Source organism: Megascapheus bottae, chromosome 10, assembly GCF_031878675.1.
Source record: "Megascapheus bottae isolate mThoBot1 chromosome 10, mThoBot2.hap1, whole genome shotgun sequence".
Classification (NCBI taxonomy): domain Eukaryota; kingdom Metazoa; phylum Chordata; class Mammalia; order Rodentia; family Geomyidae; genus Megascapheus; species Megascapheus bottae.
The window spans coordinates 8731274-8875452 of NC_143518.1; the positions used below are offsets into that span (position 1 = coordinate 8731274).

At 37.6% G+C, this 144179-nt stretch overlaps 9 protein-coding genes and 2 pseudogenes across 9 annotated transcripts; 6 read left to right on the forward strand and 5 right to left on the reverse strand.

Moving 5' to 3' along the window:
• Nucleotides 1–11151: 11151 nt before the first annotated feature.
• LOC150057442 (olfactory receptor 2C3) lies at nucleotides 11152–12114 on the reverse strand. Its single transcript, XM_090339716.1, has one exon. It carries the CDS (start codon nucleotides 12112–12114, stop codon nucleotides 11152–11154), a length of 963 nt encoding a protein of 320 aa, XP_090195842.1.
• A 5104-nt stretch (nucleotides 12115–17218) lies between these two features.
• On the reverse strand, nucleotides 17219–18458 carry LOC150057443 (tubulin alpha-1B chain-like; annotated as a pseudogene).
• A 4936-nt stretch (nucleotides 18459–23394) lies between these two features.
• Nucleotides 23395–24351, reverse strand: LOC150057444 (olfactory receptor 2C3-like). The gene has a single exon (XM_090340011.1). The coding sequence runs from the start codon at nucleotides 24349–24351 to the stop codon at nucleotides 23395–23397; it is 957 nt and encodes a 318-aa protein (XP_090196137.1).
• A 10406-nt stretch (nucleotides 24352–34757) lies between these two features.
• On the forward strand, nucleotides 34758–60572 carry Gcsaml (germinal center associated signaling and motility like). The gene is made up of 5 exons (XM_090339717.1): nucleotides 34758–34814; nucleotides 46802–46861; nucleotides 57272–57321; nucleotides 58016–58044; nucleotides 60172–60572. Exons 1-5 carry the CDS (start codon nucleotides 34786–34788, stop codon nucleotides 60409–60411), a joined length of 408 nt encoding a protein of 135 aa, XP_090195843.1. The 5' UTR covers nucleotides 34758–34785; the 3' UTR covers nucleotides 60412–60572.
• Nucleotides 60573–71164: 10592 nt separating this feature from the next.
• Nucleotides 71165–72112, forward strand: LOC150057446 (olfactory receptor 2G2-like). Its single transcript, XM_090340012.1, has one exon. The coding sequence runs from the start codon at nucleotides 71165–71167 to the stop codon at nucleotides 72110–72112; it is 948 nt and encodes a 315-aa protein (XP_090196138.1).
• An 8036-nt stretch (nucleotides 72113–80148) lies between these two features.
• On the forward strand, nucleotides 80149–81114 carry LOC150057447 (olfactory receptor 2G2-like). Its single transcript, XM_090339718.1, is given in 1 exon segment — nucleotides 80149–81114. A coding segment is annotated over 1 exon segment (966 nt).
• Nucleotides 81115–96990: 15876 nt separating this feature from the next.
• On the reverse strand, nucleotides 96991–97917 carry LOC150057448 (olfactory receptor 5V1-like). The gene has a single exon (XM_090340013.1). The coding sequence runs from the start codon at nucleotides 97915–97917 to the stop codon at nucleotides 96991–96993; it is 927 nt and encodes a 308-aa protein (XP_090196139.1).
• A 6867-nt stretch (nucleotides 97918–104784) lies between these two features.
• Nucleotides 104785–106985, reverse strand: LOC150057449 (olfactory receptor 5V1-like; annotated as a pseudogene).
• A 5135-nt stretch (nucleotides 106986–112120) lies between these two features.
• On the forward strand, nucleotides 112121–113125 carry LOC150057450 (olfactory receptor 14I1-like). Its single transcript, XM_090340014.1, has one exon. The coding sequence runs from the start codon at nucleotides 112121–112123 to the stop codon at nucleotides 113123–113125; it is 1005 nt and encodes a 334-aa protein (XP_090196140.1).
• A 20717-nt stretch (nucleotides 113126–133842) lies between these two features.
• On the forward strand, nucleotides 133843–134838 carry LOC150057451 (olfactory receptor 2G3). The gene has a single exon (XM_090340015.1). It carries the CDS (start codon nucleotides 133846–133848, stop codon nucleotides 134836–134838), a length of 993 nt encoding a protein of 330 aa, XP_090196141.1. The 5' UTR covers nucleotides 133843–133845.
• Nucleotides 134839–140445: 5607 nt separating this feature from the next.
• Nucleotides 140446–141396, forward strand: LOC150057452 (olfactory receptor 14L1-like). The gene has a single exon (XM_090340017.1). It carries the CDS (start codon nucleotides 140446–140448, stop codon nucleotides 141394–141396), a length of 951 nt encoding a protein of 316 aa, XP_090196143.1.
• The last annotated feature ends 2783 nt before the right edge of the window (nucleotides 141397–144179 follow it).

Consider the following 144179-nt stretch of genomic DNA (forward strand, 5'->3'; position numbering starts at 1 on the left):
TGATGTCCCTGATCTCTCCAGCTCAAGGCTCGTGCTCTACCACTTGAGCCACAATACAGATTTCGGTTTTCTGGTGGCTAACTGGAGATAAGAGTGTCACAGACTTTAGTATGCGAGATGGCTTTGGTGATCCTCAGATCTCAGCCTCCTGAGTAGCTAGGATTACAGTCATGAGCCACGAGTGCCTGCCTTGTGGTTGTTATTTTTAATGTACTATGTGAAGTTACTTCTTTTTTTCCCCCTGCCTATTGCTTATCTCCTGTTGTCCCTGTATCTGATTTTGGTATCTGGTATACTGTATATACATTTGTTTGAATTAGGGAAGGGAAGAGGAACAACAAAATGGTGAGACAAAGGACAAAGGGTGAACAGTAGTATTCACAAGACTATGTTGAAAATGAGCTTTACAACTTGGTGGGCGGTTGGAAGTGAGGGATTATGGGAGAACAATGTGTGTGTGTGGGGAAATGTTTGTCAAGGAATGTACTCACTACCTTATGTATGTAATTGTAACCATTCTGTGTATCACCCTGCCAATAAAATTAAATAAAAAAATAGCATGTGGTCTCAACAGAGGCAGGGCAGATGTGAAGAGTACCCAGCCTAACAGCATAATCCTGTAATGGGGATAGTTATCTAGAAACTGGTCATGCTGAGGTGTCTATCTACCTTCTGCTTTTATGTAATGGTGGATTTCAATATATCTTTATACACAGATGAGCTTCCCTCAACTCTTACACACAGAGGGACTGCCCTCTGCTCTTATGCATAAGTGGACTTTTCTACCCTCTTACACAGATGGAATAAAATATCCTCTGACTTAGGAATTATAATGTGGAAATCAGAAGATCATATATTGCTTTGTATTCCAGTGCTGGGAACAAAGGGCTGTACCTATTCTCAGGCCATAATCTAAATTAAACCTCACACTCAGCTCTGAAGTTCAGCCCCGTAGTGGAAACTGGATAATATGTTTTATATGCTCCTGTGAATCTCAGGAGTCCTTCTTTGAAAAATCATTAAATAATCCTAGCATGCTCTTAAAAATGATTCATAATAATTAGATTTCATTGAACTCTAGGCTATGAAAACAAGTGGTTTATCTTGTGTAATTTTTGTTCTTATTGTACTATGTTCTTTCTCTTCTTTTTTTGCACTTTTGGTTAATCTCATGTTGTTACTGTATCTGACTTTGTTACCTAGCATATTGCATATATGGTTATTTGTTTATTTGAAATAGGGAAGGGAAGAGGGGAAAACAAGATGATTGGGAGGGGTTGGAGGGGAAAACAGGGACAAAAACATGAGAAGGGGTATCATTGTGTGAGAAGTAACATACCTACTACCTAACGAATATAACTGTAACCTCTCTATACACTATCTTGACAATAAAATAAAGAAATTAAAAAAAACTAGTATTTATTGCTTTCCAAAATGGTTGAACAACTTTACACTCCCACTAACAGAATATCAGACTTCCTTTTTGTCCATATTATTTGTCAGTGACTGTTACTCCTCACTGAACAAATGGATCAAGAAAACATCACACACACACACACATACACACACACACTCACACACACTCACATATATGCATAAGATAGAATTTTACTTCTATTTTAGAATCGTACTTACCATTTGTATTTTTTTTTAAGTGGAAAGATGAAAAAAATGTGTTAAGTAATTCTGGCCCAGGGAGAAAAGGGTTGCAAGTTCTTGTTCATATGTGGGAGCTAGAATTAATTTACAAATATGTAAGTAAATATGTTGAGTGGTATGCATGTGTATACAAATGCAGTAACTGAAATATAGTAGATTCAAGGGAGAACTCAAATAGTGTAATTCCTTAGAAAGGCAAAAATCAAAGTACAAAATAAAATGCCAAGAAGCAGGTACTTGAAAGAAGTGAAGAGGGGAAGAATGCAGTCAAGAATCCAATGCATATTGTTACTGTACCTGACTTTGTTACTGGGTATATTGTATATACATTTATTTATTTGAAATAGGAAAGGGAAGGGGGAAAACAAGATGATCGGGAGGGGTCTGGGGACAGAAACATGAGAAGGAGTATTAATGTGTAAAAAGTAATATACCTACTATCTGGCGAATGTAATTATAATCCCTCTATACATTACAATAAAAAGTAATTCAATGCATAGACTACAAGAAAAGTGATGGAAGAGGTGAGTAAGGACAGAATGGGTGAGGAAGTGGAAAGGGTTGACATTGATCAAGATGCATTGTATTGGAGGAAAACAAGATGATTGGGAGGGGTTGGGGGAAGGAAATGGGGACAAAAATATGAGAAGGGGTATCAATATGTGAGAAATAATGTAACTACTATCTGACAAATGTAACTGTCACCCCTCTATATGTTACAATAAAAAATAAAAAAGATGCATTATATTCATAAAAAACAAAAAAACCTAGTATTTAGATTTCATCCAACTCTCTCAAAATCCAAGACAGTAAAACTTATCTCTAGAAGCAACTAGAAGTTGCTCAAACAAATTAAGTGAGAATATTGTGTACAATTAGTCTTTTAGATTTCATCACATGTGTTATAAATTGAATCTGAAAAGTATGATCTTAAATGAATCATAGAACAGAATAGTGATGACAAGAGTCAGGGAGAGGGAATTTTGGAGAGGGAAGCTGATCAGGGAATGGGTCCAGTACCAAGTTCTGGGGTTGTGTGACCTGGTGGGTGAATAAAATAACAGCAACTCATCAAAAGAAGATGTATCAGAATTTACTCTCCATAAAGCAATGGATATTGAGATTATCCTGACTTAATCTTGGCTTGATCTTGAATCAAGCAACACATGATATTTCATAAACATTTACTATAAAATTTGTGGATGTCATTCATTCTGTATTTAAAATTGGCTTAGAGAACTTAAGTATCTAAAAAATCTAAAACATGAAAACTGTGTCAACATGGACTTGACTACTTCAGAAAGCTGAGAGAATCACGTGATGGACATGGAAGGCCAGGCTAATTCTGACTCTTCCAGTGAAAGAGCATCTAGGAGAATGGATTCTGAATTAACAATCAGGGAGTCAGCATAGATCATCAAAACAAGCTTTCTTTCCTTTCTTTTCTTCCTTCCTTCCTTCCTTCCTTCCTTCCTTCCTTCCTTTCTTTCTTTCTTTCTTTCTTTCTTTCTTTCTTTCTTTCTTTCTTTCTTTCTTTCTTTCTTTCTTTCTTTCTTTCTTTCCTTGCCAATCCTGAGGCTTGAACTCAGGGCCTTGGCAGTCCTTGGGCTTTCTTAAGGCTATAACTCTACCACTTGAGCCACAGCACTACTTCAGGCTTTTTCTATGTACGTGGTACCAAAGACTTGAACCTGGGTCTTCATGCATGCTAGGCAAGAACTCTTACTAATAGGCCAAACTCCCTGCCAAGGGAAGCTTTGTAATGAGTTTATAGGACCCACAAATGGGAAACCAGGGTACTTATCTGCAACAGAGTCATGCCATGGTGACTGTTCCATATATAGTTACCACAGATAAACACAGGCTAAGCAACATATCTGTCACCTGTGGGTATGAGTGTGTGCTCTGCTTCAAGATAGGAACTAGGGTGACTCATAACTGGTAATGTGCAGATTATGTGTAAATCTTGCCTGGAGATGAAAACCTTAAGATCAGTCATGGGACAATAGCTAAGAAGAGTCTTTGACCAAAAAAGAGACCATTCTGACAATCTGACCTATTTCAAGAATTATTCAGTGGCATATCCAGAGCTCTAGAGCTACTTAGTAGCATTGGGGCTGTCACTGAGATATACTGATTGTTATTACCTCTCAATAAAGGGAGAGTCTTTCTAATCCACACAGATTCAGCAACAGGGTCCCAACAAAACTTTGACATGTGACTCTATCTCAAATATTGTATGATTGCAACAAAGAAAAATTAAGGGAAATATTATGAGCTCATATTTTATCCGAGCTAATCATGCCATCATATCCCCAGAGTGTGGGAAATTGACTAAAATGCCAAAGACCACAGGAAAGGATATAAGATTATTTAACTGGTTCAGTGTTGACTAGCCTTAATTTGAATTGCCAGAAAATCTATAATCTCTACATTTGGAAAGCTAGACATACAAACCCACAAATGTCACTTACCAGTGTTGAGGTAGCAGCATACTCATCTCCCTTCTAGCAGGATGGAAATGTTGTAAGTCAGTACTTTACTAAGGATGGGTAATATTTATTAAGTTGGTGTATGTAGCATGAAAAAACAGGTCAGCTAATTTGAAAGTGATTTTAATATTGAAAACCTCAAAGTTATTGGCAGCAGATATATTAGAGTTGTGGGTTTCATACATATATAAAAGACATTTTTAAAGTCAAACTCAAGAATATAATTGAATCAGAAAATGATGCCTTTTAAAAAAATAGTAAAGAAGTGAGGATGGGATGTGCGGTCCTGCATGTGTGTAGTTCTGTCTCCCTGAGAGACAGAAACAAGAGGATCATAGTTTATGGACAGGGTAAGCAGTTATGGAGGCCCTATCTAAAAAGCAAATAAAAAACACAAAAATTGCATTGTAGTTCTACTGGTAGAACAAAAATTACTAGCAAGTGGGAGGCCTGAGTTCAATCCTTAGTACCATCCCTCACAAAATAATAGTATGGTTCATGCCATTCAGCGTAGAAATATAGGCTGGCCCACAAAGAAAGGAGTGTTAAATAAAAGACCTTTATAGCTGTAAGTAATCTGTTTTATTCCCTGGAGCACTCAGGAGGGAGACAGGATGGCGGTGGATATCAAGGGAGTAAATGTAGAGGGGAAGAATCTTGGGATTTTTTTTTCCCTGCTGGATAATTACCATGTCTTTGTTATGTAGGTTTGTTTTTATGAATAGAAGATTGTTTTATATTACTATGCTGTGAAGCACTATTTATGGGGTATGAGAATTAAATCTCTTGAAGCAAGAATTTATTGTGTAGTGATGAAGATATTCTGAAATACTGGCTTATTATGCTAATATAGACACACAGTGCTATAGACTTTTCAGTCCAATCATTCTATGCTTGGTGTACATTTCTGTGATAGGCTAACATTTTCTTAATTGGATATGATTATGGTAAAATTCACAAAATATATGAATTTGTCACTAGTATACACCTTGGTGATATACATTGTTTTTGTAGGGTCTGAACCCTATCCCTGAGCTTTTATGATCAAGACTAGTGCCCTACCACTTTGTGCCATAGCTCTATATCTGGCTTTTGGTGATTAATTGGAGATAAAAGTCATAGGAACTTTCCTGCATGAGATGGCTTTAAAGGATGATCCTCATATCTCAGCCATTAAAAAAATAGGATAAGATTGTGTTTGTTATGACTAATGTATAACATTGTAGCTATTTGAAAGTGTTCCATCTGTGAAAGTACATTTACAACATCATACAACCCTCATTTTACTAGTTTAAAAAGGTTTGCATCCCTTCAAATAAAATACCTATACCCATGATGCATCACTTTCTTTTTCTCAACTCTCCTGTCTGGTACTCACTAGTAGTTTGTTTTCTGTCTCTATGAATTTGCCCTACTTAGATATCCTATACAATGAAATTATACAATATTATATTTTTGTGATTTTTTTCTTCATATGTTTTCAATACTTACATTAAAGTCTGTGTCAATAATTTATTCTCCTTTGTAGCTGAGATTATATTTTAAACCATGTCTTTGTAGTCAGTATTTAAAGGTGTAGAGCAAAATAAAGATAGCAAGTACATATTCATTTAATTATTTTGATTTTTTCCATTCATCTCTTTAAATTGTTTATTATATTTAAGCAGTTGTACAAATAAATTGCCATTTAGCAAAGCAAACTTAAGTTTATTACTAAACTATGTATTAATTTATCTTTTTTTTTTTTTTTTTACTGTCCTGGGCTTAAACCCAGGGCCTGATCTTTTGTGCCCAAGGCGGACATTGTACCACTTAATCTGTTTTTCTTCCAGTTTTATTGGTGCTTAGGCCTTTCCTGCTCTGGCTGGATTCAAACCATTAGCCTCAGATGTTAGCCGTCTAAGTAGCTAGGATTATAGGCATTAGCCATAAGTAAGAGGTTTACAAACTTCGCTTCTCAGATGGGTACCTGTAGCTCATGCCACTAATTCTAGTTACACAGGAAGCTGAGATCTGATGGTCATGTTTCAAAGCTAGCCTGGGTAGAAAAGTCCTTGAGATTCTTAACCAGTACCTTTACCACCAACACCAAAACAATAACAGAAGAAACAAACTCAACCTCCCCCCCAAAAAACAACCCAGAAATGGAAGAAGTGGGGCTTTGTCTCAAGTGGTGGAGTGGTGGCCTCTACCAAAAACTCAGGGATAGAGCCCTGTCTTTCCTTCGAGCCACAAGACTGGTATAATAAAACAAAACAAAAATCTTATTCCCTTCCCAATATGAACCATCAATTTCGGTAGGTTTACCTTTAATCTTAATAGGATGTAAACATCAGAACTTGTTAATTCTTGGTGTCAAAGAATTACTAGGCATTGACAAGAGAGATGGGGTGGTTGGGGGAATGGGAGGGGAATGAATGTGTTAGGTTCTTGGGAAGGACTGTCACCCGCTGGATGACTCCAAAGGAATGGAACACCTGTTCTGGGAGCTCAATCTGGGTCTGGGCACTGACCTTTTAGATCTTCAGCTCAAGGCTGCTGCCCTGCCCTGTGAGTCACAGTGAAACTTACAGTTTTCTGGTGGTTAATTGGAGGTAAGAGTCTCATAGTCTTCAGTGCCAGGGTGGCTTTGAACTGTAATCCTCAGATCTCAGCTTCCTGAGAAGCTAGGATTATAGGCATGAGACACTGTGTCCAGCTCCATCCTTCTTAAACTACTCCATTCTTTCAATTTCCTTAGTTTCATAGTATATGCATCAAACTTTCATTTTCTTAAATAAAGAAAATACTTTTATTTTGATTCATGCTTGTGGTCCAGGTTGAATGCATGTAATGAAGGCCATCTCTTTGTCCTTGTGATAACCCTCCTCTCCTTTTCCTTTTCCGTCTCCTCTACCTCTTCTTCATCCTCCTTCTCTTTTTCTCCCTTCCTTCTTTTCCTCCCCCCATTTTTTTTTGCCAGCCGTGGGACTTGAATATAGCTACCACTTGAATCACAGTACCACATCCAGCCTTTTCTGTATATGTGGTACCAAGGAATCCAACTCAGGGCTTCATGCACTCTACCAATAGGCCAAACTCCTAGCCCTGGATTCTTTTTTTTTTGGAAGCAGTATTCAGAGAATAAAAGTTTACTAAGTAAAGCTGGGTGCCAGCTCCTCATGCCTGTAATTCTTAGTACTTAGGCAGCTTAGAACTGAGGATGTCAGTTTGAAGTCAGCCTGAGAAGTAAAGTCTGTGAGATTCTTCCACTGAAAAGATGAAAGTGGAGCTGTGGTTCAAATGGTAGAGTGTTAGGCTTGAACAAAAAAAGCTTGGGTACATTGCTGGCACAGGCACACACACATATATGCATATACACATAATAATCACTAAAATATTGCAATCATATGATTTTTGTTCTCTTATACTTCATTATGCTCTTTGAAACATAAACATATAAACATCAGAGCTTTAAAATCTCTGGCTAATGTTATGTACTTTATAATTCTGTTTTAAACTTGAAGTCAACCAAGCCACTAGCATTTCTGAAAACTTGAGTTTTCTATCTCAGGCCAGTATTATTACATCATCATTTTAAAACATACAGAAACACATTTAATTGGATAATGATGGAAGTTTTCTTGGATATTAAAAGAAGAGGTGCTGTGGCTCACATCTGTAATCCTAACTACTTGGGAGGCTGAGATCTGAGGACGGCAAGTCAAAGCCAGCCTGGGCACTAAAGAACATGAGACTCTTATCTCTAATTAATCACTAGAAAATGGAAAGTGGGGCTGTGGCTCAAGGAGCAGTAGCCTGGAGCTGAAGGGCTCAGGAACAGTGCTCAGGCCCAGAGTTCAAGCCCCATGACCAACAAAAAAAGTTAGGATCATGGCCTAGTGGTAGAGTTCTTGACTAGCATGCATGAAGCCCTGGGTTCGATTCCTTAGTACCACGTACACAGAAAAAAACCAGAAGTAATGCTCTGGCTCAAGGGTTAGAGCACTAGTATTGACAAAGCCCAAGAACAGTGTCAGGCCCTGGGTTCAAGCCCCAGGATTGGCAAAAAATTAAAAAGTTAAAAAAGTAAGTGTAATAGTGCATCCTGGAAACAGGTGTAGAGTCAAGTATGAAAATCTACAATAGAGCTCACTCATTGTAGCTAGATCAGTAAAATATAGCACTTTATTGGTAAAAGCATTAATTTCCTGACAATTCATCTCAAAATAATCATTCTTTAGATTCCTTATCTTAAACGAGGAGGAAAACTATGGGATTCTTCACACGAGCAGCAAGTTTCTACAAATCTGTGGACTTCTACCATTCAATTTAATTCTAACATTGGCTACTTGGATTTAGGGTTGAATTCTAGGAGTATAAAGGTCATCATTTTTAGTCTGGACAACCATTTCAAGTCCCAGCGTACTCCCACTTCCCTGGCTATTAAACAGGAGTTCTGTCAAGTTGGGCAGTGTTCTTAGAATGTTACACAGAACTCAGGAAGACATTTGACTTGCATGCAATTATTTATTTTGGAGGATGTTACAGAGAGTACAAATAGAGGGCCAGACAGAGCAGGGCATAGGGTTAAACCTGGAAGACCCTTTGAACATAAGACCTTTGGAATCTGTGGCATTGGGGATACGCCATGCACCTGGCACTAGGAGAGTGGTATGATAGGCAACACTGTAAACTCCATCATTTGGGGAGTCTAATGGAGGTTCTATTACATAAGTATGTTTTATTTCATCGCTAATATTAGGTGAGTAGGCTCAATTCTTGGCTTTTCACTGATATCTCAGGAAGTATGGGGATAGGACTTCAAGATCCTATCTTCTAATCTATGACTAGTCTTCCTGGGGACAGTCCCTTCCAGAAATTATCTAAGAGTCTCACCTGTGTCATACTCTTGGCCTAAATTCCTGAAATGGGCTTTCTGTGAATTAGAGAAGACTTTCCAGACTTGGAAAAATATATTAAGTGCAATAATCCAGAGCCAAAACATAGGTTGTGTAATTTCCCTCATTTGTGGTAACTATAACTATACTGTGCCTATAGACCTACTAGTAAACATACTGTATGATTAATACACACATACACACACACACACACACACACACACACACACACACATGCACTGGGACATGATAAATTATATAGGACTCTAGACATCTGCCCTGAGGCCAAGGAGTGGTTGACAAAGGCTCAAAAGCTATGTACATTCATATAAAATGAACTTCAAAAAAGGAAGCAAGATTTCTTTTTAAAGTTGGCATTGCTGCTGTTTTTGTTTTTCTTTCCCTTCTCTTGTTTGTTAGTTTGTATTTGGGAGGGGAAAGGGTATACAGAGAAGGTGATCAAAGGGTGAACAAGTACAATGGTGTTCTCTACACCCTGTGGAAAATGAACTGTTCATCTTGTGGGTAGGGATGGGAGGGAAAAACTGCCTGAGAATAAGGGAAGGGGAGACATGGTTCAAAAAGAATTGTACTTATTACCTATTCATGGAATTGTAAGCCTTCTCTATGTGAACTTTACAATAAAAATAAAATAAACATCAAAAATAAAAATAATAAAATAAAACAAAAAAGGGCCAGGAGTGTGGCCTACTGATAGAGTGGTTGTCTTGCATGCATGAAACTCTAGGTTTGATTCCTTGGTACCACATACCTAGAAAAAACTGGAAGTGGTGCTGTGGCTCAAGGGGTAGAACACTAGCCTTGATAAAAAAAAAGGCTCAAGGACAGTGTCAGGCTAGAGTTCAAGCCCCCAGGGCTGGCAAAAGAAAGAAAGAAAGAAAGAAAAAGAATAAAAATAAAACAAAAGGACAAAACTAAAAATGAAATAAAAAATAAAATAAAAGGCTTTCCAAACCCTGTCACTCAGGTAACCGCAAAGATTTTTGGAGTTTTTTTGGTTAGAAATGGATCTATAACAAAGAGGAAATATATATTTTAGTGAACCACAGGAATTATAGGTAGGATTGTGAGCACTTGTATGGATAAATAGATCAAGGTTGGCTTCTAGTCTAAATGCTTAATTAGTATGTAGGAACCTGATTTGTATAAGGCTATCAATATCTTCTTCAATATGTTATTAGACATAGTAAGGAAACTGTAAAATAAAGAGAAATATTAAGGAAAATGAAAGAATCTTCATACAATTAAGCACCCTCAGTGACTGGTATTTTTACCAACAATTAACAAGATAACAATTAACATAGATTTGTGTAATATATGGATATGAGATAATATTGAGCTTATGTGAAAATTCATTTTAAAAAGCTATTTAACAAAGCTTTGTAAGTAATGAATATCTTTTCTTTCCTCTGCTCTAAAATTAGAGCATGGATATAACTTATTTCAGATTTACCCTTACCAATACTCAAGTGATAATGAAGTGGCATTCTACCTATTATGACTTGCAAATAAATCATCCATCCTACTAAGAAGTGGCTAAGGAAGGCTAGGCACATGTGATTCATGCCTGTACTCTTAGCTAATGAAGGGATTGAGATCTGAGGATCACTGACGCTAGCCTAGTCAGGAAAGTCATTATAGTTTCATCTCCAATTAAACAGCAAAAATAAGAAGTGGCATTGTGGTTCAAAATGGTAGAGCAGTAGCCTTGAATGAAAAGCTCAGCGATAGTACCTAGGCACTGAACTCAAGCCCCATGACTAACCAAAAAAAAGGAGAAAAACTAAGGCAGAAGTTTAAGCCTTTATTTTTACACCCAAGTTCATAGTAGAATTATTCATAATAAAAAAATGGATGTGGACAGTGGATCACACCTGAAATCGTAGCCACTCAGGACGCTGAGACCTCAGGAATGGGGTTGGAAGCCATGCTGGGTAGGAATGTCTTTCAAACACTTCTCTCCAAGTTAATCGCCTGAACCAGGAAGTGGAGCTGTGGCTACAAGTGGTAGAGAGCACTAGCCTTTAGCACTGAAGCTCAGAGACAGTTCCCTGAATTTAAGCCCCATGACTGACAAAATTAAAAAGTGGCTAAGGTCTTTAGATTTGTTCCTGTTTCTTCCCAAGGCCACTACAGTTCCCTGACACAATGTGCCACAGGGCATTCTTCACATCCTTGTTCCTCAGGGTGTAAATCAGTGGGTTTAGCATGGGGGTGGCTACAGTGTAGAAGAGAGCTATGAACTTGCCCTGCTCATGAGAGTTGCTCTTGGCTGGCTGGAGGTACATGAAGATGATGCTTCCATAGAACAAGGACACCACTGCCACGTGGGAAGAGCACGTGTTGAAAGCCTTTCTTCGTCCCTCTGTGGACTTGATCTTCAACACAGCCCGGGCAATATGTCCATATGAGACCAGGATGAGACCCAGGGGCAAGACAACAAAGATGAAACTGGCCACATACATCTCCACTTCGTTGAGGCTGGTGTCCACACAAGCCAGTTGCATGATGAGGGGCATCTCACAAATGAAGTGGTCGATGCGATTGTTCCCACAGAGTGGTAAAAGCATGGTGAGTGTGGAGCCCACCAGGCTGGTGGTGAGACCCCCAAGCCATGAGGCCAAGGCCAGGCCAATGCAAAGCTGTGGGTGCATTATGACAGTGTAGTGGAGAGGCCTGCAGATGGCAGCATAGCGGTCATAGGACATGACAGCCAGCAGCACACACTCAGTGGCTCCCAGCCAGTGGGAGACATAGAACTGGACCACACAGCCTCCATAGCTTATGGTCTTCTGTGGTCCCCAGAGGTTGACCAGGAGTTGTGGCACAATGCTTGTGGTGAAGCTGATGTCCAGGAAGGAGAGGTTGGCAAGGAAGAAGTACATAGGTGTGTGGAGACGCACATCCTTACAGGAGACCAGAATGATGGTGCCATTGCCCAGGATAGCTACCACGTAAAAGCAGGAGACCACTGCAAAGAGGACAGGTTCCAGTGAGGGTTGGGCAGAGAAGCCCAGGAGCACGAATACGTGTGGAGAACTTCCATTGGTCATTTCCATCATCACTTGGAGGTGATGTGTGGAGAAAAAAGGCCACTGTGAGGGGAGGGACACCAGAAGTGAAACTTGAAAAGATCATCTCCTTTAGTTTGTAGCTAGGAAAAGTCAGTTGTGTGCCCAAGGCTGTTGAAAACATGAGCAGTTTGAAATGAGTGTTACAGGGTTTAGAAATTTGTGTAACCTGGGGGAAGAAGACATTCAGGTATTATTTTGAGCACTGACTTTTTTTTGTTGGTTGTGGGGTTTGAACTCTGGGCCTGTGCGCTGTCCCTATGTTCTTTAGCTCAGTGCTGGCAGACTACCACTTTGAGCCACAGCACCACTTCTAGCTCTCTGGTGGTTAATTGGAGATAAGAATCTCATGGACTTTTGTGGCTGGGATTGTTTCAAACTATGATTCCCAGAGTTTAGCCTCATGAGTAGCTAGGATTGCAAGTATGAGCCACTAGCACCTGGTAGCACTGATTTTTTTAAAAAATATTAAAATGGCAACATATGGATTCAGACTATAAATTTGGTATTTGCTTATTTGTATAGACTGTGTAAGCCTTATAATTTTATCTTGTCAAGCCACATAATTAGCAAATTTTTATTAAATATAATATATTGCATATATCCACATTTTCATTGCTTCTCATTCCTGTTATTTTGCCATCCTTTATCTCCTGAAATTAGAGCAATTGTTTAACTTGTCTCTCTGGTTTCCTTTTGCTGCTTTATAAGCATCCTCAAAAACTGGGTTGTAAGTTGTAGGAAGACCTCAAATGATTATATTGCTCTGAGTATTTACCACCTGTGTTCTCCTGGCTTATCGACTGTTCCTTTCCTTTGTTTAGGGATTGTTCCTGAAGAGCCAAAATTTCACTTTGTTACTTCCTCAGGTCATTTTATAGTTGTTTTAATCCAAGCACTTCATTAGCATACATAAAATAAAAACTCTTCCTGGCTTCTACTTGTATCTTCCTTGGGCCGTATTCATTCCTACCTCACAGCAATTATGTCACTTTCTATTTTGTATATGCTAATTTATTGTGACATTTTTAGTATGTGCACTTTTATATTCGTGTTGTATTTTGCTGTTGCCCTTCTCATTTCAATGTTACTAATTGTTTGAAGTTACACTTTTCTATATTTTCTTTTGCTTCTGGCTTGCCTGTTTGATAACATCAAAGGTATGTAATCAGTATCATGAATGTGCAATAATGAATGCATTGTGAAATAGGCCATAAGAATGATATATGGCCATAACAGAGGCCATGTTGGAGCAAGGAGAGGGCAGAGGTGAAGGACACCCAGCACAACACAGAATGCTGATGACAGGACAGTTGTCTGGAAACTGCCAGAGTCTTTCAGAGAGTGCTATCTACTCTATGTCTTCTACACAAATGGACTGTCCTCTGCACTTGTGAAGTGGTGGACTTCCATTTACACTTACATACAGATGGATGCCCTCTACTCTTTTTTTTCCTGAGGCTTGAACTGTGGACTTTGGCACTGTTCCTGAGCTCTTCAGCTCAAGGCTAGCACTCTACCACTTGAGCCACAGTGCCACTTCCACATGTCCTCTACTCTTATTCAAAGATAGATTGCCCTCTTCTCTTATACAGATGGCATAAAAGAAACTATGAGTTTAGGAAGGACAATGTATATATCAGAAAATCTCACAGTGAGTTGGGAACAATAAAGGTCTCATATATTTGGGCAAGTGCTCAGCAACTAAGCCACACACCTAGCTCAGAAAAATCAATTTCATAGTGGCAACTGGGTAATGTGTTTCATATGTTCCTCTTCTTTGCAAACTCATTAATTTACCCTATCATGCACTTTACAAAGAAAAAACTCAACTCATTATAATTATAACCCAGATTAGTGAAACAGAGAAATTATGAACTTTTCTTTCAGCTCTCCCAAAGACCCAGACAGTGACAAATTGATCAAAGAAAATATGCAGGAATATTGTGTACATTTACAGTACTTAAAGTCATAGTGGAATCTAAAAAGGATGATCTCATATAAATCATACACAGAATAGTGGTGATTAGAAGAGAGCAATGAATGGATCCAATGATAAATTTTGGTTTTCTATGGCATGTTGAATGAATATAATAACAATATAACAATAGTGCATCAAAATTATTAGAAAAGAGGTGTTTTAAGGTATTCTCTAAAAAGCAATGATGGAAGTTTAAGGTGCTGAATATCATTATCCTGACTTGGTTTTGATCATGAATTAACATATGAAGTTATCTCATAATTATCTTGTTTCCCCCCTTCCCTTTCCTATTTCAAATAAACAAATAAATGTGCATACAATACATGATTGGGAGTGTGGGGGGGAAGGAAAATGAGAACAAAAACATGAGAGGGGTATCAATGTGTGAGAAATAAATGAGCCTGCTACCTGATGAATGTAACTGTAACCCCTCTATACATTACCCTGACAGTAAAATAAAAAAATTAAAAAACAAAACAAAAGTATCACTCTAAACCCCTGGTCACATGGTCACATGTTCTTCTGGATTTTAGGTACTGATTCTTTTTTTAAATAAAATGTGTGGAGGTCTTCCATTCTGTATTTGAAGTGGGCTTAGAGAACTTTTAAGTATTTGTCAAAGTTGAAAGAGGAAAGCTCCATTAACATGGATTTACCTGATTCAAAAGGCTTGGAAAATGGTGTGATTTATACCTGGCAGCAGGGCAGGCCAATATGGACTCTCCCAGGGAAAGAGCACCTAGGAGAATGGATTCTGAACTAACAATTGGAGAGAAAGCAGAAACCATCAAAACAAGGAAAGCTTTATAATGAGGATGTGGGACAAAAAGAGGCGAATCCAGGTCCTTATCTGCAAATGAGTCATGCCATAGTGACTGTGTCATGCATAGTCATCACAGATGAACACCGATTAAGTGATCTCACTGTCACCTATGGGTGTGTGTGTGTGCTCTGTGTGCAGATAGGAACTAGGTTGACTCATAGCATAATGGGAAGAAAGCATGCAACTATCGACCAGGAGGTGAGATCAAGGAGGTCGGTCATGTAATAGTCAAATGGAATTTTTGAGACTAAAAACCACAGACCATTCTGATGATCTGACCTATTTCTAGAATTGTCTAGTGGTATATTCAAAGCTCTAGAGCTACTTATTACTATTGGGGCTATCCATGAGATGTATTAATTATTACTGCCTCACTAGTGAAGGAAAAGCCTTTGTCATCGACAAAGATTCACTAACATGGTCACAATAAAACTTTGACTTGTGACCCTATTCCAAGTATTTGCATGGTTACAACAGAGAAAAAGAACATGGTGACAGTTAAGGGAAATATTATGAGTTCATATTTTATCTGAGCTTCTCATGCCATCACATACTGTTCCACAAAGTGTAGGAAATTGGCTACACAGGACAGGAAATCAGATCGTTTAACTGGATCAGGGTTCGTTAGCCTTAATTGGAATTGCCAGAAAATCTGTAATCTCTAAATTTGCAAAACCAAACTAACCCACAGATGTCACTTACCAGTGGTGAGGGGGAAGAATCCTCATCTCTCTTCAAGCAGATGGAAATGCTATAAGACAATGAACATTTTACTTCAATGATTGGTAACATTTATTACTTCGATGTATGTGACAAAACAGGTCAGCTATGTGACTAAAAACTTAAATACTTAAAATCTTCGTTAATGGTATCAAACTTGCTGTTGTTGTCAGCTTAGTACATGTCTAATGAAGGTATTCTAAGTCAGAATATATCTGAATCATTATTTTTCCTTAGAAAATTAGTAGTTCAAGAAATCAGAATGGGATATATGTGCTGGCACACACATGTAGTTGCAGCTACTCAAGAGAGACGAGATGACCATGATTTCAGTATAGCCTGAACAGTTAGGGGAGCAAGTTAAAAGCAAAATTTGGGTTGTAGCTCTTCTGGAGCAGTGCTTGCAAGTGAGAAACCCTGTGTTCAATTCCCAGTAGCACCCCTTGCCCAACAAAAATTGGATCATTATGACATTTCCAGAATAGAAATTTAGACTGACTCAAAGAACAAAGTATTACAAAACCACCTTTATAGTCATTAGTAATCTCTTATTCCTTGGAGCACTCAGGAGGGGACAGGATGGTGATGGATATCAGGGGAGTTAAAATGGAGGGGAGAAGCTTGGGATTTATTTTCCCTGTTGGATAATTATCATGTCTTTGCAATGTACTCATAGTTTCTTTTTTATGAATAGAAGATTATTTTGGATTTCCATATTGTCAAACACTTTATAGGGCATGGGAATTAAATCTCTTCCAGCAAGGATTTATTGTATAGTGACGGAGCTGGTCTGATTTTGGCACTCAGTTCTACAGTTCTTCTTAATCCAATTCTATCAATGGTGCACACGTTAGTGTTAGTAATGGGCTGACATTTTCTTAATCGGATTAGCTTATTTTAAATTTTTTCCTTAAAGCCTTTACTTTTTAAATATATTTTTATTGTGATTAATAGAAGGGTTACAGGGCCGGGAGTTTGGCCTAGTGGTTAAAGTGCTTGCCTAGCATGCACGAAGACCGGGTTCGATTCCTCGGTACCACATACATAGAAAAAAGCCAGAAGTGGTGCTGAGGCTCAAGTGGTAGAGCTCTAACCTTGAGAAAGTCCAAGGACAGTTTTCAGGCCCTGACTCAAGCCCAGGACTGGCAAAAAAAAATAGAAGGGTTACATTACATTCACCAGATGGAGGGTGCATAACTTCACAAACATTGATACCCTTTCTTATGACATGGTTCCCATTTCCTTCCCTCCCTCCCTCCCGCTCATCTTGATTTCCCCCCTTCCCTATCCAATTTCAAATAACCAATTAAGCACATATAAAATATATCAGATAACAAGGTGAAATATTGTAACAATATGAGATAACCAAGGGATGGCAAAAGAGATGAAAGATAACATAGTACATTAAGGACGATAATCACTCATTATATTGCTTTTGTTTCCTTATCCTGGAGGTCCATAATAGATTCCAATCTTACACACATAGAAAAAGACAGACATGATCACAATTGAACAAAGAGAAGCTAGTCAGAAAACTTAAGTGCCTGTCAGGTAATGTTGAAGCTGAAGTTCTAGGAATGTGACATACTGCAGGGCCAAGGGAATTTCCTTCCTTCTTCCTCATCCTTTCCTTCAACAGAATCTACACCAACCTCCTCATAATTCTTCTCTAGGACATCCATTGCCTCACAGCCTTTCTTCATCACCTCACCCACGTACCAGTGGACAAAGGCACGCTTGGCATACATCAGGTCAAACTTGTGATACAGGTAATCCCAGGACTCAGTAATGGCTGTGGTGTTGCTCAGCATGCACATAGCCTGCTGCACTTTGGCCAAGTCTCCACTAGGAACCACAGTGGGAGGCTGGTAATTGATGCTAACCTTGAAACCAGTGGGGCAAACTGGATGCTGTGCTTGGTCTTGATGGTAGAGATGGTGACATCTTTATGGACCACATCACCAGGGTACAACAGGAAATGGGTCATGCATTTTCCAAGGTGAAGGTCACATTTTACCATGCGGTTGGCCGACTCAAAGCAAGCATTGGTGATCTCTGCTACAGAAAGTTGTTCATGGCTTTCTCAGCAGAGATGACAGGGGCATAGGTGACCAGAGGGAAGTGGATGCTGGGATAGGGCACCAGAGTGGTCTGGAATTCTGTCAGGTCAACATTCAAGGCCCCATCCAACCTCAGGGCAGCTGTGATGGAAGACACGATCTGGCTAATAAGGTGGTTCAAGTTAGTGTAGGTTGGGCATTTGATATCGAGGTTTCCATGACAGATGTCCCAGATGGCCTCATTGTCCACCATGAAGGCACAGTGCTCCAGGGTGGTATGCGTGAAGAGGATGGAGTTGTAGGGCTCAACTACACCTGTGGATACCTGGGAGACAGAGTAGATGGAGAACTCCAGCTTGGACTTCTTTCCATAGTCCACATAGTTCCATCAGCAGGGAGGTGAATCCAGAGCCACTTCCTCTGTCACAACTGTGGAAGATCCGGAAGCCCTGAAGCCCTGTGCACTGGTTGGCTAGCTTTTTGATGAGGTCCAAGATGAAGTCAGTGATCTCCTTGCCAATGATGTAGTGTTCGTGGGCATAGCAATTGGTGGCATCTTCCTTGTCTGTGATGACCTTGCCCGTGCCTGTCTCACTGAAGGAGGTGTTGAAGTGGTCCCTCCCCTAATGGTCTTGTCACTTGACATCTGGCCATCAAGCTGGATTCCATGTTCTAGGCAGTAGAGCTCCCAGCAGGCATTGCCATTCTGGACACCAGCCTGGCCAATGTGGATGGAGATACACTCATTCATGATAACAGTGGGTTTGGTGGAGAAGACGACAGGAGCAGGAGCAGGCAGCCTGAGTCCTGGTTACCATTTCCGACAAACTAAGAGTCAATGTAAGTAATGTACTGCATAAGCTTATTTTCTTTTACTGTTCTGAAATACACAGAGCATATGACTTTATCATTGGTATACACTTCAGAGAAACACACACACACACACACACACATATGTATATGTTTTTTGTTTTTGTTTTTGTCAGTCATGGGGCTTGAACTCTGGGCCTGGGCTCTGTCCTTAAGTTCTTCAGCTCAAGGCTAGCACTCTACCACTTGAGCCACAGCATTGCTTCTGGTTGGTTTTCTGGTGGTTAATTTGAGATCAGAGTCTCATGGATTTTAGTATCTAGGTTTGCTTTGAACCACAATCCTCAAATATCAGCCTCCTGAGTAGCTAGGATTACAGGTGTGAGCCACCGGCACCTGGCGCGCAATCTCTCTCTCTCTCTCTCTCTCTCTCTCTCTCTCTCTCTCTCTCTCTCTCTCTCTCTCTCTCTCTCTCTCTCTCTCTCTCTCTCTCCCCTCTCTTTCTTTTTCTTGATTGTATTTTATTGTCAAAGCGATGTACAGAGGGGTTACAGTTACATTCATGAGGTAGTGGTACATTACTTCGTGAACATTGATGCCCCTTCCCATGTTTTTCTACCACTTTCCCTCTCTTCACCCCCTCCCAATCATTTAGTGTCTAGGATTATTGCTTGTTTTATCTATCACCTTGGATAAAGCAGGACATCTAGACATTTGGTTCAATGTGGTTGATATTCAAAGCAGCAGCCTCTGGACGAAGCAAGTTAGGCTTGCTAAGGGGTGTGAAGTGGGTCTGCCTCTACTAATAAGTTGAAAACCTTAAAGCTTTTCCTTCTCTCTCTCTTCCTTCCTTGCTTCCTTCCTTTCTGTTTCTTTTCTCTCTCTTTTTTGGTTTCTTTGTCTTTCTCTCTTCCTTCTACCTTCCCTTCCTCCCTCTTCTGTCCCTTCCATTTTCCTTCAATATCTTCCTTCCTTGTTTCTTCATCCTTTTCTTTTTCTTTCTTTTTAAAAATCACTTTCCTTTCTCGCTCTCTCTTTCTTCCTCCCCATTTCTCTCCCTTTGACCCTCTGCCTAGGAGCCCAGTGTGATGTGAAATTCACAATCCCTTTTCTTCATGCTCCTCATGCTCCTGAGTGCTGGTATTTCAAAGATAATTTAAAAGAATGTAATCTTATTTTCCACATGTGAATTATGAAACATATGGCAATTGAGGATAGTGAAATAGGTAAAAGGATTAGGATTTTGGTAGAAGAATTAGTTGTGTGACATTGTAGTTTTGCAAATTATTTTCACTTTATTTACATTTATTTTATATATTTTACTTAAATCAATTAATGAACAAATTCATTTTGGGGTTCTGATTCCAGAATGTTCTGAAAGTGCCAGTGTAGTACAGATTGGCCTCAAATTCATGATCTGCCTGACTCAACCTCCCTAGATTTATGATTATTATTGTGTGCCATGATGTTTGGCTATTTTCATAGATTTTTAATGATGCTATATTATTTTACAATAAATTTAACATGTACAAACTATGGCTTTCATTTTCTTAATGTATCTTTATGACATTTCTTCCACTTAGAAATGAAATAAATGTCTTCAAGAGGCAGTAAATGTGAAGCTAAGTTGTTATCAGTCCTGAAATTTTACTTGCAAGGTTATATAATTCTCTCAGTGTTATATACTCTTTTGGTGTTAACTATATGAGCAATATTTGAGAGTACATGTGATATTTAGGAAAATGTTTAATGCAGAGTAGTGAGAGGAACTTTATCTGTGGGATTTGAAGAATAAAAGTCCATTCACTAGAGCCAGGGACCAGTAGCCCATTCCTGTAATACTTTCGGATTAGGAGGCTTTTATCTGTTTTGCAGTTTGAAGCCATCCCAGTAAGATATTCCAAGAAGGTATAAATGCCAACTTACTCTCAAGAAGATAAAAATGGAGCTGTGGCTCAATTGGTACCACACTAACCCTGAGTGAAAAGTACAGGGATGTAACAAGGCCATGAGTTCAAGCTCCAGGACTGGCACACATACAGCTCCCTGAAAATTCCCACAAAACTGTTTACCACAGGAAATATTATAGCAACCATATGATTTTTTTGATCTGCTCATACTCTATTACGCTCTATGATAAACATAAACTCAGTATTTCTCTCTGATCAGAATTTTCTCATCTCTGAGTGGCTGATGGTATCACTTTTACGATACAATTTTAAGACTTACGTCAATCAAGCTAGTGGAATCTCTGAAAACTTGAGATATCTATGTTAGGATAGATTTGTGAGACAGTTCTCTCTCTCTCCCCCCCCCCCTCTCTCTCTCCCTCCCTCCCCTCTCTCTTTGTGTGTGTGTGTGTGTGTGTGTGTGTGTGTGTGTGTGTGTGTGTGTGACTCAAGAGGAAGAGCAGGCCCTTGAATTCAGGGCCTTAGTGCTGTCTTTGCTTAAGGCTGGCACTCTACCACTTGAGCTGTATCTCCACTTTTGGCTTTTTTTTTGGTGGTTCATTGGAGATGAGTTATATGGACTTTTCTGTCTGGACTGGTTTTGTACCATGATCCTTAGATCTCAGCCTCCTGAGTAGCAAGGATTACTGATATAAACCATTAGCACCAAGTTTGTGTGATACATTTTCAACATACAGAAAGAGATTTCATTTAATAATGCTTGAATATAAAATATAAAAAGAAAATCAATAAGGAGTTAGAAAGTCTCATGGATCTTGGAAAAAGATCTAGAACTGACTGGAAATTTGTCCAATAGTTCTTGTAGATAGAACAGTAAGATACAGCAATTTCTTGGTAAAATATTTATTTTCCAACTATTCAACCCAAAATACCTTTCTTGGAGAACAGTATTTTTCAGATTCCTCATCTTGAAGGAAGAAGACTACTCTTGGTCATAATGCTCTTGGTCATAATATAAAAAGCATGGGGCACTTCTACCACTCAATTAAATTCTAACATTAGCTACTTGGATTTAGAGTTGAATTCTATGGTCACCAAAGTCATCGTACCAGGCTGTTTTTTAAATCTAGACAGTATTTTCAAGGCCAGGTTTCTATGGATATTAATCAGTATCCCTGTCTCACGGAACTCAGGAAGACACCTGAATTGCATTTAAGCATTTATTACAAAAGATGTTATAAGGAATATACATAAGTGGCCAGATGAAGAAGGGTACAGGGCTAAGTCTGGAAGACCCCTTGAACAAGAGATCTTTAGTTCTTGTGCCATATCCATGGCATGTGAAGTGTGAAACAACCAGAAACACCCTAAACTCCATCATCTGGGGATTGTGGTAGGCTTGCTTTATGAATCATTAATATTTGGTGACTAGACTCAATTCTTGGCTTCTTACTCTTCTCTCAGGAAGTCTGGACAGAAAGGTCCCTCCTTCTGATCGATGATAATTTCCCTGAGACAAGCTTCTTGCAGAAGATGTCTAAGAATGCCACCTGTGTCATATTATCAGCCTAAACTCCTATGGTTGAAATGGGCTTGCTGTAGATTAGAAAAGATGTTCAAATTACCTGTTACCCAAAGGTTTGGGGAATTTTGTGTTGGAACTGGTTCTAAAACTAAGAGGAAAGATGTGAACACATGTGTGGATAGATAGATCTAGGTTGGCCTTTCAGTCTAAATGCTTAACTGGTCTGTAATAACCTGATAGTTATAAGGATATCAATAGATAATTTACTGAATTATAGATATTGGGGAAAATGAAACATATTTCACACAATTGGCCACACTTTGTGCCAGGCATTAATTACCATTTTTCATTGTCTTTTTTTGTTGGCTTTGGGGCTTGAACTCAGGGCTTAGGCAGTGTCTCTGAGCCTCTTTGTGCTCAAGGTTAGTTAGTGCTCTACCTCTTCAGTCACAGTGCCACTTCTGGGTTTTGAGTGGAGGTATGAGTCTTACTGGGACTTTCCTGCCCCAGCTGGCTTCAAACAAGGGTACTCACATCTTAACCTTCTTAATACCTAGGATTATAGGCATGAGTCACCAGCACTTGGTTTATTTTCATTATCTTTAAGTAGTTTTACAAAGGGATTGCCATTTAACAAAGCAGCTTTTAAGCAATTTATAACAATGTATCTTGATCAATGTCACCAATTTTAACCTCACTCATTCCTCTCCTACCCATATCTTCCCCCATTCTTAATTTTGTAAGATATACATTGTGTTCTTGACTGCATACTCCACCCTTTTATCCTCTTATTTTGTGATATTTGTGATATTTTGTGATATTTGTCTCCTCTTCATCTGTCAAATTTCAGTTATTTTTATATACTTGCATACAACCTAACACATCTACTTACAAGCTTATAAGCTAAATCTTGCTCCCATATATGAGAAACTATGTATCCTTTGTCTCTATGGGCCAGGCTTACTTTAACCTAATGTAATTTTTCTAAGTCTTTCAATTTCTTTACAAATTGTTCAATATCATTCTTTCTAGTAGAAGAGTAAAATTTCATTGTGTATATATATCATATTTTCTTGATTCATTGGTCGATTGATAGGCATCAGGGCTATTTCAATACCAAAGCTATTGTGAATAGTGCTGCAATAAACCTGGTTTATGCTAGTAGTGCCAAACATTTTAATAAACAATTCATGAAATAATGTATGGATTAACATAGAAATGTGTAATATACAGATATAATCATATAAATATGAGATAGTGTTGAGCTGATATAACATCTCATATTAAAAACTTGTAGCAAAATGAAAAACTAAATGAAAATAATTTCTCTTTCCTTTGATCTGAACACAGGGTATGCACATACTTTAGATTTCCACTTAGCTTTCCCCTACCTTGACCTTCCAAATCACTAATCCATCCTCCTGAGAAATGGGAGAGCATTTCTACATTTGTTTGACCACAAAGCCACAGCTGTTTTCTGATGCAATGTGCCACAGGGCATTCTTCACATCCTTGTTCCTCAGGGTGTAAATCAGTGGGTTTAGCATGGGGGTGGCTACAGTGTAGAAGAGAGCTATGAACTTGCCCTGTTTATGAGAGTTGCTCTTGGCCGGCTGGAGGTACATGAAGATGATGCTTCCATAGAACAAGGACACCACTGCCATGTGGGAAGAGCATGTGTTGAAAGCCTTTCTTCGTCCCTCTATGGACTTGATCTTCAACACAGCCCAGGCAATATGTCCATATGAGACCAGGATGAGACCCAGGGGCAAGACAACAAAGATGAAGCTGGCCACATACATCTCCACTTCGTTGAGGCTGGTGTCCACACAAGCCAGTTGCATGATGAGGGGCATCTCACAAATGAAGTGGTCAATGCGATTGTTCCCACAGAGTGGTAAAAGCATGGTGAGTGTGGAGCCCACCAGGCTGGCGGTGAGACCCCCAAGCCATGAGGCCAAGGCCAGGCCAATGCAAAGCTGTGGGTGCATTATGACAGTGTAGTGGAGAGGCCTGCAGATGGCAGCATAGCGGTCATAGGACATGACAGCCAGCAGCACACACTCAGTGGCTCCCAGCCAGTGGGAGACATAGAACTGGACCACACAGCCTCCATAGCTTATGGTCTTCTGTGGTCCCCAGAGGTTGACCAGGAGTTGTGGCACAATGCTTGTGGTGAAGCTGATGTCCAGGAAGGAGAGGTTGGCAAGGAAGAAGTACATAGGTGTGTGGAGACGCACATCCTTACAGGAGACCAGAATGATGGTGCCGTTGCCCAGGATAGCTACCACGTAAAAGCAGGAGACCACTGCAAAGAGGACAGGTTCCAGTGAGGGTTGGGCAGAGAAGCCCAGGAGCATGAATACGTGTGGAGAACTTCCATTGGTCATTTCCATCATCACTAGTTGGAGGTGATGTGTGGAGAAAAAAGGCCACTATGAGGGGAGGGGCACCAGAAGTGAAACATGGAAAGATTATCTCCATTAGTTTGCAGCTAGGAAAAGTAAGTTGTGTGTCCAAATTTCTTAGGCTAATTTAGAATAAGTATTAAGGATTTTGGGAAAATGTGTTGCCTGGAGGTGAATGCACATTTATAGATCATTTTAATGCTGTTATTTATGTTAAAATGGCAACATGTTGATTCAAACTATAAATTTAATATTTACATATTTGTACAGACTGTTTATTATTACAATTGTATTCTATTAAGCCGTATGGAGGTTCCTCAAATGGTTCCTCCAAACACAGATCTTCCCTATGACCCAGCAATTCCACTCCTGGGAATTTGCCCAAATGACCACATACAAGGCCACACTAAATCTACTAGCACAACTATGCTCATAACAGCAAAATTTATCATAGGTAGAGTATGGAACTAACCAAGATGACCCCCAGTAGATGAATGGATGAAGAAAATGGAATTCTGGGCTTCCATTGAAAACAATGACATTGCCCCATTTGAAAGAAAATGGACACTTGGAAAAAAATCACATTAAGTGAAATAAGCCAGACTCCAAAAACACGTGGTAAAAATAAATTCTATCCTGTCAAATAACACATTTTTCCACAAATTTTTGCCTTGTTATGAAATATAATATGTGACATGTATCTGGATTTTCATTGCTTCTCTGCTAGGTCACTTAGTTGTCCTTTATTCTGTGAACTTTGGGCAATTATATAACTTGTCTCTGTACTTCCTTTTTGGTGCTTTCTAGGCATCCTCAAATATCAATTTACACACAAAGACATGTGATATATATAATCATATGGCTGTGCTGCTCCAAATCTTGTACTGCCTTAGCTCAAGGACTGTAGATGTTGCTGCCCTTATATGTGTAAAATTTTTCTGAAAATGCCATTTGCGCTCTTTCCCAATTCTTTTTTTTTTTGCCAGTCCTGGGCTTGAGCTCAGGGCCTGAGCACTGTCCTTGGACTTTCTCAAGGCTAGAACTCTACCACTTGAGCCTCAGTACCACTTCAGGCTTTTTTCTATGTATATGGTACCGAGGAATCGAACCTGGGTCTTCATGCATGCTAGGCAAGCACTGTACCACTAGGCCAAACTCCCAGGCCTCTTTCCCACTTCTTTATCTCATTTACTTATTTATTTATTTTTTCAGTCATGGGACTTGAACTCAGGCCCTGGTCACTGTCCCTGTGATTCAGCTCAAGGCTACTGCTCGACCCCTGAGCCACTGTGCCATTTCCAAGATTCATTATTTTAGCATATAAGTCTCAGGCATAATAATTATCAGGTATAAGTAATTTAGAAAAGGTTTTACTGACAATAAGCAGATTCTTAGAACCATATACTTATTGAGATTATATTAAAAGTGTATGGAAAAGAATAACTTGCATTTTTTAATTAAGTAGTCCATCAAAACTTCATGAATAAAAGGATTTTTTAACTTCTATAATATCATCTCAATTTTGAAAGGTTTCTGGTCCCTGCTCATTACAAGGTGTTTTTCCTCACTTCTTTTTTTTTTTTTTGGCCAGTCCTGGGCTTAAGCTCAGTGCCTGAGCACTGTCCTTGGCCTTCGCACCACTTCTGGCTTTTTTTAAGTATGTAATACCAAGGAATCGAACCCGGGTCTTCGTGCATGCTAGGCAAGCACTCTACCACTAGGCCAAACTCCCGGCTTTTCCTCACTTCTTTAAGTCATTTTCAATTGCTTTTCTAAAGCCAATGGTTTGTAATTATCCACAATGACAAAAACCTTCATTGCTCTCTTTAACTTCTGAGACCCATGTTCACTCACAGTGCTTCTGCTCTCACAAAAGACAAGTCACTTTTTTAATGAGCATATATTAATTGTATAAAACAATAGGATATGTGCGAATTGGTCCTGAGGCTTGAATTCAAGACCTAAGTGGTTTTCCTGGGATCTTTGGGTCAAGACTAGGGGTCTACCACTTGAGCCACAGCTCCTTTCCCAACTTTTTTTGGTAGTTAATTGGCGATAGGAGTCTTGCAGTCTTTTCTGTCCTGGCTGGCTTCCAGTTGTGATTCTCAGATCTCACCTTCTGAGTAGCTAGGATTACAAGCTACTGATACATGGCCTAAACAAGATGATTTATTTTTACATTTTTGTACATGCATATTACATTAATCTTGTTTCATCGTTTCCTGTCTCACTTCATTGAACTATGAATCCTGTGAAGTTACAACTTTTGTATTTTGTTTGCTCCTGCATTTCCAGTTCCAGTCCAATACATAGGAGGTATGTATTGAATATTATAAATGTGCCATAATGAATACATTGTGAAATATGTCAGAAGAATGACATGAGGCCACAATAAAGGCAGGGTCATAGCCATCTGTGTCATGATGAGTAAACAATACCAATAGCTCATCAAAATTATTAAAAGTGAGATATCCGAAGATACTCCCTGTAAAGAAATGAAGGAAGTTTAAAGTTATGGATATGCTAATGACCCTGGTTTGAAAAACATCACGTTACCTCACAAATATTTACTATAAAATATATGGAGGTCTTCTGTCTTGCAGCTGCTATAGGCTCAGAGAACTCTATACCTTTGTCAAGATTAAAACATGAGAGCTATGCCACTATAGTCCAGACTCCTCCAGAATGCTGAGAGGACTGTGAGGACTGCATATGCCAGCCAAGTGGATCACTGGCTTCCTGGGAGAATGTTTGGAGAATGATTATGACCTGACAGTTGGGAGGTAGCTGAGGCCATCAGAACAGAGGCAACTTCATCATGAGTATAATGGGATAATGAGAGGTGATTCAGGGTGCTTCTCTGCAACTGAGTCATTCCATAGTAAAGGAACTGTTCTATACATAGTCATCACAGATGAGCAGAAGACTAAGTGACACCACAGTTACCTGTGGATGTGAGTGAGTACATGCTCTGCGTAGAGATAGGAACTAGGTTGACTCATAACTGGTAATACACAGAAAATGTATAAATATTGCCTAAGGTTGAAAATCATGAGGTCAGACATGAGGCAATAGTTGAGTAGAATCCTTGAAAAAAAAAAGACAGTTCTGATGATCTGACCTATTTCTGGAATTGTTCAGTGTCATACCCAAAGCTTTAGAGCTTCTTAGTAGCATTGGGGCTGTCATTGAGATATATTATTACTACCTCCCTAGTGAAGGAAGTGGTTTTCTTATCCACAGAGATTCATCAACAGGATCACAATAAAACTTGTGTTTGACATGTGACTCTACCCCAAGTACTGTGTGATAACAACAAAGAAAAAAATGACATGGTGACAGTTAATGGAAATATTAGGAGGCCATTTTTACCTGAGCTAATCATACAATCATACACTGTACCCCAGAGTGTAAGCAACAGCCTAAAATGTCAAAGAGCACAGGATCGGCCATAAGATCATTTAATTGGTTCAGTGTTGACTAGCCTTAATTGGAATTGCTAGAAAATCTGTCATCTCTAACTTGAGAAAGTCAGACAAACACACACTTACCAGTGGTGAAGTAGCAGTAGCTTCATCTCCCTTAAAGCAGGGTGGAAATGCTGTAAGACAGTCAATCAATACTTTACTTGAAGGATTGGTAATCTTTGTTAATTTTGTGTTTGTAGCATTAACAAACAGGTTAGTTAAGTGACTTAAAAACTGTCCAAATGCTTTTAGTCTTCAGGTTACTGACAGCAGACTAGCAAGAGTAATTAGTTTAGTAGCTGTCTAATGATGCATTCTTAAGTCATTTGAAGTCAGAATATGTTTGTCTCAGAAAAAGCATTCATTTTCTTTCATTAAAAATTAATAGTCAAAGAAGTGAGGATGGGATGTGTGTGGTGGTACATGTGCATAGTTGAGTCCTCATCTGAAAAGCAAATTTAAAGCAAAAAAAGAAAAATTCAGCTGAAATGCTGCCGGTAAAGTACATGCCTAGCAAATGGGAAGCCTGAGTTCAATCCCCAGTTCCATCCCCACTAAATAAATAGGATGGTTCATGCCATTTACAGGGTAGAAATATAGGCTGACCCACAAAGAGCAAAGTATGTTTTAAAGGCCTTTATAGTCATAAGCAATCATTTTTTTATTCCCTGAAGCACTCAGGAGGGGGACAAGAGGGTGGTGGATATCAGGGGAGTAAAAGTGGGAGAGAAAGAGCTTGGGACTTCATCTCCCTGCTGGATAATTACAATGCTATTGTAATGTATTCATAGTTTCTTTCTTATGAAGAGAAGATTCTTTTAGATTTTTGTGCTGTTGAACACTGTTATAAACACTGTTATAAGCACTGTTATAAACAGTGCTTTATAAAAGCAGAAGTAAATTTCTTTCAGCAAGAATTTATTGTATAATAGTCTGAAATATTGCCTCATTATACTAATTTTGGCACACAATATTATAGGCTGTTTTAGATTTAATCATTCTATCATTGGTGCATAAATAAGCTAACATTTTCTCAATTGGATATGATTATTTTTATTGTAAAATACATGTAATCTATGAATATAAATTCATTAATTGGTGATCAAAATACATTTTTTCTTAATAGGATAAGGCTATTTTTTACTATGGTAGAATGTAGGTAACATATAATGTCACTATCTTAAAGGGTTTCATCTGTAGAATTAAGTACACTTGCAGCATTTTACAACACTCATTACTATCTACTTCCAGAAGGTGTAATCCCTGTGAGACATCACCTCTTGCTTCTCAACTCTCTCACTCCTGGAACTCACTCATCTGCCTTCTGTTCTTATACATTTGTCTATTTTAGACTGCCCATACAATGGAATTGTGCAATATTTTAATTTTGTTTCTGGTTTCTTTCACTTCATATGTTGTAGTGGTTTTCCTATGCTCTATTCTGGCAATAATTTATTATCTTTTATAGCTGAGATAACATTTCATTCCATGATTCTGTAGGTAGTAAAGTTTTAGAACTAAGTAAAGTTATGTTGCTAACAACAATTTAGAAGAGCACACTGTGATACTGGAGCTGAAGAAATGAGAAAAGACACAGAGAAATATAGAAGCATTGGGGACCAGGGGACTAAAGGCTCACCAGCTCTTGAACCCTGAGTTTCTGTAAATAAGCTAATATTTATTAGGTGACCATATGTTTGTGGGTTTATTTCTTGGCTTGCTATCCTGTTCCACTGGTCTTCAGGTCTAGTCTTGTGCCAGTACCAACCTGTTCTTTATTATTTTATTTTATTTGTTGGTTATGGGGCTTGAAGCCAGGGCCTGGATGCTGTCTGTAAGGTTTTTCATTCAAGGCTAGCGCTCTACCACTTTGAACCACAAGGCTACTTCTGTCTTTCTGGTAGATAAATGGAGATAAGAGTCTCTCAGACTTTCCTACCCAGGCTGGCTTTGAACTGCAGTTCTCATATATCAGCCTCCTGAGTAGGATTATAAGCATTAGCCATGAATCCGTGGCTCAGCTGGGTTTTTAAATTTATTTTTTTAAATAGCCAGGATAAGTGAAATTGTGTGGGTGATCAAATAATGTTTTTTTTTTAATTTCATGTTAGTTAGAAGAAAGGGCAAGTAAAGGTATGACAAACCTTTGGAAGGGACCTGGGAAATTAGAGCTTCATTCACTTAAACCCTGGAGCCTAGTATAAATCAGTGCTGGAATCTTGAGTTAGACTGTATGAGTTTAGCATGTGAAGTTTTGGCTAAGTTGTGTAACTTCTTTGAGACTGAATGTCTAAGAAATGAACATAATGCTCTTTTACCTAAGGGAAATAGCTACTGTGAAAGTAAATATTAAAGAACTGCAAAGGACCAAGCCAAAAAATTTTATTTTTATTATTATGGTTAGGTATTTAAATTTGAAGTTTGTTATTGATATTCCTTCAGCACTGTTTTTCCTGCTAAAGATTGTTTTTATATGAAATTTGGATTTCTTTCTCTATTTTACTAAAGAATATTTTTTGGGATCTTGATAGGTATTGTACTGTATTTTACCAGATACACATAAGACAAGGTCCTCATATCTAAAGTGCACTTAGAGCTTAAAAAATTAACCCCCACCCAATAAACCCTCAACGAAACAACCCAATTAAAAATGGGCTAAAGACTTAAAGAGAAAATTCTCAGAAGGAGAAATAGAAATATGGGCAATAGATACATGAAGAAGTAGTGAATATTTCTGGCTGGAAATGTGGCCTGGTGGTGGAGTTCTCGCCTAGTATGTATGAAGCTCTGGGTTCAATTTTTCAGTTCCACGTATACAGAAAAAGCCAGAAGTAGTGATGCTGTGGCTCAGGTGATATAGTGCTAGCCTTGAGAAAGCTCAAGGACAGTGCCCAGTCCTTGAGTTTCCCAGCTTCAGGACTGGCAAAAAAAGTATTCAGCATCTCATGCCATAATAGAAATGCATATCAAAACAATGTTGTTTTAACATTGAGACACCACCTCACTCCAGTTAGAATGGCCATTATCAAGAAAATTAGCGTTAACCAATACTGGCAGGGATGTGGTCAAAAGGGAATTCTAGATACCTGGTTGGTGGGAATATAAACTAGTTCAACCACTCTGGAAAGCAGTGTGAAGGCTCTATAAAAGATCAAAAATAGAGTTTTCCTATTCTCCAGTAATTCCATTCCTGGGCATTTATTTAACAGCACAAACAGGACCACACTAGAGTTACCAGCACAGACATATTTATTGCAGCATTGTTTACCATAGCCAAGATACAGAATCAACCCAGATGCCCCTCAGCAGAGGAATGGATCAAGAAAATGTGGGGTATCTACATAATGGAATTCTGTGCTTCCATCTGAAAGAGTGACATTGCCCCATTCATAGGGATGGAAAAATCTGGAAAAATTATATTAAGCAAAGTAAGCTGGACTCAAAGAAACATCGGTTGTGTAGTTTCCCTCATTTGTGGTAAGTAGAATGTGCCTATAAATTTACAAATAAACACACTGGGTGGTAAAAGAAAAAAATATACTCGGACACGATAAATCATACAGGATTCTGGATATTCACACTGTAAGACCAAGGAGGATATTCTTAGGAGTAATCATAAAGACACAACAGCTATGGGCATCTGATCACATAAATAACAAACTCCAGGAAATTGAAACAAAAATTTTTTCTTTGTTGCTGGCTATTTTTTGCCAGTCCTGGGGCTTGGGACTCAGCGCCTGAGCACTATCCTTGGACTTTCTCAAGGCTAGAGCTCTACCATTTGAGCCATTACACCACTTCTGGGTATGTGGTATGGAGGAATGGAACCCAAGGCTTCATTAGGCAAGCACTATGTGATTAGGTCATGCTCCTGGCCCTTTCTTTTCTTTACTTTTTGGTTCATTTGTTCATTTATCTGTCTTTGGGAGGTCAAGGAGGGGCAGAAACTTCCTAACAAACCATGTAAAAATGCAGCTAGATACTATGTTGAAAATGAACTGTTTAACTTGTAGGTCAGGAAGGAAGGGAAACACTGGGAGAGAGCAAGGAAAGGGCATTATTCAAAATGAAGTATAGTCTTTATATGATTTATGTAACCCCTGTCTTTGTATATTACAATAATAAATAAATTAAAACAAACTTCAGTGAAGCAATGGCATTGAAGACATTTGAAGCCAAACAACTAATAGTTTTTCCAAGCTTATTTCTTATTTTATTGAACCTTTCTTAAATTTAAAATAATTGAGATATGTGCTGGTGGCTCATACCAGTAATCCTAGCTACTCAGGAGCCTGAACATTGCAATTCAAAACTAGCCCATTCTTATCTCAAATTAATTAGTAAAAAATCAGAAGCAGAGTTCATCAGCCTTGAGCAAAAAAGCATGAAGTTAGCTCCTAAGCCCTGAATTCAGGCCCCAGTACTGGTATATACATTTAAAAAAAGATAGATGGAGTGATAGTGGGAGAAGAACACGGAAGGGGTAACAATGTTTGAGAAATAATGTACTCACTATCTTATGAATGTAAATGCAATCCCTCTATATATCTCCTTGACAATAAAATTTAAAAAAGATTATTAACTACAGAAAAACCGAAACTCATTCCTGCAAATATCTGGTTAAAATGATTGCTATATTATTATACAGTGGGATACTTGCGTGTTTAGGAATTATATAAAGAATTGGTATTTCATATAGTTACAATAACAGATGTGAAGTGATATGTCTTTGTGGCTTTTCATTTTTAATATATTAGGTTTATATTTAGTTGGCATATGATTACACATGTCTATAGTTTATAGGATGACATTTCAATGTAGGTATACATTATGCTAGTTTCAAATCAGGGCAAATCAAATACTCATTTCCTCCAGTAGTTTTTTTCTTCAGTCCTGGGGATTGGACTCTGAGCAGGGCCTTAGCACTGTCCTTGGATTTTCTCAAGGTTAGAGCTCTACCCCTTGAGGCACAACACCACTTCTGGCTTTTTCTGTGTAGGTCATACTGAGTAATTGAACCCAGGGCTTTGTGTATGCTAGGTGAGCACTCTGCTATGAGGCCATGCTCCTGGCCCCTAAAAGCATTTTTAGATTAGTGTAGAAAAACATTTATTCAAAGCACGATCTCCACTATGGAACATTTAAACCAATGGACCTGTGCATGTTTTTACAGGGCAGAATGTACAAGAATCTTTGATATCTTCATCAGATGCATGAAAAACAAACTTGTTAGAAGACAAGAAATCAAGTTAAAGAAGTGAAAGGGAAGAGCAAGCTGGTAGTACTATTAATTGAGAAGATATTCGTGTCAAGCTGGCAAATTGAGACATTACTTTTGAAAAGAGAAGGGGCTATGATCCATCAATAGGACACTATGAATATGAGTGAAGCTGGGTATTATGCTTATCTACTGAGCTCAGTCAACAGTAACAGCTACCATGTTAGAGCAGTTTATGGTGAACATTCATCCCATCTACAGACGAAGAACATGAGGGCTAGCAGGTTTCTTGCTTTAGTGGGAGAATTGGTTCCTGTCCAGCAGAGTGTGGGACAGAGATGTCTCCATGGGAGCCTTTTGTGTCATGCCTCTTTTGTACAGTGTATGAGACACCTGACTAGGCCTCCTTAATTGAGCACTTGAGGATGGATGAATTTATTTTGTGAGAAGTCAAGTGGGAGAAAGAAGGCTTTATGGCCATGCTCCTCCAATTTCCTCACACAACAGGAATCCAGTCCCAGGTTTTGGATTTTGAAGTTTTGAGGAGTTGATACTTCCTACTGTGATACCCACGCTGCTGGTCAGGGTACAGACTGTAGTACAGCTGGCTTGATTCCAAGGGCAGAGACTCCAGGGTTCCAGGTTCCCCTCACTTTAGGACTTGTCACAAAAATCAAACACTGACTTGTGGTAGCCAGAGTCAGATTTGACATTTTGGTAGGATCCTTAGGTGATGCGCAGACAGGCAAAAGTTTGGAAGGTAATGCTGCAATAGGTCCTCAAATCTGACTTTGGGAAACTGAAACAAGGTGTGGCATTCAATATATTTCTTACATTTATGAACAATTGACTAATAATATAAAACTTAAAAATGATGTTGGGTGGGTTAAGTTCAGTTTTAGTTTACTTATCAGGAAAACTGTTGGAAAAGGTAAGCATGACATTTCTCAGTTTTGAAAAAGAATTTCACAATGGTCCAAACTCATAGAAACTAGCCTTGGGCAGTGGATAGAGACCTAATGAATAAGCCACTTGCCTTTCCACACTGCAGTGCTCAGAGTCAGCTGTTAGCCAATTGCCTGACACATACTGGGGCCTTGACTTTATCTCTAGGACTAGTCTGTCCTGTGGCTGGCTGGGAGGAAATGCAGGGCCAGATGGTGAGGAGAGTCTGTCAGACTTGCCTCCTTCCTTTTTATCACATTAGCCAAGTTGCTAACAACCAGAATACTTATTTCTTTACCTACCTCAACAGCCTTATATTCTCTGCTTTCTTTTCTGTTTCCCATTTTGGCTCTGAGAAAAAAAAAGTCTGATTGTCATAATCAGAGACAATGAATTTTTTTTTGTTATCCTAGGAAAACACTTTCTCTTTGTGTCTTTGAAAGAGAACCACATGGTGGAGTCTTAAGGGCTCAGATTCCCTAGGAATAAGCAAATACCCTTTCACCTGAGACTTCCTTGAAGCAAAATGACTGTTAGATTTTACCATGTCATGTTTCAAATTGAATTTTCCTCCCCATACTACATGTACTTATCACACATTATGCATCCCCTCCCCCTATCCTTAAAATGGTTCATGCCTCCTTTATCATATCCAGTCCTCTGGCAGCTTGTGATTGGCTAAAACATAAGCCAATGGTCAGATGCAACATCCTGCCTTATGTTTGTGACCTGGTGTTTCTTCTTCAAGAGTGGTGTAAAATCTTGAAGCAAAGCAGAAGACTCCCAGTGAAGAGGATGGGAAACTCTCTCCTGAGAGATCTAAGGTGAGTAGTGACTGGGTGTTGCCTTCCTTGGAAGAAAGCAGAAAATAAATAGCCTATTGTCTGTATTTGTAGCATCTATGGGGGTTTTAAGAAGGTTGAATTTGAGCATGAGATCCTTAAGTGAACAGAGGCTGTGGCTCAAGGGGTAACGTGCTAACCTTGAGTACAAAGAGACATAGGGACTGTGCCCAGGGACTGAGTTCAAGCCCCAGGACTGGCCAAAAAATATCTTCAAGTAGGGCCGGGAGTTTGGCCTAGTGGTTAAAGTGCTTGCCTAGCATGCATGAAGACCCGGGTTCGATTCCTCGGCACCACATACATACAAAAAAGCCGGAAGTGGTGCTGAGGCTCAAGTGGTAGAGCTCTAGCCTTGAGATAGTCCAAGGACAGTGCTCAGGCCCTGAGCTCAAGCCCAGGACTGGCAAAAAAAAAAAAAAAGAAAAAAAAAGAAAAAAATATCTTCAAGTAGTGATAAAAGGGGTTTCATTTCAGCTTGTCTGTTTATGAGTATAAAGCATCTTGATCAATGTCATCCCTTCAATCCTTCTCCCCTCATCTCTCCTTTACTTTTATTTTATTTGAAGTTTGAATTTAGCTGTGAATTATATATCTTTTCTGGAAGTGTTAGGCCTTGTAACTTGGATCTTTCTGCTCCTCTTTTCTGTTATCTGTGGATATAGGACTTACCATCCTAGCCATTAGCTAGAACTGCTGAGAACAGCAGTTCCTGAAAAGCATGCTCATAAAATATATACTTTTGGTTTTGGTAACGCTTTTCAGTGATTTTTAGTTCTGCAGTCTTCAAGTAGCTTATAGACTATAGAAAAGATCCAGTTAAATTTAAACAGTTGGCTTTATAGCATCAGCTCCCTCTTGCCTGTCCAGAAAACCTCACAAAGCACCATGACTGGATTGATTTGCCCAAGGCAAAGTCTAAATCACACCACTCCTGTGTCCCAATGGTGCCAATACTAATGCTGATTCTTGAATTTTAAGATTCCCCCCTTTTATTGCCCCACTTTAGATATTGCCTACATCATCTGACTCAGCACCCAGGCACAAATTTTCTTTTACCTAAAAGGGATTCTTTTGAAGATATGCATCAAGACTCTCAGTTCCTCCCAGAGTTTATTTAGCACAATGCAGGGATTTCAATACTCAATTATTAAATTAAATTAGTCAACTTAAATAGATTTTTCTGCCCCTTTTAATATCATGGATTTTAATTTCAAACCTATATTCCTTGGCAACCCAATTTGTATTTAATCAGATCAGCATGTAAAATAAAATTATTCTGCAATGTCATGGCCCAGTGCTTCACCTTTTTTGCTGTTGCCAGAAATTATTCCTTCAGTATTGTAGTTTATATACATTTGGATGCTAACAAATATACATTCACCTTTTTTGCTGTTGCCAGAAATTATTCCTTCAGTATTGTAGTTTATATACATTTGGATGCTAACAAATATACATTCATGACATGCTCTGCCAAAAATCACAACTACATCTGTACAGGTCTTTTAAGTTATGGATTTGGGGGCGGGGTATGGACCAAAAGGATAATGATTTACCTGCTCTGTGAAATTCTTGAAACTTTTGTAAATACTGCAGTAATAAGGATTTAACTCAATGTCTTCTGGTGGGTTTAAAGGAACATGTCTAACTCTATGTGAAGTCAAAAGAAGCAGAGTTGAAATGCTTGGCTTTGGAATATTGAGGGTTAAGGGGTTTTTGGTTTTTCATCTCTCAATATGTTATTTTGAAAATATTTCCACTTATATTTGCTACCATGTTCCGATAGTATTGGCAGACTCTTTGGAAAGAGTCATATGCTTCTCTTTATAATAATAAGGTATCAAGAGGAAATATATTTAGTTTAGCAAGGTCGTAAAGACATTAAAGTCAGAGAGATGTATATATCTTGTTTGGTGGCAATCTGTAGTTGTAAAATTTCTTTTTACTCCATTCTTCATTGTTTGTTTTCTGTTTGGGCTCCTCCATATCCTTTAGGAGAAAGCTGTTCAATGGATTCCATTTTGGTTTTACCAATCTAGGGCAAAGGTGATGGTGTTGATTTTGGATAACTGATGGGTGGCACTCACGAATGGAGTTGCCACAGCTTATCATCTTTTCCCCATTCTTCGTGTCCCACACTTTAGCCCAAGTCCTTGGCACTGAAAAACATAGCAAAGTACTCTCCGTTCACGGGTCCTTACTGATGTTAATGAACTTTGGTTTTCTTTCTGCCAGGCACAGTGTTAGGAAATTCTAACTTTTCCAGACATACTCAATAAAGGGCTTTTTGTTGCTGGCCTCACTACAGAACTAGAAAAATAATTCAATGTTAAATATTAAATAGATATTATAATTGGATATATTTATTAATCAGACAGTAAGTAAAGTATTGAGATTTCTTTATTGTTAATGAACTTGGGAAGGCAGTAATATTACTTGATGTAATGAAGTAATATTACTTGAAGATAATACAATCAGAGAAAAAAAGAGGAAGATTTTTTCTTTCTTTCTTTTTTCCTTTCTTTCTTTCTTTCTTTTCCCTGCTGGTCTTAGACTTGACCACTGGGCCTGAGCTTTTTCAGCTCAAAACTTGTGCTCTGCCACTGTAATCTCAGCTCCACTTATGGCTTCTTGTTTTAAAATGATTAATTGGAAATTAGAGTCACACACACTTTCCTGCCTGGGCTTGTTTTGAACCTTGATCCTCAGGTCTCAGCATCCTGGGTAGCTAGGACTATAGGCATGCACCACTGGTACCCAGCACATAATTTCTTTTTAAAGCGTTTTAGATTCTTTCATCTAGCTCTATTGCGGTATTAATATTTACAATAAGAATTGTAAATATTAAAAGGTACACTGCAAAAAAAATAAAAAAATAAAAGGTAGACTGCAACATGTTGACATGTGTGTCCGTTGTGAAGTGATTGCTATCAAGTTAATTAACATTGTGTGTTACTTCACTTTTTGCTCTGTGCATGGTAAGAATGCTTAAAAGCTATTCTGATGAATAATTACCTAAGATATGACAAAGTGAGACTCAAAAATGTGGCTATATTATTAGTATTTCTATATAACTTATCAGTCTCATATATTTATTACATTTTTTATTTTTATTTTTCCCAGTCCTGGGGCTTGAGCTCAGGACCTGGGCACTATCCATGGGCTTTCCCAAGGCTAGTGCTCTACCGCTTGATCCACAGCACCACTTCTGACTTTTTCTGTGTATGTGGTCCTCAGGAACCAAACCTAGGGCTTCGTGCCTGCTAGGCAAGCACTCTACTATTAGGCCATGCTTTTGGCCCTAGCCTCATATATTTATTAACTGTGTGTGCTACAATGTCTTTTCTTGAAGACATTATCAATATCTTCCATTAGAATATAAAGCTTGTCAACATAGATCACAGATATCTTAGATACAGATTCTCTAGTGCTCAGCAGCTGAGGCATCAAATCAGTACTCAGGTCCTGACAGGTGGTCTTTCCTCCTTGACCTTCATTTTCTGTACAGCTTGGTTACCAAAACAGTGCTGCACCTGCCCCGACAAATACCCATTCTTTGTCTTTACCTGTTCCTTACTGTTGGGTGACAAGTCATTCCTGTGCCCATAGGTTTCTCCTTGAAGCAACAGATAAACATTTTTGAGGCAGCTTCATGTTTTGTCTCCATGATTTTCACAGGTGTTACCTGTAACAGTAGCACTGTCTAGAATATTTGACAGAGGCTTGGTCTTTATATCATATGTTTGATCCAAGTTCTGCTCTATTTGTAATCTTGGAAAGTTCCTTGTTTCCCTGACTCAGTGTGTCATGGATGTAGAGGATCACCAGATCCTAGTGTTAGTGATGAAGATGAGATGCCACCGTGCCTAAATATCACAGGAACCACCACGTGGTTAATCTGTGATGACTGCTAATCAGTTGGTTTTATTTTCTGGCTTTGGCCTTGTCTTTGGATTCTTGGACTATAACATATTTTTTTAATGAATCCCTCGTGGTAGGTACTTGGATAATGAGGAGGTTCAAATGTACTAGTGATACAATGAGGACAAGATGGAAGAATTCCATCTTACAGTGCTTATTCTGATTGTGATAAGTGCTTTCCACAGCAGAAGAAAGCCTTGAAGAAGGGCTGGCAGGTGTATGTGTCAGTGTGTATATGGTATGAGATCACCTGACCTCTGAGGAAGCCTTGGGTAACAGAATAACCAGGAATCCAATGGTGTAATTTCTTTGAACAACAAATCAACAGTCTAACAAAATGAATACCAGGCTAGGCACTCGGCTCCCACCTTGTAATCCTAGTTACTTAGAAGGCTGAGATCTGAGGATAGTCATTTGAAGTATGGGCAGAAAAGTCTCTATGATTCTCCTATCCAGTTAATCACTCAAAACCTAGAAGTGGAGCTGTGGCTTGAAGTGATAGAGCACTAATGTTGAGCAAAGGAGCTCAGGGACAGCTCCCAGGACTTGAGTTCAAGCCCCATGACTAACATAAAATAAAATACCAGGAAGCTGGAACTTGAAGTGTTGGCAGTTGGGGGAGGACAGTGAGACTAGGCCTTGAGGTAATGAAGAAAGAAAGGAAGGGTTAGAGAATGCAATCATAAGATTCAATGTATGGTTGTGAAAATGCAACTTAGGAAATTGAAGGGATGAATGGATTTGGGAGAAATGAGGGAGAATAATAAAAGAGTTGACATTGATCAAGATGCATTGTACTCATAAGTGGATACATTAAATTGAAGTCTCTTCAATTTTATTTACTTAAAAATAAAAATTATAATTATAATAAAGAGATTAATTCCTCTCTCTTTTGGAAAGTAAGAGTCCCAAGAACATGGTGCCAGGATGTAATGAGGAGGGTTTCATTGCTACATCATGACATGGTAGAGATGGACAAAGAAGACCTGCAGGAGAATTCTCCTGCAATTATACCACCAATCTATTGATGCAAGCAGTACTTGTGTTTAATAACCTCTTAAAGGCTCACCTCTTGAATACCATCAGTGATAATTTGGGCAGGGACACTGATTTGGACAGGCAGCCATAGTAACTGGCTAAAAAGATAGGTATCACTCATTTCCAGACATAGAAGCCATAAGAAAAGACCTTGAGACAAGTCTGTCCATGGATGTAGTGGTCCTTATTCATGTGGTTATTCTGAGAATTTCTCCCACCAATTCAGGACTTCTCACATTGCCTGAAATAATTGCCTAAAATAGAACAATTCTGTCTGCATCACAGATGCACCAAGCATCTAACCTCATGCACAAAAAAATTTTCTGATATTTGCCAGATAGAAGGTGCATTAATTCACATACATTGATACCCTTTCACATGTCTTGGTACCCATTACCCTCCCCCCACCCACCACCCACTCCCTGTATTGGTTTTCCCCCCTTCCCTATCAAGTTTCAGATAACCAAATACAAATAAATTCAATATATCAGATAACAAAGTGAGATACTGTAACAATATGAGATACCCAAGGGACAGCAAAGGAGATGAGGGATAACATAGTACATTAAGGACAACAATCATTCATTATATGGCTTTTGTTTCAATATCCTGGAGGTCCTTTCAATTAGCTTCATACTATATGGCCTTATGTATCAAGGTTTTGCTTTATTGCAGATCTCTGCTAGTAGAGCCCAAGGTTTCTACTGATTATGACAAATGAGGGAAACCATTGAGCCTAAGTTCCTTTGAGTCTGGCTTACTTCACTTAATATGATTTTTTCTAAGTCTTTCCATTTCCTAACAAATGGGTCGATGTCATTCTTTCTGACAGCAGCATAGAATTCCATTGTGTAGAAACACCACAACTTGTTGATCCACTCATCAACTGAGGGACATCTCCCTTTTATTAATTACAATAAAAATATATAAAAAATTTTTTTCTGAGCTTTCACATTGTGTCCCTCATTTCATAGGCCATGCTGTCTCTCTAATGCAGATGGAAGAATATTGATGCCCCTTGGCTTCTCCATTCCATTTTATTTTAACTCGCAGTTTCTTAGAAAGAACTTTTTTTAGATCATTGAGCAGAGACATGCCATCAGCAACTAGGGTGAGGTTAGTAGATGAAGGGGAAAAATGACATGACTGTGCCCAGAGCTGATTAAATGAATGGCTCTTTGACAAATGGTCTCCTTTTAGAACTACCCAGTGTTGGTGGAAAATCAAATGAAACAGTGTTCTTGACCACTTGAGAGAAAAGTGAAACATTCAAAGGGAAATGACTGTGGAAACAGATATTAAAAATGTGTCAAACCATGCAGAGAAACTGTATCCATACTTTCTCAGTTGGAGCTTCAAGGAAAAGAGCTTTATTACATAGCTGAGATCATTAACTGGAGAGGTTAAAATTTTATATGATTGCTTTTGCTATGAAGTTGTGAAACCAATGTAAACCTATAGTATCCAGTTATCTGTCATTTCCCCTAAACCACAATGGCCCTTCATTTCAGATACTACAGATTTTAATGCATTTTAGATAGAAACATAAAGAACATACTGCAGAAAACTTGTGTCATTGAAGAACGTGGATTTTAGGCTCTGGCTGTAGTGGTTAGTGAGGCATGCAGTACAACCCTGTGCTGATTATCTGTAGTGTGAAAATACTAAGCAGAAAGTAGTAAGATTAATTTTTGCAAACCTATAGCTGGTACACAAATTGCATATAGAATACATGAGTTCTTTTGATCATTGATCTCTGTGCACATCTACCTATATTCAGTGATACGTGTATATACCAGGTAAGTAAACCATAACTAAGAGTAATGCTAGTTTCTTAGTGAGACAAAAGCTACTGAATAATTGACTAATTGAGGTTTTTAATTTTCTTTAGTACCTGTTCATATCTACATGACATAAAATTTTTAGAAATGAGAATTTAAAGTAGTGATAGTAAATGTGTACTGCTCTTTGTAGACTTACAAACTGCCCAGATTTCTTTAGACAACATGCATTTACAACTTGTCTTTTGAAGAAACACACAGAGCGGGGGGGGGGGGGTAGAGCTAAGTGATGGTGCATTGCTTGGCATTGAGTTCAATATTCAACATAGAAAAAGATTAATTTAATGTCCATTTTTATTCATGTGAAAACAGTTCCTAGAAATATCATCCATTTACTCATTCAATTATTCAAACAGGAGTAAAGTAATCTTGGGAAAGCATGGATGGTTTCAGACAAATAAGGCTGTATGCCTGTCACTACTTCTTGAAGAAAGATACTAAACCAAAATAAAATTAAAAAATTATTCTTTTTTTGCCAGTCCTGAGACTTGAACTTAGAGCTTGGTCACTGTCATTGAGCTTCTTTTGCTCCAGGCTAGCGCTCTACCACTTGAGCCACAGTGCCACTTCTGGCTTTTTCTGTGTATTGTGGTACTGAGGAATTGAACCACGTCTTCATGTGTGCTAGGCAAGCCCTCTACACTGAGCCACATTCCCAGCCTTTTCATGCATGGTAATTATATTTCAGAGTCTGTTGGAAACTAAATTCAAGGTGTCAGAGATTGAAATTTCTTTTTGTTGATTTCTATGCTGCAAGAAGATTTTCATGTACTTGTCAGAATTAAGTATTGATTGCAACATGAAATGAGTTTTGTAAATGTATAGATGCACATAGTAATATATAAGTCAACAATAATACATAACTTTTCAAGTTCCCTAATGTGTCTTACTTCTAGATCTCCTCCAAATACTGCTGTGATTTCCTTTTGTCTCTCTTGACACTGGGTCTTGCCACTTAGGATAGGCTTGAAAACTTGTGATCTTCCTGCTTCTTCTCACCAAGTATTGGGATTATTGGGGTGTACCACCCCACCCCACCCCACAAAATACTGTTAAGATTTCTATTGCTATATTTTCCTTTTTTATGGATCTGCACGATGCATACTCCTGTGTCTGGCCACTTTTACTTCCATCCTAAGATGAAGTCACATTCTACAACTTCATTAGTTTCATTGACTAGAGTCTCTTTTTAATTTTTTTTTGCTAAATTTTATTGTCTAGATAATGTATAGAGGGATTACAGTTTCATTTGTCAGGTGGTAAGTGAATTACTTCTCACACATTGTTATCCCTTCTCATGTTTTTGTTTCCTTTTACCCCCTCCCAATCATCTTGCTTTCCCCCTTTGCCTGTCCTATTTTAAATAAAAAATGTATGTACAATCTATCAGGTAACTAAGTAGATATAGCAACAACATGAGAAGAGAAATAACATAGTACAGTAAGTGCAATGATCACAAAGATAAAGCTCTTGTTTCCATATCCTGGAGATCCTTTCATTTAGTCTCATCTATATGACCTTATGAATCTAAGTTTTGAGCTATTGTAATCCTCTGCTAGGAGAGTCCTAGGTGTGTACTATTACAATTGAGGGAAGCCACTGAGCCTAAGTTCCTTTGAGTCTCGCTTATTTCACTTAATATTTTTTTCTAAGACTTTCCATTTCCTTACAAATGGGGTGATGCCATTCTTTCTGACAGCAGCATAGAATTCCATTGTGTATAAATAGCACATCTTCTTGATCCAATTATCACAGTGGGGCATCTGGATTGGTTCCATATCATTGCTATGGCAAATATTGCTGCAGTGAACATTGTTGTGTTAATGGCTTTAGTATGTCCTTTTTTCTGGACCATTGGGTAAATGACAAAGAGTGGAATTGCTGGGTCACAGGGGAGTTCTATGTTTAGTCTTTTGAGGAAACACCATAATGCTTTCTATAGTGGTTGAACGAGTTTACACTCTCACCAGCAGTGTAGTAGTGATCCCTCTTGGCCACATCCCCTCCAGCATCTGTTGTTATTAGATTTCTTGATTATGGCCATTCTAACTGGAGTGAAGTGGAATCTCAGAGTTGTTTTGATTTGCATTTCTTTTATGGCCAGAGATATTGAGCATTTCTTCATGTGTCGATAGGCCATTCTTATTTCTTCTTTAGGGAAGTCTCTCTTTAAGTCTTTGGCCCATCTTTTAATGGGATGGTTGTTTATTTGAAGATTTGTTTTGGAGAACTATCATTGGCCAGGAAACTTCTTTCACAGTTGAGAACTTCCCAGTGCTATACAGCCTAGAAAACATAATAGGTCAGAAATGCAGACAGCTTCTTTTCCATCTGATTATCAGAGGAAGAATAAAGGCCTCTGGCAATTTGCACAGCACCTAAAGGGTTGCCTGATTTTTGTTGCACATATAGCACATCTCTGTCTATATGAAATGACATACATATCCATCTGTCCTTTTGAAACAAGTCTGAGAAGGTCATACTGCTCTCTGGCCCCTCTGATTAGGATGGGAGAAAAGGATGCTGATAGGAAATGGATGTTGACATTGGTAATCCACTGTATCCAGTACACCTCCCTTCATTTGAAAATTGATTTAAGGATTTTTATCTTCCCCCAAAATTTAAAACTGAATTTGGATTTTTTATTATCAGAAATGACAGCCTGAATTTTCATTGCAGTAATATTAAATAGATAGGTTAATCTGAGTACTGAGTACTAGGCTTGCACTAACACACTGTTCCAATCAAGACAGTTATTTGTTCCAGTGTTCTTAAACTCCTTTAATCTTGTAGCGTTTCATTAATTCTATATTAGGTTGAATATTTAGGTACCATATGCAAGAATGACAAACCCATAAACTATGTCATTTACCTTGGTTTTGTTAGAGTGTTACTGAATTTTGTAAATTAGTTTTGTGTTTCTCAGCCTTGATGAGCTTTTCATTATTTTAATGCTTTGTTATCTCTACTGATTTTCTGTATTGTTAATGTAACATATGTAAAGACAATTATTTTTCTTTCTTTTTTTTGTTTTGTGCCAGTCCTGGGCTTGAGCTCAGGGCCTGAGCACTGTCCTTGGACTTTCTCTACCACTTGAGCCTCAGCACTGCTTACGGCTTTTTTTCTATGTATGTGGTACCGAGGAATCGAACCCGGGTCTTCATGAATGCTAGGCAAGCACTCTACCACTAGGCCAAACTCCCGGCCCCAGACAACTATTTTTTTATCTCTTGAAATTTTAATCTATATTTTAAAATATATCAATAACATACTTACCAATGTCAGTATTCGTAAGTATTCATTCTTTATTTTTTTATTGTCGAGATAATGTATAGACAGGTTACAGTTACATTTGTCAGGTAGTAGGTCCATTACTTAACAAACACTGATACCCCTTCTTATGTTTTTATTCCCGTTTCCCTCCTCCCAATCACCTTGCTTTCCTCCATCCTAAGTATTCTTGTAGCTGATCTGGATTGTTTTCTAAAATTTTCTATTAAATTGGATACATTTTTTGGTCTACTTTCTCCATTGAAATAACTAAATTCAACTTCATAACAAAGTTTAAAATTAGTTTTTTCAACCTCTGATATAACTTTGTAATTCTAGATTTCTGAGGTTAATTAAGCTAATTGATTTTTTTTGTTGACCTGTAATTATTAGGGTAAAATATACTCATTTGTGATATATATTGTTCTTATAGTATTTAGTCAACTCATATTTTATTGAGGAATATTATATACAATTTCATGAATTTAGGAATACATTTCATACCAAATAGAGCTTTTGATCTTTTTTCTTTTGGTTATTTAATTGGTAATGAAACTATACTGCATTCATTATGTGGACCTGCCATCATTTTGTTTTTCTCCTTTATAGAATATCTTGTAAAGAGCCAGTATATTGCCACTTGAATTTTGGCAAGATTATACCTGTGAACACATGGAGTGGGATGCTCTGCCTTATTTAATGTACTTGTAATGTCAACTTTTTATTCTGAGATACCTGTTTGAATATGTTATAACTCATCATATTAATTAGCTGTAATATTTTAGAATTATTTTATATCTTTAGGATTTTTTATTTACTATTTTTTGGAGGTGGGAGAGGCTCATCTTCCTTTTTCCTTACAATTGGCACTGATTTCTTTCTTTTTAATATTTCTTGATTTTTGCTTCTGTTTCTACCAACAACTTGTTTCTTTATTCTAGTTTCTTGAGATAAACCCTTCCTCTATTTTTAAGCATTTGTGTTTTCTATGAATATATTTTATAAAACCTTTTCCTTCCATTTGGAATTTTCCCTTCAAATAGTCTAATATATCTTTCATTATTATTTCACTATATGTTTTCAGAAAGTTCCTTTATGATTTTTTATTGAATTTAGTGTTACTTAATGTACTACTTTGATGTAGATATGCATAAGTTTAGTGATATGTTTACTACTGCTTTTTACTCCTTGATAATTGAAGAAATAGTGTTCCATTTTGGGAAAGACATTTATGAAAACTTCTTTTGTGGAATGAGGAAGCCAAATATTAAATATGTTAAATGTTAAAGAAAAACAGAAAGAAATTGGGTGCTGGTGGCTCACACTTATAAGCCTAGCTACTCAGGAGGCTGAGATTTGAGGATCACAGTTCAAAGTCAGGGCCAGGCACTTAAGTCTGTGAGACTTTTATCTCCAATTAACCACCAGAAAACCAGAAATGGCACTGTGGCTCAAGTGGTAGAGTGCCATATTTACAGTGTATACTATTGAGTGTATACTCAAGGTTAGTGCTCTACCACTGGAGCCACAGCACTGCTTCTGACTTTTTTCTATGTATGTGGTCTGAGGAATTGAACCTAGGTCTCCGTGCATGCTAGGCAAGCACTCTATCTACCACTGGGCCAAACTACCGGCCCCAATTCTAGTTTTTCTTTTGTGACTTGTCACAATAACTGTTTATTTCCTGAGCACATAGTAATGTTCAGAGCAGGCCTTTTCTCAAAACTAATCAACACTAAGTGTGTGCCGTCATGATGTACAATGTGTTATAACTGTAACAGAGTCCAATTTGAAGGGGAGAAAAGTCTGGCAAGAGGAAAAGGTTGTGCAAACTGGAGGAGTGAACATATGATATTTGGCATTCTAACTTATAACTTCTTTTTTGTATGTGTTTCCATGTAGTTGCCTGGGAAAAAATAAAAGGAAGATCAAGAGGGAAAATCTAGGAGTGAAAAGAAAGTGGTAAGAGCTGAAGCCTTTCTTTTAGATTTACTTCCAGTCTGCTTTTAAGCACTGTGACATCTTAGAACCACAATGCTGAGTTCTTTATGATTTGTCAGCAGGCTGGAGTCTTAACACGAGAGACACATCCTTTGCTTCTCATTGATTATTTAAAGCAAATATAGGAACACATAGCTGGATTCTTGGCTATTGGCAATGACCACATTTTCCATCCATTCCCCATAATGAATCCAAAATAATCTTTGGAAAATGTGACTAATTTTGAGCAATTGTTACCATTATATTGTGTTCCATTTCTTCTGTAAAAAAGCAAAAATGAAGTGTGTTTATAGGAATTGGTTATTGTACAACTCTTAAATCACATTGTTCAATCTTTGATCCCTTTTTTCAAGACTCTACTTTCATGTTCTTTAAAACTACCATGTTTTCGGATTGCTTAGGCAGTCTCAGACATTGGGGCTTGCTTCTGTTGGCTGCACAGTATTTTTTTCCTTAAACGCTGTTGTTTCTTGACTAGACTATAGAAGACCTCACACTTGTTTGCTTTTTCTAAATTTTGTTTGCTTTTTCTAAATTTTTAAGATTTAATTTTTTTATTGTCGTGGTAATGTATAGAGGGGTTACAGTTACATTTGCCAGGTAGTAGGTGCATTACCTCTCACACCTTGATACCTATTCTCATGTTTTTGTCCCCATACCATTTCCCTCCCTCCATGCCCTCCCAATCATCTTGTTTTCCCTCTTCTCTTTCCTATTTCAAATAAACAAATAAACATATATACAATATACCAGGTAACAATATGAGATTAACCATATGGCAGCAAAGGAGAAGAGAAATAAAATAGTGTATTAAGAACAACAGTCACACAAGATAAAGCTTATTTCCATATCCTAGAGTACATTGCATTTAGTCTCATCCTATATGACCTTATGTATCTATGCTTGCTTGCTATGTATGCTATACCTATATTTACCTATGTATACTTGCTGTTTGCCTTATAGCTCTGGCTGGGAACTCTAATACTCTAGTAAAGAGCAGTAGAAAAAGTGGGCATACTTGTCATGTTCCTGATTTTAGAGGAAATGGCTTTAGCTTTTTGCCATTAAGTATAATGCCAGTTGTAGGTTTGTCATACACAGCCTTTATCATACTTAGGAATGTTCCATAGATTCCTAGTTTCTCCAGAGCTTTTAGCATAAAGGGATCTTGTCAAATGCCTTTTCTACAACTGTTGAGATAATCATGTGATGCTTGTCTTTTCTCCTGTTGATGTGATGAATTATCTTAATTGACTTGCATAAATTGAACCAGCTTTGCATCTCTGTGATGAATCTTGTTTAGTCATAGTGTATAATTTTTTGATGAGTTGTTGAAAACAGTTGGCCATTGTTTTTTTTTTGGCCATTGTTTCATTGAGAAGTTTTGCATCAATATTCATCAAAGAAATGGCTCAAAGAAAGGACTCTTTGATGAGTCCTTGTGTATCTAGTTTGGGGATGAGAGTTATGCTGGCTTCATAGAATGAGTTTGGCAAAGAGACTTTGCTTTCAATTTCATTGAAGAGCTTGAGGAGTTTTGGTGTGAGCTCTGCTTTGAAGGCCTTATAGAATTTAGCTGTGAACCTATCAGCTCCTAGGATTTTCTTGGATGGGAGGTCTCTTATTGCCATTTCTATTTCAAGACTTGAAATAGGTTTGTTTAGTTTGATTAGGTCTTGGTTCAGTTTGGGTATGCTAATATTGGCTAAAAATTCATTCATCTCTTCTAGATTCTCAAATTTGTTGGCACAAAGGTTTGAAAAATGTTCCCTTATGATGCTCTGGATCTTGGTAATTTCTGTCATGATATTTCCGTTCTCATCCATGATTTTTCTTTTCTTTCTTTTCTTTTTTTCCAGTCCTGGGGTTTGAATTCAGGGCCTGGGCACTGTCTGTGAGCTTTTTCAAGGCTAGAGCTCTACCACCTAAGCCACAGCACTAGCTCTAGCTTTTCTGTGCATGTGGTACTGAGGAATTGAACCTTGGTCTTCATGCATACTAGGCAAGCACTCTAACTCTAGGCCATACTCCAAACCCAAGACATCACATCTGTACTCAAGTTTTTTTGCCACTGGAGTCTTTTTACATTGTTGACTCATTGATCTCAAGGTGCAATTCAGTGTTATTTCAGCTTCTTATACTCCCTCTCTAACCACATGCTCTTTAAGGCATGGTGAAACTTGCTAATGTGCTTCTGTTGCTCAATTCTCTCAAGTCATTCAATGGAAAAAAAGTATAAAAATAGCAGATATCTAGATCTTGATATCTTACCCAGATCATAGCAACAGACGTTTCTGATCTATTTGTTCAGCATGAGTTTCGTTTTTTTTTTTGTTTTTTTTTTTTTTTTTTTTTTTTGTATCTTTGCTTTCAACCTGTTTCCTAATCTTTCATCTTAAGGTCTTGGTTTCTTCCTCTGAGATGGCCCTTCTATATGATGTGCAAGGGTGGGGGCTGAGACAAAGGCCTCAGTCTTCTTTGTAAGTGACATGAAATGATGTTTTCAGGGATCAGGTATCTCACTAATGTTTTATGCTGACTTTCTCTGGACTAAGTTGGACTTGATATATCAAGCCTTGAGGACAGTGACTTGTTATATAGTCCTTTGCAGCCTTGGAGAGGAAAAAGGAAGTTCTACTTTCATGAGATTTATTTTCTTTTTCTTTTGCCAGTCCTGGGGCTTGAACTCAGGGACTGGGCACTGTCCTTGGACTTTCATTGTTTTTTTCATATATTTTTTATTGTAATTAATAGAAGGGTTACATGATATTTGCCAGATAGATGGTGCATTAAGTCCCATACATTGATACCCTTTCACATGTCTTGGTCCCCATTTCCCTCCCCCCCACTCCCACCCCTCATCTTCTTTTCCCCCGTTCCCTATCCAATTTCAAATAACCAAATACAAATATGTCCAATATATCAGGTAACAAAGTAAGATACTGTAACAATATGAGATAACCAAGGGACAGCAAAAGAGATGAGAGATAACATAGTACCTTAAAAACTACAATCATTCATTATATGGCTTTTGTTTCTATATCCTGGAGGTCCTTTAATTTAGCATCCTACTATATGGCCTTTTGTATCAAGGTTTTGCTCTATTGCACATCTCTGCTAGGAAAGCCCAAGGTTTCTACTGATTATGACAAATGAGGGAAACCATTGAGCCTAAGTTCCTTTGAGTCTGGCTTACTTCACTTAATATGATCTTTTCTAAGTCTTTCCTTGGACTTGCTTAAGGCTAGCACTCTACCATTTGAGCCATAGCACCACTTTCATCATTTTCTGCTTATGTTGTACTGAGGAATTGAACCCAGGGCTTTGTGTATGTTAGGCAAGCACTCTACCACTAGACCACACTCCTGGCCCACCAAACTTCTATTTTCAGATTGTCACAAATTGCTTTTTTATACTCTCTTAAGTTTAGATATGTCAATGAGGAATTTAGATTAGGAATGAACCAGAAATTCCAGTGAAGCATCTGTTTGATGATGTCTGAAGAATAATCGGACTATAGTTGTAGCTCCGTCATCAGCCTTTTGTCTCTAACTTGGAGCTTCGTCAGCATTGGAAATAAATAAATAAATAATTTAAATTCAGGGGAGATCTGTACTAGATATTGTTGTTGAATTATTGTTAATAAAGGAACTGAGCATTGTTTTCAAACAACAACAAGTGCTTATTAAAAAGACAATAATGGAATTAAGAAATATTAAACGTTTAAAAGCTATCATCATATAAAAATTGTATTGAGTGAAATTCAAGGAGTTTTTTTTGTTGTTGTTGTTGTTGTTGCTGTTTTGGTTGGTTGTGGGACTTGAACTCTGGGTCTGGACGTTGTCCCTGAACTCTTCAGCTTTGGTGATTAATTGGAGATAAGAATCTCACAGACATTTTAGTGTTGGAATGTCTTTGAACTGCAATCTTCAGATCTCAGCCTCCTGAGTAGCTAGGATTACAGGTGTGAACCATCGAGCCTGGATTCAAGGAGTTTTAATCAGTAGATTGATGGGGAAATTTCAGCTGTATGACTATCAGGCAATTGCAGTCAGATACATGGGTTAGGAGTAGAGTTAGTTATTCTTTTTGGCTAATTTAATTAAATGATGTCCTTGGAATGATGACGTTCTCCATATCTTCTTGGTTATTTTTGGTTATCTTATTTTGGGAGAATATTTAACCCATACCTTTAAATATATTTACATTAAAGACAGTATAATCTTTTTTCCATATATTTTATTGTAATTAATAGAAGGGTTAAATTATATTCACCAGACAGAGGGAGCATTACTTCACATACATTGATACCCTTTCTCATGTCTTGGTCCCCATTTCCCTCCCCTCACCCTCGCCCCTCATCTTGTTTTCCCCCTTTCCCTATCCGATTTCAAATAATCAAATACGCATATATACAATATATCAGATAACAAGGTGAACTACTGTAACAATATGAGATAACCAAGGGACAGCAAAAGCGATGAGAGATAACATAGTACATTAAGGACAACAATCTTATTTAACTTATTCAACTTATTAACTTATTCAACCCTCCACAACTATCTGGATTTGGTTACCTCAGATTTATTACGTTTTCATTTTCCCAGGAGACCTTATTATCATTGTTTTTAAACTCTCTACTGAATTCTCATTTTCTTTAGCTTTTGCCCAATTTCTGCTATACCAATTATTTTGAATATTAAACAGCTTTTTTCTTTGTAAATTTTTTTCTTGTTTAGTAATAAGATCATGTAAGACTGTGGTCCTGCTGTATCATCTCTTCATGGTATCTGTGTAACATGAGCTCACTCACAGAAGAAAAAATTGATCTCATGGATATAGAAAGTAGAATAATGAGAGCCAGGAGTGTGGCCTAATGGTAGTGTGCTTGTCTAGCATGCATGAAGCCCTGGGTTTAATTCCTTGGTACCACATACAAAGAAAAAGCTGAAAGTGATGCTATGGCTCTGATACAGTGCCTTGGGAAAAGCTCAAGGACAGTGCCCAGGCTCTGAGTTCAAGCTCCAGTACTGGAAATAAAAAAGAAGAAAAAGAAATTAGAATGATGATTGCCAGAGGCTAGGGAAGGATACCTTTGTTATAATGATTGTAAGTGTCCAGAATAAACAACTAGTGCAAGACAAAATAGATGCATGGCACAAGGAGGGCACATTGTGAGAGCACAACTTAGAGATCACTAGATTATATACTTTTAATGAGAGAATTATATAGCCTGTAAATTGCATTTCAGTAAAGCCCTTTATAAGCAAATGCATAAAATTGTATCATATGTGCCATTAAAGAATATGTTTTATCTTTTAGCATTTTGCTACTTTGTTTCTCTTATAAGGTCAGAGTACTTTTGAATTTCAAACACAATTATACATTCTTTTTTGTCAGTCATGCGGCTTGAACTCAGGGCCTTGGACACTTTTGGCTCAAGGCTAGCACTCTATCACTTGAGCCACAGCTCCACTTCTGGCTTTTTCTAAGTATGTAGTACCGAGGAATCAAACCCAAGGCTTCATGCATGCTAGGCAAGCACTCTACCACTAGGCTACACTCCCAGCCCCCACAATTAAATATTTTTAAATACAATATTTTTAAGGCAGTACTGTCATTTGACTTTGAGGTCCTAGTACTTACCAGGTACTTTAGTCTTGTCTTGCAATGCTACAATCCTATTGATGTTTCTTGTATAGCTAGGATTACAGATGTGTACCACCATGCCCAGTATTGGTTGAGATGGGGACCCTTAAACTCTGCCTGAGCTGATGTCAGACTATGATCCCTCAAATCTCTACCTCCAGAGATTATAGGCACAAGCTACCACATCCAGTTTCTTCAATACAATTTCAATTTTATTTCGTTGTTACCAGTAACTGTGTAGTGTAGAGTGTGTTGTTTCTACTTTGTGGACTTCCTTATGGTCATCTAGGAGATATATACTGTGAAATAAATTATATTTTTAAAATTTTGGTTTTAAAATAGTCTTAAAATAGGCAACATTAGGCTGAGATTGTTAAAAGCAAACAAATGAAATCCATGCCTCTGTTTTAGCACAGTACATGGCTAGCACTAGCACTTAGTAAATAGCAGTCAACAGGATGTCTGTTTTCATGCTTCATAGTTTTAAAAATATATTATATAGAGGGTAATGGGGACCAAGACATGTGGAAGGGTATCAATGTATGTGAATTAATGCACCGTCTATCTGGCAAAGATCATGTAACCCTTTTATTAAATACAATAAAAATATTTTAAAAAATATATTATCTATCTGGGTGCCAGGCTCATGTCTGTAATTCTACTACTTAAGAATCTGAGATCTGAGGATCATGTTCAAAGCCAGCCAATCAGGAAAATGCATGATAATATTACCTCTAATTAATCACCAAAAAGCTGGAAGTGAAGCTGTGGCTCAAGTGGTAGAGCACTAGCTGTTAGTACAGAAGTACAGGAACATCACCCTGAGTTTAAACCCCATGACTGGCACTACAGCACCAGTGGCACTGCAGGTACCAGTGGCTCACATCTGTTATCCTAGCTAAGAAGCTGAGATCTGAGGGTGTCAGTTCAAGCCAGCCAAGGCAGGCAAGTCTATGGGACTCTTACCTCCAATTGACTAACAAAACAGCCAGAAAAGGAGCTATGGCTTAAGTAATATTCCATCTTTTAGGAAAACAAAAGCAAACATACAAAAACACCTTAGGGATAGCATGAGGCCTGGAGTCCCATTTAGAAATACAACTGTTGACATAGCTAGTAAACTAAATAGGAAGCCTGCAGAGTGGGAGAAGATCTTCACCAACCATACAACAGACAAAGGCCTCATATCTAAAATATATTCACAGCTCAAAAAACTGAATCAATCCAAAACTAATCTCCAAAGTAACAACCATCCCATTAAAAGATGGGCCAAAGACTTAAAGAGAGTCTTCTCTGAAGAAGAAACAAAAATGGCCTATAGACACATGAAGAAATGCTCAACATCTCAGGTCATAAAAGAAATGCAAATCAAAACAACTCTAAGATTCTACCTCACTCCAATTAGAATGGCCAGGATCAAGAAAACTAATAACAACAGATGCTGGAGGGGATGTGGCCAGGAGGGATCACTACTACACTGTTGGTGGGAGTGCAGACTCATTCAACCACTATAGAAAGCAGTATGGCAGTTCCTCAAAAGACTAAACATACAGCTCCCCTATGACCCAGCAATTCCACTACTTGGCATTTACCCAATCATCCAGAAATAAAGACATACTAAATCCACCAGCACAACAATGTTCATTGCAGCACTATTTACCATAGCAAAGATATGGAACCAACCTAGATGTCCCTCAGTTGATAAGTGGATCAACAAGATGTGGTATTTGTATACAATGGAATTCTATGCTGCTGTCAGAAAGAATGACATTGCCCCATTTGTTAGGAAATGGAAAGACTTAGAAAAGATCATATTAAGTGAAGTAAGCCAGACTCAAAGGAAGTTAGGCTCAATGGTTTCCCTCACTTGTCATAATCAGTAGAAACCTTGGGCTCTCCTAGCAGAAATTTGCAATAGAGCAAAACCTTGATACAAAAGGCCATATAGTAGGATGCTAAATTAAAGGACCTCCAGGATATAGAAACAAAAGCCATATAATGAATGATTGTAGTTCTTAAGGTACTATGTTATCTCTCATCTCTTTTGCTGTCCCTTGGTTATCTCATATTGTTACAGTATCTCACATTGTTACCTGATATATCAGATATATTTGTATTTGGTTATTTGAAATTGGATAGGGAAGGGGGGAAAACAAGATGAGGGGTGGGGGTGGGGGGTGTGAAATGGGGACTAAGACATGTGAAAGGGTATCAATGTATGGGAATTAATGCACCATTTAGCTGGCAAATATCATGTAACCCTTCTATTAATTACAATAAAAATATATGAGAAAAAAGAAATATAACTGTTGAATGACTCTACTTGATTATATACTTAGATATTTGATGCCCTTGGTTATTCTAGGTGTTTTTACTCATTGGGAGAAATTATTCTTCTGTGAGTCTGTTTGAGTTAACTCTCATAGCTTCTTTTGCTTTGCTTCATATCAATAATAAGACATTTGATATACAACCATTCATCCAGACCATAGGTATCAGTAGTTTTCTCATCTTTATCAGGCCATTCTTTCTATCCAGCTCTTTGAGCCACAGCACCACTTATGGTTTTCTGGTGGCTAATTGGAGTCTCATGGACTTTAGTGTGTAAACTGGCTCTGAACCTCGATCCTTGTTTGTCTTTTAAGAATATAATCCTTTGGTCTCATTTGGTGAATGTTTAGAGTTCTGATTAATTTATGTCCAAGTGTAAATTTTGACTTTTACCATCCATTGTATTTACTTGTAGATTTATAGACACATTGTAATTACTACAAATGAGGGAAACAGTGCAGCCTATGTTTCTTTGATTCTGGTTTACTTCCCTTAATATGATTTTTTCCAGGTCTTTCTATTTCCTTATGAATGGTACAATATGATCTTTCTGATAGAAACAGAATTCCATATACATGTATCACATTTTCTTTACAAAGGTTGTGCTGGAAACTCTAGTATTACCTTGTTCATGGTCTATTGTATAAATGCTCAGGAGTGGAATTGCTGGTTCATAGGAAATTTTGTTTAGTCTTTTGAGGAACGTCCATACTGCTTTTCAGAGTAGTTGAACAAGTTCACATTCTCATCAACAGTGTAGCAGAGTTCCTTTTTGGCCACATCCCTGCCAGTGTCTTTTATTAATTTTCTTGATAATGACCATTCTAACTGTGGTGAAGTGGAATCTTCAGTTTTTTCTTATTCTTTTTTCTTTTTTTGGCCAGTTCCAGTGCATATACTCAGGGTCTGAACACTGTTCTTGGGCTTCCTCAAAACTAAAGCTCTACCACTTGTGCCATAGCACCACTTCTGGCTTTTTCTATGTATGTGGTACCGAGAAATTGAACTGGGGTCTTTGTGCCTGTTAGGCAAGCACTCTATCACTAAGTCAAATTCACAGCCTATGATGTGGAATCTTAATATTGTTTAAATTGCATTTCTTTTATGGCCAAATAATACCCATCACTAAGTTAAATTGCAAGCATGTGACTTTCCTGTTTTGAGAAGAAGTTACCTGGTCCTCTGAAGTTTTTATTATTGTTTTCATTTCTTGAGAGATTTCACAATTCCCTTTCATAGTTTTCTTAATTTAGATGACATTGAGTGCATTCAGAGTGGTATGGCTAGCAACTATTTTCCTAATTCAAACCAACTCAGTCTTCTCCATTTATTGTCTCTTTGTTAGCAATAATTATTAAAAACAATAATAAATAGAAATTATAATATCTAGGGCCGGGAGTTTGGCCTAGTGGTAGAGTGCTTGCCTAGCATGCATGAAGACTTGGGTTCAATTCCTTGGTACCACATATAAAAGAAAAACTAGTAGTGGTGCAGTGGCTCAAGTGGTAGAGTGCTAGCCTTTAGAAATTCCAAGGAAAATGCTCAGGCCTGAGTACAAGCCCCAGGACTGGCCAAAGAATATTATAATATCTACTAATATTACCTAATACTACTATATATATTATCTAATAAAGAATATATCACTTATTAATTTTAATTATTAATATATTAATAGATGTGTATTTCTTCATTTATTGCTTCTGCTTTTTATTTTTGTGAACCATATTACTTTTGTAACTTAGAATTTGGTACTTTGAAAGAGAGAGGATTATGCATAAAGTAATAAGTGTGTGTGTGTGTGCACAAGTGTGCACATGTGTGTTTGTATATGTTTTTGCTTGGGTAAATGGAACAGGTATCTTCTGTGAACTGATGGCTCTAAAGGTGATCTGGTCTTTACCAATTACTGGCTCCATCATTTCCCTTAGATTTGGAGACTGGGAGAAATAATGAGTGATGTGTTAGAATAGTGTAGTGGTTCACAACAGTAATCCTAGCCCTGGGAAAGTGGAGGCAGCAGGATCAGAAACTTGAGGCCAGACTAGACTATGTAGTTTTCCTATCTCAATTAAATAAACATACACATGAATATCAAAGAGCTGCAGAGAAATAGTCTTCCATCCCCTCCCTTGAATTGTCCTATATATCATTCTATTTTACATGTGACAATATGTACGATCTGGCAATTCCTTAGCCTCATCCTAATTAGAGTTTTATTCTCTACGTTTCATTATTTTTTCAGAAAGGTGAAATAATCTTGTGATTATATTTCACCTTGGCATCGCAAACTTTGCAAATGGCCTTTGGGGTAGGGTAACCAAAGAATTCTTTGAAGTACACACCGGCTTTGATGAATCTGGGTATCTCATGTTATTATCTTTTTCCTCGTAGGCAGGAAATGACCACATTTGAAGGAGAAATTCAAGACCAAGATAAGAAAAGTACGTTATTGCTTTCTTACACTTTTCATGCTAGAAAAGTTATCAGATAAACTATTTGCACTACTTTCAAGATTAGAGATGTTTGAACCCACTTCATCACCCTAAGCCAATCACATCATTTCTTGCATTATATAGTAATATATCATCCTCTTCTTATATGATTTATATTGAGCAGCACTTAAAATCCTTACATGGAAGTAATTAACCAAAATCCTGCTGGTTCTAATGTACATGAGTGCTTTAAGATGCAGACTATTATTTTTAAGTAATTGTATGTGAACCGAGGGACTTGAATTGACTAGGCAAGCTCTGAAACACTTGAAGGATGCTCTACTGATTATGCAATCAAGTCTTTAAATTTTATGATATTTTTTAAGTTAAGCTAATATGTTATGATTTTGCAAAATGTACAACGTTTTACAAAATTTACAAAACTAGTTATCGTTCTTGTCATCTTTCACTGTCATAGCATGTTTTTAAAGAACATATTACTACACACTCCATAGTTTCCTCTGTTTAGCAGCCTCATCATTTTCACTGAGAATATAAATTGTTGGTATAACAGGGAGAAACATATGTGTTCAGATAATGGGTCTGTGCAATGTTATACTACATTCCATCCTTTCTATCTTTTCACCCAATCCGTGAAGGTTTGGAATGCTCACATTTTTCCCTTTTATTTTTTATTCTCTAGGTAAAGAATTTCCATCTACTTCTAGCCAGGTAATTAAAGACCAACAAAGCAAAAGCTCAAATATCTTTTATTATATTTTTCTGACAAAAGTAAAGATATAGATGACTTCATTTAAGAGTTTTACCTGTTTCCCTTGTAATGCAGAAATCTTCCATATTTTAAATAATTTGTGTGGTTATTTCCATTCAGAAAGAAGGAAATAAAACTTAAAAAGTGTCTTAGTGATCTAAATCATTTGAAAGGCATTTGCTAGATTGGCAGCGCTCTGATATCGAATTATTTTTTATGGCAGATGGGGAGTGTCAATTCAGGGACATTGCATTTTTCACTTGATCCAAAACTCCACTTCTGGCTTTTTGTTTTGGAGATAAAAGTCTCATGGACTTTACTGTCTGGGTTGGCTTTGAACTGTAATTCTCAGATCTCAGCCTACAGAGTAGCTATTATTACAGATGTGAGGCACTGGTGTCCAGCTTAACAGCTGTTCTTTAATAATTTAAAGCTATTTTATGTTAGAAACATATAGAACATTTCTGACCACCAAAATATTAACTTTTTCTCACATTGTTTGCCAATCCTTATACCAAAAGGTTAGAATTTATGCTTACAAACATGATAGAGGCCGAGAGTGTAGCCAAGTGGTAGAGTGCTTGCCTACCATGCATGAAGCCCTGGGTTCGAGTCCCTGGTACCACATACACAGAAAAGCTGAAAGTGCTGTGGCTCAAGTGGAAGTGGGTTTTTCTCAAGGCTAGTGCCCAGGCGTTGCATTCAATCCCCAGAAGAGGCCACAAAAAAGATAGAAATCAATAACATGAGAAAAATGTTCCTTATAAAACTATATCCTAAAGATGTTGAGTCACTGTATATTGATGTTTAGCTTTTCTCTCATTATCTTTGCAATTGAAGGTATGTTTAGAAGTTGTGGCATGCTTTAAGTGGGAAAACTCCTGCTTAGCAAGTATGAGGTCCTGAGTACAAATTCCAGGACTATCAAATGTGCATAAGCTTTAAATTTTATGACAAGTATTTTCTCTTACAAAATTTTTATATAACTTGATGAATTGGCCTTTTGAATTTCTTTTTTAAAATTTAATTTTATTTGCAAGGTGATGTACAGAGGGAATAGAATTTATATATATATATATATATATATAGCTAGATAGATATGGTAGCGAGTATATTTCTTGTTGAACATTGTTACCCCCTCCCTCTTTTATACCCATCTTCCCTCCCCCCTCCCCATCCCTCTAAGTTGTAAAGTTAATTTCCAACATATTGTCCTTTGAGTATCACTGTTACATTGGTTCACCCTTTTCCTTTGTCTCACCATTTAGTTTCCCTTCCCTTCCCTTCCTTCCCCTTCCCTTCCCTTCCCTTCCCTATTTCAGATAAACATATATACAAGACACAGAGTACTAAAATCAAATACAGTGAAAACAGGGGATAAAGCAGGGAAAAAGATGAAAGAAAAAAGAAATCATTTCACACAGTACATTAAAACAATAACAACAGAGAAAAAATTCCTGTTTCTATATCTTGGAGATATTTCATTTAGCATCATCTTATATGGTCATATATACATAGCTACTATGCTATTATGATCCTCTTCTAGCACTCTCCTAAAAATATACTAAGTATTACAAATGAAGGAAACAATGGAGTCAATGTTTCTTTGGGTCTAGCTTACTTCACTTAATGTGATTTTCCCCAAATCTTTCCATTTCCAAATCCAGCAATCCCACTTCTAGGCATTTACCCAAATGACCACAAACAAGGCCACATAAAACTACCATTATAATCATGTTCATTGCATCATTATTTACCATAGCTAAGATATGGAACCGACTTAGATGCCCCTCAGTAGATGATTGGATCAAGAAAATGTGGTATTTATACACAATGAAATTCTATGCTTCCTCAGAAAGAAGGACATCACCGTTTGGATTTCAATATATGCAACGTAAAGCAACATGACTTCTTTTTGGTAGAAAGTCATAGCAATAATAGCAACCTTCTTTCCTCGTGCATTATCTAGGTTGAGGGATTAAAATGGAAAAAGTATTTTGTTGGGTTATTGCATTTGGTGGGAAGCAAATTTCAAATGGGATGGGTGATCTTAAGTCCTAGACTTCTTTTCTCCTTATGTTTGGCAGGACAATGAGAACAGCAGTGGTTGTGAAGAAGTGTGCTACACCATCATTAATCACAGGCTCATACGAAGGCCCTCCCTGAATTCCAATGATAATGGATATGAGAATATTGACTCTGGCACAAGAACAGTGAGACCCTATAGAGCAGAGTCCGAAACAGAATATGCCTTACTGAGGACTTCGGTTATTCAACCTTCTTCCTTCACCCCCGAACATGACTATGAATTTGTACTTCCAAAATAAAATCTTCAACTTCCTCATCATCCTCAAGAAATGAGAAGACAGAGCATCTAGTTTGGGGCGGAATTTCATCCTCAGAAGTATAGGAAGCACTTATTCCTGGTCATAGCTTAGAAATGATACAATTATATTAGCTTGGGAAACCCTGCCTGGCATTTTCATCTAGTGACAGAGAGTATTCTACATGTTTGTGTGTGTATGGATGGAGGACATAGAGATAGTGACAAATTTCCTATGACAACAAGGACAAGCAATTGCATACCCTATAATATTGAGTTCTAATCCTTCTTGCCAAATTTCAAGTGCCAATATTTTCTCTTTCAACGATGTCTTTTGTCTTTTCTGTTCAATATTAAGTTGGAGGATTATGTTCCAAGTAGTAAAATTAAAAAGAAATAAAAAAGAAAAAATGTAATTCTAGTCTTGTTTACAATAGACTAGCTAATTTAATTTGTGACTGAATACTTCTGAGGAATATGAACAATATTTGTTCTTAAAACCCCAGGAAACTGATAAGTAATACATCTATTTATATTTTTTGTTCCCAATAAAGTGTGTGTGTGTGTGTGTGTGTGTGTGTGTGTGTGTGTGTGTGTGTGTGTGTGTGTAAGCAGATCCTGTGGCTTAAACTCAGGACCTGGGCACACTTTGCCTGTGCTATTTTGATTAAGGCTAGTTAATACTCTACTATTTGAGTCACAGCTTTACTTCTAGACTTTTGGTGGTTAGTTGGACTTTTCTGCCCAGGCTAGCTTTAAACCACAGTCCTCAGATCTCAGTTTCCTGAATATTTAGTATTACAGGCACGAGTGACCAGCATCTGCCTTGATTTAACTCTTTTCTAAAAGTTATATGTTAATGCTGCTTGGATCTATTTTTCTCTATTTTTAAAAATTATTTATTGTCTTTAAGTAATTATACAAAATGGTTACCATTCAACATGCCATTTTATGAGTACAATATATCTTGATCAATATCAATCCTTTCATCATTTTTCCCTTCCCTTCTAATCCTCACTTTCCTCAGTTTTCCTGAGGATATGCATTAACTATTATAATATACCCTATTTTTTTGTGCATAGTGGGACTTGAACTCTAGGTCTGGGTGCTGTCCTTGAGCTCTTCAGCTCAAGGCTACTGCCCTACCCCTTGAGCCACAGCACCACTTCTGGTTTTCTGGTGGTTAATTGGAGATAAGAGTTTCACGGATTTTCATGCCTGGGCTGACTTTAAACTGTGATACTCAGATCTTAGCCTCCTGAGTAGCTAGGATTACAGGCATGATCCACTGGTACCTGACTATTAATTTCAGTGCTGTGATCACATTTAATTTTTGCCAGTCCTGGGGCTTGAACTCAGGTCCTGGGCACTGTCCTTGGGCTTCCTCAAGTCTAGGGCTCTTCAGCTTGAGCCACAGTGCCACTTCTAGCTTTTTCTTTGTATGTGGTACTGGAGAATCGAACCTAGGGCTTTGTGCATGCTAGGCAAGCACTCTACCACTAGGCCAAACTCCAGCCCCAATCATATTTAATTTGCTTAAAATTCAACTGACTATTTTTTTTCATTGAATGAGTGAAGATCTACTGGAGTTGGTATAAAGACTATTAGGTGCTATGGAATTTCTATGCTGCCATCAGAAAGAATGACATCACCCCACTTGTAAGGAAATGGAAAGCCTTGGAAAAAATCAAGTGAAGTAAGCCAGACGAAAGGAACATAGGCTCAATGGTTTCCCTCATTTGTAATAATTAGTACATATCTAGGACTTTTCTAGCAGAGGATTACAATAGCTCAAAACCTGGGTACATCAGGTCATATATGATGAGCCTAAATGAAATGAATTCTGGGAGATGGAAACAAGAGCTTTATCTTTTTGTGATTGTTGTTCTTAACGTACTATGTTATTTCTCTTCTCTCTTTTTGCCCTTATGGTTAATCTTATACTGTTACTGTATCTGACTTTGTTACCCGGTATATTGTATATATAATTATTTGTTCATTTGAAATAGGAAAGGGAAGGGGGAAAACAAAATGATTGGGAGGGGGTGGGGTAGGGAAATGGGGACAAAAACATGAGAGGGGTATCACTGTGTGAATAGTAATCACTTACTGCCTGATGACTGTAACTGTAACCCCTCTATATATTATCCCAACAATAAAAATGCGATTTGATGTTAAAGACATTTGAGATTGAATGGATACAGAAGAATTTACCCAAACTTTTTAAATTTTATTTTACTGTATAGAGGGGTTACAGTTACATTCGTCAGACAGAAGGTGCATTACTTCTCACACATTGATATCCCTTCTCATGTTTTTGTCCTCATTTCCTTCCCCCCCTCCACTAATCTTTTTCCTCTCCTATTCCAAATAAAGAAATATATATATATATAATATACCATGTAACATAGTCAGATACTGTAATAATATGAGATTAACCAAAGGGCAGCACAAAAGAAGAGAAAAAAACATAGTACATTGTGAATAACAGTCACTCATAATTAAACTCTTGTTTCCATGTCCTTGAGGTCCATTAATTTGGTCTCATCCTATATGGCCTTATGCATCTAGCGTTTCAGCTATTGTAATCCTCAGCTAGGAGAGTCTTAGGTTTGTACTGATTATTACAAATGAGGGAAACCACTGCGCCTATGCTCCTTTGGGTCTGGCTTACTTCATTTAATATGATTTTTTTCTAAGTCTTTCCATTTCCTTACAAATGGGGCGGTGTCGTTCTTTCTGATGGCAGCATAGAATTCCATTGCGTATAAATGCCACATATTTGTGATCCAATCATTTACTGAGGGGTATCTGGGGTTCCATATCTTTCCTATGGTAGATAGTGATGCCATGAATATCGTTGTGCTAATGGCTTTAGTATGTCCTTGTTTCTGGACCATGAATTTACCCAAACTCTTATCTGATACGAAACAGCAAATTCCAGAAAGAAGGTGCAAAGCTGCAACTTCCACAAACTGCTAGGGAGAGATCCAAGGCTAGGAAGATGAAAAGATCATTCAGAGCCAGACATGAGAAGGTTGTCACATAGTTTTTCTCTCCTTTGTTTCTGTAATATCTTGTTGTTTTTGGTCAACAAAGACATTTGTCATCCCTTCTTTACTTCTATCCTGTAAACTCAGTAAGCTAAGGTACTTCTTTCTTTAGTTTCCATGAGACTAAAATAAAAATTATTTATTACATATATTTAATTTAATTTTTAATTATACTTAAGTAGTTATACAAATGTGTGTCTGTTCAACAAGTCAGTCTGTGAGTAATGCATCTTGATTGACGTTACCCCTTTCATCATTCTCCCCCATTGCTCCCACCCCTCCCAAACCCTTCCTTTTACAGTTTCATTTTCACATTAAGCTTTCATTTTCCTGTGGCTCTTTTAAAAATTAGTTTTAGCCAGGCCTTGGTGGTTTATTCATGTACTCCAAGCTACTCTGGAGGTAAGAGGTAAAGGATTGCCATTCAAAAACAGCCCAGACAAAAAAGTCAGGGAGACTCTCTGTAAAATAACCGAGCCACAAACTAGGGTAGCAGATTGGTTAACACGGTAGAGTACCACTAGTCCAACAAAGTAGCTGAGCAAGCACTAGGATCTGAGTTTAAAGCCTAGTATTGACTCTCTCCCCCCAAAACACCCCTCAAACAACAAAAACAATAAGAAGTTTTAAACTGATACATAAAACATGAAAATTGTACACATTGATGAATCAGTGTCAATATAGACTCCACCAAGTCCTCTGAGATTTTTACTTTTCTTATACTTCTAGTCACTGCATTGGGTCAATTAGGAAAGACTCTGAAGACTAATCTTGGACCGAGGGTTAAAAAAATTAAAAAAAAAAAAAAGCCAAGTCAGGCCCTCCTTGGGAATCTTACCTGCATGTTGGAAACTGAATGTCATCCTACTAAATAAAACCACAGTGAAATAGATCTTCTGCATACATATTCTTTTCCCCAAGCGATTCTGGATTTAATTGCCTCCCCAAAAGACTGACTGTGAGAACTCTGTGGTGTATGCAGATATTCAGTTAAATAGACACCTCCCTAATGTGCTGTGACTATGGACAGCCAGAGTAGAGGAGCTCCTATAATAGTGCATTATTATTGTCCATAGTTCCTCAAAATTTAAAAGATAATTTGAATAAATAAATTTATCTCCTGTAATTCGCATTGAACTGATACTTATCAGAAGGAAATGTCCATGTTTTCAGGGCTGAACAAAGTCCAAGGTGGAATTTGAAGGCTAACCTGTCATGAAGAAACTTCTTTGCTTCAGAGAAATGTCTCCAAGGTGTTTGCAGCAGTTTCCTTCTCCAGCCATAAACAGAGTTTTAATGCATAATTTGTTGATTTTGAAATTTAAGATAGTGATTATCATGCTCTGGGCAGTGTAGGGAGGAGGAGGGGATGGGTGGAAGTTGGTCAAAGTTCACTAAACTACAGTTAAGTGAAAGCAAGTAATTCTGTTGTGATAATAATAATAATAATAATAATAATAAAGTATATGTTTAGAAAAGCATAAAATAAATTATTTTGAGTTTTCAATCCTAAAGAAATGATAAATGTTTGAGACCTGTTTATCTTTATGTAAGTATGCACTTGTATACTAAAATATTTTACTAATTGATGTGTATAATTTTTATGGTTTTATGAATTCATTAAAAATAAATCTAATTTGGTTAAAAATAAAATTTTGGTTCTTAATTTCCTTTTTCCAGAGATAGAAACAAAAACACATGGTGATGAAACTGAGTTGGAAAAATATGATGAGTTAGCAGATTGCTTTGAATGTATGTCATCATATGGACAGAAAAGATAGCAGGTAATTCATTTCTGAAAGTGAAACATTAGTGTGCTGTAAAAAAGTAGGCTATTGGGCCAGGAGTTTGGCTTAGTGGTAGAGTGCTTGCCTAGCATGCACAAAAACCTGGGTTTGATTCATCGGTACCACATACATAGAAAAAAAAATGCCAGAAGTGGTGCTGAGGCTCAGGTGGTAGAGCATTAGCCTTAAGAAAGTCCAGAAACAGTTCTCAGGCCCTGAGCTCAAGCCCCAGGACTGGCAAAAAATTAAAAGTTAACTATTGAGCCAGGAACTGGTGACTCATGCCTATAATCCTAGCTACTCAGGAGGCTGCGATTTGAGGATCATGGTTCAAAGTCAGCCCAGGCAGGAAAGTCCATCAGAGTCTTATCTCCAATAAAGTACTCAGAAAAGCTGGAGGTAGCTCTATGGTTCAAGTGGTAGAGAAATAGCGTGGTGCACAAGAGTCTGAAGGACAGTGCCCAGGCTCTGAGTTCAAAGACCCAGGATAAGCCAAACAAACAAACAATCAAGTTGGGTACTGAAATGCTTCAAATGGTTCTAGTGCCTTAGGAAATTGGTGAAAATATTGGGTCCCCTTCAGTTTTGTGAGTTCAGAATACTAAATATTTAATTGTACTTCTTTAAGTGTAAGATCAAATAGTAACAAATATACCTTTCCCCTGGACTAAATGTGCATTATAATAAAAGCAAAGTTTTATAACCCAATCTTTTCCATCTTTTAATTTTACTCCTGAATAAAATAGCATTAACCACCACGAGAGAAAACTTCAGAGATCATGTCTTACAGGAGTGGAGTGGAGAAAATACTCTCTTATAGCAAGAAATCAGCTAAAGATTTCACATCCTACAGCTAAGGAAACAATTAGATGTATAGTCTAAATAGTAACAGATTTTAAGGGTAATTTTGCAGATTTTTCTAGTAATCATTTCTTCCCTAAGTAACACCAAAGTGCCTTCAGTGTGTAGCTAGATAATCCCATGGTACTAATTTTGTAGTAAATGAGCTTCGACCTACCTATTCATGATGAAAATATTCTCTGCTTCATTTTCTAGATCCCCTGCTGACCTCTGGCTTGCAAGGGAGGCAGAAAACACCATGAGGAATTAAACACTAAACATTAGCTTTCTCAAGTGCTGTAACTCGGTGCATATCCCCAGATTTAGAAGCTGAAAAACTATATCATAGCTCCTGTCAACTGTTACATTTTTTACCCTGTGCCTTTACTCAGCAACACTGCCAATCCCTAGTATCTATCAGATGACCACCTGTCATTAGCCATGCTCATGTTTTTCTGTTTAATTTCTCCCCTTTCCCTTCTCTAGATGAAATGCATTTAGACACATATATCCTATACGAATCCTATACAAATTGACACAGCACCAGAAAGACAAATTCCTACCTAAGGTCGTGCAATATGAATAAATGTTTACGTGAGGGCTCTCAAGGAGCTGGAACAGTTATGGTTTTGAAGCTATAATTCAGAGAACTTTTCACAGTTAAGGAATGGCTGAGACCAGTCAATAACATGCTGATGACATGCCTTAGAAGGGGAAGAAGTGGTGTCTAATAGCTACCTGTGTGTTTATTAGTAACATTTCTTCTCAAACCCAGATCTGCACAGCTCTTGAATGTAAGTACCTAAACTTAAATACTGACTCTGTCACTAAAGTCTTCTCAGATGATATATCTTCATTGTCATTCTCAGCTTTGTCATCTGCTATGAAAGGACAAACTCGTATTGGACAGAATTAGAGAGGTCACTCTAAGCAATGTCCTCAGAGCCAAACTTGGTACATGATGAGTTCTCTGTAAAAGCCCTCTTTGACTTCATATGGTTACTGAAAGCTGCTTGCTCTATTGTTGAACCAATGTTCAGATACTCCATCATATTTACAGCAAATACAATTTCTCATGGTGACATATGGAGATGCAGAGAAACTTATGACAAGATCCTCGCTTTTCTATGGAGATATCTACTTCCAAAGATATGAGGGAAAGTATTTCCAAGGTAAGTGAAGGTGATCAGTGCCCACCCTGAGAACAGATTCTTTACCTCCTCATTCATCTCTTGAATCTTTGGATGGGGACACATATTGCATAGTCCTGGCATTCTGTCAGGATAAATGCAGAATAGATAGTCGGCCAACAAGGCTCTTGACACTGAAAGTCACATCTTTTGTATTTTTGATATCTAGCATAAAGTACAGAACAGAAAACTTGTTCAATAAATATTTTCTGATAGATTAATTGAAATAATGGCATATATATATACATATATAGTGTTAGAGAGTTGGAAAATGCTATATATGGTGGCATATAACCTTTTAATTGTAGCACCAAGAGACTGAGGCAGGAGGATTATGAGTTCTGTGCCACTCTGGTATACATTGTGATACTTTATCTTCAAAACACAAAACAAAAAAATCATAGACAACAAATCAAAACCAAACCTAAAAACTCGCCTTCTTTGATGTGTTTATGATTAAATGAACGGTATGTGAAAAGTTAATTCTGTAAAAGTACAGAATTTAAACTAATATAAGAAATGGAAACAATTTCATCATTTTTTGAATCATGGGTACACACTTTTATCTATTTATTTATTTTTTTGCTAGTCCTGGAGCTTGAACTCAGGGCCTGAGCACTGTCCTGGGACTTTTTCAAGGCTACAACTTTACCACTTGAGCCACAGCACCACTTCTGGCTTTTTCTATGTATGTAGTACCAAGGATCAAACCTGAGTGTTCATGCATGCTAGGCGAGCACTCTACCACTAAGTCAAACTCCTGGCTCATCTATTTTTTTAAAGGCATGTTTAAACATCTGCCCACATGCATTGTAGTGTGGTCTTCATATCTGCCTTTTCTCTGAAGTGATATTGTGCTTCGTGAAAATCTGAGAGATATCTTTGACATGTGTGTCTTGAAGAGTCGTCTACAATTCATTTTGGTGGGTTTCACATCCACTCTGTGAATTACTATTTTCAGCATGGCTGGTAGTTGGCTCTCTCAGGAGCATCTTCTTACCTTGTCATCAATCATCTCCCTGCACCACATCCTCAGTTAAGTAACTGCTCAGTAAACACATATGCAAGTAACATTTTTAGGAGAATTTGCTAGCCCTTAATTGAATAAGGATAAATGAGACATTGTGTTCACTATAATTCGATGCTAACCATGTATAAATAAATACAGGTTATTTCAGAAAGAGAATGGAAATGGGGCCTTTAAAAAAGATGCCGTTATTTGAATCAAGTCTTCATGGGTGCATAAAAGTGTCCAAGTGGTTGTAGTAAGTGGATTTTGGGTGGTAAGAATTGGCAATGAATAAGATACTGTGAGGCTGGAGTGTGGGAAGTGGCTTTGCACTGTTGGAAAGAATGGAAGAAGCAGTGGCACAGGCTTACAATTGAACTTGACTCACACTGAGCACACTGAGGTGCTTGTGAACCATATGAAAGGCTATGGCTGCAAGCTTTAATATGCAATTGCATACACTAAGTAGAGTTTACCAACATGTCATTCATGTTTACAATAGGCCTGGTAGGCTATAATATGTCCCTCCACAATCTTTGTAGTCTGAGAGCCTCTCCTCACCTTTTGTTACCAATTTGCGATGTAAAGTGCAGTGGCATCCAGTGTTGAGTACAAGTAGCAACCACAATAGGACAAGCTCTGTGTAGTCAAGTTAGGTCTATGGACAATTACAATCTTTTAAAAATTAATTCAAATTTTATTTATTATTATTATTGTTATTATTATTATTATTATTGCCAGTCGTGGACTTGAGCTCAGAGCATGAGCACTGTCCTTGGACCTTCTGAAGGCTAGAGCTCTACCATTTGAGCCTCAGCACCGCTTCTGGCTTTTATTCCTATGAGGAATCGGACCCAGGTCTTCATGCATTCTAGGCAAGCACTCTACCACAAGGCAAACTCCCAGCCCCCAAATTAATTCAAATTTATTTTGCATGAACTTTATTCAATTATGTGATAAAGCCAGTATATATTGTAATGAATCCCAAACTTGTTTCCTTATTTTCCCTGTGACCCCTATGACATATTTCTGTAATTTTTAAGCAATTTATTTTGGTTTTGTTGAATTTTTATTTAGTTTTATTTTATTATTGAGTAGTTGTACAAAGAGGTTACAATAAGTCAGTTTTTTTTGGGGGGGGGGTTCATGGGGCTTGAACTCTGGGCCTGGGTGTTGTTCCTGAGCTCTACAGCTCAAGGCTACTGCCCTACCCTTGAGCCACAGCCCCACTTGCCATTTTCTAGTGACTAATTGGAGATTAGAGTCTCTCGGCTTTATATTGCTCAGGCTATCTTTGAATGTTGGTACTCAGATCTCATCCTCCTGAGTATTTAGGATTACAGGTTTGAACCACTGCGCTTGGCTAATCAGTCCGGTTTTGAGCACAAAGCTTCTTGAACAAAGTTGCCCCTTCCATTGTTCTCCCCTATTTTCCCCTTCCCTTAAGTATTTCTCTTGACTTGGCCTGCTTCTCTTCCTGACTGTCAGCTTGACATGAGCACTCCCTTGGCTTATTCTGAACCTGCCTATGCAGACTGCTTAGCCTCTGTGCATATCCACATGACAGAGATGTCATCATGTGCACTGTGACGTGTGCCAACATCCGTGTACCTAAGTTATCTGGGCATTCAATGCATTCTAGCAACGTCCTACATTCTTTTATTTCTCATAGTTGCTAAAGTTCCAATAAACTTGTAATGCTTTTACTTTTAAAAATGACATAAAAATGGCTCACACTTGTATGTAATCCTAATTACTCAGACAGCTGAGATTTTGGTTCAAAACTAGCCTGGGCAAATAAATGGGAGAGAATAATTATCTCTAGTTAACCAGGAAGAAGCCAGAAATGAAGACATGACCCAAGTGGGAGAGCACCAGCCTTGAGTAAAACAGCCAAGCAAGAGGGCAAGGTCCTGAGTTCAAGTCCTAATATTAGCACAAAATGATGACTGTGAACCTGAGGTAAGACAATCTCATTTCTGATTGATTTTTTTAATTTCTAGAATTTTTTTCATAAATGGTGGTAAATATTTTAATTCCTTTGTTATTGTTATTACTTTTTTCACACTATAAGGTTTTTTTTACATATATTTTTATTGTAATTAAATAAAGGTTACATTATATTCACCAGATAGAAGGTGCATTACTTCACAATCACTGATACCTTTTCTCATGTCTTGGTCCCCATTTCCCTCCCCCCCATCTCCACCCTCATCTTCTTTTCCTCCCTTCCCTATCCTATTTCAAATAACCAAATACACATATATCCAATATATCAGATAACAAGGTGAAATACTGTAACAATATGAGATAACCAAGGGACAACAAAAGAGAAGAGACATAACATAGTACATTAAGGGCAACAATCGCCCATTATATGGCTTTTGTTTCTATATCCTAGAGGTCCTTTCATTTAGTGTCATACTATATGGTCTTATGTATCAAGGTTTTGCTCTATTGTGAATCTCTGCTAAGAGAGCCCAAGGTTTCTACTGATTATGACAAATTAGGGAAACCATTGAGCCTATGCTCTTTTGAGTCTGGCTTACTTCACTTAATATGATTTTTTTTCTAAGTCTTTCCATTTCCTTTCAAATGGGGAGATGTCATTCTTTCTGATGGCAGCATAGCATAGCTTTTTTTATTTTCCTGATTGATTTTTAAAACCTTCTGTCTTCAAGGTGTATGGAAAACCCACAGCCACCAGATGGGGTATGATTTTTGATCGAATAATGAAGGGTACAGGACTTGGATATTCTCTACTTCGGCCTTTTTATGTCTGTACAAAATCTTATTTTCACAAAAATGAAGTGGTTAAGTATTTGACATAAAATCCTTGTGGTTTGGCTCGGTGTGATTTCATCTCTGAGGAGTGGGAATGATGTGGTGGGGTAATGACAGTGACATTCCTGGGTTCATTTTGCTTGGTTTTTCAGACCGACCTCAGTTAGAGTTGATTCTCTTCGGGATAATCTTGTTCCTTTACCTTGTGACTCTTCTTGGCAACACTATCATCATTCTAGTGTCCTTGGTGGATTCAAAGCTCCACACTCCCATGTACTTCTTCCTCTCCCATCTTTCCTTCCTGGACCTCTGCTTTACCAGTAGCATAATCCCTCAGCTTCTCGTCAACCTTCGAGGTTTAGATAAGTCCATCACCTATGGTGGCTGTGTGGTTCAGCTCTACGTCTCCCTTGCCTTGGGATCCACTGAATGTGTTCTCCTGGCTGTGATGTCCTACGATCGCTACGTGGCTGTCTGTCGACCCCTCCACTACACTATCATAATGCACCGCCGCCTTCGCACGACCCTGGCGTCTCTGGCATGGCTCAGTGGAGTGGCCACCACCTTGGTTCAATCCACCCTCACCATGCAGCTGCCCTTCTGTGGGCACCGTCGAGTGGATCACTTCTTCTGCGAGGTGCCTGTGCTCATCAAGTTGGCTTGTGTGGACACCACTTTCAACCAGGCCGAGCTCTTCGTGGCTAGTGTCTTATTCTTAGTGCTGCCCTTGTCCCTCATCCTGGTGTCCTATGGCTACATCACCCAAGCCGTGTTGAGGATCAAGTCGGCCACGGGCCGGCAGAAAGCATTCGGGACCTGCTCCTCCCACCTGCTGGTGGTCATCCTCTTCTATGGAACCATCATCTTCATGTACCTGCAGCCGGCCAAGAGTCGATCCAAGGACCAGGGGAAATTCATTTCCCTCTTCTACACTGTGGTGACGCCCATGCTCAACCCTCTGATTTATACCCTGAGGAACAAGGACATGAAGGCAGCACTGAAGAAAATTCTAGGGAAAAAGCTTTGCAGCGACACTTTCTGATCGTCAAATGACATCTGGGAGAGCCACATCATGATGTATCTGTTAATCAGGAGGAATCATTCTAAAAATTCTGCAACTCTTGGTTCTGCAAATAGATTTTCTTTAGGAAAATTTCAGTTGGAGCTTAGATTTCAGAGTTGGGAAGATAGAATACTTTGCACAACTTCAAGTCATCTTCAGATGGGGTTAAATAATATTAAGCAACCCAATTCTAAGCATTGTGGTATTTAGTTTACTGTTTAATAGACTTAATCCTATCGTAGATGAGTCAGTATAACTGTTTCCTTTGTGGAAACTAAAGTATTTCACGTTTAACTGAATAACTCGAAGCACACATTTGTAAGCCTCAGAGACATTGCTCTTTCAGCTAAGTGCATTTCTGTTGGGCCCTTGTGAAGTTACAGTGCACACTGAGCTGCTCTTTATGGCTGCACCTCTGCTCCTCTTTCAGAAGTGTCTGAATTTTTGTGTTCCACTCTTTTCTGTGGTTTTGAGAGAATGCTCCTTTTAAAATGTGGTTATTTTCCCCAAACAAGCAACCAATTTACAGGATATGAACTTTGTTTAATAAAGTGATAAAACAATAAAAATCTAATCATTTTAAAAATTACTTCCTTATCCAGTTTTATGCTTCAGCACAGACTTTTTAGTAATCTCATATTCAACTATGTGGTGTTCTAAGGCTCTGCGTGTGCATATTTTAAACAAAATCTGAATTAACATATCACAACTAAACCACAAGCTCCCATTTGTGTTTTTGCGTCACTGTTCTCAGTATCAGAAAATGAGACTCACTGCATTCAATCTCCTTCCCTTTCTTTCACCTGCATCATGGAACATAGTCAGTCCTGTGAATTTTATATGCTATTCCTAACTTTGTATTTTGTTCTCCCACTTTAACTTTCTCTTGGCATGAGCAGGGCAGTCCTGGCAGCCTTGTAAGACAAGGAATATTTACTTAATGACATTACCACTCTTACTTTATTACATCCTATATTTTTGAATTTATACTGGTATTGTTTCTATTTTATTTTAGATTTGGTTCTGTATTTATATGGCATAATCTTTTTTATGCCAGTCCTGGTGCTTGAACTCAGAGCCTGAACACTGCCGTTGGGCTTTCTCAAGGCTACAGCTTTACCACTGGAACCATAGCACCACTTCTGCCTTTTTCTATGTGTGTGGTACTGAGGTTTTTGTGCATGCTAGGCAATCATTCTACCAGTAGGCCAAACTCCTGGCCCAAAAGTGTATATAATTTTTTTTCAATTTTTTAAAATTTTTCCCAAATGTGTATATAATTATTAACCCATCATGAAATTGAAATTTTTCTTAAGGAATGTATTTATTTATTCACCAGTTATTGAGACATAAGGACACAGATTTGAAACAAGGAAACAAATAAAACCTAGTACCCATACCTTCATAGGTTAAGGCCTGCTTCAATAGTTGGTCCTTTGATAATATCTATTATCAAAGAATGGAAATCAATATTATGGAAGATGTTACTCCCATTTTTAGAAAAGTATATGTAACATTAAATGTATAGCAAAGAACAATAGCAATATCTCCTCCTTCTCCTCCTCCTCCTCCTCGTCCTCCTCCTCCTCGTCCTCCTCCTCCTCTTCCTCCTCCTCCTCCTCCTCCTCCTCCTCCTCCTCCTGTTCCTCCTGTCAGCCAGGGGCTGAACTCTTTTGCTCAAGGCTTGTAACTGTACCTTTTTGGACCACAGCAGCACTTTCAAGTTTTTGATGATTAATTGGAGATAATAGTTCTCACGGATTTTTCTGCTTGGGCTTTGAGCCTTGATTTGTATATTTCATCCCTTTGAGTAGTTAGGATTAAAAGCATGAGCCATTAATGCCCTGCATATTCTTTTATTTGGGGCTTTTCATATTAAATTGATAGTTTTAAACAACATGTAGGTAATGACAATTTATATTAAAGAATGGTAGCAGAGATTTAAACATTTCTGAATTACAAAACATGTTCATAATTGTATACTGAAGGATCTCTGAGTGAGGCTTTTCCTTCACTTATTTTCATTTGTTTGGTGTTTTGTTTCATGATGGTCACAGTTCTCAAAGTCAGACCTTGAGTGTGGTTTCTAAATGTTCGTGCTCGAGGCTAGTGTTCAACCACTTGAGCCACAGCTCTATTTCTAGATTTTTTTGGTAATTCATTGGAGATAAGAGTTTCACAGACTTTCCTGCCTAGAAAGTCTTTGAACCACAAGTCTCAGCTTTCGAATTAGGTAAGAGTATAGCTGTGAGGCACTTCCTCCAGACTTGTTAGGTGAATTTTAAAGGGCTGACATCTTGTAATAGAAGTCAAGTCATGTGTCAATCAAGTGTGAAAAAGATATTTCCTTTAAACTTCCTAGAAAAGTTGATGAAGGAACACACCAAACATAACATTATATGCTTGGAAATAGTGATTTCCTGATGCTGAGAGGACCATGGTATCTCTAATCTTCAAGTAAAATTGGTCTTGATTATATAGAAAAAAATAATAGAACAGAAAATGGGCTTAATAGGCAGGATGCAGAATTTGGAAATAGTGGAAATGAGTTATAATGTTGGAGATGATTCTTTTTTCCTTTCAAAAAGTAGATTTATTTTTCACTAATACACAAAACAAAATTTCATGTATTTTCATGGGTACACTGTGATGTTTCAATATTTTTCTTTTATTTCTTCAAGTCAATTGTAGTATTATAGAAGTAGAAACAAGCGTTCATTCATTTGCACAGACATGTATGGGGTAATTGACTGGAGTAAGAACACCATAGTATAATAGGCAGAAATAATAGCTGTAGAATATTTTTCCATGACCACATACAGAATACTCTATTGTGGTCATTTTAATGAGTTACATTATTTTTTTCCCCATAGAGGAAAGATGGCAATTTTCTAACCCTTCTGGGGACATACTGAGGCAACATTAGCAATTTTTTTCTCTCTCATAGCAAAAACTACCTCCTGAGAAGATCATCATTGAGGTTTCTTATACTCCAGTGGTTTTTCTTAGACACTGGGGGATGGAGGTATTCTCACACATTTCTAAGGAAGCCCCAGCTTCTAAATCAGAAGCCATGTAGGTCTTTCTGTTATCTGAAATGAGCATTTTCATGCTACACCACAGATCATGTTGGAATGGCGAATGACTGTAGTTTCAATCTCCAAGAGGAAAGCTTCCGGTTACTATGACACTGTTGCAACTGAGGGTCATCCATGTGCCACATTCTCAGGTGATGCTTCTGACATCTTGGTGTCATCTTGCCTATAGGGAACAACAATCAAGTACTGTCACCTATTTTCTGCAATTTATGTGATAGTCAGTGGCAGGACTCTACACTTTGCTTTCTCAAGTCATCTTCCACACATTCTTATCTTTTTCTGACTCTGGGTCCATAACTTGGAAAGGTCAGTTTATTCCCCTAGCTCATAGGTAGCTGGAGGCACTGTTGAGGAAGAAGTAACTTGTAATGGCAGAAAAAATGTTCTTGGGTAGGATTAGGTTTGAAAATAGATGTAATCAGATGTAGTTATGATGGTCAGATCGTATGTTTTATTACATACAAATAATGACATAAAAGTGACTAGAATTGTAAAGACCATGTATTTATTCATGGTGTTATTTTTAGAACTCCTTTTCTCTTTAGGCTGCTTGCCTTCCTCTCCATTCTTCCTCCTTTCCCTCCTCCATTCTTCCTTCCTTTCTTCTTTTTCCTTCTGTTCCTCTTTCCCTCCTTACTTTTTTGCATCTATCTGATGGCCAGTATCATCTCTGCTCAAGGCAATCAGCATGGCTTTCAATTGATTAGCTCCAAGCTTTCTGTATGTTTAAATTAAAAAATAGGTTAATTATTAGTGGGTCGCAGCCATAGTCACATACAGGACACTCATCACCCATAGGTCAACATTTACATGTCTGAAATAATTTAGGATTTTTCAATGTGAAAAGTTTGTTATTTTACCTACTTATGTTATTCTACTTCTGCAAATTTATCATCAACAATATGTAATAACTGGATTACTGCTTCAGCTTGGATATTAGTTTTTTTACATACAAGTTATTAAAATTTCAAAGTTTCATTTAAGATCATAGCATTATTTACAGTAGTGTGGTCTTACTGAAAATTCTTTTCAACATTAAATTCATTGTAGCCATTCTCAGGGACCTTAATGATTTTGATTGTCTTTAAGGCTCCCATCATGACACTATTATCGCCAACTTTATCTGAATAGATGTTAGTTTTCACAGTGTTAAAGAGTTGACTCTAATGACAAAAAATTTCTTTTTCATGTATTTGCTTCATGGCTTTTCATGTGTCCTTTCTTAGGAATTGGCCTGAAATGTTCCCACTGTATTCAGTGAAAAGTTATTTATGCATACCGTTTTTAGGTCTTCTTTTTTCATATATTTTTATTGTAATTAATAGAAGGGTTACATTATATTCACCAGGCAGAAGGTGCATTACTTCATCAACACTGATACCCTTTCTTATGTTTTGGTTCCCATTTTCCTCCCCACAACCCAACCCTTCATCTTGTTTCCCCCCTTCCCTATCCTATTTCAAATAACTAAATAAACATATGCAATATATCAGATAATAAGGTAAAGTACTGTAACAATATGAGATAACCAAGGGATAGCAAAAGAGATGAGAGATAACATAGTACATTAAGGACAACAATCATACATTATATGGCCTTTGTTTCTATATCCTGGAGGTCTTTCCTTTAGCTTCATCTCTATTGTAAATCTCTTATGCATACCTTAGTTCTGCTTATTTTTCATGATGTAACGATGACTTTGAAAGAATAGTACACATTTCTTTGTCATTTTCAGCAGAGCACAGTCAATTCTTCCTTGGAATTCTATCCCATTGTTTCAAGCACTTTCAGTAGTTCCAGATTCAATCAAATGCCCTGAACATGTAGATACTTTGTGTCTGGCTTACTTTACTTAATATAATTTTTCCCAAATCTTTCCATTTCCTTATGCATGGTACAATATATTCTTTCTGGTGGAAGCAAAGAAATCCATTGTGTATATCTATGTCATTTTTTGTCAGTCATGGGGCTTGAACTCTGGGCCTAGGTGTTGTCCTTGAGATCTTCAGCTGACGGCTACCACCATGCCCCTTGAGCCACAGCACCTCTTCCAGTTTTCTATTGGAGAATTGGAGATAAGAGTCCCATGGACTTTAGTGTCCAGGCTTGCTTTGAACCATGATCCTCAGATATAAGTCTCCTGAGTAGCTAGGGTTACAGGTGTGAGCCACCTGACAGTCCTACCTCATTTTCTCGATCCATTAATCTGCTGAGGAATAACTGGGTTAATCCCATATCTTGGCTATGGTAAATAATCTTCAGTGAACATGGTTGTGCTGGTAGCTTTACTGTGGCCTTGAACTATTGGAAAACTGTCCAGGAGTATAAGTGTTGGATCATAGGAAGCTCTAAGTTTAGTCTTTTAAGAAATTACTATACTGGTTTCAAGAGTGGTAGAACCAGTTTAAATTCCTATCAACAATGTAATACTGTTCTCTTTAGGTCACATCCTTGCCAGCATTTGTTACTGTTAGTTTTTGTGATAATAGGGAGGTAAAATCTCAATGTTGTTTTGATTTACAGTTCTTTTATGAACAGAGATCTTGGACATTTCCTTGTGTGTATATTGGCCATTCTTTCTCCTGAGAAATCTGTCTTTAAGTCTTGTTTCCATCATTTGTTGTAACTAAAAAAATGCCTATAAGTCTACAAATAAACATACTGGATGGTAAAATACAACAAGATACATTTGGACATGATAAAACATACAGGACTCTTGAATTTCACATAGACCATAGGAGGTATTTTTAGGAGAAGATCACAAAAGTCAATACTCCAGTTTGGAACCACAAGATGGTTGCAGAAGTTGGCAGGGAGTAAGGAGGCTCTGAATGGCTGTAGTCTTATATATACAAATGCTCCTGCTGAAGGTGTGTGTTTACTGAGAGGAAAGAGAGATAATGCAGGAGTTGAGAAGTGAGACGTGGTGATAGATGGCATCTGAGATTCATTATTCCCCATTTCTGTATATCTATATTTTTTCTAAGCACCAAAGTAAAGTATACTGTGCACCAATATAGCATTATGAATGTCCTTTCCTATTTTTTCAGATTTCTGGGGTCTACAAGTTCCCTACTCAGTTAGACTGTAGATCTCTTGATGACTGGGAGGTGCTTTTTTGTAATCTCAGAAGTACTTGGCATTCTAACAAATGCTTGGAAAAACAAAATAAAAAACAAAAAACCCAAATGTTCCTGCTAAAATTAATGTTATTAATGAAGCCAAGTCAAACTAGATGACATTGTGACATATGTTTAAGGCAGTTCCAATATGAAAATGTATCAGAAGGGTTTCTTCTTCCCTAGATTTGGACCTGTTCTCTGTTCATATGATAATGACCAACCATATACTGGGTGAATGTATTTGTGCTAGTCACACCTTGGAGAAGAAAACAGAAAACATAATATATGAAAAGATAGATATAACATGGAGGAATGTCTTTGAGTGGCTACTCTGATAAATGTTCTACTGACTTCAACCTTGTCATATATGCCCCCTGGGTTTGGAAATCTCAAAAACCTTTCTTGAGTAAGATTGATCAAGATGCATTACAATTATGAATTGACTTGTTGAATGGTAACACCTTTGTACAACTACTTAAAGATAATAAAATATAATTTAAAAACTCTTCTCATCAGACAAGGCACACATATAACTTACTTAAAAGCAAACAACAAAACCAAAAATACTTTCTTATCAAGGTATCTTTGGACTATATGATAAGAAAAAGTTTCTGGGAATGAATGCTAGGGAAAGACTTCCTTCTCCCCCACCCCCACTGTTCCAGTTGAAACAAAGAGCTCCAGGCAGGATAAGGAGATGCCCCATCACTGAACAACCCCTCCAGCCTAATCCTTGGTAAGTATGCACATGGACAGAGCAATCTCTTTATAATACCACAAAAAATCTATTCCTATATTTATACACTTACGGCCACAGGAACCACATTTTTATCTTTTATTGGAGGTGATTTTACAGAACAAATAATTTCAGATAAAAGAAATTCAAAGTCTAGAAATAATATTTCTTTATTACAAATGGCCATAGGGACTAGAAGCATCTTTGGTTGTGATTAAAGGAACCAAGCAAAATAGAAAAGTAAATGAAGAAAGATGAATCAGAACGGAAAGAACGAAAAGGAGAGTATGTAATGAACGAGGACTATAATGTCTAATCTCAAAAGAAATGCTTTCTTTTTACCAGTCCTGGGCTTGAACTGAGGACATGGGCACTCTTCTTGAGCTTTCTCAAGGCTAATGCACTCTACCACTTGAGCCACAGCAGCACTTCCAGCTTTTTCTCTGTGTGTGGTACCGCGGAATTAAACCCAGGGCTTTGTGCATGCTAGGCGAGGACTCTACCACTTGGCCACACTCCTGGCCAGAAGAAATACTTTTAATCTCATCTACAATATTGCTATTGTTTTGGGGGCCAGGTCATATGATCACTCAGAAGTTTGTTTTAAATAAATGACAATCATATATGGCAATTCCAGCTTATAATCAATTCCCATTCTTGGGGTGAATATTGCATAATTGATAGTTACTAAAGTGAAATCTCACATCCCTGTCTTTAGATAGAATTTTGCATTACAAAGACAGTTTCTGAATTACAAAAACAATATTGTATAGGAGTAAATTGATTAGACTGCAAGGATGATCTGATTTATTTCTGACAAAAGATGGTGGCAAAAATATGCCTGGTAGTTTTTGAGCATCAGAGAATAATTAAGGTATCAAGAGGTACCTAGTTCATTCATTTAGAATGCACACATTTGGAGAATAGGGGAATCTGTCGTTAATTGTAATGTGTCTAAGCCTTGACCTATGCTTTTAGGGTGAACTTGTTAATTCCTGACTCTAGGTGATACATTGTCTTTCTCAGCTGCTTCCTAGTCATCAGGTGAATTTTCTGCACATGAGGATGCTAAGGAGTATTAAGGAGAGTAACCTGACAGGATTCATCCTGCTGGGATTTTCTGACCATCCTCAGCTACTGAACATTCTATTTGTGCTCATCCTGATCTTGTATTTGCTTACCATTTTGGGCAACACCACAATCATTCTGATCTCTCGGGTGGAGCCTAAGCTACACACACCAATGTACTTCTTTCTTTCTCATCTCTCCTTCCTGGACCTGTGTTTCACCAGTAGTGTTATTCCTCAGCTGCTGGTGAACTTGTGGGATCCCATGAGATCTATCACCTACGGTGGCTGTGTGGTTCAGCTCTACGTCTCCCTTGCCTTGGGATCCACTGAATGTGTTCTCCTGGCTGTGATGTCCTACGATCGCTACGTGGCTGTCTGTCGACCCCTCCACTACACTATCATAATGCACCGCCGCCTTCGCACGACCCTGGCGTCTCTGGCATGGCTCAGTGGAGTGGCCACCACCTTGGTTCAATCCACCCTCACCATGCAGCTGCCCTTCTGTGGGCACCGTCGAGTGGATCATTTCATCTGCGAGGTGCCTGTGCTCATCAAGTTGGCTTGTGTGGACACCACTTTCAACCAGGCCGAGCTCTTCGTGGCTAGTGTCTTATTCTTAGTGCTGCCCTTGTCCCTCATCCTGGTGTCCTATGGCTACATCACCCAAGCCGTGTTGAGGATCAAGTCGGCCACGGGCCGGCAGAAAGCATTCGGGACCTGCTCCTCCCACCTGCTGGTGGTCATCCTCTTCTATAGAACCATCATCTTCATGTACCTGCAGCCGGCCAAGAGTCGATCCAAGGACCAGGGGAAGTTCATTTCCCTCTTCTACACTGTGGTGACGCCCATGCTCAACCCTCTGATTTATACCCTGAGGAACAAGGACGTGAAGGCAGCACTTAAAAAAGTATTAGGGAAGAATCTGAGAGGGAATTCTACATAATTGTCAAAATGATTGTTGAAATAACTTTACCGAAAACGTCTTTTATGTTGAAACAACATTCAGCTGGAGAGGTTTTGTCTAACATCATACAGAAGACTAGAATAAAGGGAGGGTCCTTCATTGTTATTAATCCTTACTTTCTAGTTGATGTATACATTGGTACCCATTCAAGTATACCAAATAAAAACTTATGAAGAAGAAATATTACCCATGTTTCTTTTTTTTGTCAGTCCTTGGGCTTGAACTCAGGACTTATGCACTGTCCTTGGATACTTTTTACTCAAGGCTACTGCTTTGCCACTGGAGCCACAGCTCCCACTCCTGTCATTTTCTGGTATGTTGTACAGAGGAATCAAACCCAGGGCTTCTTGAATGTTAGTCAAGCACACTACCACTAGGCCATACTCCTGGCCCCTATTGCAATGTTTTTTATAACTTGGTCACTCAGGATAGAACATAAAGGCCCAATTTCAAAAGAAAACCTCCAGTCTAAAGAATGAGGAAATAAGGAAATCCCAATTGTCTTTCCAAAGTAGTCTATAGGCATTTATTTTATGAATGTTCCAGTGTGTCAGTTTTTAAAATTGTATGAATGTTTCAGTGTGCCAGTATGTAGAACTGATAATAATTAAAGAGAATTTAAAGAATTTGCAAAATATGAATTATTATATGCTATAGGACTTAGGTACCTAAAGTGCTACTCATCTTTCACTTGTTATTTCAAAAATCATAGGGAAATTTTGGATTTATAGCAGTGAAACATTACCTGTGATAGTGTTGATATCTTTTGCAATACAAACCACAATGGTTTGTCAATGACTTGTTTTTTTCCCCAGAGAATGTATCTATAGGGATCATTCTAGCAAGATGGCATTTTCATTCCAGGAATAAGAAGAAATCAGCAATATAAAAGTGGTCAGATCCAAAAGAATGGAAGAAAGGAGGAAGTGGAAAGATAAATGGAAAGTTAAGAGGGACTGACCTTCTCAGCAAACTTCTACTGAACAACATAGCATTGTCAGCTAGAAAGTAGTTGTAAATATGATCCACAGAACTATAGGCCCTCAGATACCTGACCTATATTTAAAATGTGCTACTAAATTATAGCATCTCATGTGCTCTGATACATTCTACCATTAGATAAAAACAGCTATGCTAAACTTGGCATCTAAGGCCCTTGGGATTCTCTGCTTTGCTAAAAAAAAATATAGATATACCAAGCCATCAGCTTGAAAGTACATTCTTTGTATTGACATTTTTTTGCATTTCATTACTTTATTACATAAAATCGCTACTTGAAAGACAAATTACTGTTTTCAAAATGAATATATCACTTGTTTCTCATCATAATGTTTTGAAATATAATTGATAGTATTTTAAATGCCCTCTGTATATCACCATGACAATAAATTAAACTTAATATTGAAAATAATTTAGATAAGATATGCTTGTTTTCTAAACAAATATTACCTAAAGAGTATATTGACTCTTCTTAATATATAAGAATTACAAATATTGTATTGCTTCCCAAGGGCTATTATTTTCATTCCTTTATTTTTCTTTGTTTCCCAGAAAGTTTTCAGTATATTCTATTCCCACTTGTCTGTTTTCTTTTGTGGCCTGTGGATTATTTCATTTTGTTTGGCTTCCTTATTAAAAAATCATTGCCTATACCATAGCAATAAGTACCACCTTTTAGGATTTTTTTTGAGGGGGGTCATGGGGCTTGTACTCGGCCTGGGCTCTGTCTGTGAGCTCTTCAGCTCAAGGCTACTACCCTTCCCTTGAGCCAAGCCCCACTTCCCATTTTCTTGAAGTTAATTAGAGATAAGAGTCTCCAGACTGGCTTTCAACCTTGATTCTCAGATCTCAGTCTTCTGAGTAGCTAGGATTACAGGAGTGAGCCACCACACATGGCTCTTTTAGGATTTTTTGAAGTTACCAATTTCAAGTTAAATTCTCCATCTATTTTGAATTCAACTTTGCATGTGACGTTAGGTTAAACTTTCTCACTATTTCAATGTGTGCTTAAACATTATTTTCTTTCCACGTACTTACGGCATTAAATTTTCTTTTGATCATCTACTTTTAATCCTTGTCATAAGTAAAGATAATTTGAACTTCAGTTTTGTTAAATTTTGTAAGAATTGTTCTATGACCTAATATATAATCTGTCTTAGAAAATAATCCAAAATAATAATTCAAAATAATGTTCATTTCCAGCCATTACATGGAAAGTCTCTTCTTATCAGTTAGTTCACTTGATTGATGATGAATTCAATCAAGAGATGATGATTCATTGAGTTTCCAGTCTCTGAACTCTCCCATGTTCTTTCTATACTGAGAAGCTTTACATATTTCTTTTCACAATATAGTTATTTTCTACAGTGTATTACAGGGTACTTGTCTATTTTTTGTTAGTTCTGGGGCTTGAACTCTAGACCTGGGTATTGTCCCTGAGCTCTTTAGCTCAAGGCTAGCACTCTACCACTTGAGCCACAGAGCCACTTCTGGTTTTCTGGTGGTTAACTGGAGATTCCATGCCCTGGATGGCTTTGTACCGTGATACTCAGATTTCAGCCTCCTGAGTAGCTAGGATTACAGGCGTGAGCCACTGGTGACCAGCAGTACTTTCCTTTTATAATTTCTTTCTTTTCCTAATCAGCATGTCTTTAGGATAACTAATTGTGTAGCAAATATTAGTACATAGCTGCATTTTATTGCTGGTATTTCATTGTACACATAGCCCATTTCTTACCCATTCATATTAGTTGATACGTTTGCTTCTTCAAATTTGTTTTTTCTTTTCTATTTTTCTTCTGTTGTTTGTAGGAGTATAGTTTTACATTTGAAATGTCATGTGTATACTCTTCTAATAATGCATGAGAACCTTTTATGCCACTATCCTTTAGAAAATAGCTTTAAAAGAATTATACTCTGAACTCTCTAGTTTCATATCTAGAATACATAAAATCTCATATAGAGGAAAAGTCACTCTACCTCCTTTCTCCTACTCATGGTAGATTGTGCCAGATGTCCTGTTCAGCCATTGTGCTTTGCACAGTAGATCAAGTTGACTCAAGTAGTACTTCACTCATTGCAAAATAAAGGATTGATTTTATATCCAAGTACTACACTTTATTAGTCACAATTTCCAAGCCATGCTAAGGTTGCAGAGTAATAAACATGGAGGTATTACATCATTGCAAAACCTTCCATGAGGCTCTGTATAATCTAGGAGGTCCTAGAATATCTACAGCACCCTAGTATTTCTTGTTTAAGAATTCACAATTCATAATTGAGGGGGCCGGGAGTTTGGCCTAGTGGTAGCGTGCTTGCGTAGCATGCATGAAGACCCGGGTTTGATTCCTCGGTAACCCACATACATAGCAAAACAATAAAAAGCCGGAAGTGGTGCTGAGGCTCAAGTGGTAGAGTGCTAGCCTTGAGAAAGTTGAAAGACAATGCTCAAGCCCTGAGCTGAAGCCCAGGACTGGCAAAAAAAAAAAAAAAAAAAAGAAATCACAATTGGGAGACGGGTAGAAGATGGCGGCGGTTCAGTGTACTGAGCTCCTGCCAAGATTCATGTACTGGCAGTTCAGGAGACAGTCTTCTACCAGAAATTGATCCTAAGTAAGCTTTAGGACCACAGAGAACTCAGGCAGAGAGGAATAAAAGGCAGAATACCGGCGTGAGAAAAGAGCATGGAGCCCTGCCAGCCGTGAAGTGGCCAGGGAGACAAAGGCTCTTCTGAATCAGAGCAGAGACAGCACGTCCCCACATCGTAGACCCACCGGCTGCAGACAGAGCCACACAGAGCCTGCGTGAGCCCAGAGCCGACACCCAGCTGTGCACCGACCTGCCAGCTTCATGGAACCGGACAATCCAGCAATTTGTGAGTAGCTCCGAGGAGAAGTTTCCACTTCTGCTCGTGGATTGGCATTGGGAGGGAGCCCCTCCCCCTTCAGCTGAGAGCAGTGCCATCCTGACTGCTGGTAAAGACCTGGCCAAAGCAATCGGAGCCTGAGAGGTGTTCCTGACAACGATATCTTTCTAACTGGCAAAGGATTTCCCAGAGATCCCTTAGCCGGAAATCGGGCCCTAGTGCTGCTGAAGTCCGTCCCCTGTGCCACCCGCAGACTTGGTAAACAAAGCCACCCATGGATCTTTCAGCTTTGTTTTACCAAACAAGCAATCTCATCGGAAAAACCACAAAGCCGAATCACAAGAGAAAAAGACTTTGTGAAGTGTTTAGATGCCGAACTTAATGGAGACACAAGTTTCCTATCCTGCCCCCCAAAAAAAACTGAAGAATACCTTTTTTTTCTTTTTTTCCTTCTACCCCATTTCATTTGCATTTTTAGATGTTCTTATTTTTCTCTTTGCCATTTAACCTACAGCTTTTTTTCTAATATTATGATTCATTCCTTTTTTTTTCTTTTTTTCTTCTTTTCTCCACTCTTTTCTGGCAATCCTGCTGTCACTGTGGTCGTTCCTAGAAACACAGTGACAGCTCTGGATACAGTCTGAATAAAAACAATATCCATATTGATACAGTCACCTGCTTTTTAAACACCTGGATCTCAACCCTAGTATCTCTTGGGTAAGAACTCAGAACAGTGAGGAATCTCCCCCTACCTTTTCTTTTCTTTTCTTTCTTTTTTTTGTTGTGGGTTTTTTTTGTGTGTGTGTGTGTGTTCTGTTTTCTTTTCTTTTGTTGTTGGTTTGTTTCTTTTTTTTCTTTTTAAAATTTGTATCATTGAAATCTCTTACATCTACCTCCCTCTTTTCTCTATATATTCTTCTTATTACTCTTCTTATTTTCATAAGTTTTTGCCGGGGCCAACCGGCAGCAAACCAGGGTTCGCAGATTGGGGTTCCTGAAATAGGGGGCAAGGACTAGGAAGAAATAGAAGAGAGACAGACACACCGGGTCCGGGATGTCCGCAGTCCAGGTAAAGACTGCCGCGTTTATTTTTCACTCCCCCTTCTTCCCTCCTCCTGACCCCGGGAACCTCCAGGTGTTACATTCATATGGTAAATCTCAGGTCATTTACATAGAATAGGGCCAGAAAATAATAAGACAATAAAGCCATTGTCTGATGCAAGTCAAGGTACAGTTTGATTCCACTCTGGCTCCCAACAAGTTTTATCTAAGTTCAACTAAACTTTCTAATCGAATACTCTACCTGTCTATCACCTTAGGTCAGTTATCCTTACACGATTTCTTTTCTTCATTACTGTAACATTCTTACACTCCTGTATTATTCTTTTCCTACCTACCTTGTAGTCTTTCATATTATTTTTCTATCTCTGGTCCTCTGTTCACCCTTCAACTCCTATAATGCATGGATCTACATTTGATGGTTGTTGAGCAATGCTGTGTATCTAGGTGTTCAGTTATACTCTAGGTCCAGAGGGACTTAAATACAATAGAGATTGGTTTGAGGGGCTTATTGTTTTGGTCATACATTGGTCATCTGTGATTGTATTAGATTTGTATGTAAGTGTACAAAAAGAATGAGAGAGTGTTATTACCAATCTAAAAGAGTTAATATCTATTGTCAGCCAACTAAAAAGGTCTAGGTTGGTTATATCTGAAAAAATTATAATCTTGTTTAGTATTCATCTTGCTCCCATCCTCAAATGGGCAGAACAAGAAACTCAAGAAAAATATCAAATCAAGGAATAACATCTCCCACCCAACATAAACAGCCAATGGAACAGTCAGTGGCAAATGTAGAGGAGAGCCTCCCAAGTGCTATACAAATGCAATTGATAAACATCATTAATGAAAAATGTGAAAATATAAATAAAGAGATAAGGGGCGAAGCCACAGATAAACAAGAGGAAACCATTAACAAGGTGATATGTGACAAAGGGGAAGCCACAAAGGAGGCCATAATAAAGGTTTGTCAAAGAAAAATGGATGAATTCATAGAATCCACAAACAAAAAGGTGACTGAACTTCAACTAATGTCCAAAGAGAATAAAGCTGCTGAGCTAACCACTCAAATGGAAATCAAGGAGCTAAAGAAATCCATACATAACATAAAACAAGAGATTCAAGGCATCAAATATGAGCAATTAGAAGCAGGGGAGATGAAGAATAGAGTAGATAGCTTTGATAGCAGATTAGACAATGCAGAAGAGAGAATTTCTGGGGTTGAAGATAATTTAGTTGTTATAGAAAAAGAACAGAAAATGAGTCAATTCAAATCTAGGAAATATGAGAAAATGCTACAGGAGGTCCAAGATACAATTAGGAAGCCTAATTTAAGGCTAATTGGTATTGAGGAGGGTCTAGAGAAAGAGGTCAATGGTATTGGAAATATACTTCAGGGAATCATCTCAGAGAACTTCCCAAATATCCAGAAGGGCAGGTCCATCCAGATACAAGAAGCTTTTAGAACCCCAAACAGACCTGACCAGAAAAGGACATCCCACCGCCACATTATAATCCGAACTGGATCTATAGAGGCCAAAGATAGGATCCTAAAAGCAGTCAGGTACAAGAGAACAATCACCTATAAAGGCAAATCAATCAGAATAACCCCAGATTACTCAGCAGAGACCATGCAAGCAAGAAGAGATTGGAACGATATATACCATGCCCTGAAGTCACTTAACTACCAACCAAGAATACTGTACCTAGCTAAGCTCTCATTCATAACTGAGGGAACAATAAAAACATTCCATTCCAAGGAAAAGCTTCAACATTATGTAGCAACAAAACCAACATTACAGAAAATTCTCAAAGATGTTCTACACATGGAAAACCAACACAAATGTAATACAGAGAAAGACATGGCACCTAAAACTCATAATATCTAAGTATCACAAATACTGTAAAAGACACAGGCCCTAATGAAAGCTTGTAAAAATGGAAGGAACTAATAAATATTTCTCAATCCTGACTCTCAATATCAATGGACTTAACTCTCCAATTAAACAGCATCGATTATTTAGTTGGATCAAAAGCAAGATCCATTGTTCTGCTATCTGCAAGAGATACATCTTACCCAAAAAACAAACATTTTTTTGAAAATGAGAGGTTGGAATAAACTCTATCAAGCTAACGGCCCTCATAAACAGGCTGGAGTTGCCATCCTTCTATCAGATAAATTAGACTTCAATCTAAAATTAGTGAGAAAAGACAAAGAAGGTTACTATATACTCCTAAAGGGATCTTTCCTCCAGGAGGACATAACCATCCTAAATATCTACACACCGAATCCCAGAGCTCCGAACTTCATCAAGCAAACTTTACTTTCACTGAAACCATACATAGATCAAAACACAGTGATTGCTGGTGACTTTAACACACCATCTCACCTTTGGACAGATCAATAATGCAAAAACTCAACAGAGAAACCTTAGAATTGAACATTTATATAAACCAACTAGATCTAACAGAAATTTGCAGATTATCCCACCCAGAAACAACACAATATACGTTTTTCTTAGCAACACATGGAACATTTTCCAAAATAGACCATATTTTAGGCCATAAAACAAACCTGGACAGATTCAGAAACACTGAAATTATTCCCTGCACTCCCTCAGACCACAAGGGCATCAAATTGGAATGGAACACAAAACTCCACCAACAAAAACCCAACAAAAACCCTGTAACTCATGGAGATTGAACAACACATTGTTGATTCACCAATGGGTCATCGAAGAGATCAGAACAGAAATCCAACCGTTTATGAAATTTAACAAAAAGGAGCACACAAAATACCAACTCCTTTGGGACACGGCAAAGGCAGTACTCAGAGGAAAATTTATAGCTCTGAGTGCCTCCAATAACAATTTGGAAAAATTGCAAACCAACAGTTTAATGTGTCACCTTAAGCTCCTGGAAAAAGAGCAACAAACCAACCCTAATCCCACTTGAAGGAAGCAAATTATTAAAATCAAAGCAGAATTAAATGAATTGGAATCCAAAAAACTATAGAAAGAAACAACAAAACAAGGAGTTGGTTCTTTGAAAGAATTAACAAAATTGACAAACCCTTAGCAAATCTTACCAAAAAAAGAAGGGAGCATACCAAAAGAAACAAAATCATATGACCAGAAATGTTGAGCATTTCTTCATGTGTCTATAGGCCATTTTTGTTTCTTCTTCCGAGAAGACTCTCTTTAAGTCTTTGATTCCACCTCACTCCAGTTAGAATGGCCAGGATCAGGAAAACGAATGACAACAGATGCTGGAGGGGATGTGGCCAGGAGGGATCACTACTACACTGTTGGTGGGAGTGCAAACTCGTTCAACCACTATGGAAAGCAGTGGCAGTGTGGCAGTGCCACAAAAGGCTAAACATAGAACTCCCCTATGACCCAGCAATTCCACTACTTGGCATTTACCCAACCATCCAGAAACAAGGACATACTAAATCCACTAGCACAACAATGTTCATTGCAGCACTATTTACCATAGCAAAGATATGGAACCAACCTAGATGTCCCTCAGTTGATGAGTGGATCAACAAGTTGTGGTATTTGTACAAAATGGAATTCTATGCTGCTGTCAGAAAGAATGACATCGCCCCATTTGTTAGGAAAGGAAAGACTTAGAAAAAATCATATTAAGTGAAGTAAGCCAGACTCAAAGGAACTTAGGCTCAATGGTTTCCCTCATTCGTCATAATCAGTAGAAACCTTGGCCTCTACTAGCAGAGATCTGCAATAGAGCAAAATCTTGATACATAAGGCCATATAATGTGAAGCTAATTGAAAGGACGTCCAGGATACTGAAACAAAAGCCATATAGTGAATGATTGTTGTCCTTAATGTACTATGTTGTCTCTCATCTCCTTTGCTGTCCCTTGGTTATCTCATATTGGTATAGTATCTCACTTTGTTATCTGATATATTGAATTTATTTGTATTTGGATATTTGAAATTTGATAGGGAAGGGGGGAAAACAAAGATGGGTGGGGGGTGTGGGGGGGGAGGGAAATGGGTACCAAGACATGTGAAAGGATATCAATGTATGTGAATTAATGCACCTTCTATCTGGCAAACATCATGTAACCCTTTTACTAATTACAATAAAAAAATAGAAAAAAAGAAACAAAATCATAGACGAAAATGGTAATATCATGAGAGAAATTGCCAAGATCCAGAGTATCATGAGGGAATAATTCTCAAACCTTTACACCAACAAATTTGAGAATCTAGAAGAAACGGATGAATTCCTAGCCAATATTAACATACCCACACTGAACCAAGAAGAACTAACTCAACTCAACAGGCCTATTTCAAGCACTGAAATAGAAATGGCAATAAGAGAACTTCCACCTAAGAAAAGCCCAGGGCCAGATGGGTTCACAGCTGAATTCTATAAGGTCTTCAAAGCAGAGCTCACACCAATACTCCTCAAGCTCTTCAACGAAATTGAAAATGAAGGCTCTTTGCCAAACTCATTCTGTGAAGCCAGTATAACCCTCATCCCCAAACCAGACAGAGATTCATCAAAAAAAGAGAACTGTAGACCTATTTCTTTGATGAACATTGATGCAAAACTTCTCAAAAAAAACACTGGTCAACCGACTACAAAAACTCATCAAAAAACTTATACACTATGATCAAACAGGTTTCATCATAGGGAGGCAAAGCTGGTTCAAGATACGCAAATCAATTAATATAATTCAACACATCAACAGGAACAGGGACAAAAATCACATGATTGTCTCAATAGATGAGGAAAAGGCATTTGACAAGATCCAACACCCCTTTATGTTAAAAGCTCTGGAGAAACTAGGAATCCATGGAACATTCCTCAATATAATAAAGGCTGTGTATGACAAACCCAGAGCTAGTATTATACTTAACGGCGAAAAGCTAAAGCCATTCTCTCTAAAATTAGGAATGAGACAAGGATGCCAACTCTCTCCACTCCTCTTTAACATAGTTTAAGAATTCCTACCCAGTGCAATAAGGCAAGAAGCAAACATAAAGGTGATCCAAACAGGGAAAGAGGAAGTAAAACTTTACCTCTTTGCAGATGACATGATCCTGTATTTAAAGAATCCTATAGACTCAACTCCCAAGATCCTTGAGCTGATTAGAAACTTTGGAAGGGTAGCAGGGTATAAAATTAACCCTCAAAAATCAACTTCCTTCCTCTATGCCAACAGTGAGAGGAATGAGTCAACAATCAGAAAAGTAACTCCTTTTGCAATCGCCTCAAAGAAAATAAAGTTCCTAGGAATTATCTTAACTAAGAGTGTAAAGGACCTTTTTGATGAAAACTTTAACACCCTGAAAAAGGAAATTAAAGCAGAACTGGGGAAATGGAAAATCCTCCCATGCTCCTGGATTGGAAGAATCAACATCGTGAAAATTGCAATCTTGCCAAGGGCTATCAAATTCAGCACAATACCTATCAATATCCCAATGTCATTCTTTAAAGAAATAGAAGAGGCAATCCAAAATTTCATATGGAATAATAAAAGACCCCATATAGCAAAAACACTTCTTAGCAGAAAGAACAGCAGAGGAGGAATTTCAAAACCAAACTTTAGACTCTATTACAGAGCTATAATTATCAAAACAGTTTGGTAATGGCACAAGAACAGGCCTGAAGACCAATGGAATACAACTGAACACCCAGAGTTTAAACCATAGACCTATGGCCAACTAATCTTTGAGAAGGGAGCCAAAAAAATAAAATGCAAGAAAGACAGCCTCTTCAACAAGTGGTGCTGGCAGAACTGGTTAAGCACCTGCAGAAAACTAAAGTTGGATCCTTCTTTGTCACCCTTTACTAGAATTATCTCCAAATGTATCAAAGACCTCGAGGTAAAAGCCGACAGTCTGAAAACTTTACAAGAAGGAATAGGAGACACACTAGGCCTCCTTGGCACAGGTCAAAATTTTCTCAATAAGGACCATCGCCTAGCTATTGTGAATAGTGCAGAGTTGAACATAGCTAAGCAGGTGTCCTTATCACAACTTGGGTTATGATGTTCAGGGTAGATGCCCAGAAGTGGTATGGCGGGTTCATAGAGAAGGTCAGTTTTCAGGTCTTTAAGAAACCTCCACACTGCTTTCCAGAGTGGCTGAACTAGTTTACAATCCCACCAGCAGTGCAGTAGGGTTCCTTTTTCTCCACAACACCTCCAGCAAATGTCATTGTCTGAGTTCAAAATCTTGGTAATTCTTATTGGGGTATGGTGGTATCTTAGGGTTGTTTTTATTTGCATTCCTTTACGACCATGGATGATGAGCATTTTTCCATATGCTTTTCTGCCATTTTAACCTCTTCTTTTCATAAGTCTCCCTTAGTTCTCTTGCCCATTTAGCGATTGGTTTGTTGGGTTTCGGGGAGATTAGTTTCTTGAGTTCCATGTAGATACTAGATATTAAGCATTTGTCTGAAGTGTTATTGGTTGGCTGTCTTTTTACTTTAGTAGGTATGCTCTTATCTGTGCAGAAAGTTTTTATTTTTAGGTAGTCCCATTTATCCAGTGTCTCTTCAATCTGTTGTGATCCTGGGATTCTGTTCAGGAAGTTTTTGCTTGCGCCTATGAGTTCCAGTGTCTCTCCAACTCTATCATGTAGCAGTTTCACGGTTTCAAGTCTGATATTGAGGTCTTTGATCCATTTTAAGTTAATGCTTGTGCATGGCGAAAGGCTAGGGTCAATTTTTAGTTTTCTGCATGTGACTGCCCAGTTTTGCCAGCACCAATAATTGAATAGGCTGTGTTTGTTCCATTGTATATCCTTGGCTCCTTTGTCAAATACAAGTTCACTATAGGTATGCGGTTCTATTTCTAGACCTTCTGTTCTGTTCCATTGATCTTCTCATCTATTTTTGTGCCAATACCATGCAGTTTTTGTTACTATGGCTCTATAGTAGAGTTTGAAGCCTGATATTGTAATACTACCAGCATTGCTCTTTTTGCCTAGAATTGTTTTGGCTATTCTAGGTCTTTTCTTGTTCCATATGAACCTGTGGATTATACTCTCTATTTCAGTAAAGAATGTCTTTGGGATTTTGATGGGGATTGCATTGAATTTGTATATCAATTTTGGCAGTATGGCCATTTTCACTAAATTGGTTCTTCCTACCCATGAGCATGGGGTGTCTTTCCATTTCCTTGTGTCCTCTTTAATTTCTTTCTTTAGGCTCTTATAGTTTTCATTAAGTAATTCCTTTACCTCTTTGGTTAAGTTAATTCCTAAGTATTTTATTCTTTTGGGGGCTATTGTGAATGGGATCATTTTCTTGACGCGGCCTTCTGTTTGCATACTGTTGTATCTTGCAAAGTGGCAAGATACAAAATTAACCTTCAAAAGTCAGTAGACTTCTTGTATATCAACAGTATGCAAACAGAAGGCCGCGTCAAGAAAATGATCCCATTCACAATAGCCCCCAAAAGAATAAAATACTTAGGAATTAACTTAACCAAAGAGGTAAAGGAATTACTTAATGAAAACTATAAGAGCCTAAAGAAAGAAATTAAAGAGGACACAAGGAAATGGAAAGACACCCCATGCTCATGGGTAGGAAGAACCAATTTAGTGAAAATGGCCATACTGCCAAAATTGATATACAAATTCAATGCAATCCCCATCAAAATCCCAAAGACATTCTTTACTGAAATAGAGAGTATAATCCACAGGTTCATATGGAACAAGAAAAGACCTAGAATAGCCAAAACAATTCTAGGCAAAAAGAGCAATGCTGGTAGTATTACAATATCAGGCTTCAAACTCTACTATAGAGCCATAGTAACAAAAACTGCATGGTATTGGCACAAAAATAGATGAGAAGATCAATGGAACAGAACAGAAGGTCTAGAAATAGAACCGCATACCTATAGTGAACTTGTATTTGACAAAGGAGCCAAGGATATACAATGGAACAAACACAGCCTATTCAATTATTGGTGCTGGCAAAACTGGGCAGTCACATGCAGAAAACTAAAAATTGACCCTAGCCTTTCGCCATGCACAAGCATTAACTTAAAATGGATCAAAGACCTCAATATCAGACTTGAAACCGTGAAACTGCTACATGATAGAGTTGGAGAGACACTGGAACTCATAGGCGCAAGCATAGACTTCCTGAACAGAATCCCAGGGTCACAACAGATTGGAGAGAGACTCGATAAAAGATAAAAAGTTTCTGCACAGATAAAAGCATAGTCGCAAAAGTAGAGAGACAGCCTACCAACTGGGAAAAGTTATTTAGCAATAACACATCTTACAAATGCTTTAATATCCAGTATCTACATGTAACTCAAGAAACTAATCTCCACGAAACCCAACAAACCATTCACTAAATGGGCAAGGGAACTAAAGAGAGACTCATGAAATAAAGAGGGTGAACTGTCAGAAAAGCATATGATAAAATGCTAATCATTCGTGGTCATAAAGGAAACGCAAATAAAAACAACCCTAAGACACCACTTTACCCCAACAAGAATGGCCAAGATTTTGAACTCAGACAATGACAGCTGCTGGTGGGGTTGTGGAGAAAAAGGAACCCTACTACACTGCTGGTGGGAGTGTAAACTTGTTCAGCCACTTTGGAAAGCAGTGTGGAGGTTTCTTAAAGAACTGAAAACTGACCTTCTCTATGATCCTTCTAGGCATCTGCCCTGAACATCATAATCCAAGATATGATAAAGACACCTGCTCAGCTATGTTTATCTCTGCACTATTCACAATAGGCAGGCAATGGAAACAACCCAGATGCCCTACTGCAGATGAATGGATACAGAAAATGCCTATTCTACATAGCCAACAGAGAAGAAAAAAATATCGGCATTTGCAGGGAAGTTGATGAATGTAGAGAAAATCATGTTGAGTGAGACAAGTCAAGACCAAAGAAACAAAAGGCTTATGGTATCCTTAATATGTGGCTCTTAGACCCAAACAGTACAAGAGCGAGTACTCAATATTTGCGTACCCAATGCTATGGATATGGTATTGGAAATATAAACATAACTACATAGATGTAAGAACCTATGACTCTATAGATATAATGGTTTATTTTATAAATTAATATGTATCTATGATATACAAACCCTTATACTAATTTTGATTATGTTCTAAAAAGTAAGTGCCAGTGATTGTATATAAAGATTCTCTTCTTGAACACTTGTTTGTTAAACATGTTATTTGAAATGTGATGTAAAATCAATGTTAATACATTCTTTAATAAAAAATATTGACTAAAATAAATTAAGAAACCTGGGACATAAAAAAATTATATAGGACCCTAGTCATTAACTAACAGAAGCCAAGTAGGCTATGCATAAGAGTAGTTGACAAAGTCTTAATAGCTATGGCCAGATGATCATATAAAATAATATTCTAGGAGCTCAACTCCAAGAAAAGGATTCAAGAGAGATTCTTTAGTTGCTATGTCATTGTTCTAATTTTTTTCCTTTGGTCTTTTTCTTTCTTTGTATTTGAGAGGTTGAGGGAGAACACATGAAAAGTGGAACAAGGATAAAAAAATACAACAGTGAAACTCATTAGACAATATGTGGAAGAAGAACTGGATATCTTATGAGTAGACACAGGAGGGAAAGAAAGGGAAAGAGCAATGGAAGGGGACATTTCATTCCAAAAGAATTGTACTGATTGTACCTGAATCTTGTAAGAGTAACCCCTCTGTATGGCAACTATACATATACAATAAAAAAAGAAAAGAAAAAATCTTTTTCACAATTTAAATAATTGAGCATTGCAGATATAGTATCAACAATAAAAATGTAGTAGTAACATAAAGAGTAAATTATTAGATATTTTGAGTTTAGTCATGTGATTAAAAACTATTTTATTTTAAAGAATTTATTAAGAATTATTTTATACTTACATAATATCAATAATTACATTTAAGCAATGAATAATTGATTCTTTTATAACATGTGCAATGACTATTATTGAGAATAAACAAATGAAAATTTATATATCAGTGAAACTATAATGTTACTCCATGTACATAATATTAATATGTCATTTTAATTCCAAGTTTGTATACGTGCTTCAGGTTCATCTAAAATTAAATAACAATTAATTGCCTGGGAATAACATGAGTAGTTTTGTAGAGGACAACCATCAAGTGATACTGAATTTTATAAAATATAACTAATTTGAAAGAAAAGTACTTAAACCAGATTACAGTATGGAGCTAGGAATGTAGCTTAGTGGTAGAGTGTTTGCCTAGCATGCACAAAGCCCTGGTTTTAATTCCTCAGTAGCACATAAACAGAAAAAGCTGTAGATAAAGGGATAGATTGCTAGCCTTGAGCAAAAGAAGCTCAGGGACAGTGCTCAGACACTGAGTTCAAGTGCCAAGACTGCAAAATACATACACACATACATACATACATAAAAAAAACAGGCTACGTTTATACTTTTAGAGTCACACAACAAACTGTAATTCAAACATAATTTAAACATATGATTGGGAAAGACTGAACATGAATAACATCGGTAACAATCCAGAAGAGAAAATGCAAAGAAACATTCATAAACCTGATAGCATTTCACTGATTGTGATCACAGCATTTAGTGATAAAGAGGAATACAGGACACTGAAGAAGGGAAAACAGAATGCTGTAGAGTGAACTGAGAATAGGGATTACACAATAAATGTTATCAGAAGACTAGGAAGGAGAAACTGTATTTCAGAAGAAATTTAATGCATAAAGCTAGGAAAATATATCATAAGAAATAGAGAATAGAAGACCAAAAGGGTTGTACGAGATGAGTAATTCTCTGTATATGAAATATTTCTCTTTCTAGAGGTGACAGAAATAGGGAGTAATTGATAACTCTCTGAAATAATAATTCTCTGATCACACATACAAGGTTTAAGACCAAACAAAGTCACTTTAAATATTGCATTCTGTAACATGCTCAGCAACATAACAACTTTCTGAGGGCTCCTTTTACCTCTATGTTTCTCAGGCTGTAGATCATGGGGTTTAACATTGGAGTAATTATCCCATACAAAAGGGAGATGAGTCTGTCTCTGGCAGAAGAATGTTTACTGGAGGAAGGGCGGATGTAGGTAAAGATGACAGTACCATAGAACAAAGAAACCACAATGAGGTGGGAACCACATGTGGAGAAGGCTTTGCGTTTCCCCTCTGCTGACTGAATCTTCAGGATGGTGGAAATTATGTACATATAGGAGACCAAGGTGGTTAAGAAAGCAGTGGTTGCAAAGATACCTCCTACCATGAAAACTAGCATTTCTGCCATGTAAGTAGAAGAACAAGACAGAGCCACCACTGATGGAATATCACAGTAGTACTGGCTAACTTGATTAGACCTGCAAAAAGACAGGGTGAAGGTCATCGTTGTGTGGAGAAGGGAGTGAAGAAATCCAGCTGTCCATGTCCCAGTCATCAACTGCACACACCGAACATGGGTCATGATGAGAGTGTAACGAAGGGGAAAACATATGGCCACATACCGATCATAAGCCATGACAGCCAGCAGAAAGACCTCAGTCCCAGCTAGGGCCGCCAGGAAATAAAGCTGTAAAGCACACCCAACAAAAGAAATGCTGTGATCTTCTGTCAAGAGGTTCTGGAGCATCTTGGGAACTGTAGCAGATGGACAAAATATGTCTAACAGGGACAAATTTGCCAAGAGGAAATACATGGGGTTGTGAAGCTTTTTCTCTATGCCAATGGCCAGGAGAATGGCCCCATTACCCGCCAAGGTGACCTGGTAGATGATGACAAATGTCAGGAAGAGAGGGTACCGCATTTCAGGGAGGTCAGAGAGTCTAAGGAGAATAAACTGAGTCACTGTTGTAAGGTTGTAGAGGTCCATCTCTTCTTTCCACCACACTCTGCCTGTACTGAGCTAAGCCAACAAGCACATGTTATAACATAGAATACAAGAAATTAGGTTAACTAACTTTACTTGAGGACGTGACTTCCTACAACTTCCATTTAAAACAGCTGCTTTACCTATGAAATTTTTAAGTGTGTTCACCCATCCTTGTCATAAAGAAGCCCTCTGAGTAACTAGAAGCAGTGGAAAGTTTACCTGGGAATCATTGTCCAGCATTTAACAGTATTGGATTTTTAGCAGTGGAAGTTGATGGTGGATTTCTCATATGCAGATAGGCACTCACTACATTCTGGTGGTGCCATCTTTTTGTATACCTATTGGACTGTTTCAATTCTTTATACTTCTGGTGCATATAGTCTAATAATTTTCTGATTCTGTATTTTGTACACTTGCATAATACCTTTGTTTTAACACAAAGAAAATACACAGATTAATTATAGGCTACATGTGCGTATGTACTTGGAGATATAAATTACGAAATACCCATAGTTAATGCACACATAAGAATTTAAGCATTTAAGGACAGGAATGTAAGAGTGTAATTTCTTCTTTTCAAGTGTCTCTGTTTTTAAACAGTATATAAGCAATGCTTCTTCCTTATCATTTCTTGCTGGTAGTATGATTTCAAACTTTGGGCCTCATGTTTGTTTGGCTTATTTGTTAAATTGTCTATCACTTGGAAACAACAAAATACTTTCCTTTCATGTACCTAATGATAGAAAACTATAGAATAAATAAATGACTGTGATGAAACACTGTTGTCAGACTGGGAGTTTGGTCTAGTGGCAAAGAGCTTGCATAGCATACACAAAGTCCCAGGTTTGATCCATAGTACCATATACATAGTAAAAGCTGAAAATCATTGAAAAAGACTTATGGCATTAAGATGTCATATACATCATACCTTGTGGAGAGTTTTTTTTATTAACAATTGTTTCTATCTCTTATTTAACAAGCATAAATTCATCAAGTATTTGTTGTGACTTATTTTGAATTATGAGTGGAATTTTATCAACAATATATTTTTGAGCAAAAAATTCCATTACTTGCCTTAAAAAGTAGCAGTAGTTCACAGACGGTTCATAGAATCTCGTAGGAAACATATTCTTTTCCATGCTTTATGTGGTCACTGACATAGACATATAATTATCATCTTTCAGGTTGTGTGGCTAGCATTAACTTCCCACTGGAAATCACCTAGAAACTTTATTATCTCCAACTTACTAGTTTGCATATAGTCAAAGCCAAATGAAATTCACATGAAGTTTTCTGCTCAGAAGGTAGCTACCTCAAGTTTCAGCTGTATAAGGAAAATGATATTTGCTGATTAGGCAAAAAATGTTTCATACACATACCTGAAAACTTAATATAATTAAATTTTTTTTCTACTTAAAGTATCACTATTTGAAGAAATATTGCACTGAGTTTTCCTTTAAATAGATTATGTTTACCACAAAGCAAATCAGGAAGAAGAAAGCAAGATGATTCAGTACACACCTCACTTCAGTCTGGTCAAAGCAAACACCACTTGTATGTAGGTCTTACATTAGGTTTTTATTTATAATTCATATTTTACTCACTTGTCCCTTAGGAAATATGATAATGAATATTCTAGAGTAACTATTTCCTTCTTCATAAATCCAGTCCTAACAACTGAAATTCATTGATAACCAAACTATGTAAGTTTAAAGTAGCGCAAAATTAGATGAGTGCCATTTTTGTTTCATCTAATAGCCTAGAGTAAGGCTTATAATATTTTACTGAACATGTGGACAAAAAGTAAGAAATAAATTGGAGGTAATAATTAACATACTTCTATAATTGCAGTAATAATTCATCCAAAGTATGATTATGCCACCACATTTTTATAAATTCTCATTGCCATGATAAAATGGCAAATGTGAAAAGATTTCTATTCAATATCTCACAGCTACTTTCAAGACAATATCCATTTCTCATAAAGAAATATGTTGATGAGCACTTTAGATCAAAAGTGAGTACAAATTAAAACTCATTTGAATTTGGAATTCCTAACTCAATTTTGTAGTATATATACAAATTAGTAGTACAAGAATCACTGTCTAGAATTTTCTTACATAGAATCCAATTGAACAAAATATAAGTAACACTTTTACTTTTATTTTTCCATAATTTTTCATAAAAAATGGAAAATTTGAAGCACAAGCATTAAATTTAATTCGGGAAAGGTATGTTGATTTATTCTATCTATACCTATGAACTTGCTCAAGTTCTCCCTTAATGTAGAAAGAGTATGGACAACTCAAAGGCCACTAAATGATTTTAAAATTATTTATCAACATGTAGTCATAACAAAATAATTAGATAGATGTTATGTGTCTATATTTGATTTTGGTGACCTCTACATTTTTAGTAGTGTAAATGAGGAGTAGAAAGTGATGGGTTTTACTACAGTATTCCCAGTCCAGGCACATAATATACTTTGATGGCATTCATTCACACTTTTGTTCTGTCTTATCTCCTCCAACTTTTCCATTTCTTTTCCCAATTGTAGAGAGTTCCATTATGACAATATGTGCATAAATGTGCTCCACTCATTTCTATTTCTCCTCTCACACTTCTTTATGGCTCCCTTCATAAAAATCCCAGATTACATACCATTTCCTCAACTTTCTGGAGTCCTACATTGCATAAGTAAGAAAACACGCGAAAAGTTTGTAGTTCTAAGTATAGCAGATTTCTTTTAACTTGATGAACTCCAATTGCATTTTTCTTCAAATGAGATAATTTTATGTTTCATTATAGTTATTCTTCCCTTTATATATAACACATTACTTTGTACATTCTTTTGTTGATTGGCAGCTGAACTGACTCCTTGAAATAATGATTATGAGCAGTGGTGCAATTTTTATGACTTCTAAATTGAAGATACATGTGTAGTTATCACTATTGTATGTGAACTTACATACATTCTCTTGGATGTGTGCCAAGAATTGATACAGCAAAATGTTTGCTTTATAGAATATCTCTTGAGAGGAAAAAGTGTGATAGACAGAATACTTAGTACATAGGCTCTGGTTTGATCCTCAGCATGACAAAGAAAAAATGCATATTTGCCACTGATAATTTGGAATTTTATATCTCTCAAGCATTTATATTGAAATTTCTTAGAAGTAGTGCTGTGGCTCAAGGTGAAGGGCAATAGCTTTGAGCTGAAGTGCTCAGAGACAATGCCCTGGCCCAAAGTTCAAGGCCCACGACTGACCAAAAAATAATTTCTTATGAGTATATGTAAATCTCATTGGCATTGGACTTACTCCCTTCAGGCTAGGAAATAGGTTTTAAGTGCTTGTAATAAAATGTGATATCAGTATGTGTCCCATCACTAGCCCTCAGATCCATCCTTTTTCTTATGAAATTGGTTTGATTATTATATTACTTATAGATCGTGGTATCTTTGCATCAAATCGCATCTCTCAAAAGGACAGTTAAGAAAAGGTAGAGAAGTCACCTGACTTCACCACTAAAGCAGTGCAGATATACACTGCCCGCTGAAAGCCGCAGACATGGTCCGTTCAACTTCTCTTCAGTGAGGCATGACCCAGATTCCCAGGAACCCAATTGAGAAGTGGAGCTCAACTGCCCATACGTGCCCACCAGGGCAGTGGAATCACCCACCGGTCTGCCGTCAGTCCATTTTCACCGTTGCATCAACATATCTGAGGTAGTACATTGTAAAGAAAATCAGCCATGTGTGAGAAGCATTGGACCTATCATCTGGCAAATGTAACTGTAACCCCTCTATACATCACCCCACAATAAAAATAAAATTAAATTAAACAAAAGAAAATCAAGCTATTAAATTCAGACTTCTCAAGGTGAAAAGTCCAGACTACCCTGATGCCAGCTAAGGTGCCACATCTCATGATGGAGGACATCAGGGGTGAAGTGAGTGGAAAGAAGCTTCCCAGAGAAGGCAGAAATTTGAGGATGGGGAGAGGTCAATCTGGCTCATTTCTAGTAGCCCTTGCCAGAGAACTAACCAGAATCCTGTTTTCATGTGTAAAAATTTAAAAAGCATCAAGAGTATAGAACACATTATAATCTCTGATTCTAAATTTCCACTTTCTGGTTTTTAAGTTGTTGTTCTTATCTTTTGTTACTTTTTTGATGGGAATAGTAGTATAAAGTCATCACTATGGGCTGGGAGTTTGGCCTAGTGATAGAGGGCTTGTGTAGTATGCACGAAGACCCAGGTTTGATTCCTCAGTACCACATATACAGAAAAATGCCAGAAATAGTGCTGTTGCTCAAGTGGTAGAGCTCTAGCCTTGGGAAAGCTCAGGCTGTGAGTTCAAGCTCCAGGACTGGCAAAAAGAAAAAAGAAAAAGAAAAGATTATATTAGTGAGATTATACCATTTGGGATGTGGGTGTACTCCACTTGGTAATTATAAGAAGGGAAAAGTTTGACTTTTTGACTCCTGTTTTAAAATTTGCAGAAGAATGTGACCTTGGATTTGGATATCATCATCAACTATTATATTTAAAAGAAGAAGTTTCAACTTTAAAAATCTGAAAAAGGGGCCAGGAATTTGGCCTAATGGTAGAGTGCTTGCCTAGAATGCACTAGAAGACCCAGGTTGGATTCCTTGGAACCACATACATAGAAAAAAACTGGAAGTGGTGCTGTGGCTCAAGTGGTAGAGCTCTAGTCTTGAGAAAGTCCAAGGACAATGCTCAGGCCCAGAACTCAAGCCCCACAACTGGCAATTTTTTTTTAAATATGCAAAAGGAAATTAAAGCAGAACTTAGGAATTGGAAAAATTTTCATGGTTCTGTATTGGAAGAATTAACCTCATTAAAATGGCAATCCTGCCAAGGGCTATCTACAAATTCAATGCAACACCCATCAATATCCCTATGTCATTCTTTAAGGAAATAGAGGAAGCCATCCAAAAATTCATATGGAATAATAAAAGACCCTGTACAGCAAAATCAGTCCTTAGTGGAAAGAGCTTCCTGATGAATTTAACTGTAACCCCTCCATAATTATTCCAACAATGAAAAAATTTGATTATAAAAATAGAAAATTGTACCAATCTTATCAGTCAGTAGTCCACCTTAATTGCCTCTGAGGAGGCTTTCATCCGATGCCACTGAACTGGGGATTTAAATTTTATCCTAGAAATTTTTGGAAATCACAAACATTGGGAACTTAAAATTATTCCATGGCTTTTAACTGGTATATGATTGGTTGGAGAACTGTAAAAGTGGAATATATAGGTGTATGCTATTGCTAATTGCTAACTAATCTAAATAATTTACCATAGAGTAGATAGGAAAAGTGAAGCCATTTCTTGCTTGTTTTCATGAGGGATGCCACTATGTTAAACAGAAAATGAAAATGTCAATGTGTATGACATTTAATTTTCCCTTTAACTGTTGTTTGTACTTCAATATGTCAATCAGGAGATACTCATTCTGAAGACTCCACTAAGCCTCCATTCAGTATGACTATAACCTGTGGAGACATTATCTAGACTGCAATATAAGTAGATCTGCTCTTCGAAAAGTGATGCACATTCATTGTTAGAGGTCATGTATCCAGATCGCTGTGACTATGTTCTGAAAGCATTAGTGCACATCATTAGAACACTGATTGAGCATTATCTGAAAAACGTTTAGTCCAAGACGATTCAGGAGGCAAAAACCCCAACCAGAGAGACTGGTTCCAGTTTGTACATATAGTTATCTATGTAGTAGATTTAGACAAATGAAAGTTGTTTGAAATGTAACTTACCTGACTCAAATTCTCAATCCATTTCCTGTGAAGAATAGGTCTCATTTCCAGAATTCATAGCACTCTTTAACAAGTTACTCATGTATCAACAGTCATTTTTACTTGCTAGTCTCTATGAAAAGTGTTGTGCACTCCACAAAATGTATTGCAAGGTGATCATGGTTTAACGACATTTTAGGCATAGTTAGCACAGAACATTATCACAGAAACAAACCAAACTGAATAGATGCAGGGAGTAGCTAAAATGGTTGCTTAGTAAGCAAAAGAATTTGACTTAAATCCTAACTATCAAAAAAGAAGAGAATAAATGAAGGAATCAAAATAAAACAAAATTTGAAGTTCCAGTAGAACCTCTATAAATAGTATAATTTTACAAGGTCATTTAAATCGCAAATATGCATGCATTCCCTAGCTCTATCTAAAATTTTTTAATAAGTAATTATCCTACATTATAATGACTAGTGGAAGAACGTTCTGAAGCATCTCAATTGGTTCAACTGACTTTTGTCATAGATCATTGATGCCTAGGCCAAGTATCTAAAAACTACTTAAAACCAAATTTCAGAGTCACAGGTGTGCATGATAAATATTAATTTGATGCAGATTGCACATGAATAAAATCTATAACAATATAGAAAAAAGATATATTCAATAATAATATATAAACATTTCACTAGCTGTGTGGTCACATCCTTTAGTGAAAACAGAAATGACTATAGGACACAGAAGGAGATGCAGAATGCCACAGAGGGAATAGAGAATCTGAAATGCAAACAATGAACATATAGTAAGCCTCACCACCAGACTGGAAACTGGGAACTGTATGGCAAAAGTAATTGGGATACATAGAGCTAGGAGAATCTATGATAGATAGTAGAGAAGAGAAGCCCAAAACTGGTGCATTAGATAAGTAATTACATAGGAAATACTTCTCTTTCTAGAGGTGAAAGAGGGAGTAAATGATAACACTCTGAACTATTAACTGTCATCACACATGCAATGAAAAGTGCTGAGATTTATGACAATGCAAAATCAGTTTCAATATTGCATTCTGTAAGCATGTTTAGCAATGTAACAACTTTCTGAGAGCTCCTTTCTGTGTTTCTCAGGCTGTAAATGACAGGATTTAGCATTGGAGTGATTACTCCATACAGCATGGAAATGAGTCTGTCTCTGGCTAGGGCTTTTTCACTGGAAGAGCGGCGCATGTATGTAAAGATGGCAGTGCCATAGAACAAACAGACCATAGTGAAGTAGGAGGCACATGTGGAGAAGGCTTTGCGCTTCCCTTCTGCTGACCGGATCTTTAGGATGATGGAGATGATGTACATATAGGAGATCAAGGTAGTCAAGAAGGCACTAGTCCCAAAGATACCGCCTATCACTAGAGCAAGTAATTCTGCCACATAAGTAGACGTGCAGGACAGGGCCACAATTTGTGGGATATCACAGTAGTACTGGTTAACTCGATTAGACTTGCAGGAAGACAGGCTGAAGGTGGCCATTGTGTGGATGACAGAATTGAGAAATCCTGCTGCCCAGGTTCCAGATACCAGCTGTGCACAGCAAATGTTTGTTATGATGAGGGTGTAATGAAGGGGGACGCATATGGCCACATACCGGTCACAAGCCATGACAGCGAGAAGGAAGACTTCAGTCCCCATTAGTGCCACCAAAAAATACAATTGTAAAGCACAACCAACAAAGGAAATGCTGTGGTCTTCGGTCAAGAGGATATTTAGCATCTTAGGAACAGTAGTTGTTGAAAAGAACATTTCTAAGAGAGACGAATTTGCTGAAAAGTAATCATGGGAGTGTGAAGAGTTTTCTCTATGCCAATGGCCAGGAAGATGGCCCCGTTACCCGCTAGGGTGATCTGATAGATGAGAGCAAAGGAGACAAAGAGAGAGTACTGCACCTAGGGGAGATCAGAAAGTCCTACAAGGACGGACCCCCTCCCATGGTGAGACTGTAGGTGTCTATCACTTCTCCACAAGTCTTTCTAGGGGATAATAAATAAATAGAGGTAAGGGGATTAATCAAGGAGGCTAGTGTTAAAATACTTCTTGAAAATTGTTGACCTGTGCTAGTCTTTTACTTAAAATTTTTATTTAAATTTTTATTTTATTGTCTTGGTGAAGTGTAGATTGTGTACTGCTACATTTGTAAGGTAGTGACTACATTACTTCTCAAACATTGTTATCCCTTCCTGTTTCCCCCCCCCAACACTTCCTTCCCTTTATCCCCTTCCAAGTTGTAAAATTCATTTCCAACATATTGTTTGGTGACTATTGCCATCACATTTGTTCACCCTTTGGCCTTTCTTTTTTCATCTTGTTGTTCTCCTATCCCTCCATAATTCTAATAAACAAATAAATGTATATATAATGTAGCAGATAGCAAAACTAGATACAGTAACAACCGGGGATTAACCATAAGGGAAAAAAAGTAGAAAGAAATAACTTCACAAGTACATTAAAAACAACAACCAAAATAAAAACCTCTTGTTTCCATATCATGGAGTTTATTATACTAATAATCATCATATATGATCATATACACATAGATATTTAAATATTGTGATCCTTCACTATGAAAATAATACTTATTTTATTACTACAAATGAGGGATCTATGGGGTTTGTTTTCCTTTGGGTCTGGCGTACTTCACTTAATATGATTTTTTTTCCAGGCTTAGGTGGCAGAAATACTTGTTTTAGTGATAGGTAGTGTCTTTGGGACTAGTATCTTCTTTTTTTTTAATTTAACTTAATTTTATTTTTTATTGTCAGGGTAATGTATAGAGGAGTTACAGTTACATTTGCCAGGTAGTAAATGCATTACTTCTCACACACTGATACCCCTTTTCATGTTTTTGTCCCCACTTCTCTCCCCCTGCCCTCTCCCAGTCATCTTGTTTTCCCTCTTCCCTTTCCTATTTCAAATAAACAAATAAAGGTATATACAATATACCAGGTAACACAGTCAGATTCAGTAACAATATGAGATTAAGCAAAGGGCAACAAAGGAGAAGAGAAATAACATAGTACATTAAGAAGAACAATCACACATGATAAAGCTCTTCTTTCCATAGCCTAGAGATCCTTTCATTTAGTCTCATCCTATATGATCTTATGTACCTAGGTTTTGACCTACTACTATTGCCTTCTTGACCACCTTGGTACATCATCTCTACCACCCTGAAGATCCGGTCAGCAGAAGGGAAGTGCACAGCCTTCTCCACATGTGCCTCCCCTCTCACCATGGTCTGTTTTATGGCACTGCCATCTTTACATACATGTGCTGCTCTTACAGTCAGAACACCCTAGCGAGAGACACATTCATTTCCATGTTGTATGGAGTAATCACTCCAATGTTAAATCCTATCATCTACAGCCTGGCTTCTAAATTATTGAAAAAACAATCCTTTCAAGATTGAAGAAATAATTAAATTGATACTTTATTTGATAACTATATATACATATACATATTAATGTGGAGCCATATTATATGTCTGTTAAAAGAAATAATAGTATGTCCTGAGAAGAAAATCCAAAGGAAAAAAATTAGAAAAACATTTTTCCAATATTTCTGGAAATTATAAATAATATATTTATATATTAATGTATCTGGAGTATAATAGCCTTGATCAAACATGAACATATAAATTGATGTAGGAAAGAAATTGGGAAAATGAACACATAACTCCACAAGTAAAGATTTAGAAAGGTAGCATTCATTCTTTTTTCTTTTCTATCTTTCTTTGTTTTAAATCAGTCATGGAGCTTAAACTCTGGGCCTAGTCACTGTTCCTGACCTCTTCAGCTCAAAACTAGTGTTCTACCACTTGAGCCACACCACTTCTCATCTTTTATAGTGTTATCTAAATATAAAATTATACATATACTTCTGTTAAAATGAATATAGATAAACCAAATGTGATCAAATACATTTTATCAAAAATATGGCAAATAATGGAAACAAAAGTTTTATTTTTTGTGATTGTTGTTCTTAAGGTACTATGTGAAGTTATTGTTTTCTTTGCATGCTTTTTATGTAGCTGTTGCTATTGCTTGAATCCAAGGTATGGATGTTGTGCCTGAGCTGCTTTTTGTTCAAGGCTAGTGTTCTACCATTTTAGTGACAACTTCACTCCCAGCTTATTGCTGGTTAATTGGAGACTATGGCCTTTCCTGTCTGAGTTGGCTTCAAACTCACATCTTCAGATCTCAGAGTTTTGAGTAGCTAAGATTACAGGCTCAAGTCATGGGTGCCCAGCTACAATGTATCTTTATCAATGTCTGCCTTTTCATCATTCTCACCCCTTTCATCATTCTCTTCCATTACTTCTGACCCCATCCTTTCCCTCAATACTCTTAATTTTGTAAGATTTGTATTAATTTTATGATTACACTCCTTTTAAATCTTTAATAATTTGAGTTGATTTATGCAAGTGTACTTTTCTGCTTGTGAATAGAGATTTTCCCCAACCATTTCCCCAATCTGCACATATCCTAGACTTCATTCCATTTAGTCTCATCCTATATGACCTTATGTACATAGGTTTTGAGGTTTTGTAATCTTCTGCTAGGAGAGTCCTAGATGTGTATTAATTATTACAAATGAGAGAAACCATTGAGTCTATATTCCTTTAGGTCTGGCTTACTTCACTTATGATTTTTTTCAATCTTTCCATTTCCTCATGAATGGAATGATGTCGTTCTTTCTGATGGCAGCATAGAATTCCATTGTGAATAAGTACCACAGAAGATTTCATTATATATAGATTCTAAAAGCACAAGCAGCAAGACAAAGAAATCAAATGTGCTTGTACCAGAAAAATGGTTTTGCATAGCAAAGGCAATAATAGAATTAAGAGACAATGGGAGATTGGGAGAAATATTTGCAAACTAATTAAGGAGGCAATATATAAAATACCAAGAAAAAAATGTCTCAGGTCATAAAGTGCCAGCCACTGAGCAAAAGAAAATAAGCATCAGCAATGGGCTTGAGTCCTAATCACAGACCAAAAATTAAAATAGATAGATAGATAGATAAAACATGCAGGATTTAAAGGAATATAAAAGAAAAATTGTGATAAAAGAATGAGCTTAAGGTATTTTACAACAGAAATCATAAAATTAATATATACTTAATATATAGCATAAAAATGTTCATCAACACTAATCATCAGGTAAATGTAAACTGTTGCAATAATGTATCACTTCACACTCTTAGAATGTCTAAGGAAAGATGCATGTGGATTAAGGAAAAGAGAGTGAAGAAAAAATGAAAGTGAGCCTCTTGTGTCATGTTGATGGGAATGTGAAAGAATGATAGCTATAATGGGAAAACTTTGGCGACTTCTCTGAAAAACAAGGGAGTTTTTGTTTGTTCATTTTGATCTGGTCCTAGAACTAAACTATTTTCCTCAAGGGTAACCCTCTACCATTTGAACCACAACTCCATTTCTAGTTGTTTTGGTGATGAATTGGAGATAAGAGTCTCAGAGACGAGGTGCTGAAATCTCAGCTACCTGAGTAGCCAGCATTCCAGGAATGAGCCTCCAGTGCTCTACCAGAAAGAGTAATTTTACAAAATATTTTAACTAATTGCAAATATGACTGTGTTGTAGTAAAAATGTAAGTTAAAACAATGCAGTATGCAGTTTTAGTTGAACAGTAAGAAAAATATTACCTTGCATAGATTATAGATATATGACTTTCATAAAACTGGTAATAATTTCCATTGATAACATACCACAGTCAACAATTCGTAATACTTCAACCTGTCATAGTAAATTGGAAATTGAAGACTTACTAAGGCAAATATCTATTTTTAAAAATTTATTTAGCTTTCTACATGGATCATGCAAAATTTTGTAATAGTATGTATTGGTCACCTGGAAAATATATGTTTACAGGGTGATGAGAATCTTCCAAATAAGACAGATTAAATACAATAGCAAATGTTGAGAATTTCCTTTGATGCAAATAAATTAACTTTATAATAAGATATAAATTGGGAGATTTATTGACCCTTCAGATATGTAGGAAATATCCATGAATGTTTCCCTTTTATTGGCACACATGTAAACTATTTCTAAAAAATATTCTATTGAAAAACTAATTAGGGTTGAGGAGTTTGGCCTAGTGGTAGAGTGCTTGCTTAGTATGCACAAAGGCCCTGGTTCAATTCCTCGGTACCACATACATGGTAATGGTGCTGTGGCTCAAGTGGTAGAGCTCTAGCCTTGAGGAAGTTCAAGCCCCAGGACTGCCAAAAAAAAAATTACTAATTAATCTCGATGGTAGGGCCAAAGATCCATACCAATTAGAAGCTGACAGAAATTGTCTCCATAGAGGTTGACATGACAAGGTCTCCAGAGGTCATTTGAAAGCTGACCCACATCGATTCTTTTTCTCTTCCCACATGAATTCTTTTTAAAGAACAGCCCGGCTTCTATGTTTAGAAGCAGATATTTCCATATGAAATAAGGTAAATGAAGCTCTCACTGAGAAATGTCTTTTGCATTTTACTCACTGAAGAATGAAGCAGGGCCAATTCTCCAAAAATTTTGTAAAAGCCATATTCATATTAGTGCAGTTATATCCATTATCTCAGTTTTCAGGTAATGTTTTTGTAATTTGTGTTTTGCTAAATATTACTAATGAATGCATTTTATAAATAATTGTAATTTCCTTTAAATATATTTAATTGTTCCAAATCAAAATGATTTCTGTATGCTCATAAAACAGTTTCAGATTCTGGTATTTAATTCAGATAATTGTTCTTAAAAGATTCTCTCAAGATCTTTTCTTCATATAGGGTCTAGGTAAAAATGTTGAAATAATAAATATTGAAAAATTTTCCGTGAAATTAAATAACAGGCTCTGTGGGTGGAGACAGGAGGAAAAAATCTGGAAGAGAGCAAGGAAAGGGTTGACAAAAGACTGACCTTGAGACTCTTATTTCCAGTTAACCACTAGAAAACTGCAAGGGGCGCTATGGCTCAAGGGTAGGGCGGTAGCCTTAGCTGAAAAACTCAGGGACAGCTCCCAGATCCCCAGTCCAAGCTCCATGACTGACAAAAAAAAAAAAAGGAAAAAACTGGGGGTGGGGGAATCAGTTTTTTAGTGAAATAAAATCATTGTAATTAGAAAAAGTCATTTTTCAGACTCTACTATTATATGCACAGAAATGTTACAGTAAACCACCTCATTATACAAATGTATTTGAGCTAAATCACAAAGGAAAAATCATAAGGAAAACTGCAGATGTTTTATAATGATACATGAATTAAGTATGAAAAGGAAAATGACTTGTATTTTAATATTATACTCCTTCAATTCTAGACTCCGTAACCACAGGAAATAAGATAGTACTGGAATAAGCTCTCTGTGTAAACCATTTTAACATGGAAAAGTAAGATCTACATGGTTGATTACTCAACACAAAATGCACCAAAACAAGTAAGTGTAAAACTGTTTAACTGAGTTATTTTAGAATATGATTTCAACAAAAGCTATTAAAGAAAATAGAAAAAAGACAAAGAAAGGCTGTTGGCCCTTTGTGAAATATTGCAGTCCACGACTAGAAGGAGGGTGGTTTTAGACAACACATGACATGGGAGAAACACAGCCAGGAAACCTGCTGGGCACTGCGGACAGAAAGTGAAGTATTCGGGGTTCTCGATCGGCATGCTTGTGGACATTAGAAATAATGGAAGAAAAGACTCACAGGAATACCTTCAAGAGAAAATTAAGACAGTGGTTTTTCTTGCAGACAAAGCAGAAGCCACATTCAATTATTAAACCTGTTAGAGTAATATTTTCTGATGCAGTCAGTTACAGAATAAAACAAAAACTTCATGATGTTGGGGATTTAGCTCAGTGGAAGAGCACTTGGCAAATGCTACGGCCCTGAGTTCAGCTAAGTCCTGGGAGGGCGGGTAATTCACTTTTGACTCCTAGTATTTACAGAATGAATAAATTTGCCAAAATTTCGGATATAGTAGGCTGATACAGAGGCTCTCTTACAGGTGTTAGCATAACCAATATTGGATATGTCCTGGCATAAGAACAGAAGATATTTTACATAACACTATGCATGTATTTAAATCAATGAAACATAGAGGGACATAGTATTTTGAACAACATATATTCCTCCTTCTATGTAGGAAAATAAAAATTTGAAAAAGAAAATGCAAATTAACAATATATAAATATATAGGATTTCAAGATACAGGCTTAGCAGAATGGCAAAAGTGGTAAAATTACCTGCTTAGGAAATGTGGAACTTTGAGTGCTCATCAACAATGAGCTCCAGGTTCATAATACAAAGCTTTTGATTTTATTTGTAGCCATTATGATTACATTCCATTTGTAATTGCTCTAGAACATGGGATCTATGCCATATACGCAGAAAATGGACAACTTCACCTTCTTCACAGAATTCCTCCTCATGGATGTCTCCAGCTCCAGAGAGCTCCAACTTTTGCAGAGTCTGCTCTTCCTACTCATTTACCTGGGAGCCTTAACTGGGAATCTTACCACAATTACTCTAATTGTGACAGACAACCATCTCCACTCTCCAATGTACTTTTTTATAAGTAATTTGTCCCTCATAGACCTTTGTAGCATCTCAGCTATTGTTCCCAAATCCATTGTGAATTCCATGACAGGCAGGAAGACAATCTCCCTGAGAGATTGTGCTGCTCAGGTTTTCCTGTTTATCTTCCTTGTCTGTACAGAGTTTGCTTTCCTTGTGGTCATGGCCTATGATCGCTATGTTGCCATCTGCCACCCTCTGCACTATGGGCTCATCGTCACGCCGAGGATGTGTGTCCAGGCAGCAGGCGGCTCTTGGGCCTCTGGTCTGATCTATTCTGCAGTCCACACCTGTGCTATGTTCAGGCTTCCCTTCACAAAGACCAATGTGATCCAGCAATTTTTCTGTGAAATACCTCAAATTCTGAGGATATCATCTTCAGATGTTCAGTTTTCTGAATTAGTGATCCTTATCATTAGTTTTTGCCTTGTCTTAGCCTGTTTGGTCTTTATGCTTACATCCTACATCACAGTATTTTCAACTGTGCTGAAGATGCATTCTATGGAAGCCAGAAACAAAGCTTTCTCCACCTGTTCCCCACAGTTGGCAATTCTCTTTTTGTTTGTCATTTCTGAGTCTGTGGCTCTGTTAGGTCCCACTGCAAATAAAGCTTCCCTTAACAATCTACTTCCAGCCATGTTCTACACCATGCTGCCTCCATTCACGAACCCCATCATCTACAGTCTCAGGAACAGAGAGATGAACTCTGCTCTTCGCAGAATGCTCACTAAGTATTCCCAGTTTTCGGTCAAAGATTTGCTGTACAAGAAAGTGGTGAAGAATAATTGCATTTGAAAATAATTCAATTTGTAATTGATATAAGTGCTCAAATTTGCCTCTATGCCCTGTGATTTGTTTGGTTTATCATGCTCAGTGTAGATTTTTATTGTCAACACCTTGGAAAATGAACTGTAGCAATGTGTCTACATTCCTTTCCTTAGCATTATATTGGTATATTTCACATACATTTCATGCACTATTAATGCAAGATAATGTTTAAAGTTTTAGGGGGATGATTTAATCTAAAAAGGAAAAAGAGCTGGGTGCCTATGCGCTCACTAGTATAGTCTTGGTACTGAAGGGGCTGAAATCTGAGGATTTCAGTTCAAAGCCAGCTGGGGCAGAAAAGTCTGTTAGACTCATATCTCTAACAACTGGCACAGCCAGATATGGCACCATGGCTCTAAGTGTAAAGAGCTAGCACCCTGCCCTTCAAGGCCCATGACAGACAATAAATAAATACAGTATTAATTAAATAAAAAGGAAGAAAAAATGTCTGGAAAAGTCCATGCTTGGTGCATGCCTACTTTATCAGGTACCCGTAGTTTTGCAACAACTTTAAGGCCATGGACTAAAGCTATCTTTGATTACCTGCATAGTTGTGCTAGAGATCCCTTTGTTTACAGTATTCCTTTACACTTATTCTTTGTACAAGCACTGGAGTAAGAAGCAAAGCAATTACCATAATGATATAACTAAGTAACTAAGGATACAGACAAAGATTCACCTTAGACCCACCTCAGACCCAGACCTTGGGTCATTGGATGCTGTCACTCAAATTCCACAAACTCTCTCTCTCTCTCTTTTTTTTTTTGCCAGTCCTGGGCTTGGGCTCAGGGCCTGAGCACTGTCCCTTTTCTCAAGGCTAGGGCTCTACCACTTGAGCCACAGCACCACTTTTGGCTTTTTTTTGCTACATATGTGGTACTGAGTAATCAAACCGGGTCTTGATTCATACTAGGCAAGCATTCTACCACTAGGCCAAACCCCCGGCCCAATAGACAAAACAACTTCCCTTCAGCATGGACTTCCGGTAGGGCACCTTTGTTTTCGTCATGAGCCGTGTATGATGTAATATATACCAGGGTTGATTAAACTACATTAAAGTACACTGTCTACTTTCCACACATAAAAATGCATTCCAGAACATAAAAATGGATTCCTTACAAATAGTAATTGTGTTGGTTGGTTTTCTGATTATAAACATAAATCTTTTGCCTTTTTTAAAGGCTCTGCTTATAGAAACTCTCTTCTGTGCATTTAGCTGGATCTTGTGTTAGAACACACTGGTCAGCATCATTAGGACTCACTATGTAATTTAAAGTGTACAGCAAATTGTGTGTTCGTATTTGTGTGACCCTCATGCCATTCAGAGCTAGTAATCGTAAGAAGCTGCTGTGCTCAGATCACCTTTCTCCAAAGATGATTTTGATAACTAAAGATTCTGTCCCATTGGTTTACCTTTGAAAATTAAAAAAATTAAAAAATAAAAAAATGTAAAATACAAAAACTTGATTATTTGTGCCTACACTACGAGATATCTGCTATTTCAAAGAACGTTTTGATTACTTATGCACAATGGAATTCTATGCTGCCATCAGAAAGAATGGCATTTTCCATTTGTAAGGAAATGGAAAAACTTGTAAAAATCATATTAAGTGAAGTAAGCCAGACATAAAGGAATATAGGCTCAATGTTTTCCCTCATTTGTAATGGATAATTAGTATACCTTTAAGACTCTCCTAGCAGAGGATTACAATAGCACAAAACCTAGATGCATAAGGTCATAGGGGATGTGACTAAATGAAAGGATATCTAGGATGTGGAGTGATTGTTGTTCTTTTTTTCTTCTTTAATATATTTTTATTGTAATTAATAGAAGGGTGACAGTTATATTCACCAGATAGAAGGTGCATTACTTCACACACATTGATACCCCTTCTCATGTTTTTGTCCCCATTTCCCTCCCCCATCACCTCCCCTCATCTTGTTTTCCCCCTTCCCAATTCTATTACAAATAAACAAATAAACATATATACAATATAACAGATGATAAGATAAAATACCCAAGGGACAGCAAAGGAGATGAGAAATAACATAGTACATTAATAACAATAATCATACATTATATGGCTCTTGTTTCCATATCCTGGAGGTCCTTTCATTTAGCCCCATTCTAAATAGCCTTATGTATCTAGGTGTGGCCCTATTGGAAACCTCTGCTAGGAGAGTTCAAAGTTTATACTAATTATGACAAATGACGGAAATCACTGAGCCTATGTTCCTTTGAGTCTGGCTCACTTCACTTAATATGATTTTTTCCAAGTCTTTCCATTTCCTTACAAATGGGGCGATGTTCTTTCTGATGGCAGCATAGAATTCCATTCTGTATAAATACCACATCTTGTTGATCCAATCATCAACGGAGGGGCATCTGTGTTGGTTCCATATCATTGCTATGGTAAATAGTGCTGCAATGTACATCATTGTGCTAGTGGCTTTAGTATATCCTTGTTTCTGGATCATTGGGTAAATGCCAAGGAATGGAATTGCTGGGTCATAGGGGAGTTCTATGTTTTGTCTTTTGAGGAATGGCCATACTGCTTTTCAGAGTGGTTGAAGAGTTTGCATTCTGACCAACAGTGTAGTAGTGATCTCTCCTGGCCACATCCCCTCCAGCATCTGTTGTTATTAGTTTTCTTGATCCTGGCCATTCTAACTGGAGTGAGGTGGAATTTCAAACTTGTATTGATTTGCATTTCTTTTCTGTCTAGAGATGTCAAGCATTTCTTCAAGTGTCTATAGGCCATTCTTATTTCTTCTTCAGAGAAGTCTCTCTTTAAGTCTTTGGCCCATCTTTTAATGGGATGTTTGTGTCTTTGATGATTAATTTTGGAGTGATTCAATTTTTTGAGCTGTTGATATATTTTAGATATAAGATCTTTGTCTGTTGTATGGTGTGAAGATCTTCTCCCACTCTGTGGGCTTTTATTTAGCTTGCTAGCAATGTCCTTTGCCATACAGAAGCTCTGCAGTTTAATGCGGTCCCATTTATCCAAACTTTCTTTGATTTGTTGTGTTTCTGGTTCTTTACTAAGAAAATTTCAACTTATGCCAAGGAGACCTAGTGAATCTCCTATTCCTTCTTATAAAGTTTTCAGGGTATCTGCTTTTACCTTGAGGTCTTTGATCCATTTGGAGTTAATCCTGGTGCAGGGTGACACTGAAGTTTCCACTGTTAGTTTTCTGCATGTGCTTAACCAGTTCTGCCAGCACCACTTGTTGAAGAGGCTGTCTTTCTTCTATTTAATTTTTTTTGGCTCCCTTATCTAAGATTAGGTGGCCATAGGTCTATTGGTTGATTTCCTGGTCTTCAGTTCTTTTCCATTTGTCCTCAGGCCTGTTCTTGTGCTAGTAACAAGCTGTTTTGGTTACTATAACTCTGTAATAGAGTGTAATGTTTGGTATTGAAATTCCTCCTGTGTTGTTCTTTCTGCTAAGAATTGTTCTTGATAAATGAGGTCTTTTATTATTCCATATGAAATTTTGGATTTCCTCTACTCTTTCCTTAAAGAATGACATTGGGATATTGATGGTTATTGCATTAAATTTGTAGATAGCCCTTGGCAAGATTACCATTTTCACAATGTTAATTCTTCCAATCCAGGAGCATTGGAGGATTTTTCCATTTCATCAGTTCTGCTTTAATTTCCTTTTTCAGAGTTTTAAATTTTTCATCAAAAGGTCCTTTACATTCTCAGTTAAGTTAATTCCTAGGTACTTTATTTTCTTTGAGGCCATTGCAAAAGAGTTGCTTTACTGATTGTTGCCTCGATCTTTTCGTTGTTGGCATATAGGAAGGAAGTTGATTTTTGAAGGTTAATTTTATAACCTGCTACCTTGCCAAAGTTTTGAATCAGCTCAAGCAACTTGCAAGTAGAGTCTAAAGGGTTCTTTAAGTACAGAATCATGTCATCTGCAAAGAGGGAAAATTTCACTTCCTCTTTCCCTATTTGGATCCCCTTTATGCTTGCTTCTTGCCTTCTTGCTTTGGCTTAGAATTCTAATACTATGTTAAAGAGGAGTGGAGAGAGTGGGCATCCTTGTCTCTTTCCTTATTTTAGAGGAAATGGCTTTAGCTTTTTGCCATTAAGTATAATGTTAGATATGGGTTTGTCATACATAGCCCTTAAACTGAGGAATGTTCCATAGGTTCCTAGTTTCTCAAGTGCTTTTAGCATAAAGGGATGTTGGATCTTGTCTTATGCCCTTTCTGCATCTATTGAGACAGTCATGTTATTCTTGTGTACTTGCTCCTGTTGATGTTATGAATTATATTAATTCACTTGCATATATTGAACCAGCTTTTCATCCTTGTGATGAATCCTATTTGATCATAGTGTATAATTTTTGATGAATTGCTGAAGACAGTTGGCCAGTATTTTGTTGAGAAGTTTTGCATCAACATTCATCAAACAAATGGGTCTCTAGTTCTCTTTCTTTGATGAATCGTTGTCTTCTTTTGGGATGAGGGTTATAGTGGCTTCGCAGAATGAGTTGGGCAGAGCCTTCATTTTCAATTTCGTTGAAGAGCTGAGGAGTATTGGTGTGAGCTCTGCTTTGAAGGCCTTATAGAATTCAGCTGTGAATTCATCAGGCCCTGGACTTTTCTTGGGAGCAAAGTCTCTTATTGCCATTCCTAATTCATTACTTGAAATAGGTCTGTTTAGTTGGATTAGGTCTTCTTGGTTCAGTGTGGGTATGTTAATATTGGCTAGAAGTTCATTCATTTCTTCTAGATTCTCAAATATGTTGCCATAATGGTTTGAAAAGTATTCCCTCATGATGCTCTGGATATTGGTAATTTCTATTGTAATATTTCCCTCTCATCCATGATTTTGTTTATTTGGGTGTGCTCCCTTCTTTAATCGTAAAATTTGCTAAAGGGTCTGTCAATTTAGTTAATTTTTCCAAAAACCAATTCCTTGTTTTGCTGATTCTGTGTATAGTTTTTCTTTTTGGACTCCAATTCATTCAATTCTGCATTGACTTTTAACAATTTGTTTCCTTCTACTGGGATTAGGGTTGGTTTGTTGTTCTTTTTCCAATAGCTTAAGGTATGCCTTTAAACTGCTGGTTTGCAAATTTTCCAATTTTTTAATGTAGGAACTCAAGAGGTATAAATATTCCTTTGAGAACTGCCTTTACTATGACTCAAAGGAGCTGCTATTTTGTATATTCCTTTTTGTTAAATTTTCTAAACTGTTGAATTTCTGTTCTGATCTCCTCAATGACCCATTGGTGATTCAACAATGTGTTGTTCAATCTCCATAAATTATGGGGTATTCATTGGTGGAGATTGGTGTTCTTTTCCAATTTGATGCCCTTGTGGTCTGACAGAATGAAGGGAATAATTTCAATGTTTTGTGATTGTTGTTCTTAAAGTACTATGCTATTTCTCTTCTCCTTTGTTGCCCTTTGGTTCATCTCATATTGTTACTGTATCTGACTTTGTTATCTGGTATATTGTTTGTACGTTTATTTGTTCATTTGAAATAGGAAAGGGAAGGGGGGAAAACATGATGCTTCAGAGGGGATTGGGGAGGGAAACATAAGAAGGGGTATCAATGTGTGGGAAGTAATGCACCTACTATCTGGCAAATGTAACTGTAACCCCTCTATACATTACCTCAATAATAAAAAATAATATGAAAACCAAAAACCCCAGAGAAAACACAAAAAACCCAACACCCCCAAAACCAAAAAAATACATTTTTGGTCTATTTCATTGTATTTTATTGTCAGATTAATGTATAAAGTGGTTACAGTTACATTCATCAGGTAATGGGTTATATTACTTCTAGAACATTATTACCCCTTCCCATGTTTTTGTCCCCTTTACCTGCCCTCACCTCTGCAAATCATCTTATTTTTTTCCTTCCCTTCCATATTTCAAATAAGCCAAGGTAGTTTTATGTAATATATGAGGTAACAAAGTCAGATACAGTAACAACATGAGATAAACCCCAAGGGGGAAATGAGAAAAGAAATAATTTCACAGAGTACATTAAGAACAGCAATCACAAAGATTAACCTCTTATTTCCATATCCTGGAGCTCATTTTGGTTAGCCTCATCCTATATGGCCACCATATGTATGTAGCTTTTGACCTATTATGATCCTCTGCTAGAAGAATCCTAGACATATACTAATTGTTACAAATGAGGGAAACTATGGAGCCTATGTTTCATTGGGTCTGGCTTACTTCACTTAATATGACTTTTTCCAACTCTTTCCATTTCCTTAGGAATGGGGCTATGTCATTCTTTCTGATGGCAGTATAGAATTCCACATTGTAAATATATCACAGCTTCATGATTCGTTCAACTACTGAGGGACATCTGGATTGGTTCCAGATCTTAGCTATGGTAAACAATGCTTCACCGAACATTGTTGTGCTGGTAGGCTTAGTAAGTCTGTGTTTTTAGATATTTGGGTAAATGCCCACAAGTGGGACTGTTGGGTCATTTGGGAGATCTATGTTTATTCTTTCGAGGAACCTTCATTCTGCTTTCCAGAATGGTTGGACAAGTTTACACTCCCACCAACAGTGTAGTATCGATCCCTCTTGGGCACATCACTGCTAGCATCTTTTAACAGATTTCTTGATAATGGACATTCTAACTGGGGTGAGGTGGAATCTCAGAGTTGTTTTGATTTGCATTTCTTTTATGGCTGAAGATATTACACATTTCATCATGTGTCTCTTGGCCATTCTTATTTCCTCTTCAGAGAAGTCTCTCTTTAAGTCTTTAGTCCATCTTTTAATGGGATAGCTGTCTCTTCATGGATTTGTTTCAGAGGGATTTAATTTCTGAGCTGTAGGTATATTTCAGATATGCCCTTGTCTGTTGTATGGCAAATGAAGATCTTTTCTCACTCTGTGGGATATTTAACTTGCTGGCTATGTCCTTTGCATACAGAATGCCTTGTCTTTTGTGAAATAATTGTATTATGCAGAAAATATTTTCCTTTTTTCTATTTTTTAAAATTTTATTATCAGAGTGATGTATAGAGGGGTTACATTTACATTTGTAAGGTAATGAGTATATTACATCTTGTACATTGTTATTTCTTCCCATTTTCAGAAAATACTTTCTTTCAGCTCAGAAATTATACCAAACTATAAGTTATTGTCAAGCTAAGATGTAAAAATGGTGAGGTATTTAGATGTTAAATCTGGGCACCTAACTTATGGGATATCAGAATAATGGTGAAAATGTATTTGAGAAGCAATAAATTATATAACACCTTTCTCTTATGGACAATATTGTAGCCAAAGCCAGGCTTGAGATTTGAAAGGGTATATTTGAAGTGGAGATAGTATATTAAAATGGTATACACTGATCTGATCAAGTAAAGGAATTCTTATGTAAATAGTGTGATGAGCAATGATTTCAATTAGGGAAAAGTGGATATGCTAAGAGGTGAAATAAAAGAACAGGATATGATGAGTTGTCGCGATCCCTTCGGCCTGCGAAGGAAGATGCAACAAGCAGGACTTCTTCTCAAGCAACGTTTTATTCAGCGAGCTCGCAGTTTCTCTCTCCTCCCATCTCTCTCTCGTTTCTCCTCCCACTTCCTCTTAACCATGCCTTATAAGGCTCTCTTAACCAATCAGTTTTGCTTTCTCTTATAAACAAGCCAATCATATAACAGCACGTATGTAGCACACTTTGGGCAGACCCTAATATGGCGGCAGGCAGACTTCCGATCACGCAGAAGGAGCGTGAGTAGGCATTCTATTTCCTTAACTTCAGGGATCAACAAACTCAGAATAACAAGACAAACAGCGGAAATCGGCGCCATCTTGTAATGGCAATTTTCTGGCTACCTACATCTCCCCCTTTTTTGTTTAATAGAATAATATTTGTAGTAGGAAGGGCACGAGGCCTACAGAACCTCCTGTCATTCCCACCACAGTAGCAAGGGACCATGCCTGTCTTAGGTTGGGGAGATACCTCTTGATCCTTACCTGTCATGGACACAAGATACTCAAGCATCGTGGTCTGTCTTAGGTTGGTATCAAGACCAATCTCCTCACTTACCCGTCTTTGACTACTGGCCCAGCATGCTTAACCATACCTGGGGGGGTTGTTCCATAGTGATAGCCATTAATGCCTGTTTTATTATCAGTTGATCGCGCTTCCTTTACCTCAGTATTTGTCTGCGTAATGCAAACACAATCCAACACAAAACTCCTAGACCCATGCTCAACAATACAATTAAAGATATACATCCTGCCCATTCCTTAATCCAATTAAAAGAGCTGGAAACCCAATTGACAAAATCTTCCACAGTGGCAATATCTACCCGCGTGGTATTAACAATTATAATTTCGTAGCGCAATTGATTGGTAAGATTTTCAAATTCCAAAGACCAGGATTCCATCAACATTTTCCGTAACCTTCTAGACAAATTTGTTGCATAAGAAAGATTATCATAAGTCAAAGAAGTAATACATAATCCACTACCCGTACCCACACAAGCAAGTTGGGCATAACGATACATAAGATCCATCTGTTCCTGTAACAAGTCCACTCTCTGATTCAGTAACATAAGTCCTCTAGCAAGATGATGGTTGACTTGTAACTGAGTGTCCATCGCCTGAGAGACTGCTTCAGATAAAGTATTGACGGCTGTGGCAGTCTGGACTGTGGTAATTAGAGCGGCCGCGCTGGCAGTGGCTGTGGCAATCAGTGACGAAATTAAGACGACCAACGCTGTAACGCCAAGATCACGTCTGGGTCACTTTAGTTTCACAACTAAGTCCTTTTCTTGCACTCGGACCGGGACAGGAACAAAGGTAGGCATTCTCATAACTACAGCAGAATCATATTTTGTAGCATTCCAACATTGGCTCAAATGGCAATGATTATTGGAACAATTTAACAAGGATTTCTCAACACATTGAGAAGAAAAAACCAAAAACATAAAGGGAGGCCAAACACACAAAGGGCTGGCTGCATACTTTGCTTAAATTTACAAGATGGTTTTAGAGTCACATTAAACATTGAGGCACCAACAATTTTGCTGTTTTTTACTAATATTTTCGCCTTATTTGTTACTGTACTATTACAATACCAAACTTCCCCTGACTTTAAAAAGGCTAAAGTATTACTAACAGTGCAAGCATATTGACCACAAATTAGACATACATTAAATGGATTTTCTGCATTTTCCCTAGATCCCTGAAAATTATAATCATAATTTTTTTCAACATACGAATTATTTGCAAAAGTGGCTATCTTAGGAGAAAAGGTAAAACCATGATTTAAACTGGAAAACGAGGGGCTTTGACATCCTGTCCACTCCCAGGGCCAAGTCATAGGACTTGTAGAATGCCATGAAGAATTAGTAGTAAAAATATATGGAAAGACTTTAGAGGTACTAGTCACGGGCATCGGTAATGGGAACGTCTTCATCATGGCCCATAGTAGACGAGGCTCCACCAGTGGGCAGATTAATGCTATCAGCAGTATCTTCTTTGCGATCATTTTCTTGCGCCTTTCTCACCAGTCGTTCCGGCACCCAAACAGGATCCTGTGAGTCCTGTGGAAACATGTTGGGGACTGACTGTGGGGTCAGTGACCGTGACTGTGGGGTCAGTGACCTTGGACCCGCACAATTGAGTACACAAGGAAGTAAGCTCTTATCATGATTTTGGGCTGTGTCAATAGCTTCTCATTTAACCTGTTTGGGACTTGATAGCTTCTTATTCAACTTATTTGAGACTTGATACTGTTAGTACGAATGTAGCCCCTGGCAGTTCCCTAGTTTAAAGAAGTGTATTTAAGGTCAGAACTGGAAATAAACTGTGCTACGGTCCTGGGCTACAGGCTTCTTAAGCTGTGGCTCCTGATTTGGGCTGTAGCCCTCCTGAACCCCACCTGTTTGTCTCTCTTCTATTTTTTCCTAGTCCTTGCCCCCTATTTCAGGAATCCCAATCTGCGAACCCTGGTTTGCTGCCGGCTGGCCCCGGCAGAAACACACAAACTGCTCCTCGTACCCATGAGAGTACGGGGTCTGGCCCATTCCATTGGCCAGTTAATATATCCTTCCACTTTACCAATCCCTTGAATTGCCCTATAATTGGAGTGGTGTGCCGCTCCGTGGCAGAATGGCCTTGAATATCCAAATTTAAAAAATTTATAGTAAAAAGGGCTAATGAAGTTCTTTCTTTAGGTGTCCTATTATACCCAATTCCCTCTTTTTGTTTTTGTAAATAATTTTTTTAGGGTGCGATGAGCGCGTTCCACAATACCCTGACCTTGAGGATTATAAGGCAATCCATGGGAAAGCTGCACTCCCATGTTTTGGCAAAAGGCACCAAATTATTTACTAGTATAGGCAGGACTATTATCTGTTTTAATAAGATAAGGCATTCCCCAGGAAGCCCAAGCTTCCAAACAATGAATAATTACATGATGAGTAGTCTCTCCCCCCAGAGGGGTAGCATGAATAATTTCTGAACATGTATTAACTGAAACATGTAAATACTTTAACTTCCCGAATTCTGTAACATGAGTAACATCCATTTGCCAAATTTTTAAGGGAAGTAAGCCACGGGGATTGACACCTAATGGCACAACTGGAAGATGGATAACACATTTTGGGCAATTTAATATAATTTGCCTGGCGGATTGCCGAGACAATTTAAACCGAGATTGCAGGGTGCGAGCATTAACATGAAATTGACTATGATATTCTTGGGCCTGCACTTCTGGGGTAAATACAGCAAAAGCCATTTGCATACGTGTATACTTATCCACTACATCGTTGCCTAGACTTAGGGGCCCAGGCAAACCTGTGTGGGCACGTATGTGCAATGGGAAAAAATGGGCTTTGCGAGCACAAATTAATTCCTGCAATTGCATAAACAAATTACATACAGTGCTACTTTTACTTATGGGTCCTGCAGCTTCTAAAAACTGCAAAGCATTAACTACATATGCAGAATCAGAAATGATATTAAAAGAAAAGGAACAATTTCTAAATACAGAAATAACAACCTGCAATTCTATTTGTTGTGCCGAACCAGGCTGAAACTGACATAATGCTGGTTCCTGACCCTCAACCAAATAGGCTCCTAACCCATTTTTGGAACCATCAGTAAAAATATTAACTGCTCCGGGTATGGGTTGCTTGGCAGTAATTACTGGAAAAACAATTGGATGTTCCTTAAAGAATTGTAAAAGAGAACTTTTGGGAAAATGATTATTAATTTTCCCAATAAACATGCAATTTAAAATAGTCCATTCATCAATGGTGGCATTTAAAGCTTGAACTTGCTGGGTATTATATGGAACTATAAGAAAATTAGGCTGACAGCCGAAATTTTGTATACTAAATTTAATTCCTAAAATGGATAAACTGGCAACTGCTGTGGGATAATATTCAATAGATTTGGCGGGGGACATTTTCGGATGGATCCATGCTAAGGGTCCATCCTGCCATAACACTCCTGTGGGCTGCTGAAACGAGGCTAAAATAATTAAGGAAATTTCTCGCCCCGGTTCTACTCTTTGTAAAAATGCCGAATTTAGTTTTTCTTCTAAAATTTCTAAAACTTTTCTAGCCGCAGGGGTCAATCCTCTTGGTGAGTCCAATGCAGATGAACCTTGCAATAAATCATATAAGGGCTTCAATTCACAATTACTCATAGGCAAGGAAGCTCGAATCCAATTAATGTCTCCCAAAAGTTTCTGAAAATCATTCAAAGTCTTAAGATGGTCTTTTCGCAATTGCCATTTCAAAGGCCTTATTTTTTGGGATGTTATTTTACTTCCTAAGTACTGCACTATCCTATCCTTCTGTACTTTTTCTGGGGCTATAAATAATCCTCTATTTTCCAGGCAATTAATTAATGTGGCAAAAGTTTATCCAATATGTTTTGATCTTTGGAAGCCAACAAGATATTATCCATATAGTGCAAGCACCACACCGATGGAAACTTCTCCCGAACAGGAACTAAAGCTGCATGTACATACAAATTGACACAAGGTGGGGCTATTAGCCATTCCCTGAGGCAGTACAACCCATTCATAATGTTCATCTGGGCTACGGTAAAGGAAGCCCCCACTCCGTAGGTACGGACTGACTCGGCCAGTGCTTTAATGGTTTTAAAATCTATGGGCTCATGGTATCTCTGATTGTTGGGTCTTTCAAAAACTGGGCATCCTAGACAAAGTTCCTTTTGTACTTGCTTCCACACTTCTGGAGCTCGGGAGCGTCCAACACCCGCAACAGGCGGGGCAGCGCCTCAAAATGAGGAGCTTCCTGCCCTGTATTAAGGTCCAACCTCTTATGAGACCTTTTCCAGTCTGAGATAGCACTAAGCCGGGATACTGCACCTAATGCAGGCTCTTCCGGGTCAGACTCCTCCTGCATATTTTCAGGTGGCAAGGGGGGATAAATGGAAGGAACCTTTCGATCCTCCCCTGAATTCTCGCTCCTGGATTCTGACCTTTCCTCCTTTTTTTTTTTTTTTGCTTTATTTTTTTTTATTGTAATTAGTAAAAGGGTTACATGATATTTCCCAGATAGAAGGTGCATTAATTCACATACATTGATACCCTTTCACATGTCTTGGTACCCGTTTCCCTCCCCCCCCACACCCCCCCACCCATCTTGGTTTTCCCCCCTTCCCTATCCAATTTCAAATATTCAAATACAAATAAATTCAATATATCAGATAACAAAGTGAGATACTATACCAATATGAGATAACCAAGGGACAGCAAAGGAGATGAGAGACAACATAGTACATTAAGGACAACAATCATTCATTATATGGCTTTTGTTTCGAAAAAAATCATATTAAGTGAAGTAAGCCAGACTCAAAGGAACTTAGGCTCAATGGTTTCCCTCATTCGTCATAATCAGTAGAAACCTTGGGCTCTACTAGCAGAGATTTGCAATAGAGCAAAACCTTGATACATAAGGCCATATAGTATGAAGCTAATTGAAAGGACCTCCAGGATAGTGACCTTTCCTCCTTAAATTCCTCCAATGCTATTTTTCCTTCCACTAGCGCGCCGGAGCAGCGCTCATCAGACAAACAGCTCCTAACTAGTTTCCAAATGGGTTTTACTCCGGGCCCTAGACATCCTTGATCGGCATCCAAGTCTCTCTCTAACTTATCCCAAGTAGGCAACAACAGATTACCTGACACAGAGAACCAAGGGGCTACCTCCTCCACATTAAGGAGGAAAAGTCTCAAGGTACTTTGTTTCACTTTCAAATTCTTAGCGCGCAGTGGGCGTCAAGAGCAGTCACTAACTGTGACGATTCTGAGGCCCCCATTCCAGAGCCTTTCCCCGCTCTCTCTTTACCTACAGAAGAGAGCAAAATAAATTGGTCCCTCTTACCTGGGACTTACCGGTGCACCACCTTGAGTTCTGAAGTCCCCGTACGGGCCACCAGTTGTCGCGATCCCCTCGGCTGGCGAAGGAAGATGCAACAAGCAGGACTTCTTCTCAAGCAACGTTTTATTCAGCGAGCTCCCAGTTTCTCTCTCCTCCCGTCTCTCTCGTTTCTCCTCCCACTTCCTCTTAACCACGCCTTATAAGGCTCTCTTAACCAATCAGTTTTGCTTCCTCTTATAAACAAGCCAATCATATAACAGCACGCATGTAGCACACTTTGGGCAGACCCTAGTATGGCGGCAGGCACACTTCCGATCACGCAGAAGGAGCGTGAGTAGGCACTCTATTTCCTTAACTTCACGGATCAACAAACTCAGAATAACAAGACAAACAGCGGAAATCGGCGCCATCTTGTAATGGCGATTTTCTGGCTACCTACAATGAGTTTATGAAACAGTAAATCTAGATTTTTCCCCAATTGTTGTATTATAAAATTACTTTGTATTAATGAAGAAATATGCTCATAGAGTGTCTTTGGTGCAGGAAATGTAAAGTAAGGTGAGGAATTTGCTATCAAAAAGATGAAGAGACTTTCTTTATTATAAATGAGAGAAGGATACAACAGAAGTAATATTGCATTTGAGGGTGTGTGTTTTAAATCAGTGATGGCAAACTCCAGTGGATTCTATTTTCTTTATAAAGTAAGAAGTTTGGGAACAATATTCAAGGAAGAAGGACTACATCACACCAGGGAAATATATATCTATTCTCCTTGGATGAGACCTAGAAGTTAATCATCCTTCTGCTAATCACCTGGTAGGGATGTTGGTTTTCCCCAAAGAGTTATTAATCATGAATAATGCATAGTCTTTGCATGAGGTTGTTGATTTTTCACACAACTTTTACTTCCTCTCACAATTTTCATTATCATTAATATAGGTTTTTATTGTGTGAGGCTTTGCTCATGTTAGAAGTATGAGTCTTTGATAGATGTATTCAAACCAGTTTTCTTTTTGCTCAGAAATTAGTTAGATGCAGGAACACAAAGCTAGAAAATGTTATTTAACATACTTCCTGAAGATATTAAAAAATGAACACATTTATCTATTCTTCAAAGTAAGTAAAAATTCATTTGCTTAATCCAGTGTTATTGTACTTTGATAGGATTTGTAAAACTTAATGAAGTAGAAAATTCATAATTCTTTGTTTGATCACTGAAGGAATGCTGATGTTTTGTGAGACAGGAAATCTATTTGAAATTCAGTTTTTTCTATTATATAGACGAATGAACCATTTTTCATTATTTTCCATAAGAATAAATTGTCAGTATCTGACTAATTAATGTAATGTCAATATGTTTGAATTAGATATGTTTTAGAACACCATAGATGATAAGGGTGATGATGACTTGATAGATGCATTGATAGATAGACAGATTTCATTCTATAGTAATACTATTGTGAAACTCACTGGCTTTCTAAACAAGTCCAATTTTAATCTTACAAATCTCAGAAAGATTGGTTAGGAGAAATACCATAAATGACTTTATCATACAGGGCACCACTGCATACTTCTGATATGAAGAACTCTAAGCAAGCTAACACTGAGGCATAGGATCAATACTAGCTAACCAAAATGACAGAAGTTTTAACTGATCAGAGAGTCATTAGGCATATCAGCCAGGACTGTACTAATCAACATCTCCTAGTTTAGCCAGTCCTATGGGGGCATGGACAATGCCAGCAGTCGTTAGTTTACTCAATTAAAATGGGAACAGTTCAATTATAGAATTTTCCAAGTTTTAAGACAATCGATGATCATTTTGAGACCATGTTAACATTTCCAAGGAAAATTTTAGAGGGAAAAGAGGACAAAAATGAGGAATCAAGGCAAATAGAGTCTAAAATTGAAATAAAAGTTTTCTTTATCTTTCTCATGTTGTCATGGGGTCACAGTGACTATGCTTGGTGTTATTGATATCAGTAACCATTGCTCCTTTTATGCTAAATCTTTCCATAGCCCCAAGAAGAATTCCTTCAAAGCAGGCAAATTCAATTCTGTTGCTGAGAAATGCATTCTTTCCTGTTAAAATTATAAGCCCAAACAAAAGCTTAATCAACTAGGAGATGGACTGCCGGAGACTGTGGCAGGAAGTTGTAGGTGGGAAGGCATGGAGGGACTTTGGGCTGCTGACAACACTCACTTTTTTGGTCAGGAAGGGGTTCTGCAGATGTTTGCACCTGCCATAATTTTTATGAACAGATAATACATTTTGTAGTTTTAAAAGATGGTTCCTCTTTCCACATTTCCCTGGATTTTGCTATCAACCCAAATATATTCTAAAGCAAAAGCTTCAAGCTTATAATGGAAAAAATATAAGTGAAAACATTAAATTTAAATAAACAGAAAAAAGTTCAACTAGATTTAACTGAGTAAGAAACACATGTCCTGCAAAAAACAATTCTCTGTTGGCTTTCAACATGATCTTTAAGGATCATGTTGTAGTTTTACTGAGATTTGAGGAACAACAAGAATAAGAATACACTTGGCTTGGTGTTATTGTTCAAACATTGGGCTAAGTACTTCGTTTTCCTGGGGAGATATTCCAGCTTGGTCTTAATATTTAGGCCATAACCTTGGAAATTCTGAAATCACAGAACTTCTGTTTCCACCAAAGGAAAAAATTACCATAGATTACTATATCTGGGAAATGGAGAAGTTCAGGTGAATGCTTTGGTCCAACTGGATTTTTCCAGTGAGATAAGGCTGGTTATTTGTCAAATTCCCCCAAGCTTGTCACATGTAGAAGGTTGGAGAGAACAGGGCCGAATGCCACCACAGTTTAGGTAACTAAGGAGACAGGTAATAGTTAAAAATCTATGTGTGATTTTTTTTTTCAGGCACCATCACAGGAAGCTGTGAAATCTTTGCTTGGTAGGTCTCTTGGGGAAATTGCTGCCCAGGAGACCTGCCACAGTGTGTGCAACAGTGAAGGTAGCTGTGATCAAAGGCTCAGGAACCTCTGCCTGCTCATGTTCTTCCACAAATGGAAATTCTTGTCTTAAGTTTTTCTATATTTTATTCTATTTATCTGCTGCCCTATATTTCAGGGCATTCTTTCCAATGGAAGGAGGAAATAATGGCCATTCTTTCATCTTTGACTGGTAGCTCTTTGCCTTTCTGCTTCATTCTGATCCCTGAGTTCACAAAGCTGCAGGGATCTCAGCTTCCTGAGTTGCTAAGATTAAATTCATGAGCCATTTGTGCACAGCAGAAAGATTGTGAAATTATCTCTTTACCCATTGAAAAATTAATAAAAGCAATTCAATTATATTTACTGAATGAATTTATTATTTGAATAAAATTAATTGATTTTAATTTTCTTCCAACTGATTTTGTTCAAGAAACATTGAACTGTATGAGGTATTTTTTTTTTCTGTGGGAATTATTGAAGAATTTCTTTCTCAATTTCCTGGTATTGGTGTCCTTTCTCATGCCTACATGGGAACATTATTTTCAAACTAGAAATAAAAAATTGCTACTCCCTTATTTTATGAGCTTCTAGTGAAATTTCACTGACTATATGAATTTTCACTGACTACATTGTTTCAATTATTTCTACAGTGAAATTCTATTTTTTCTATGCATACCATAATATTCATCTTTTTGAAATATCTTCTAAGGTCAAGTAAATCAAATATACATGCTTTACCAATGTTCACCTAATAACCTCAGGCTTTCTTCAACTTCCAAACAAGTACTTTGTATTTCAACTAAAAATTTAATTTCTGTTTATTTTATTTAACTGTAAGGCATTTTAGTGTTTATCTAATTTCTATTAAACAAGTTTTATATTTATAAGAATCATACATTTTCGCTCCTATTTTGTCAGTTGTGGGACTTGAACTCTGGACCTTGGCATTGCCCCTGAGCTCTTCAGCTCAAGGCTACCGCCCTACACCTTGAGCCACAGCACCATTCTTGGTTTTCTGGTGGTTAATTGGAGATAAATGTCTCACAGACTTTATTGCCAAGGCTGGCTTTGAACCGTGATCCTCAGATTTCAGCCTCCTGAGTAACTAGGATTACAGTTGTGACCACTGGGTCCCCCGCTTGTTCTTTTTTACATACATTTTTATTGTAATTAATAGAAGGGTTACATTGTATTCACCAGACAGAAGGTGCATTACTTCACATACATTGATACCCTTTCTCATGTCTTGGTCCCCATTTCCCTCTCCCCACCTCCCTGCAGCTCATGTTGTTTTCCCCCCTTTCCTATCCGACTTCAAATAACCAAATACACATATATACAATATATCAGATAACCAGGTAAAATACTGTAACAATATGAGATAACCAAGGGACAGCAAAGGAGATGAGAGCTAACATAATACATTAAGGACAACAATCACTCATTATATGGCTTTTGTTTCTATATCCTGGAGGTCCTTTCATTAAGCATCATTCTATTTGGCCGTATATATCTAGATTTTGTTCTGTTGTAAATCTGCTAGGAGAGCCCAAGGTTTCTACTGATGACAAAAGAGGGAAACTGTTGAGCCTATATTCCTTTGAGTCTGGCTCACTTCACTTAATATGATTTTTTCTAAGTCTTTCCATTTCCTTACAAATGGGGCATATCATTTTTTCTGACAACAGTATAGAATTCCATTGTGTATAAATACCACATCTTGTTGATCCACTCATCAAATGAGGGGCATCTGGGTTGGTTCCATATGTTTGCTATGGTAATTAGTGCTGCAATGAACATCGTTGTGCTAGTGGCTTCAGTATGCCCTTTTTTTCTGAACCATTGGGTAAATGCCAAGTAGTGGAATTGCTAGGTCAGAGGGGAATTCTATGTTTAGTCTTTTGAGGAACTGCCATACGGCTTTTCAGAGTGGTTGAATGAGCTTGCACTCTCACCAACAATGTAGTAGTGATCCCTCCTGGCTACATCCTCTCCAGCATCTGTTGTTATTAGATTTCTTGGTCTTGGCCATTCTAACTGGAGTGAGGTGGAATCTTAGAGTTGTTTTGATTTGCATTTCTTTTATGGCCAGAGATGTTGAGCATTTCTTTATGTGTCTATAGGCCATTCTTATTTCTCCTTCAGAGAAGTCTCTCTTAAATCTTTGGCCCATCTTTTAATGGGATGGTTTTTTCTTTGGAGATTAGTTTTGGAGTGATTCAATTTTTTGAGCTCTGGATATATTTTAGACATGAGGCCTTTGTCTGTTGTATGGGTAGTGAAGATCTACCATTCTGTAATGATATTATATCTTATTTCACACCAATTCTACCATTTTTTGTGGTACTAGGGATTTAATTTAGGTCCTCATAGTAGAAATGTCCTTTGACATTGAGCTATTTCCAGTCCTTTTTGCCTTGGAAAGGGATAGTTTGCTTTGTGATCATCCTAATTACAGTTTCTATGTAGCTAAAGTGGCAGATGCATGCCATAACATCCAGCTCAGTACCTTTTGCCTGGGCTTTCCCTGAATCACAATCCTCTTGATATCTGATTCTGGAATAGCTGGAAATATGGACTTCAAACAACTTGTCCTCTATGGCCCCAGTCTTAGCCATTAATTTTTTTGGCCAGTCCTGGTGCTTGAACTCAGGGTCTGGGCACTGTCCGTGGGCTTTCTCAAGGATAAAGTCCCACCACTTGAGCCATAGAACCACTTCCAGCCTTTTCTGTATATGTAGGACTGAAGAATAGAACTCAGGGGTTCATGCATGCTACGTAAGCACTCTATCTATATTCCACGCTCACTGTCCCCAGTATTATCCATTCTTAAATGCTTTATTTAGTTTTATCATTAAATGCCTCTTTATAGTCACAGTTAAAATCATCTTTTCTTTATAATTTATCTTGTAAGAATGCATGTTGGAGGGATAAAATAGGGAAGAATCTCTTCTCCATCTGTGCCCAGATCAGGTTATTGCTAACAGTTGAAATGCAGCGAAATGCAAGCCAGGCACAAAGCCTTTGAACAGTTAAAAGTCACTGCATTTCTTGATATAAATGGAAATATTAACTTAGTTTTTTCTTAGAAAGATTTTCTTAACACTGAGTTTTACATCATATTCCAAATGGCATTTTTAACAAACAAGTATTGAAGAAGGGAATCTCTACATGCAATCACTGGCACATAGATTTTAGAACATAATTAAAATTGAGCTGAGGGCTTGTATGCCATAGATATATGTCAATCTATATAATATAACATTATGTCTATAGAGTATCGCATCACAGACCTTTTTCGCAAATCCTTGGGACTGAACTCAGGGCCTGAGCACTGTTCTTGAGCTTTCTTAAGGCTAGAGCTGTATCACTTGAGCCACATCACCACTTTTGGCTTTTTTCTATATATGTGGTATTGAGGCATCAAACCCAGGTCTTCTTGCATGCTAGGAAAGCACTCTACCACTAGGCCAAACTCCCAAGCCACCATCATATATTTTTATGTCTATGTAGTTCCGTTTACCTCTCCAAGACCATGTCCATAACCTTGGGTACCTGAATATTGAGTAATCGCTCTTGTACTCTTTGGATATAATATCCACATATCAAGGAGACCATGTGCCTTTTGTTCCTTTGGTCTTGACTTATCTCACTCAACGTGATTTGCTCTGGTTTCATCCACTTCCCAGCGAATGCTATTATTTTACCTTGTCTGTTGGATATGTAGAATGCCATTTTATATATGTACCACAGTTTTTGTATCCCTTCATCTGTAGTAGGGCATCTGGGTTGTTTCTATCATCTGATTATTGTGAATAATAGTGTGGAGATGAAGGCCAAGTGTTTGGCCTAGTTGTAGAGTGCTTGCCTAGCATGCACGAAGACCCGGGTTCGATTCCTTGGTACCACATACATAGAAAAAAGCCGGAAGTGGTGCTGAGGCTTAAGTGGTAGAGCTCTAGCCTTGAGAAAGACCAAGGACAGTGCTCAGGCCCTAAGCTCAACCCCAGGACTGGCAAAACAATAGTGTAGAGATGAACATGGCTGAGCAGGTATCTTTATCATATGATGCTCAGGATGGATGCCCAGGAGTGGTATGGTTACTTTTAACAATCAGTCCTCAGACTATTCTATAGTTGTAAATATTCTAGATTTCTTTTTGGCTGGAATGTAGAAACATGAATCTGAGTCCCTAATCTGCAATACTTTGTGGTGAAAAAGGATTCATTTGGACAATCATTTTCATGATCATCTCAGCTCTTGCATTTTGTTATTCTACAATAAATCATCTCAAAGATATCTGTTCCATTCCTATTTTCATAGGTGCAGAAGAGATGGGCTGGACCAATACAAGCTTGCTGAAGGGTTTCATCCTTCTCGGCTTCTCAGATCATCCTCAACTTGAGTCTGTGCTCTTTATATTTGTCCTTTTCTTCTACCTCCTAACCATTGTGGGGAACTTCACCATCATCATTCTCTCTTATCTGGATTCGTCTCTCCATACCCCTATGTACTTCTTTCTTAGCAACCTCTCCTTACTGGACCTCTGTTTTACCACCAGCCTTGCCCCTCAGACTTTGGTTAATCTTCGAGGGCCAGAGAAGACCATCACTTATGGTGGTTGTGTGGTGCAGCTCTACATTTCCCTTGCACTAGGTTCCACTGAATGTATCCTCTTGGCTGTGATGGCCTTGGATCGCTATGTTGCTGTCTGTAAGCCACTTCACTACGTTGTCATCATGAATCCTCGGGTCTGTCAACAATTGGCTTCCCTCTCCTGGCTCAGTGGATTGGCCAATTCTCTAATCCATGCTACCTTTACCTTGCAGTTGCCTCTGTGTGACAACCATAGGCTGGATCATTTCATTTGTGAAGTCCCAGCTCTTCTCAAGTTGGCTTGCGTGGATACTACTGTGAATGAGCTGGTGCTTTTTATTGTTAGTACCCTGTTCCTCATCTTCCCACCCACCCTCATCCTTATCTCATATGGCTTCATTACCCAGGCTGTACTGAGGATCAAATCAGTGGAGGCCAGGCACAAAGCCTTCAGCACCTGTTCCTCCCATCTCACAGTGGTTGTCATTTTCTATGGTACCATCATCTACATGTACCTGCAACCCAGGGACAGTTATGCCCAGGACCAAGGCAAATTCATCTCTCTTTTCTACACCATGGTGACGCCCACCTTAAATCCCATCATCTACACATTAAGGAACAAGAATGTGAAAGAAGCATTGAAGAAACTTTTCTCAGGAAAACTGCACCTTACGGACGTGAGAGGCAAGGAAAGTGGTTATGAACTTGAGAGTCCCTCAGCTTCTACTTAGCCCAATTTACTTCTAAATTTACTTCATCTTTACACACATTCACTTCATCTTCCTTGTCAATTTCTCCCTCTTTTTTTAAATTTTTTATTGTAATTAATAAAAGGGTTACATGATATTTGCCAGATAGAAGGTGCATTAAAATTTCTCCCTCTTATGTGTAACTAAGTGAACTCTATGCACAGTCATTTCAGGGAAAAGTATAGAGTATGTAAAAGAGATAGATGCATGTGCAATTGGGATATTCACACACCAAATTTTGCTTCTGATAATTGCAAGGTTTCAAAGAATTAAATTAACAAATGCTTTCCAACCTTTGTCTAAGTTACAAAATTTCTTGAAGTCTCAGAGAAATCCTTAGTTTTCTCCAAAAGAACAATTTGTATTTACCTTACAATGCCACATTAGAAAACAAACAATTCTGCATACACTCCATTTATTCGTGCATCTCATTGATTTGTTGATAAGGAAAACACTATATTATATATTCTTTTCCATTAGTTATATCTTATTTTAAAAGACTTTCAAAACTAGACATGGAAGTATATGCCTGTGATCCCAGTCCTTGAAAAGTAGAGGCAAGAGGATTAAGAGTTTGAGATCAGCCCGGGCTACTTTTCAAGTTCAGGGCCAGGCTGAGCTACATAGTGAGAGTCTAGATAAAAAATGTCCAAAACTTCAAAATCAAGAAAGGCAAAAGAAACAACATACAAGGAACATTACTTTTCAAAATTTAGTAAGTATATTTCCTTTGTGGACCAGAAGTCATGGTACGTATGAGAGGCACAAGATTTTTGAAAGAAAATATCATTTTTGTTATTATTTGATGCCATTTCATTTCATTAGATCAGAAAGAATGATGAGGATTCAACAGACATTACTTCCTTTTTTGAAAAGTTGCTATATTTTGGTATAATTGACATGCAACAGAGGAATAGAATATACACAACTGAATAAGTTACTCTGCATCTACATATTCATGAAAAGACTTCTACAGGAAAAGAAATATCCATAGCCCTCTCTGTCTTTGTGTCATTGTATTGTAAGAATCCAGCATGAGCTCTGCCCTTTTAGTGAGTGTTTAAGTGCTCAGCCATAGTACAAACTCCTTCATCTCATACAGCTAAACTGTGTGCTCATGGGAGAAGAACCTTGTCATTTATCCTCAGCAATCAACATTCTGCTTCCTATTTCTCTATGATGACTAATTCAGATACATCATTTAAAAGAAAGAATATGGTATTTTCTTTTTGGTATCTATATTGTGTCTGTTACTATAGGATCTTTCAGTTTTATCTGCATGGTGTTTGGATAACTGCTTGGATTACCAGCCTTTGGAGGGCTGAGACAGGAAGATATCCAGCTCCAGGATAGTCTGTGTTTGGTAGATCACCTCAGTCTTTAAGAAAAGTTATGAACTGCAGCATTTTCTTTAATTTTTTAAGGCAACATTTAGCTCTGAAAATATATCACTTAACTTTTAGTGAAAAACTACAAAGAACACAAAGTCCTGAGTTCATCTTTTAGTAGCTATACACACACACACACACACACACACACACACACACACACACACACACACACACACACGCACGCGCGCACACACACACATACACAAAATGAAGTTATTTTTTAAACATTTATTTTGTGAGTTTTGAGGCTTGAACTCTGGGCCTGGGCTATGTCCCTGAGTTCTTCAGCTCAAGGCTATCACTCTACCAATTGAGCCACAGAGCCACATCTGGTTTTCTGGTGGTTAAATGGAGATAAGAGTCTTAGGGACTTTTGTGCACTGGCTAGCTTTGAATCATGATCCTCAGATCTCAGTCTCCTAAGTAGGTAGGATTATAGGCATGAGCCACCAAGCCAGCCTCATGAAGCTAATTTTAAATAAGAAAGTGAAAAGCCATAAGAAACAACACATAGGTCTCTCAATCCTTCTAGGGGAAGGAATGCTAGCAAATGACACAGGAGCTAAACCAGAATCAATACATTAATGCGACATAAGTTTTACACTGTGTCAAAAAATTCCCCTGAAAGTTCTGACAATATAAGTAACAGATAATTTTATATTAAAAAAACCTTTTTTCTGTTTTTTTTTGCTTGCTACAGGGAAGTCTATGAGATTCTACTAGATAAGAGGATTAGTATAAAATATTAAGAATGGGGAGGCTGGTACCATAGCTATGATATGGAACCAACCGAGATGCCCCTTAGTAGATGAATGGATCATGAAGATGTGGTATATTTACACCATGGAATTCTATGCTGCCATCAGAAAGAATGACATTGCCCCATTCTTAAGGAAATGGAAAGACATGGAAAAAATCATATTAAGTGAAGTAAACCCGACCCAAAGATGATTTACCTCCATGGTTTTCTTCATTTGTAACCATTAATATATATCTACAATTCTCCTAGAAGAAGATCATAATAGCTCAAAAGCTGTGTACATTTAGCCATATAGGATGAGGCTAACCAAAATGAACTCTAGGATATGGAAGGAAGAGGTTTATCTTTGTGATTGTTGTTCTTAATGTACTGTGTGGATGTATTTTTCTCTTGTTTCCCCTTGGGATTTATCTCATGTTGCTACTGTATCTGACTTTGGTATTTGGTATATTGTATATATATTTATTGGTGTATTTGAAAATGGGAAGGTAAGGGAATAAGATGAGTGGGAGCGGGTGGGGGAGGTAAAGGAGGACAAAAACATGGGAAGGGGTAACAATGTTCAAGAAGTAATGTACCCACTACCTGATGAATGTAACTGTAACCCCTCTGTACATCACCCCAACAATAACATAAAATTAACAACAACAACAAAATGAATGTGGAGATTTGGAGTTTGGCCTAGTGGTAAAGTGCTTGCCTAGCATGCACGAATCCCTGAGTCCATTTCCTTGGTACCACATACACAGAAAAAGCTGGAAGTAGTGTTGTGGATCAAGTGGTAGAGGGTTAGTCTTGAGAAAGCTCGAGGTCAGTGCCCAGGCCCAGAGTTCAAGCCCCAGGACTGGCAAAAATATATTAAGAATGGAAACTGTGTCTCACAATGTGTAGCTTGTTGTACATGTTTAACTTTTAACCCTTTCATTTTTAGCACATATTTTTAATGTAATGAGATCTTTGGATGGAAGTAAGATTATTCTGTTCACCTAATTTTGTATTCTATTATGATGCATCACAAAAGGAGATAGTATCTTGCTTGATATCCATTGGGATTAATCAAAATTTTTGCTTTATTTTTTTCTCTCAAGGAAAAGATTTTAAACAGTAGACATCTTACCCTAGAGACTTGAGATTTGTGAAAATTTTCCCTCACTAGACTTGAGCTATTACCCACATTGTTTTACAAAAACAATCAGCTGAATTATGGAAAAATGAAAACTAGATGTGGTGCTTACTAAGTTTATATTTCTCAGATGGGAGAAGATAGACTTATTTGCAGTCTTAAAGCAGAGGAGACACTTTGCAATCGGATCTAATGCACAATAAGGTAGTCTGAGCTTCCTTCTCAGATAGCCACTCTCCCCCTGCTCAGGAGTTTGGAATTTTGAACAAACAATATTCATTCATGACCCAGTTGAACAAAAATCAGTCCATATGCAGTAAGTATGATGCCACATCCATAATTCTGTGAAATAAAATTGATAATATATTTAACTTTTTAAATTCATTATTTTCCTAATTATCTTTAAATATTTATACAAAGCTGTTTTCTGTTTCCAATTAAATCTATCAACGTGTACGTACTCTGGATCTCGATCAGTGTCACCTATTTTTCCTTCCTTCATTTTCCTTCCTTCCTTCCTTCCTTCCTTCCTTCCTTCCTTCCTTCCTTCCTTCCTTCCTTCTTTCCTTCCTCATTCTCTCCCTTACCTCCCTCTTTGTTTTTAAACAAGAACAAATTATTTTAATGAATAATAGCTTTTTTTTCTTTTTTTTTGGCCAAGGAAGGTGTAGCCTAAGTTGGTCATGAACTTGTGATCCTCCTGCTTCATCCTCCTCATTGATTATCGGTGTGTGTCACCATGGTCAGCTGGTGGTAGACTCTTGAGAGTGTAAAATTGCCCAAGCTCCTAGAATTGCATGGCATATATTGATAGTATTTATTTTCTTTAAATTATTTCTCTACAATATTGAAAAGGCAAAAACCTTAATTCTGAATTTGGATTACTACACTATGCACAGTTAAGAACTAAAGTCAGATAGATACCAGTTTACAGGAAGGATTAAATCAAAGCAAAAAAAGGCAATAAAACAAAGAAAACAATGACAATAGAAAAATTATTATAGCAATTTCTCGATCTATTTAGATGTCTTGGATATATAATGAATGATATACTAATTTGATGTCAGCATTGGAGATACACTCTTAATTCCAAATACATAGCTATATTATAAAAATATAATAAATTATTTTTCTTAATAGTTTTAGTAGGTGGATTCTAAAAATGCCACTCCAAAAAATCATTGGACAATTCATTTCTCAACATCTAGCTTTCATATGTTCTTCTTTGTTCTTTACTGAGATTGACTAATCACATACATAATTATTTTTACATTCACACTTATCATCATTCTAATTTACATAACTTATGATCAACAACAAATGCAAAGACCTCAAGTTCTCCATAGGAAAAAAGTTGACATCTTTGATCATTGATGACAAAATTATTTCCTCATAGGGTGATAACTAAATTTCTTTCCTGTTGCTTAATTTCATATGTTCCTTTTTTCTCTCCTATTTCCTCCCTCAGATGGTATTTAAGATTCCTGTGACTGACAATGCAAACAAAATCAATCTTACTCCCTGATGTAATCAACTGTGATTTTCCCATCTCGTGTGTGTGTGTGTGTGTGTGTGTGCGCGCGAGCGCGTGTGTGTGTTCAAATGCTAGGGCTTGAACTCATGGCCACAGTGCTTACTCTTCACTTCCCTGAACCCCTCCCTCCACTTTTGACTTAAAAAATCTTTTTTGCCTGGTCCCAAGTCTTTAACTTAGGACTTGGGTGCTATCCCTGAACCGCTTTATGCTCACTGTTAATACTCTATCATATGAGCCAGAGTTCCACGTTTGGCTTTTTCCTATAGCTTATTAGTGATAAGAGTCTCGTGCACTTTCATGCCTGGGCTGGATTTGAACCATAATCCTCAGATCTCAGCCTCTTGAGTAGCTAGGATTACAGGCGTGAGGCACCGTATCCACCCAGCAAGATTTTTAATATTACTTTTTCTTTACTGTAAAACTGAGAGGAACTGTTTCAAATGACTTTCCATTTTATAATTTCACATAGAAACTAACAAAAATTCATAATAAATCTGTACAGAAAGAAAATAGGAATACTATTGAAATTTTCTTCAAGTCGAAGTGTGTCTTGTTGGTGTTATACATTTTGTTGTATCTTCTTAGCTCTTGGAGATACAAGAATATCTTATATACAAAGTCCTATATACATCATTTAGATTTATTTGACAAAGATAGCTTCCACATTTGTAATTGTACAATCTCGATATAATTATCCTACGTTTCAATGCTTCAGTTAGCTATATTGGACATCGGTGTAATCTACTCTCTTCTTTTCTTAGGTAGAAATGGCGTGGTTATGAATGATGAGAACAAAACTGAAGCTGTTGAATTCTTCCTCGTGGGCTTCTCATACTCCTGGAAGGTTCAGATCCTACATGGCTTTCTATTCCTGCTAGTTTACGTGGCAGCTCTCACTGGGAACATGCTCATCCTTGTGCTTACTACTCTGGATGTCCACCTGCAAACCCCGATGTACTTCTTTTTAAGAAACCTGTCTTTCTTAGATTTTTGCTATATCTCCGTTACAGTCCCTAAATCGATTGTCAATTCTTTTACTCATACTACTTCCATTTCTTTCTTTGAATGTGCTCTGCAAGTGTTTTTTTTCATGGATTTGGCATCTGCTGAGACGGCCATTCTTACAGTGATGTCCTACGACCGCTATGCGGCTATCTGCTGGCCCTTACACTATGAGGTCACCATGAATCACAGGGCCTGTGTCCGGATGATGGCCCTGTCGTGGCTCAGTGGGGCGATCTCTGGGCTCTTACACGTGTTGTCCACCTTCTCATTACCATTCTGTGGGGCCTATCGAATTCATCACTTTTTCTGTGACATTCCACAGCTGCTAAGCCTCTTGGATTCCAAAGTAATAATCAGTGAGATTAGAGTCATGGCTTTTGGAACCAGTCTTGTACTAATCTGCTTTGTTTCAATTACTGTCTCCTATGTGTACATTTTCTCCACCATCATGAGGATTCCATCCAAGGTGGGTCGATCCAAAGCATTTTCTACCTGCATTCCACACCTTGTGGTGGTGACACTCTTTCTGGTGTCTGGTAGCATTGCCTATGTGAAGCCAATTTCAGATTCCCCTTCCTTTTCAGATCTTCTCTTGCCTGTGTTTTACACAGTTGTGCCCCCTACCCTGAATCCTGTCATCTACAGTCTGAGGAGTAAAGACATGAAGATGGCCCTGAGAAGGCAGTGTGGTAAAGGAAATTTGATCAGGGATTCATATGCATGATGTTTTGGTCTATCCAAGAACTTGGAAAGCATTTTGAGCTTAGATTTACAGTAGACTGTGTTGCCCTTTCCCCACTGATAATTGGAAATTTTCTGTAGTCTAGAAATACTCTCTATATTGGCATAAATCAAATTCTGTATTGCAGTAGAAATAATTTGGGTTATGCAGAATATCAGACCTTATGAATAAATATTCATCTTTATCTCTTACGTACTTCAACATTTTACTAATTAAACTTCCTAAGTATCTTTGAGTAAAATTACATTTACATTAATTTTGAGTTATTTTATATATGTGTATTAATACAGCAAAATATGATTATACATAATAAAAACAACAAAATAAAAATAAACCAATTGTAGTAAGTACTCAGTTATTTTCTTTTTTTCTTCCCTTCTTTCTTTGTTTCTTTGTTTCTCTCTCTCTCTCTTTTTTTTTGTTGGTCAGTTGGTCATGGGGCTTGAACTCTGGGCCTGGGCCCTGTCCCTGAGCTCTTCAGCTCAAGGCTACTGCCCTACCTCTGGAGCACAGTGCCACTTTCCATTTTAATTGGAGATAGGAGTCTCACGTTCTTTAGTGCCCAGGCTGGCTTTGAACCACGATCCTCAGATCTAGGCCTCCTGAGTAGCTAGGATTACAGACATTGGCTACTATTCCCAGCTGGTACTTACTTATTTTCCATCATTGGAAAGTGTGATCAAAAGTGGGACAAAAGTTTTTCAGCTCAATCATTACACTTACATACTAGGAGAATTTTATCATCAGTAGTCTGATAAAGAATAAGGGTAAACATAGATTTATAGTTTTGTATATGAAAATTCAGGTAAAAGGTATTTGTTTTGATTTTTAATGAACATAGTGTTATGTTCAGGTAAAATGTTTTCCACATGTCTTTGGGTTTTATTTTTCTAGAAAAGAAGTAACACAATTTGTTAAGTGTCACTCCTAAAATGCTTTAATTAATCTTCTGTATGTGTTCACTTACACAGTACAGAAATCATTGTGTGAATTAATATGTAAAAGCTTATATGACTAATGCCATTATTATCTTTTTAAACTTATTTTAAATTTTATTTCTAATAGCTAAGTGATTGCATATGTTTATGGATTATAGTATAATGTTTTTACAGATGCTTAACAATATAGAATGAGTAAATCAGGTGACAACATTTTCACCTTTTAATATTTATCATTTATTTCTTTCATTTTTTTTGTGAATCATGGGACTTGAACTCAGCCTGGGCACTTCAGCTCAAGGCTACCACCCTACCCACGGGCCTGGGCATTATCCTTGAACCCTTCAGCTCAAGGCTACTGCCTTACCCTTGAGCCCTTCAGCTCAAGGCTACTGCCTTACCCTTGAGCCAAGCCCCACTTCCCATTTTATATAGATTAATTAGAGATGAGTCTCAGATCCTTTTGTACTCGGGCTGGTTTTGAACCCTGATCCTCAGATCTCAGCCTCCTGAGTGTCTAGGAATACATGTGTGAGCCACTGAACCCAGCTATTCTTTTTGGAGTCAGAATTTGGAATTCTATTTTGTTTGTTTTGAAAATTACATTTGTATCAAATTACTCTTCTTCCTTAACTAAATCTTATAACCTTTAAAAAAAATCTTACTTTTCTCTCCATTTCTGGTTATCAGTACTCTATGCTCTATTTTTGTGTGTTTGAATTTTTATAATTCCATATATAAATGAGATTAGTATTTTGCACCCTATGCCTGGCTTATTTCAGCAAACAAACTGTCTTGTGGGTTCACACATTTTTGTCCCATCTCTTCAAAACTAAATGGTATTTGACTATATATGTATACCACTTTATTTGTGCAACTCATTTATTAGTACCCTCTATAGATTATTTCTATACCTAAACTATTGTGTATAAAAAGTTACAATGGACATGAAAATTCATATATCTCTTGGAGGTACTGATTTCAGTTCCTTTGGGTACATACCCAGAGCAAAGGACTTTATGATTTATATACATATTAACCCTTTTCTCAGTCTCTTCCCAATGGGAATTATCTTGTATTTTTTTATAATTACCTTAGAAAAGGTATGAGGTTATATAACATCTCATTGCACTCTCAGTTTGAACTTTACTGATGAGATTAGAGATGATAGAAATTTGTTTACATATACAGATACATTTAATTTTATATTTATCTTTTTTTTTGCCAGTCCTGGGGATGGACTTAGGGCCTGAGCACTGTCCCTGAGAATTCTCAAGGCTGGCACTCTCCCACTTGAGGTACAACACCATTTCCAGCTTTTTCTGTGTATGTGATGCTGAGGAATAGAACCCAGGGCTTCATGCTTGCTAGGCAGGCATTCTACCACTAGGCCAGTCTCCCAGCCCTTATATTTCTCTTTAAGTAGTTGTATGAACAGGTTGTCATAATTGGAAATGAGTGTGTGGGATGATTTCTGGGCTTTATAATATCTCCTTACTTATGCAGTCTAGGTTTCTATGTCAGTAAAATATTGCTTTGATTACTCTAACTTTTCAAGTTAACTGAAATTCAGTAGGAGAATGGCTCCAGTGTTATGTTTGATATGCCCTTTGCTTTTTACTTCATAATTTGTATAGGTTTTAGGATAATATTTGGTGTAAAAATAGTCATTACACTAGCCATGGAGCACATACCAGTAATCTCAGCATGCAGAATTCTGAGGGAGGAGGCTAATGCATATTGATCCTAGGCTACACTGGGATCTCATATCCCTTGAATGTGCTAGATAGTTGGGGATCAAACAGAGTACTCAGTTTTGCCCTGGTG

Bases quoted from the DNA above. Each gene is read 5' to 3' on its own strand.
- LOC150057442 (XM_090339716.1), bottom strand. From the start codon at position 12,114: ATGATGGAAATGACCAATGGAAGTTCTCCACACGTATTCGTGCTCCTG.
- LOC150057444 (XM_090340011.1), bottom strand. From the start codon at position 24,351: ATGATGGAAATGACCAATGGAAGTTCTCCACACGTATTCATGCTCCTG.
- Gcsaml (XM_090339717.1), top strand. From the start codon at position 34,786: ATGGGAAACTCTCTCCTGAGAGATCTAAG. The intron at 34,815-46,801 runs GTGAGTAGTGAC...GTTTCCATGTAG, and splicing joins TCTCTCCTGAGAGATCTAAG to TTGCCTGGGAAAAAATAAAA. The intron at 46,862-57,271 runs GTAAGAGCTGAA...TTTTCCTCGTAG, and splicing joins CTAGGAGTGAAAAGAAAGTG to GCAGGAAATGACCACATTTG.
- LOC150057446 (XM_090340012.1), top strand. From the start codon at position 71,165: ATGATGTGGTGGGGTAATGACAGTGACATTCCTGGGTTCATTTTGCTT.
- LOC150057448 (XM_090340013.1), bottom strand. From the start codon at position 97,917: ATGGACCTCTACAACCTTACAACAGTGACTCAGTTTATTCTCCTTAGA.
- LOC150057450 (XM_090340014.1), top strand. From the start codon at position 112,121: ATGGGATCTATGCCATATACGCAGAAAATGGACAACTTCACCTTCTTC.
- LOC150057451 (XM_090340015.1), top strand. From the start codon at position 133,846: ATGGGCTGGACCAATACAAGCTTGCTGAAGGGTTTCATCCTTCTCGGC.
- LOC150057452 (XM_090340017.1), top strand. From the start codon at position 140,446: ATGAATGATGAGAACAAAACTGAAGCTGTTGAATTCTTCCTCGTGGGC.